This window comes from Vigna angularis, chromosome 6, assembly GCF_016808095.1.
Source record: "Vigna angularis cultivar LongXiaoDou No.4 chromosome 6, ASM1680809v1, whole genome shotgun sequence".
In the NCBI taxonomy this organism is placed as follows: Eukaryota; Viridiplantae; Streptophyta; class Magnoliopsida; order Fabales; family Fabaceae; genus Vigna; species Vigna angularis.
The window spans coordinates 32,175,583-32,300,276 of record NC_068975.1 but is presented as its reverse complement, the minus strand read 5'-3'; the positions used below and the strand labels follow the sequence as shown (position 1 = coordinate 32,300,276).

The following is a 124,694-nucleotide window of genomic DNA, read 5'->3' as shown; positions in this document are numbered from 1 at the left end:
AAATTCATAGTACTCTCTTTTGTTTACCCTTCGTGGCTACCATTTTGTACCGTGTCGAACTCATCACCTGCAAAAAGATATTCTCTATATATCCATGCATATATTGCTTTCTGTTATTATGAAAAAAGTGCAATGGAACTGATTACTATACCCTAACTATTAGAGCTGGCTCGTCTATAATTACTAAGATTCATTCCCCATTTTTTTTATTCTTTATGGTGTTGCTCTGAAACAGTGTTGTAGATATGTAGCATTTGTGATGGCAGATGGCAGGGATGAGCATGCATGAAAGCTGTAGGGCAGAAGTGTTTATATATCTTCTTTCTCCTTCATCTTCTTTACTTTGCTGATTCCCATCAAGCATCTTTCTAATCTGGAAACACTAATTATTCTTCCCAAACAGAACGTGTATGCATGCATGTCAAAACTTTACTTTATTCATGCTCTAAGTTACTCGCATTCTACAACACTTAAATATCAACAAATCTTGAAAAAACAGTACGTGTCTAATTTGTTTACTTTACAAATTTAAGCTCCAGCAATCATGTGTTTAGATCATATTTATATTTATCTAAAGAAGCAGCTTCGTATATGTGTCTCAGAAATAATACATCAAGTTGAGAAATGCATAATTAACGAAACTTACGAACTTATGTAATATTGTTAGGGTTTTTTGACGTTTATAGTTTGTCATATACACGTATCATTTCGTAGCAATTTTCATATTAGTTTTTTTTTTTGTTCTATTGGGTTGTAGCTTAAAGGATATTATTTCTCATTCAGTGGCTTGAAAATGATATTGGTTAATGCACCAAACCCTAGAAAGGAAAAAAAAATACATTATCGATATTATATGATGCAGCACTACAGTTGTTCAGAAGAGTGACATATTAATAAGTTTTTAAAATATGGTAATACAATAAGAACGCTGTTGATGTATGGATAATATATTTTACATTTGGTTAATGATAATTTTGAATCGATCAGAATATAGACAAATAATGATCGATCCACCGAGGCTTGTAAGAAACTCCGGTTGGCTGCAATGTTATATTGATTATATACTACAAGTTGTGTGTAGTCCAGCATTTACAAATGTCAGGCAGAAGAAGTGTTATGTAGTAACCTTAGAAATTGATAATGATATCTATTAATTAAAATATAGATAATTTGATAGTGATGAAAGGCCTATAAATCACTGTCATACAGTTAGTGAACTGATAAGAACTGATACTATACTTTTATATAATAAGCTTTGGAAAATATATATTCTATGCATGCTTGATGTGGACCAAGATGCTCGTGGAAAATCATTACTCATACTGTCTCTTTTTCCCTTTTCTTTTTATATGGGATGCAAAGCCATGACTTTACTAAAGGTGATTTTGACCATACAATTGAATTGTTAAACATATAAATATGTAACGTTTTCCTTTTGTCTAAATTTTCAAGGATTTCCCTGATATAGTACTGGCAATTTTTTTGTAAAATTCTCCATACTCCAAAGGGGAGGTAGGGGAATTAAAAGCAAAAGTGCGTAAGAACAAAGGATGTATATATATATAATTGTAAATATGCCCTTAATATGGGTCCACTTTAACTTTTAAAATATGGGGTGGTGAGTGGGAGTATAAAGGCAAGCTGTGTGTTATATATTGGTTGGAATCATGTGAGATGAAGAAGACATAGAGGTTATTCAAGAGCATTGCCCCCACCTTTTTATTTTCTAACCCTTTTGTCTGTTTTTCTAGATTCCCAATAAACACTTAGCATAAGAATATGGTGGGTAATTGTTTCCATACTTTTTTACAAAGAAAGCAGTGTTTGAGCAGTTAAGGTTTTATATTATAATTATATATATATATATATAAAAAAGATGATAAGATAACTATTGGAGAGGAATTGTATACCTATGAAAATGAAGAGAAGGCAGCTGAAGACATAATCGTGTTGGTGTTTGTTGAACTGGGGTTGGGGTTCATCACCCGCTGGATCTTGAATAGACGGTGATTGAGAATGCATTAATTTATTTATGTGAGTGTATGAATATTAATATAGTGGAGTACATGTTACGATGACTTTTTCATGGTGGGAAGGAGGCAGGGTTTAGCCAAGTTCAACACCAAATCCAATCCAAAGGAGCCTAATGAAAAGACCAAAAGGCCATTCTATTGTCTGGACCCCACCACCACTAGTGGGGCATGGAATTCTCATCACACATCAATCACTAACTGTGATCAAATTCAACCTTTTAAACTGGACCCACCAAATACCCCTACTTTCAAATCATCATGCTCGTCCAGGTGCACCACAAACTATCAGTACGGAACGCCACCAAAAAGTAAATAAGAATAAAACCATTCATCTTTCATCTTCTTCTTCTTTCTTCTTTTAACATCTCCTCCTTCTATATCCTAGTTTACAATACTTACCCCACAACCCATCAACTTCAAACCGTTTTTCACGCATCCCAATAATGCTTCTCCTCTGTTGTACGCGGGTACTTCGGACACTCCAATCTATATATTTCACCACAACACCATGCCTTTAGATTAAAACCCATATTTAAGGATGTAGGAAATCACTTTTCGCTGCCTTTCACTTCATTTCAGTTACTTAACTTCCTACAAAGTCAATGTAAACTATGAACTGTGAACTCTCACACAATATCGACCCGGGATTAAAACAAAAAACTCTTTCTTACCTTAAAATTTGTTTTTAAACTGTTTTTTTCTTCAGTGTCACAAACCGTCAACTGTTTCAAAAAAGCTACTACTACTATTACAGAATCGGAGCTACCCTCTGTCACCAGCTAGTAACAAGAAAAGATATCGCAACTTGCTAGTGTTTTCATTCAGGCTATATACTACGACAGAATCGATGGGTACACTCGTCAACTCTTTCTTCTCATGCTGCCTACACTTTTCAACAAAAATTTACTCTCGACTGGCTACACACAACAGAATTAGAAAAAAAGAAGATTTCTTATGCATTCATTTTTTTATCATTGATAGTGACAGCAGCTTATCGCCCTGACTGGCTTCAATATTTTTTTTTCTTCAGATTTTTTCCTAATGATTATTATTAATCACAGCGGCAGTGCCTGACACCATATGTATGTATGCAGTAAGAAGATCATAGTTTATGCGCCAAAATAAAAAATAAAATTCCGTCACATCAGTATCTAATTTAACAAGCATTTCCCGAGTGCAGCGGTTACACTGTAGGTCCACGACGTTGGCCAACAAAGCTAGGATCGTATATGCTATGCTCCATTAACAACATATTTAATTATTTATACAGAATACACTTAAGTATTCTTGATACTGATGTAACCCTAAAGATTAAAGAACCCTCCAAATAAAGAAATACATTCATATTTTAACATAACCTGTCATGAAGTTAAACAGAATATATTATATATATATATATATTTATATTCATATATATATATAGTAAAACATTTTCTACTACCAATGACATGACCTGAAATATATATAAATAAAAAAGATATGGAAAGCCACAGTGTGAAGCATGCGCTACGGTGAGGCCTTTTGTGTATAGATTCTCTGGCCCTACTTCCTCCCCCTAATGGGTTGCTGCCATTGCTACCGACGGCGCAGAAACAGCTGCAATTACGTCTTTCGGGGACACGATTCCGGCGGGGACGTGCGTTTTCTTTTCCTCGAAAAGGAACTTGTGAAGGATGACCAGGCTCTTGGCGAGCACGTGGTCGTGCCAGGCGTCGCGAGAGCCGAGGAAAACCTCTGTGGCGTCGAGGCGGTGCATGTTCCGTTTCCACAACCCGTGGAGGCGGTGAATCTTTTGAATCTGGCGGTTGGCGAGCGTGCAGTTGTTGATCTTGATCCTGGCAATGGCAGCCTCCAGAAGTCTCTTTCTGGTTGTCTCGTCCTCGGTTCCAGAAGCTTCAGCGCGTAGGAAGTCGTCGAATTCGGGCACCCCAATGGCCCTTCGGATCCCTCGGGTGTAATCGGCGCGAGGATCGAAGAATTCGCGAACCTCGTTCACTTGACCAGCGTCGATCATGCGGTCTACACGTGCCTGAAGAGAGGAATGGAGCACGGGGAGAGAGACGTCAACCCAGAGGAAACAACACTTGTACCTTAACCGAAACTCTGCGTGGTGATTCACGAGTGCGTCCAAGTAAGAATTGGAGCCTCCAGCAATGATGGGTAAGCCATTCCTTTCCACAATGGAATCAATTGCGGATGTGGCGTGGCGACAGAAGTCGCTGGCGGTGAAATTTATATTAGGGTCAACAGTGCCAAGCAGGTGATGTGGGACCCCGCCACACTCTTCTTCAGTGACCTTGTTCGTGGTGATGTCGAGGCCCTTGTACACTTGCATTTTGTCGGAGTTCACTATCTCCGCTGGTTGGAAGTGTTTTGCCACGTCTACGGCCAACTTCGTCTTGCCGGTACCCGTGGCTCCCATTATGATTATCACCTTGTCCTTACTCCGATGATGAAACAACGACTCCATCGTTAGCCCCTTTTGGAAACTTACTAGGGGCAGCTCTTGCTTGCAGGCGCAGGCTGATATTGAGATCTTCATTTTTTAACCACAACCTGCAACAGTTGACCAAACCTTTCCTTTTTTAATTCACTTCCAGTAATCCATTCCACCTCATACTACTATTAATTTATAAACAAATTGTTACCGCAATTCTTTTTCAATTTAATCCACCACCGAATGGATAAGTGACACAATTAAATTTATATATTTGAGAAGTAGGAGTTTAGTCTGAAAGGATACAAGGGAATAATATTGAGGAGGGAATGAAATATGGTAAGTACAGAAACAGAGTGGCTAAAGCAGGGGATAAGCAAAGTAACGACGAAGGGCATATAGTAAAAGGGAAAAAAATAAAAAATTACAGTAACCCAGATGAAATTTAGATGGACCACGGTAAGAGTACGTACCGTCAGTGTCAAAGACGCGGCGAGCGGTGGAAAAAAATGAGTATAAAGGAGTAGTGTTGTGCACAGAGCTTAGGTTGTTGAAGGAGGAGGAAGAATAGTTTGTGTGTGGTGAATATGAAATGGTGTGGGAGGAATAGGAGGGTGGTGTTGTGTGAGAGTGGTTGAATAGAATTAGAATAGAAGGTTTTGTTTCGATTAGTTGGGGGAAGCGATGGAGGGATGGATCAGTGAGTGGATTTTCTGGCATGAGAAACGAAGACGCGGTATTTATAATTTATAGAGAGGCCCACATAGGTGGCTTCGTTGAAAACTTGAAGAATACTTACTGACCTTGGTGTTTCAACAAATTAAAGTAATGAAAGAAGATAAGAAGTTAATAAGTTAATAAGTCCTAAAAGGAACTCGTAATGAGCACTATTAGTATTAGGATTAGTGTTATGCGTAAACTAACACTCACTCCTGGTCCACACCACACCAAAAAGTGCCTCCACCTCTCATCAGTTTTCTCCAAAAAGATAAACAAATCTTATATCTCTTACACCTTTATATTTCTTCATTTCTCACACAATAAATATTCATTTTTCCCCGATATTGCTCTTCATATTCGTACAAAAATTATCAATATTTTTCCTTCGTACCACTGCTAATATCACATGGTGTAAGTTAATATCACCTTTTCATATCTCACTTATCTTTCTTATTTTTACTTTACGAAAAATGTTTTCAACTCATTTATATTTTTAATAGTTTTTTTTTCTAAAATTCAGTTTCACCACCATAGACGTTATATTTTTAACAGTTTCTAAGTTGGATTTTATCCCAGAACGGTTATATTCAAGTTCTGATACCATTATTAATTTTTTTCCACAGAAATAAATTCAAAAGATTTATTGTTTTTATATATGAATTGTTCCAATAAAAATCTTTGACATTATACGCAAAAATATGAGAACTTAATTAATATAGATAAAAAAAAAGAAAAACAAAAGAATTTATCGAGCATATAATGTATATTTTTACATTAGTACTATACTTAAAGTATTTTTATTTAATTTAATATATATTTCAAGTTTTACATATGGTTGCTTATAAAAAAAAATAATAGTGTCTCGTAGTATTAAAAGATATAAGGTAAACAATATAGGACAAAATCAAGCTTCATAATATTAATCATTCTTTTATTTTGAAATTTGATTTACATTATATTTAGTGTAGTGTTAACTCCTTAACAAGTGTACCAAATTGTTAAAGTAATATAGATTGTAAGGTCAAGTAGGTCTCTCAAAATATTTGTGTTTTTTTTTATTTCAAATTCAAATTTATATTTTTTACATTTTAAATTCAATTAAATTAATTGGATTTAAACGAAATACTTTTTTAGATCTTTAAAAAATTTTAAATTAATTTTCATCCTAAAATTTGTTTGATGAAGATAATTCTTTTATTAATTTAGATTAGAATAGTTTTATCGATTAAGAGATGTTCTCGGATTAACCTTAAATGAATATTTTAAATTCGGTTTCATTTGAAATGCAATCATTTTGGTCTTAATAAGAAAATCTATTATATATATTCACAACATAAAAAATACAGAAAATGTTTATAAACAAAAAAATTTTAAGCAGTGAGGAAAATAATGAATATATAGAAAAGAAGAAGAAAAGATTAAAATCATCAAACACTCATATCCTGAATAAAACAACTAAAATTATATATTACATATAATAGTCTTGATTTTAATGTTAATTTTATCTAAATTAAATATATATAAATGTGATTTAATTTAATTTTAAAATAGATTCAAAATATCTACATCCTTTGTACCTATTTAAATGAATATGAATTTCAATGTATTTTATTGAATTTAAATTTTAGACTGGATAATAATTGCAAATTCAAATCAACCTAATAGAAGCAATTCAATTAATTATGCTCAATTAACTGGATCCCACAATCAAAAACAATATTCTCAAACACTTAAGTGCTGAATATACTTTAATTGTGGCTAATATCATGTGTACAACAATTTTTTCCCGCAATATTAGCTGGTGTTTCAACATTACTTTTCAGCTATGTTTTATTAAGTTGATTTTTGACATGACAATATATTCTCGTTGACTATTGGATGACAAGTTTTCCTAAAATTTTATTGGAATAATTGCTCAAAAGTATATTTCAGCCAAGCAATTAATTTCACATATACAAAGTCTATTAAACTCTATTAATGCATTAAAAACAAGGTCTATTAAACTCTATTATTAAAACTCTAGTGAGAAGTATATAATAGATTTTATTCCAGTGATTAAAATTTGGTTAATCGAGTGTCTAATATACTATTCGATTACTAGTGTTTTAATAAAAATTAAGCAGAACTATGGCTACGTTATTTCAATTATCATTTGAAATCAAAAGTCGATATAAAAAATAGAGTAATTATAATTGACAAATCATATATATATATATATATATATATATATATATATATATATATATATATATATATATAAAAGAGAGAGAAAGTATTAAAAAGTGAACTTTAAGTCTAACTCAATTCTACAGAACCAACTTGTATGGTGAAGTTTACACTCCACTTATATATTATAATTTGACATTATCACTAGTTCCAACAGGAAGAGAACTATCATGTGGATTTATGAAAAGATTATAATAAATTGTGCACAAGTGTTTCATAGGATGTTTAAGGATTTAATAGAATTCTTATTTTATTACAATTATATGATATTTTTATTATTTGATTATCTTTTTCGAAGATTATGATTTGATTTGATATGATCTAAGGTAGTTATAATAAATTAATACTTTTAATCTAAATTATAGTATTTTGATAATTATGAATCTACTATTAACACAAATTTGATGAATAACTCACCTACGTTGTCAATTAATGTCCTAAATATGTTTAAATAATCAAATTCTCTCAATATATATTCAGTAAAGAATTCGTCCATTTTTATCCAATAATATTTTTTTTTGTATTTTGAGATAAAATGGTGGATAGAGATAAAAATAAGTAAAAATGGAGAAGAAAGTAGATGAAAAAAATAATGGAGATATAAGTTTGTAAGAATGTAAATTGTACTAAAGTACATTATTAAAGATAAAACTAAAATTGATAAAGAAAATCTATGAAAATGGTGACCCAAATTGTTTCAACCATTATTGAATTTATCATTTTTCCCGTTTTCAAACATTATCAAAGTGTTTGAATTGTATTCATAACTTATATTTCCACTCTTTTTTTGATAGTTAAACTAAAAATAAATAAAAGAAAAATTACATTAATTAATTAAGTAAATATATTGAAACTACGTTTTGCAACAGTTATTACAAACAAATAACTTGTCTCTTGATTTAGGTTTAGTTCATGTCTCAATCGCATTTTTTTTAATATCTTTTCTGTTTCAATCATGTTCTTTTGTTTTGATACAGTTTTCTCGATCTTTAATAACATTTTATTTTGGTCCCCTCGTTGATCTTGTCTTTATACATTCCTTTCTTACTTAATCATCACACTTTCTTTAACATTCTTATGTCGATGTGCTTCTATATTTCTTTTTTTCATTCAGTTCTCAATGCTTTCAGCATTCCAAACTTTGTTATATTCTTTTATATACACAAAAATCACAACATTGAAAATTCACCTAAATAGTTAACTTCAAGCACAGCTGTATACGATGGTGCAAATAATTTTTGTTTTCAGCTCTCATGTTATTTTAAATAATGCGCTGATCAACTGTTCTTCTAGTATCAGTTTTTAAAAGTTTAACTGAAAATTAATTTCTCTTTTGATAAACTTAATTCAGTTTTTCATACTTTAATTTAGTAGAATTAAATATTACTTTTACATTAGTTTATACTTCTTCATGTTACAGTTTAGGAGATAATTTAACGTAAGCATTTACATGTGAATTATATTGTCTCCGGATCAAGGATCAAGGATCAAGGTGGAAAGGAAGAGGAACAAGGACCAAAAAAAGGTAATTAATTAGATACTTTATCTCCTTTTACTTTTATGTACAATTGTTTGATCTGTTCAAGAAAGACTACAATGGATGGAAGAAAACATAGTATAATTCTTCTCTTTAATGTATGTTACGTACCTAGTGTTTTTGGTAGAAAAATGTTGGGCCTTTTATGTGTGACGTTATTGATGTAACACAGGACAATCGTATTTTGATATCAAGAATGTTTTTATACCTATTTCATACATTTTTAATTATTTTTTTCTTTTTTTATAAATTCAAAAGTTCATTTTTTCTGAAGACTATTTTACTTCTACAAAGAGTTATCAAATAGTAGTAACTGGTGTCAAACAAACTTTTTCCTAAAAAATATATAGGTTTAAATTGAATATGACTGATAAATTAATAAAAAAAACAGTTTATTTTGAACTTACTTAAAGAAATTGCTAATAAAGGAAAAAAAATCATATATATTTATTTGTACGTGTCGGGAAAATCTAATTTATCTTATTTAATATATTTTTTTACTTATAAAAAAATGTTTCATCATAAGTAAATAATGAAAATATTTATTTCAATTATCATTATGTGCTCATTTATATTTTTATGATTCTTTTTTGTTTATAAAATTCATATATAATATAAATTTAAATATATTTAAAGAACATATATGATTTTTAAAAATTACACGCAATTCTTATTTTTAAAAATGTTCTCTCCCTTAGTTTCTCCGATTTGAGGGAAATAAGATTCAGTTTTAAGATGTCATCACTCCACTCATGAGTTTTATTTAACTTGGAATAGAAAAGTCTCTGTATGTTTAAGCTCATTAGGAAGAAAAGAAGCAATTTCTGATGTCAAATCATTGATAATTAAGTGAACATTGACATATCATGTGGGCAAATTTTCTTCAACATTTCAATCTCACGTCGTCTCATGTACTCTCTTCCTAGTTAATGGAGGAGGATATATCCGTCTATTTATCCATGATTGTGAACTAAGTTCTACAATTAGGTCAAATTAGGTCACATTGATAGGTTTAACTCAAAATTTTTATTAAACTACTCTTAACTCAAAAATAATGAACGAAAACTTACTCTCTAATTTATTAAAATAATAAAATGATCCATAATTAAACTGAACCCACCAAAAACTAAAGATGGTAAATAAACAGCAGAGAATATCAGTCAAGAACTTACCCATAATTAGCTGTAACAAGATCAGCGTTTTTAAAAAAAAAACATTTTTCAAATGCTATTTTGATTTTTTCTTAAAAATTGTTTTCTATAATAAAGTTTTAAGGAATACGGTCTTTGCACACAATAATCAAATGATTATTTTCAATAATAAAGTTAAATAAATTCTTATCCAAAAAATTTCTAGTCACATGTACTGCTCTAAGTGCATATATAAATTACTAGCCACTTAAATTGCCACCTCCACAAGCTTAAATAATTATACGCTCAACAAAAGAGTAAAGTATAGATAAAAAATTTCCCTTTTTCTGAAGTTTCTAATCTCAAACAAAAAAGTTGACCACGTTGTGAAAACAAGATTGCAACTCTGAGCATTAAATCATTAGGATAAGTGTGACGAAAAAAATAATGTGTCATATCACTAAGATAAGGTCATCAATTTAACCTAGACTCCGGTATCCCAGCATGCACATAATTGCTTTATTGATGACACAACTTGTTTCTATCTTTGATCTATTATACTTTTCTTTTTGAAAGAAAAGAACTATAGAATAATTTATATCATAATTATTGAGCAGAAAATGTTGAACCTACCTTTTTTTGCGGAGGTTCATGCTTGCTACTATTGAACTAAAACCATTAGCCATGGCAGCATATATAAAGACTCTGCGTCTCTAATCAGCAGCTACATCAGCATGAGTGGATCCAAGAATTCAATCGTCATGAGTGCTATATGTCACTTCTCAAGAAATCAAACAAAGGATAAACATGAATGCGCCGTCAAAATTATCAAATTCTTCGTTTGGAATGCCATACAATAAGACGTGAGACATCGTTCTTCCTCTATTGCTAAATTCATGTCCCTCTTAGCAGTTAACCAAAACTGTTGTAGTTTATTTTCTGTACGACAGTACGAGGTTACAACCTAACCTACAACACGTGCCTATTAATTTTTTTTCTTTATTTGTTTATATTATTGTTTATATTATTGTTCATCATTGCCATTCAAGAGTTGATGTCGACTAAGTTCATTTCTAACATGTTTTTCTTATGGCCAAGAAAAAAAGGAGATCAAAAAACAGTTACAAATGAAATATAAAATGTGTTTGATCTGACAAAAATATTGTTAAGAAGAAATGGGAGTTTTACACTTTTTTTTTGTGAAATATACAGGAAATTATATGATTTGGATTTTTAGCAATTGATTTTCTGATAATTTTTAATCATGAAAATCATTAAATAATGAAAGCATTTTCAGTTAATGATGAATTTTAATTTAACAAAAGTTTATAACTATTTTATAAAAAAAAAAGAAATTGTATCTATTTCATCTTTCTTATTTCACTCAACATTTTCACCAATCTATTTTAAGTGTACTAAAATAATTTATAATCATTTACAGATGAAACTAATTTTTAGTATTTTGTAAAGCACAAGTGCAATCACTGCCTTGTCTTGTCTTTGAGATTTTGTATGCTTTCCTTAACGATATAATCTTTTAGTAATTATTCTGCCTACCTTTATGATAAATTTCAATCCCCATCTTTTAAAAAATAGATTACTTTTACGTTGAAAACGGATATTTTGATTTTGATGAATAACAAACTTATGTACGATCTGGGTGGACATAATAATTTGAGAAAGATTCATCAAACTGGTCAAGTTTTCAGCTTGAAGATTAAGCACTCTTTGAATAATTTCTATCCTCAGTGATCACTTTATAATCAGGAGGAAGAAGAAACATCTAAAGTAAACATTTTCCGATGCATATTATAAACCCAGCCCTTATTATTTTACGAATTTTATCACTCACGTATTTTTCGTATATTTTACCATCAACTTTCATATATATTTTCAAAAACTAAAGTAAGCTTCCAATTTTATGAAACGGTGTTGTTTTTGTATTTCCTAAACTTTAAAAATTTGGTAAAATATGTGAAATTAAATATAGTAATTAATTATTTTTTCTCTAAATTCAATTTTATTTAATAATTTCCTAATAAAAAAATGTTTTTTTTTCTTTCGTATATTTGTTATATATAGCTGCCTTCTTTTTCTTTAAAAGACAACATTATGCGTTATTTTTTCATAAATCTGAACATTGGTCAATAAAATGGTTAGATTATCATCCTCTTTATGTTTATCACCAGTTTTTCTCAAATTACAGATTGGAGAATTTTTTTTAGAAATTAGTAACAATCATAATAATTGACAAAAAAAATTAATGATAGTCACAATATTGGTGAAAACCAAATGTAAGTATATTTTCCATCAAAAATAATAGATACTGTTTTGTTAAAAATAATATGCTGAACAAACATTGAACCATTAGTTAAAATAAAATAAAATATCAAAGTATCTATTTATAATTTCTTTTTGTTAAAGTTAGTTTTATGTTATTTTTTAACACAAACTACAAAACAAATAGTTATTCAACGTGGATCAATAGTCATTTCATTTTCTTTCTCGATCGCATCGTCATATTTATCTTCTTATTTTTCTATCTCCTCCTTTTTCACCTCCTTCGTCTTTTCTTCTCCATTCTCATCCATCTCCTTGTAGTATATAAAAAAAATTATCAAATTAGGCGATAAATGAGTTGTCTAAATTTCAATCAAATTTATTCACGAAATGAAACCATTAATAATTATAGTGACAAGACATCAAGATAACAATTGTCAATAATAAAAGTTGTAATTAATTCACGAACGTTACCGATAATTTTTTATATTGTTAACTGTGATGGTAATATATGTGGATAATACTAATTATAATTTATCTGAGTCTTTATAATAAATTTTATATATAGATTTTATATTAATGAGAGTTTCCACGTATAAATTAAAATTTGAAATTCTACAAAATTATTACTGTCATAATAATTAAAAAAAATACTTGTAATACTATGTTATTTTATTAGCCTAAGTTAAGCTGACTATATTAATGTCTAACTTTTTTTTTATCATCAATGGAGAATAAATGTCATAAAGGAAACATTTAGGGTGCTCTAACTTTTTTAAATATTTATACTATACGTAAGTCAGAAATAGTTTCTATTAGTGTCCATTAAATTTAATACTTAAAAAATATTTCTTTATTAAAACAATTTAAAAATAAATTTTTATTTTATTATTTAAAAAATTTAATTATTTGTATCACGTTAGAAGCAATTTTATCGATACTAATAATTAAAAAATAATTTTACATCCTCTCATTGTGAGGTATATTTTTACCAAAAATTAAAATTTTTGTCTTCAAATGCAAAATAAAATATATATTATATTAAAAGTAGTTTTTCAATCATATTCAGATAAAAACCAGTGATAGTTTTATACTCAGTTAACAGTTTTAATAAAATAAATATAGACATTGGTATTTTAAATTAGAAAATACAATTGAAATATCAATGCCTTTAAATCATGCGACCCTGTTCATAAATCTACATACACAAAAAAAAAAACACAGCCACCATTTACGCAGCGAAAAACATTCTTGTATATAATTATAAAACATTCTTGTTTGAGTATAAGTACAATTGATATATATATATATATATATATATATATATATATATATATATATATATATATATATATATATCACAAAAAATAGCAAAAAGTATATTTTTCATTTAATGTTTAAATTTGGCTAAACAACGGCTGCTTTTGAAACGCCTACAATTTCTTAAACTATGATCAAAAGAAAATGATTACAAGAGTAAGATTACTTTAACATAAAAGACATAAAAAACAATTAAGTCTATGTTTTCAAATCACAAAGTCTAAAATAGAAGAATATGAAAAAGGAGTTTAGTGAACAATATTTTAAATGACGAAACATTTTTAAAGAATCTGAACAATATTTTAGAGATATTCAACAATTTGTGAACTTGTTTCCTTTATGCATGTAAATGTTTTGTAAATAACTCTTCAAAATGTATTCCTTATAACATGTTGCTAAAGATATATGTAATGAGAATATAAAAAATATTGTTGTTCATTAAATAACATTTACGCATTTTACAAATTTGCTTTTGAAATCTTATTTTGCACAATAAATTGGCATTTAACAAAATATATATAATTAGTGTTGTCAAAATAAATTAAAATTATGAACTAAAACCCGACCTATCACGAGTTTGAATCAAGTTAGGTTGAAATTTTTTTTTAAATTTTGATACGGAATAATTAGATCTCGACTCACTAAAAACTCAATTCATAAGTTAAACTATGGTGGATTAAACCAAATTAAAAAAATTTCGACTTATTAATAAGAGAGTCAAATTGAGTTGATTTACTAAATAACCAATAACTTAAATAATACCAAAATTCTGATAATAAACTACATTTTATTATTTTTTATTGAATTAAAAAAAAAGTATATGTGAAAAATTGTTCTTAAATGAATTCCTTTTATTTATTTATATACATACATAGTGTGCTTATATATTCAAGTTGCACGAGTCCCCTTTTGTTATGCTCAAATTGAGCACTATAAGCTAGATCGAGGACAGAATTCTATGAAATTGTATTTTACTTAAAATAACAAAGCAACTACCACTAACCATTGTCCATATGTATTTTCTTTTTCTTCTTTTTATATTTCTTAATCTCTATTACTTATCATAAAAACCCAACATCAAGTAGTAAAATCATGATTCTAACTGGTATATAATGGAAAGTAAAGCACTCAAATGAATTGGTCATGATACCATTCTGATAATCATTAAAAGATTGAATAATTTATGTTATCTGTAGGTACCAACTTGTTGTAAACTTTGTTAAATTTTTAGTCAAGTAATTGAATTATCAAACCCATGTGAGAATTTAGTTGAAAGACAGAATATCTTGCACAACAGAGTATAACATAGAAAGACGATATTTAATGATTAAATAGATGTTGTGCGCATAATCTTTTCTAAAGAAAATTATACTACTTCATATATTCATAAATATAATTATATATTTAATGAGTGTACACAAGAAAAAAACTTTTGCCCACTTAATATTTTTCCAATTGGCCATTTGAGCGAGAGTGGACAAAAATGACTTTGTTCCATATCAAATTCAAAACACTTTAATATTAAAAAAAATAGCATATCAATCACTAATTAGGTGATTTTTTTTTATTTTTTTTTTTTTGTGTGTTGAGATTGTTTGATATATCTATAGTTCTCTCCCAAAGCCCTAGGTTAATTGTTTTCAAGGGTTTGCTTTTGAATATTCCGACTCATCAACCAAAGAAAGTAATCGTCAATCATAAACTCAGTTGGGGGCGTGAAAATTAAATATTACATTATCTCATTATAGAATCCCAGTTTGATGCTTTCTTTTCCTGCTGATTGATGTGCATTTCTTTTCATGGCTTGCATCATGTCTACTGCTATGGACAGAGACATGTATAATATGTGACAAGTTTTTCCTCCAAAACCCACAAAAACAATATAATTAACTCTTTCAATATCAAATTTCTCATTAAATCATCAACGTAAACTTTTGCTATATTAAATAAGTGTATTTTAAACTTAATTTAATTCTATAAAAAGTTAAAATAATATGTTTAATAAATACAAATTTTGTTAAAATAATTCATGGTAATTCAATTTTATAAACTTAGTTTGTAAAGTGAGATTTAACCTTACATTTATACTCTAAATTTATTTTATTTTATGTATACTCTAAATTTGTTTTATTTTTAATAAATATAAGAAACATGACAATGAATAGTGTTGTGAGAAGAATTGATTATTTTTAAAAAAATACACTTAAATGAATCTCGACAGAAAATTCAAGCTCGTCATAGTATTAAAGAAAAAGGCTGCATTTATCAATTAAAACTTTCAAAGTTAATTTTCAATTGATTTATAGTGAAAAACAGTTGGGAGCATTAATGTCATAATTGGTGAACACACACATTTCAGAAATAGTGGTGAGTCGTGAGAAGTTTGTAGTTGTATGAATGCAATTGCGTCTGGCATAATTAACCTTGCAATCTACATAAGGCAATGATTTCCATTTGTGGTCTTTTCAGCAGTTCACATCCACCAAATCAAAAAGCAATACAGTCATCTCGAGTCTACTTTTGAGATTTAGTTACAATAAATATAAATAAATATATATATATATATTTATTTATTTATATATTCCATGTAAAGATGAGCAATTCATGGTATCTTAGCTAAAAATCAATATGCGGCTGAAGTGAAAGGCAATCATGGGAATTATAGAGTGAATAATGGTATTTTGATCAATCATTTTAAAATTTGCAAGTCATGATAACCCCAAAGGCTCTACCCGTGCAAAACCCCATTATATATATTCATATAAATTCTGAATGACTTAAAGGAGATGGCATATTCATATCAATGCATACTTTAATCAAGGGTCGTTTCTTCACACTTGGGTCACTTTCTTCTGATTCTTCACGACCCCACTATTTTTCAGTGTATTCTTCCCAGCTAGATTTCCATTTTTGTATTACCCATATGCTTCTTTCTCTCTCTCTCTCTCTCTCTCTCTCTCTCTCTTAGTTGCAGAACCTGGTTTAACCTTAAAAAGTATGCATTTCAATGAGAACAAGATATTTGTGCCTAGGGACATTTCAATTTCACCAGATTCCCCAGACTTTTGCTACTTGTCTGCCTTAAATACTTCTACAAAGTTCTTTGGCTACTCATTAAAATAACTTCAAAAATCAACATACACATTTTAAATCTGTGCTCTAGGGCATGTCAATATGTGCAGATTCCTCACTCTTTTGCTTCTCTACTTGTCTAATTTTATGCTGCTATCTATATAACAATATTATCATAACACAGCTATAGAATTCAGTTAAAAACAAAACAAAACAAAAGTTAATTCGATTTTTATTTAATTCTAGTATTAACCCTTTCGGTTTTATTCTTATATATCAGTTAAGATTAGTGAGTATTTTATGCAGGTGCGGCCGAATTAAAGTGCTCCGCTTCCTTCTATCTGCCACAATTTCTTTAAAAGGCATGCGTTATCATGATCGGTGTCTGCATGTCAAATTGCGTGTTAACTTTATGCTTATAATTAATTAGCAAACTAATGATATTTAGTTGCATGATGCGCATGCAGCACCAAGCGATGGTATTATGATTTACCATTGTTGTTGCATGTTACAGAACGTACCAATCAGATGCATGTTACAGCACGTACTAATCTGTAAGTAAATTCACATTAACTTTTATTTTATAGAAATTCATTCTCAGATCGAAAGTTAACTAAATAGGATTTCATATAACTATGGAGATACGTTGAATAACAAGACTAACGTTAGCTATAATAGTTTTCTCCCGAATTCTAAAAGTATCATTTGCAAAATTGGTATGCATTACCTGATAAACTAAATTAAAGTCACTATATATACATAATTTAACTATTTCCTTAAACATCATAACACTGATACTTCACGAATTATTAAACATAAAAAGTAATTCACCACGTTAAAATCTCCAATCAAAGTAACATGGACCAAAATTCCGTCTCAAAATCAATCGTACACCAAAATTCCTTCCTACCTAATTTTGTGTCATCTACTAACTTGTTTTCCATAAGCATCCTATCCAAAATTTGTTTGACTCTAAAAAATTATTGAATGTGATATTTTTTGTATATATTATATTATTATTGGTATATAATTTGAGCAAAGAATATATCAATAATAATAATAGAGTAAAAAGGTTGAATTTTCCAATACCTATTTTAAAAATTTATTTTAATATATAAACATGATTAAATTAAGATAAATAGCATAAAATTGAAACCCTCATTAAGCTTTTAACAATCATTACAACTCATTTTTGAGTGACTAATTCAACTACAATTATTTACGTATAATATAAAGACAAGTACGAGTAATCCATTTTCTTCCTTGTACTTTCCTTTTCTTTCATATATGAAATTTAAAAAACTAAAAATATGTTGTACACCCTTCCAACTTGAAGCATATAAAGAAAATTTGAAGTATGTTAAACCACCATTGATACACAATTAATATACTGCTAAATCAACTCACAGAAAGTTAAATATCGAAAACAATGTTTCAGATATGATGGGTTTTAGAAAACTAAAGCTTTGACATCAGTTTAGATTTTGGCTTGAAGGGTTTTAATTAAAAAAGTGGTCACACGAAATATTACAAAAATTGTATTTTTAATATTATTGGATCATACATTGATTTTCATAGAGTATCCTATAAGTATTTTGTAAGTTTGATAAGAGGTTAAGATTGTACTTATATTTATTATGGTTCAATTGACCCGTGAGTTTGAAATGACTTTCTTTGGTTTTGTAGGGAAAGATGTCCATCGTGTGGTAATCTTGTGTTTTTTTTTTTTTTTGTATTATTTTTCTTCTTTTCATCTTTTCCTTTTCTATTTTATATAAGGGTTGACACAATTCTATTGCATGTTTTCAATATATTTTGCTATTGTACAAAAACAAAACTCCTTCATATTTATATATTTTTTTTATAAAAAAAAGTATTAAATAGGAAATTTTGGATACTGAATCCTAAAAATAAAAGATATACATATATATTAGCAAACACATAATACATATTCCAAAAATTATATTCGTCCAAAAAAGCCTATTCCATTTATCTTTCTCCAATTCCATAAAAACCTGTTTCCAACACCACATGTGCTATCTTCTTCTTCAGATGAAAAACACCACAATATCTTTCATCGTGTTGATCAAGAACCAAAGAACCATAGTTGGTTAATCATCTTATTTTTTTTAATATTTCTGTACGGATTCAAGCATCCAAAAATACTCGTCTTAATATAATTATTTGTCGATAGAAAAAAAGTATGAATACCTAATTACGACGAATTAAAAAAGATAGAGATTAAAAATAGTATTATAGAGTCGTACCTGCATTCCACTTTCATTTAAATTGTCAACATTGCTAAGCAAATAATTTCCTCCACAACCCGAATATAAAAGTTCAGTCATTAAGAGTTTATTAAGAATAAAAGTGGTGGGGTTTTCAACAAAACCCTTGGTCTCTGTGCATGGTGTTAGGTTTCAACTAATTAAGAAACAATATATCCTACTTATACTCCAATCTTTTTATGCCAGGACTTCAATACTCACACATTTGACTCTCTTATAATAATCAATCTTTCAACAATAATGATATCCGGAGAATGTCTTTTACTCTGGGGCCAAACACTTTACGAACAAATGCTTCTGCATTTTTCTAATGTTTTGTGTTCTTTCCTAAGTTAATGTTATAGGTTCTTGTCTCCTCATTTTCATTTCTTAAATTAGTAATAATGAGCACAACCCATTAGCAAGCAACTTGGTGTGTGCATTATTTATTTATATATGTAACGTATTTTTGACGAAAATAGAATATGCATATTGACATAACTTTTGGACGAGAACGGCGAAGGTACCTTTGCCCACCACTATACACTTTTTATTTTCCAATCTCTTGCTTTATTCTCTCTTATTCAGACACCGTACCATCATCAATTACAGTTCAACATTAGTCAACAGCCATGGCCATTCACGGGCTAGAGGAAACCCTAAAGTGCGCATCAAATCAATAAAAGACTCGACTTCCACGTATTGCCAGATTTTCAAACCTTATATTTTCCTATAAATTCTCTTTATTTTCATCACAAAACATTCTACATGGATAAATTTCTTTTATTTTCAGTAAATGTATTATTGATGTGAATGGTTAGAAAGTTCTCCAAATCTATCCGTGCATAAGATATTCTGATGTTCAAGTCAATAATGTTTGTTAAGAACATCTTAGAATTAAATTATGAAAAAAAATAATTTTAACAACGGTTATTCTATTAATTAGTCTTTAACCACTTTAAACGGTTGTTTACATCGATCATCCTAATAGCTGACAGCATGACCATGACGTCGATTGATATATTTCATATAGTACACTTATATTATAAATTAATATTATTTTTAATTCAACATGTATTGTAATCATTCATAAAATGGAGTTTAATCAATAAAATTATTATACGAAAGAAAATACTAATATAGAATGAAAATTTAAACTTTGAAGTGATTCGTTAAATTGAAAGATTCTGATCTACTTATAGATTATATTTGGAGGTTAATTAATATATGTCTGCATATATAAAGAAAAGTATATATCTAAAACTCCGTAATGCTTTCAGCTGGCACAGTAATGAATTTCCATAGACATGATGGAATTGAAGGAGAACAAGTTTGAAATGAATTTTTAAGCATTAGTGACAATTATAAAACGTGACTCTTTGACATGAAAGGATTCTTCGCACTGGTCACAGCTCAAAAATTTAACTGTTCACTATTTGACGTGAAAGACCTTTGATGGAATCACTTTAAACTCATATCAAGCTGTATGAACGTGTTACTTACTAAACAAGATATTAGAAAGTGAGTTTATGCATAACTCATCCCCACAAAACCGGCTTGTAAGGTGAGGTTTGCACCTCACTTATATATTATAATTTGGCCTTATCTCTAGTCGATGTGGGACTTCCAACACACCCCCTTCACGCCGAGGTATAGACATCTCGTGCGTGATAGTAGAAATTGGGTGGTCCGATAGCGGCCCGATTGCGGGTGGAAGAGAAGAATAGAATGCCCACTTAGAACTCGCTAGGATAGGCTCTAACCATGGCTCTGATACCATATTAGAAAGTGAGTTTATGCCTAACTCAACCCCAATTATAGGCATAAACTCACTTTCTAATATGGTATCAGAGCCATGGTTAGAGTCTATCCTAGCGAGTTCTAAGTGGGCATTCTATTCTTCTCTTCCACCCGCAATCGGGCCGCTATCGGACCACCCAATTTCTACTATCACGCACGAGATGTCTATACATCGGCGTGAAGGGGGTGTGTTGGAAGTCCCACATCGACTAGAGATAAGGCCAAATTATAATATATAAGTGAGGTGCAAACCTCACCCTACAAGCCGGTTTTGTGGGGTTGAGTTAGGCATAAACTCACTTTCTAATACAAGAAGTGAAAAATCAGAGTGACAGAAGGGTCAAGCAAATTATTCTTCTATTTTTAATAAACCGGAGTTTGTTGAAAAGAAATAAAAAAAAATTAAAGAAAATGTTTTTATTATAATCGTTTACTTTAATTTGTTATTATTTCATTCATTTATGTTTAAAAGAAAATATAGACCTATACTCAATTGTATGCTTTCATAATTCATAATGAAGCAATTTTAAACGTCAGTTATATGACAACTATTATGCTATATTATTGTGTAAAAAATAAATTATTTTTTATTAGCAATAAAAAATAAATATTATATAAAAAATACTTGAAATACGACAACTCTTCTACCAACCAAATCATGCCTTTTTTTTTTCAATTTTCATTTCTCACCTATCCATCCAAATTCAATCTCTTCTTTGTTTTTTTTCTTTCATCGTAACCATTGTCTTCCAAATATCTAACCAAAACTATTGAATGTTTAGTAATTTTTTTATTAACATTAATTTATGTACAAAAAGTGAAGTGTTAATTATAAATATTATAAATTTACCTTAATAATATATAATAATAAACTGGTTTTTTATGAATTGATATAAATAGACATTTATTGATATAGATTTATGAGTTAAATATATTTTTAATCTCTCAACTATTGAATTTAATCCATTTTTCAAATTTTGTTTTAATTTCATTAATCTCTGAAAATCTTATTAAAAAATAGAACTGGAATGAAAAAACTAAACAAAAATAAAAATAAGTATTTTAACCTAAGAAAAAATCTACATTAGCAAGTTGTATTACTGAGATTTCTTCCCTTAACGTTCTTTAAGCATGATTAAAGTGAGAAACATAAAGCATTTTATATTGAATTTAGATAAGCGAGGTGACTGCTTACAAATGAAAGTCCTCTAGTGTGTAGGGTGTTGAATTTAGATGATGCAGAAATAATGGATAGTTGAATTGAAGGATCCGAGAAGGTAGGTATAAAGGTGGTGAAAATGAAGGATGAGACTGTTAGGTTAAAAGATGTTTGTTGGGGAAAAGGGTAGGTTAAAAGATTAAAAGTGCTTATGCAGAACACGGCATAAGCTTTTTACTGAGCATGTGTGAGGATATGGTGGGCAAGCTTAGCATAGCATAATAGCATGCTAGAACTAAATAGATCTACGTTTAATTAAAAAACTTAAAATCAAAATTAAAAAACAAAAGTTGAATTAAAATAAGCACCAAAGGTTGATAAAACTATACCCAAATTTTTTATCTTCTTCGGCCTTAGTTTCAGAATCTTTGTTTCAATTTTTTACCCTTGTGGCGAGAGGGAGCCCACAAGGGTAAGTTGAATCCTAAAAATAGAAACCTTAGTTTCAGAGTCTTTGTTTTTAAGGCAAGATATTTTACTTACCATTTTTGTTAAAATGTTGTCTTGACATTTATTATTTTCGAAAAACAAAAAGTAAAAGAAAATAGGAAAACCATGAAAGAATGAAATAAAAACAAATAGCTTTTATAGATTTTTATTTCATTTTCATAAGAATTTATAAGTGAATTTATAGATTTAAGTGTATAACTGGGAATAAGCAATACCTAACATGCTTCTTGCACCATGTTTTTAAATTGAAACTTCATGTGTTAACAATTTTTTTTAATCATTTTTTGATAATAAATTATGTGTTATTATTTTATTGATCCGTATATTTGAAACATATCAATCATGAGTTATCACCTGTTATAATAAAGTTGTTAAAAAAATATTTTCCTTTCTAATTTTATTGGTCCATATAGTAACACCTTCAATTTGTGCTTTTTTAACTTCAATTTTTATGTTAAAAAGGAAAAGAAAAAAAAAACTTCTTCTGCATCTCTTTTAGAAAAACATAAAATTCAACATTTTGTAATTATTAATCAAATCTATTTGTTAATATATATATATAGGTACTTTTCAAAACATGTTTTTCGTTCTTTCCAAAAATAAAAATAAATAGCATAAAACAACTTCTCCGAAAGAATTGGTAATTGGCCTGGAGGGTTTTTTTAGAGATGATGATTCAACATATGCAGATGATGAAATTAGAGAGGTTAATGAAGATGGTGAAATTGAAGAGATCTTGAATGAACCTTTGCCTGAATATGTTAATGACTCAACTCTTTACAAAGACAAATTGTTTAAAGGCAAGTGTTTCTGATTTTTTCAATGGGATGACAGAGAAAAGGTTGGAGTGAGAGAGATGAAAGAGAAATGATTGAGAGGAATGAGAGATGAGTAAGGGTTTCGGGGTTTCTTTTTTTTTTTTAAGTTTTGAGAATGAAAATTATTAAAATACCCTTAACCTTAAAACTTAGAATCCATGATATATAAGAGTATTTTTGTCTACTAAAATCCGGTACACATTGCTAAAATGTACCAACTGAAAAACAGGCGCGTTAGCAAACCCCATTATATATATAATCAAAATATTATTTTTAGAAATATCTAAGTGGATCCTTCAAGGTACTGAGTTCTTTAAAGATGTCTCAATATTTGCAACACATTTTTTTTATTGTAAACCTTACATTTTTATCGAGAAAAAAAAGAGATTATTTTGATAACAACAGGACACGCGTCTCTGTTATGGAAAGGGACTTCGGTTTTAACCTATTTTGACGTTAACTCGTCATGCTAACAAGAAAGAAACAAATTGATTTTTCGAATATTGGAAAATATAATTTTCTGAATCTCTTTTTTAAAATGGTTCACCTGCGGAATTAATTTAATAGACCCGTGAATTTCACACACATGATAACAAAATAAATATAAATAAAAAATTTAAAATAAATAAATAAGGATAAAAGTAATTGTGGAATGGGGTGGTACACGAAGAAATCTGTGGTGATGGTACAGGGAACAACTCTCTGTACAAAGACCCATCTTCTGCCTAACTTTAATATTTACTATTATTTCTTTTCGTACCTCTTTCTCTCCTTTTGTACCTCTCTTTATTCTTTTTGCAAAACTTATAAACTCCTAATTACCTTTCATTAAAATTATAATAAAAAAGGACAAACTTATCCGTGCACTTTTTTCATTATTTTCAGATGGAAGTTTTGGATCCAGAAATATCTTTCAAAACATACAATTTGGATATATATTTTAACCTATTTCAGAATAGATATTTAGAAAAATATTTTTGGATTCAAAAATATTTTATGTAATATTTATTTTTAAAGATAAAAAACATTCTAGAAGGAATGTTTTTAAAGATATTTTTTAATTTAAAAACACTTTTCGAAATATTCAATCTAAAATGTATAAAAAATAAATAGTTTTTAGTTTTGGTGACTTTTTTCAAATAGATTATTATTTTTTTTACAACTCAATTGATCCTTATTTTTTAAAAAAATTGAAGCAATTACTTTGGTTTGGTTTGGATTGGATTGGCTCAACTTTGTTTGGTTTTGTGCTGTTTGATTCGGTTTGATTTGTTTCGATTTGGTTTCGTTCGGTTTGGTTCGATTGGATTCAATTCAATTTGGTTTGACTCGGTTCGGTTCGATTTAGTTCGACTCAGCTTGGTTCAGTTGGGTTTGGTTCAACTTGATTTAGTTCAACTTAGATCAGTTTAGTTCATTATGGTTTTAGCTGAGCCGAATTAAATCGAGCTACGTCGAGTCAAACCAAACCGAACCAAACAAAAACAAACCAAACTTACCTCAAATCGAATTGAACGAAATTGAGTCGAACTAATCCGAGCCAAACAAAATTGAACTGAACCCAACTGAACCTAGCCAAAGAGAACCGAACTAAGTCGAACCTAGTCAAATCGAACCAAACTAAATCCAACCAAACTGAACCTAATCAAACATAACTAAACTGAATTGAACCAAGCCTAACCAAATTGAACATAGTCTAATTGAAACAAACTAAATCAAGTTAAGTTGACAAAAATAAAATGAATCGAACCAAAACAAACCAAAAAAACCTGAATCAAATTGAACCAAAATCAACCGATTATTTCGGTTTTAAAAATGTACTGAAATGGTATTTGGGTTTAAAAAAAATTAGTGGCGTGGCCGACACAAATATTTGAAGAATCCCATGTGCCCAAATTTACATGTCTCCTCTTATTGCGATGATTTCAAGGGACACGTGTTAGACAAATATCCGTCCGTCTCCTCCAACTTCCAATCATATTCTTGGCAAAAGCGTAATTTGGTGTAATTGTTATTTTCAAAATAAATTTTATAAAAATTAGAAAAGGATAAATAGTGTCAGGGTGCCATGATTTAAAAAAAAGTTGTTTTCAATTTGTGTTAACTTAACACGATTTTAATTTAAAATATATCAAGCTAAAGTTTCTTTAATTAGAATTATATTACTTTGGCATCATTTCTTCACGATGCTTACTGTTTCGGTAGATTTTTTTGGATCGAGAGACCAACTTTTTGATGTGTCTTTCTTATTTCTGAATGTCTAGATCGTTTGTCTTCCTTCTTCTTAGACCGTTCGGTTTCTATAATCTGACCGCTCGGTTGACTTTCGTCTAGGCTGTTTAGTCACGTCGATCTTAGCTGATCGGTTGCCTTCGTGTTCCAAGGGAGAGGTATCTGCCAAAGATACTCTGACGCTCAAGTTAGGCGCAAATTTGAAGAGTCTCGACTCTTGGTTGAATGTTTAGTGAATGATTATCACTATTGAGTATTTGGGAGTATGAGTTGAACGTGAGTAGATTGTGAATGAAACGTGTTAGTATATTTATAAGTGTTTCATAGATCAAATAAAAACAAACTTACCTGAAGATTCGGTTGGTTATTAATAAACAGCTTATCAATATCTTTAATTAGATATTCTTTATTATTTTATCATCTGTTGGACTATTGGCCCATTAACTTAAACGATGGTCCAATTACGGTCCAATCTTTGACCTGATTGACTGTAACGGATGAACTGAACTGAGTTGATGGACCGAACGATGCCGAATGTTAATCGTTTGGCCTCCACTATGTACATACACTTACTTTTTCAAAAATTCTTAAAAACTTATCCCATTTTGATAATTTTAAAAAAAATTACACCATGGTTACTTTTGTCCTTATTTCTTCATCCATCTTATCTTTGTTTTCTATTCTCTCACCTTTCTTATATAAAGATAAAAAATAGTTTATCATTATACTAAATTCAAATATAATTGAAACATTTTATATCAGATATTTCATTTTCTCCTTTCGAATACATTTCGCATCACCACAATTAATCAAAAAATTATCCTCTCAATTATTTCGAAACAAAAAACTGAAGGTATTTAAAAACACTCAATTATATGATCTTCTTATACCTTTTGATGTCCGAATTCACATTTTTATATGAAACAGATCCTATCATTATCAACCGAATCAATTTCTGTATTTTGAAATAAATTTCAAAGAAAACCTGTTATGTGAAAATTAATTTTTATTATAATTATATTAAGATTGTTTAAATGCACCATGTAGCCTTACGATGATTCTTTACTCTTCATCACATATATTACTTTTTATAAAAATTCATTTTCTATTATAAAAATTTGGTACAGTAATTCCACATTTAAAAAATATTTATTTATTAATTTTACTGTAATTTTAGATGTGGAATGTAATAATGTAATAAATATCCTTAACCTAAAAAAGAGGTAACTATAACTCATTCAATAATTAGTATCTTGATGTTGGATTTGTGAAGAATCCAACTTGAACAGAGACCGTAAGAACAGTGGTTGGTCCATATTCAGCAAGCTCCATAGAAGAAGAAAAAAGAAAAACTAAAAAATAAAACGCGTTATGAACAAAAGTAGATGAAGAATTAAAGGCACCGCAGATAGGTCTGAGAACTGTATGTGAGCCACAGCTGCTCCGTAATAAATCTTGTTTCACTGTTCACACGACATTAAAACCTTCCTCGTGAGTAACTCCACAAATTTTTTGTTTCTTTCTGGAGAAAATTCACATCCTTCTGCTTAGGACACCCTTTGGAGTGTTGTCATCAAGGAAAACAGCTTTGGTCTTTGTTGTTGTGTTGAGTGTTGGGTAACTTGAATTTCGTTTTGGCATTTTTTGATAGCGTGGCTTGGTTTGGTTTGTTGCTGTTCTGTGGTGCTGATCTAGGAAGTTTGTGATGCCAGAAAAGGTGGCTCCTTGGTCTTCTATTAATTGGCGTTTTGGGTTGCTCACTGCTCTTGTTTTGGGTGGTATGGTTGTGGTTTGGACCGTTGATGGATTCACTGTTAGGAGCGTTGTTGAAGCTTGGAGCTGGAGGTATGGTCAAGATTCTTTTTCTCTGAGCTCCCATTTTCCTAATTCCACTCTTTCCCTTCATCCAAATCTCACTTTTAGTGATTGTAGCTCCCCGTGTAGTCCACTTAGTTTGGATCAAAATCAAACCAATGTTACTACCCTCTTTGATTCCCACAATCATGTGAACATCACATTTTCTGAATTTAGTGAAACAGTTTCTGCTAAGAATTCTAGTAGTAGTAGTAGCAGTGGGGTGTCTGATGAGCTTGACAAGAAAACCCCAGTGAAGCCCGAACTTAAGGGGCTTTCGACTTGGATTTCGAGTGAATTGGAGCCAAACTTGACTTCAAGTCTTCTATCAAGATGGTTAGCTCCAGGAGGAGAACCTTGTAAAGATTCTAAGACAGATAGAATATCAATGCCTGGGTTGGATGATGGGAAGCTGATAGACCTATCAGCTGGGGAAGTGCATGAGTTTTTTTTTCAGGCGTTCGATGAATCAGGAAAGCCTCGCTGTTTAGGTGGGGATTACTTTGAGACTGATCTTTCGGGTGACTCATGGAAATCTAGGCCTCTGGTGAAAGATTTCAGTAATGGTTCTTACTCAATTTCTCTTCAAGTTCATCCTGATTTTGTTGGGGTTTACAATCTCACCGTAATTCTACTTTATAGACACTTTGAAGGTCTGAAGTTCACTCCATGGAGATTTGTACACGACCGAGTGGTTTGGAGTGTTGCAATCAGGTTCTACAGTAGCATTGCTCAGTTAACAAAACTTGAGACTTGTAAAGCTTCTGATTTTGGTAAGGATGTGTGGTGTGGAAGGTGGACCAGGCATGGCAAGAATGATGACTGCAATATAGGTAATGATGGTAGGTATAGATGCTTGGCCCCAGATTTTCCCTGTAAAGAACCATGGTGTGATGGTTCCTTGGGAGTTCTAGAGAGTAACGGTTGGGTGTACTCAACTCACTGCTCGTTCAAGATGTATTCAGCTGAGTCTGCTTGGAAGTGCTTGAAGAATAGATGGATTTTCTTCTGGGGTGATTCAAATCACGTTGACACAATACGTAATATGCTCAATTTTGTTCTAGATTTGCCCGAAATACATTCTGTCCCAAGGAGATTTGACATGAACTTTTCAAACCCGAAAGACCCTTCTCAAACAGTTAGAATCACAAGCATTTTCAATGGGCATTGGAATGAAACACAAAACTATTTAGGATTGGATTCTCTGAGGGATGAAGGGTTTCAAAATCTGCTGAAGAAGTACTTCTCAGAAGGCACAATCCCAGACACTGTGATCATGAACTCAGGATTGCATGACGGTGTTCACTGGCGTAATATAAGAGCATTTTCTGTTGGAGCAGACTATGCAGCATCATTCTGGAGAGGTGTTATGTTGTCAGTGAAGCAAAGGGGGTTAGCTTGGCCTAGAGTCTTTTATCGTTCCACAGTCGCAACAGGTGGATATGCAAGATCACTAGCATTTAATCCTTACAAAATGGAGGTGTTCAATGGAGTGCTAATAGAGAAATTGAAGAAAGCTGGCATCATCAATGGAGTGATTGATGACTTTGATATGACATTTCCATGGCATTTTGATAACCGGTGTAACGATGGTGTTCACTATGGAAGAGCTCCTGCAAAGATGAAGTGGCGTGATGGCAAAATTGGTCATCAGTATTTTGTGGATCTCATGTTAGCTCATGTTCTGCTCAATGCATTATGTGCAAGCTAACATGAGAGGTTCAGTTGGAAGAGAAGGGACAATTAAAACAGTGTAAAATTTCCTATAAAGTGGATATGGTTGGAAATGTAGGCATTTCTTATAGAATAATATGATAGCAAGTCCATGGATAAAGAAAAGATTATTGAGGTAGCTCCACTATAAAATTAGATTAAGCATTCTTTCGTTCATTGATTTATAAGCACTGAGTTGTCTATTCATGAACTCCATTTGTAGATTGACAGAGGATTTATATCCTCTAAACACATTTCTATGAATAATAAAAAGCAAAATTTATACGATATGCTTGATTTGCAAATCTTCTATATTTGCAAACATAGTTACTTTGTTTCATGACTTTCATGCATCTAAGAATGCTTGTGGTTAGTTACCTGAATTGAATATAAGAAACTTTCCATCGCTTTCTATTTTCTTGAACTACCAATATAGAATGATGAGAGTGAAAATCGATAACAGAAGGTGAAACTTCAAATCAAACCTCCTCGGTTTATTCTACCTTCTGGTAATAATCTAAACTTAATTAGATTATTGGTGTACATGTCCTACAATTGGAGTGGACACCACTTCTCAATAAATTATGACAATTGGCATTTGCCACCAAACAAGTAAAACTTGAAAAAAAAGAGAGTCAAAAATCACAGGGTGTATTTGAATTATAGTTTTAAATCTCGACCTGTTTCAACTGAAAAAAAAAACTTTATTTTTGTGTTTACTTATAGTCATACCATAGTTTAGATCCAAGATTATGTTCAAACTTAAACCATTACTGTGTTTGACAGATGTATATATATATATATATATCACTTATCTAAAGTACGGTTAAACATGACCTTATTGCTTGAGCTACCGAGTTTTATGTTTTCTTTTTCCACATGGTATCAGTTAATAAGGTTTATTCATTAAATCTTAAAATTATCATTTCATATGTTTTTAATAAAATAAAAGTAACCGTTTGTAATACTAATTATTTACGTTTTAAAAATGTGGTTTAATTCTGGTTAGACATGAGGTCTTAGTTGAATTGAATTCCCGGGTTGCAAACTTAGGTCTGATTTAAGATATAGCTTAGGGTGCAAAAGGAAAACCGATGGGGTGCAGGAAATAATTCCCAAAAGATTAATTGCACACATTTGGTAATAACTTCACCTTTTTAAATCAAGGCTTATTTGTTATCAATTAAAAGTATTCTGATGTAAAATAATTTAGTAATTATGCTTCGTAAATTTAAAAGAATGAAAAAGTTAACTTCATTCTTTACAATCATGCAAACTATTTTCTTAAAAACAGTTTTTTGGAAATTGTTGTAAATAACTTTTGATTTTTTTTCCTCAAAAAACTTCTGATTTTTTTTTCAATTGTCATTATTTAAAAAAAAAAAGTGATATAACACAGTTCTTTTTTCTTCTCTAAATACGGGTAACAAATGGGACCTAAGTTATGACAAGTATAATCGGGTTGTAGAAAAAATAATAATAATTCTATGATTGAATAAAACTGATATTTTAGCTTGCAAGTTGTGCAACATGAATTATTATTAAATAATAAATAAATTTGTAATAAATGAATATTTTTAAATGTATAAATTATGTAATAAATAAATTATATAATTTCCAACAAATATTTTAACCAAGTGAACTTATATACAATTTTTATCACTGAATTTGTATTTTTGATATTTTTATCACCGAATTCTGAATTTCATGAATGGTACCACAGGCTTTTAATTTTACGCAATTTACCAACCGAATTTTAAAATTATGTAAATTTAATTCTTCCATCAATTGAGTGTCTAAGTTGTTAAATGCGTTATGATGAAATTAATAAAAAGGTTGAAAAATAAAGACATGATCAATAATTAAGTGCAAATATTTTATATGCATTAATTAGAAACAATGTAACAACCCTACTCTTACGAATTAAACTAAACTAGTTATTTAATTTTTATCTGTATTTTATTCTAGAAAATCAATTTAAAAATCTTTAAATCATGATTTTCTGACCTACATTCATCCTTAAAATCCTTTTTAATTTAAGTTTTTAATATGTTGTATAAGTTTATTATCAAACAATATCCTAAAGCTGTCAAAACGGATAATCCGGCTCGGTCTACTACGAGTTAGTCACTTAATGAGCCAAACCAACTTGACTCATTTATTATTAAACTGAAAAAATTTAAACCCAACTCGACCCACCATGGGTTGGTGGATTATACGGATTGACTCACTAACTTACTTAATTATAAGTTTTTTTTTTAAATAAAAAAAATTATAATTTTTTTAATTCAAATTTAAATATATTTCACTTTAACTTCAAAGACAATTAAAAATAAATAAAAAATATATCATATAATCCAAACGTGATCCAAAAAGAAGTAAAAAGGTGAATAAATAAGTTTTTAATATTGATAATTTTTGTATTACTTGTCCATGTATAATATTAGAATTTTGAATAAATAAATCTATAATATTTTTTTTCTTTTGAAACATCTTGTTTTTTATCTCATCTACAATATAGCAAAAAATAAATGCTAACTAATAATATTGAAACACAAAAAGTTAAATAATTAAATTAAATTAGGTGGGTTGGTTGGCTCACCACGAGTTCAATTCGTATGAACCGAGTTTTAAGTGAGCTGGGTTTAAAACTAACCCACATAAAAAATATATTTTTTTCAAATCCAACCCGATTTTAACTCATGATACGCCAAATTAGCTCACAGATTACAACCTATTGAGATCAGTACAATATCCAATGCTAAAACACAAACAACTTAAAAGACCATCACAAAAAGAAAAATACTATAGTTAATCATGATTATTCATACGACATAGTAAAATTTGTATAATGGCTATGCGTGTAAGTATACTTTGTTATTCTTAAAACATAATTAGTTAGGTATTGTGCAATCCAAGACCCTCATTTTCAATTGAAAAAAAAGCAAGGAGGAGCTTGGGGCGGTGGAGTAAGGAAGAAAAAAACACCTTGAAGTAGTCAAACCTTTGACTTACTAATTTTATCCTGAAAGGTATGTGGCAATTAGGTAAATATCAATTTATTCGCATTTTTCTTATTCTTCAACTGAATTTCTTCATTATGGGAACCACTGTTTATAATAAAATATTTTTTCACAAACACTTTGAATAAAATAAAATAGTTATTTATAAGCTAATTTGTAAATCTCTTCTTATACAAGTTAATTAAAAGATATTTTTAATTAACTTGAAAACTAATTTTTGTTTTAGGAAAGAAATATATTTTCTATAAGATTTATACAAAAATTACCCAAATACACCCATACTATTCAAAGTAGATTCACTAATATCTTTTAAAAATTAACCAGACTGTCTTTTATTCCTCTTTTCTATTTCTATTTCTATTTTATATATAAACTAATATTTGTTACTGTTGAAGTGCTCTCTAAATTATTTTAAAAGACATTGTATTAAATGATTCTTACAGCAAATTTGACAATATCATAATTCACGCTATATTCTATAGTTTATTCATGTGTTAATATTAATACAAAGGATATCACAAAATAATTTTTAATTTATTTCCTTTGCAAAGATAATTTAGATTATACATAAATTCACCAGAGCAGTAAAATAAATAAAAAGGGCTAATTCTGTGTTTAAAGGCGTAAAGGTGTCGGTTATGGCAATGGTGCTTATAAAGCGCAGACCATGGCGGTGGTAGAAGTAGAAGCAACGCATGGTGTGTGAGAATTTACGAAACTACCCAGCCAACAGGAATATCCGATATTCGCCTCACCACCACCCTTTGTTTCTCTCTCTGTTGCCAACAACCGTTTCTATTCCAGCGAAAAAAGATACAATAATAGAATTGGCGAAAGAAAGAAAGGTGAATGTGAGTCGGAGCGTTTGTGGTATAAAGTTGGGTGGTGGTGGCAGAGAGAGAGAGAAAGAGAGAGAGAGAGAGAGAGAGAGAAAATCAATCGAATAAATCTGGCAAATCTTGTGGGATTGAGGGCTCGGTCTTCCTCCAAGCAAGCTTCCCCTGATTTGCAAGACGAGGAGGAGGAGTGCAGACCTTGGCGTCGTCGCTTAACCATGTCTTTCTCTTGGGCCTCCGCCCTGAGGATCACCATCCTCCTCCTCCTCCTTGCTGCCGTCATCACCGCGTGCTTCACTCTACCAGTCGAGAAGGTTTCCCCTTCCCTACTCTCTTCTTTCTTCCATTCTATATTTGCCAACGCGGCTTCACTAATCCTTTTTCAATTTTGCCGCTGCAGATGATGAAGGACTTCTTATTATGGGTCGATCACGATCTTGGGCCCTGGGGCCCAATCGTTCTGTAATCCCTTCTTCTTCTTCCTTTTCTTTATCCCTGAATTATTGTTTTCTCACCCTCCGTGTTATGGATTATAATTTCTGAATTTGTTTGATGATTTTCAGGGCTGTTGCTTACATTCCTTTGACTGTCTTGGCAGTGCCAGCTTCGGTGCTTACGGTAAGAGCCCTTCCCACCCTCCCTCTTCTTGCAAAACCTTTTTTATTTCTTGTACGTGCTAATGATGAATCTTGCCATCCACTGTCATTACGAATTAGAAGGAGATTTTTTTTTTGGGTATGAAATCACAAGTTTCCATTTTAATATAAAGTTATATCAGGGCTTTGCCTGAATTCCAAGCAGTTTCTGGTGTGTGTCCGAACCAACATTTTTTTTTTAAAATTAGACACTGGGTGAACTGTGTTCATTACTTATGAAGGCTGCACTTCAAAGCTCTTACTTTCCAAACGCCCATAATGGTCTAAAAAAACCAGAATGAAATAGGAAATGTTCCCTGACAAAAGATATTATCTATCCTGAAATGCAACGAAGACAATACTAAATTATCGATTGATTCAACTAGTAGAGAATGGTAACCCACTGTGCAAAAACTCCCACTTGGTAAGGTTGTGATGGGTAGATGTCCACAGCACCCTCATAAGCGGATAGGTTGTTTCTAGGAACACATTCAAAGTAGTATCCATTAAAGTAACGAATATTGTAGCTCAATACATTGAGCTCCATTTCACCTTGGAATCAAATGTTGAGTATGCTTTGTCTGTTCCAATAGTTACTTGCTTCAATCTTGTGGTGTGCTAAATATAAGGATTTTTGAGGAATTGAATGGGAATTGAGGAACAAAGCTGCTATGCTGGACAGAAATGACAGACTGTGCTAGATGACACTATTGAAGTGATCTGGAAGGCAGAAGGAATATCAATATTTGATATAGGTTGAGCATTAATTGTAGCTCAGAATCTGGAAGTAGACAACAATATATAGGGAAAAGGGATTTAGGGTCAGAAGAAAAAAGCTCGGGGAGGCTATTTGGGAAAGATAGTGTTGTTGACAAAATGTGAGTTAAGGATAAGTTAGGATATGTTTGGTTTGCATTATAAATAATAATGCAATTTGTTTATGTACAGAATACGTTTCCAAGCTACAGATTGGATTATTTTAAGAAAATCAAAGTTATTGTTAAGGTAAACTTGCTGTTTTAAGGAGTAAGTTAGCTAACTAAATAAGTTGGATGTATTTTAAGAAGATCTTGGTTAGACTTCCTAAGGTATTCTTTTAAAAAAAAATGACTGTATGTTAGCAAATATAATGAATAATAATATTAAATAATAAGTAGAAGACTAATGTGGCATTTACAAATAAATGTGGAAACTATAGTTTTGTAATTTCTTTGTGGTGGGAAATTTGTGGGGCATCCTTGTCCCAAATCTGCCTTAAGGCGATTCTTACCTTTGTCCCATTCCCCGTGTGAAAACATCCCAGAATAGGCCTATTAGAAATGTATTGAGACTAACTCCCAAAAGCTTACTCAAGGGTAGGCGATTGCTTACTTTACAAATTTCTCTTGCACACCAAATTCCCAGGAATCTGACCTGCCTGATCCTCCTCTCTTACGTTGGGACTAGACATTTAGTTTGTGAAGTTTGCTCAGATGAACACCTGCAGGTGGGCCCTACATTAAGATTGGGTAAGCTTGAATTCCATATAAACAGTAGCCTGGCCCAGCTTACCCCATGGCTAGCTTAAAGGTGGAGGGTTATCCAAGTGTTATAAGGACTATCTGGCCATTCTTAGCCAATATAGGACATCTTAACAATACCAAAAGCCAATGTGGTAATCCATGCAAGGATTTCTGAATATAGTGGAAAATCTGCCATGCATAATGTCACCTTATGCAAATTTTTGAAAAAGGTTAATATCAGCTTTTAACTGTGTTGAATATCTGATATATCTATCTCTGTACTATTCGGTTCCAAAGGCTCTGTTCAGGGTAAAGGAAGCATGCATCAATAATTGGCAATTTGCACTTATCATTTTGTATATAAGCCTTTTTGTGTTTTTTTCTTCTTGCTTATGATGTTTTGGCTTGCAATCTTTGTTTTCTCCCCTCTTCCATTTCATGGTTTTATAGTATGTTTGGTAGGAACTAGGAAGGAGAAAAAAGGTGAAATATAGAGCAGATGGAAATAAAGAAGGGAGAAATAAAGTGAATGGAATTAAAGAAGAGAGAAGTAAACTGAATGGAAATAAGTGAGAAACACAGCTGTTTGTTTATGAGAAGTAAATAAGTTGAAAAGAGAAATAGAAAAATAGAGAGAAGTAATAAAGGTTCGGTCACGTACTTTTTATTTCTCTACTACCAAAAATACATCATTTCCTCTCTCTTCTATCTATTTTCTCTCACATGTCTTCTGTACTAAATAGTCTTATTTTAGATCTCCATTATAATACCTGCTATAGAAGAATAATTTGGTTGGAAAATCAAATCCGACATTAAATTTGTCGAGACACATTACCTAATATGTTATTTTTTTTTTCAGCTTGGGGGTGGTTATCTTTTTGGGCTTCCAGTGGGTTTTGTTGCTGATTCTATAGGTGCAACTATTGGTGCCGGAGCTGCATTTCTCCTTGGCAGAACAGTAAGTTTTTCAAGTTTTACATTTATAATTAGTTGTCAAAGAACAATTTTTTTGGTCCACTACTTGCTACTCAACAGTTGATTTATGCTAGGTTTTTCATTATTAATACAAGGCGCTCTGTCTTCATATTTACATGATTTCTGCAATGTCATTAGCATTTCATTTAAGTTCATTTCAATCTGTGTTTCCATATCATGGTATAATTATTTCTATCCTGAGGTTACTTACCCATTTCTTTGTCAATTTGGTCAGATTGGAAGATCATTTGTTGTTTCTAGGTTGAAGGATTATCCACAATTCAAATCAGTGGCAATTGCGATTCGAAGATCAGGCTTTAAGGTTTGCAGACTTCATATTTTTAATACTGGTGGGGAAATCTTGATTATTTTGTTAAACTTTCTAATATTGCTCTGGTTTTTTAACCATTTTTCTGGGTTTCTTATGTCCAAACACTCATGTTGAAGTGAGTGGGTCATGAAGTTATGAAATACTATTACTTTAAAATATCACTAATTTTGAGGTATTGAAGTAGAATTGTGTATGATTACTTGTTAATTCTAAAAATTACTAAGTGCTAAAGCTTGCATTAAGTGGGATCAGCTTTGTGGATCATTGATGCATCAAACACTCCTACACTTTGATGATTACTTGTTCAAATGAGCAAGTATGCTTTCTAATGTTAGGTCATCTTGGTATGTTGGTTAATGTACCAAGCTCATTAAACCAGAGATCATCTTTAAGGTGGTTGTCTCTTCTTAAGTGGCAACGTTAATGCGCAGTGTTCAGTGTGCTCTGTGCACTCACCTTTTAGTTTTCTACTAGGGCGATAAGCATAATAGCACTCTCCATTCCTTGTTTTAATTATATTACTCATGTTATTAATCCTGTTTCTGTATGTATCAGTGAAAAGATCCTTTTGGAGGAAAACCATAACATGTATTTGAAGCAACATGAACCAACCTTTGTCTTGTCTTGTTAACTTGTGCTTTAGATGGTTTTCTATTTGATAAGAGACTGTCTCTTTTTAAGGTTCTATCCCTATTAATTTACCAGTGGTGTTTCTGTCGTGGGTTTTAGTTATTGCTAGAAGTCTATTATGGTGATACTTCTATGCTCAGTTTTGTTTGCACATCTGACTTGGTATTTCTTTCTGTTTTGTTTATATCTGACTTCCTGAACTGTCCGTACAGATTGTATTACTGCTTCGGCTTGTTCCACTTCTACCGTTTAACATGTTAAATTATCTCTTATCGGTGACTCCTGTTTCGGTGGGGGAATACATGCTGGCTTCCTGGTTAGGAATGATGGTATTTTCTTTGCCCATAATTATATTTTCAGTTAGTATAGTAAGGAATTTTTATTGTGTTATGATTTTAAAAATTGTTTAATTTTAGAGTTTCTTACAGTAGCAGCTCTCCATTGCTGTAAATTACATTTTTTTATAAGGTTTCTAATAAAAAGATGCACAGACTTAATGAGAATCAAATTGAAATCTTTAAATGCAGTCCGAAATGTGTCTTTTTGTTTCATACCCAGATGAAGATGAAAAATTCTTTTTTATTGTCCATAGGGCCACATAAGAAACAAAATTCTTCACAGATGTGCATAATATATATGTTAAATAATGAATTGAAATAAGAGTTAAAGACTAATTTCCAAATATAGTATTGCAATAGTTGTAGCCCAATGTTAATAATAGCAAAATATAATCTTGTTCATAATTTCATAATAATATACAATTCCATCAATGAAAAGGTGTCAAGCATACACTTTTGTAGCTAAATCACGCAAACCCTAGTTAACTTAACTAAGCCTTTTGTTATTTAGTCAAATGACTTGAAATATGAAAACAAAATAGCATCTTTCTAATCTCTAATTCTTACTACACAGGTGCATATCAGTAAAATGATTTTGTAAATGTTTGTGATTGTGGTTCTACCCGTTGTCTTATGCTATGGGCTGATAATGAATATATTGTAAAGCATGTATATTTGCCTGAGCACTTGTTTCAGTTATTCGAAAACCTATTGGTGATTACTTTAACTTGGTTAATAATTTTGAGCTAAGTTTCCTGGAGTTCTTGCTGTCATTATTGTTACAAGTTTGCTTCTGTAGTAAATGTAGTATTATATCTGCTCCCATTTTTGGACTCGTATTAGAAATTTCTGTATGTGTTCTTATAGTTTACTAGATAGGGCGCCAATTTCAATGATATTGTTGTTGTTGCAGCCAATAACATTGGCACTGGTATATGTTGGAACAACTTTAAAAGATCTTTCTGATGTGACACATGGTTGGGGCGAGTTTTCAAAGACTCGTTGGGTAAGAGATGCTATCCTCTATTACTTATATTGACAAGCCTTTCAAGTACTTGTTAGATTTATTTCTCTTACCTTGTGGAATACTTAAAATGCCTTGGATGGTACAAGTGTAATCTTTCAATTTTCTTGAGTGCATTAAATGTGTGATTTATCTATTACCATTTTAATACAGGCATGGGCACGCCTGAGTGTCCATATTTTTTTATAATAATAAAAAAAAAGCAGAAATATCTTATTTTAGTTTTTATTTTCGTAGACACTTCTGTTTCAATTTTTATTAAGAAATTACATGCTTTTTCTAAATTTCTTTTTTTTCTCTCTGTAGAGTTAATTTCATATTTTCATTCTTTATTACTTTTAAAAAAGTAGTATAAAAAGAAAGTAATTGTTATTTACCGTTAAGTCACATTCACATGTGGTTGGTTACATTCTTTTCTAATCAAAATATTAATATTTTGGTACATTGAAGTGAAAAAGGAAAAGCAAAATTTTAAGGGAAAGATAGTAAGAAAATATGTACTTAAAAAAACAATTATAGGAATGCATCTTCTTTATTAATTGTTATATATAATATATATTTCTTTCTGTTGTGGACGCAGGCTTTTATCATTCTTGGTCTTGTGATATCTGGTAAGTTTCATTCCACGAGTATAGTGTTTATCTAGAAGATATTATTTGCATGCAGTAAGCAGGTATGTTTGATGATGCATAAATTACGAAGGTTTCTTATAGAGTCCATAGTTAGTCGTTGCTGGCGCCATGCTTCATTTGCATCTTGCAACTTGACATAACGTGTCCATATTCTTGGGGTGGAACAATTAACCTGATTTCATATTGTATTTTTGATCTGCAATGAACATTTAAACCAGGGAAAAACTTGAAATTCTGCCCAGTATTTACGGCAGTAGAATAATTTCAGCCTTCAAACATCACTAACAACATATTGGTAGCCTCTGGTTTTAGAAGAAATTTCTTATAGACTATTCCCCGTGGCTTCTTACAAAGTTTCTCTTTTTCTCTTTATTTGAATGGGAAGGCGCTAGCTTTGTCTGCCACCAGTGTAGTGGCTGCCAGGTAGCATATGGTTATTTCAGACACACATGGTCTGTTTTCTGGGTCTCTTCCTTGCATTTGGGCAGTGGCAGGAAGAAAAATGACCTTAATAGAGTAATCGAGGAAGTAATAAATTTGCTTATCTCATATTACAAAAATATAAAGCTAGGCGATCTTAAATTGGCATGATTTTCTTATAATGAATTGTTTTGGGTTTAACTATTCTTCACGAGTGATGTGAGTTCTGTTGAGTAAAGTTTTTCAGTTCAATTATTATTATTATTTATTATTTTGTAATTTGCATGCTTGGCATTTTTGAATTGAATCGTAATTTGTTGTACTAAATATAACTAACAATGTATAACAGATTTTTAAAACAAATGATTTATACTACAGTTAATTGTAGATAATGATGATTTTAAATTCTTGATCAGGGACGGAGACTAGAGGAGGTTGAATAATTGAATTGTTGTATGATTGGACACTGCAAATAATTTCATGCTACAATAATTGTATTAAATGAGAAAAAGATTTAAAATTTATTTTCTAATAACCTTGTGTTATTTTGGGTTATGTGCAGTGATTCTGATGATATGTGTGACTAGAGTTGCCAAGTCTGCTTTAGATAAAGCCTTGGCTGAAAATGAAGACATTGATGATATTATTTCTCCTGAGTTACCTATTGTTGCTGAAGCATCACCAAGTCTCAACCAACCTCTGATAATTAAGATAGATTCTGCTGAAGACAGTCATGAAAAGTAAAATCCTTTTTGTGTAAATTCTTTTTCCATCCTACCCTCTAAAGGCTATATGCTTTTTTAATTAAAGCTTAGAGGTAGCTGCCTGCTTCTATTTATTCGCGATTTGTACAGAGTCAAATTTAGAAATAGTGTTTAATCCTACAACCAATGTCACATTATTGACTGCGTATCTTGCTTAACACAACAAAAGTTAATGCTATGAACCATTCATCATTCTCTTTGTTTAGATTGTATTGCAGTCATTGACTATTCAGATCTTGATTGCATGAATTCTAAAAAACTGCTACCATTACTTTTAGAATAAGAAAATTCTTTGTTGATTTTTTAAAAGGTCAATTTAAAATGGGTCTGAGGTACTTTTGAAAATTAAATTATTGAAATAATTAATGTTGTTGAAAAACATTTTTAAGATAATTTGTTTAGATGTAATAAAAAAATTAATCTTTGTTTTTTTACAAAAGATAGACTATATGAACCTTAAAAGAAAAAAAAGAATTTATTAAAATGATTAAAAATTAAAAATTTTCAGATACACAGGCTCCAAATATTATTTTAAAATACCATTCAAATTGTAATTTTTTTAATCCCAAAGCAAATGCAATCTTATGAAATTTAACTTTTTAAATAGTACATTTATTTGTTTTTAAAACAAAAGAAGAACTAGTAAATAACGTTAAATAAACAAAAAAAGGTTGTTGTCAGTATAACAGTTCCTAAGGGATTTGAGAGTTTGTGAAGCAAAGTTTTGTTAGCATTAAGTAGGAAAATCCGTGAAGCAAAGTTGATTTAGTATCTCAGCTTCTTTTCTTTTTCATTTTTTTTTATCATTTTATAACTAAAGTTTTAAGGTATAATCTAAGTTTGTATTTACTCTAACAGTATAATGTAGTGTGGGAAATTGACATGTCAAAGAGTCATCAACTAATTATACAGTGCTGCTGCTATTCATTCACATGCTGTCCTTAATTGCAGTTTGGCTTCTATAGCTGTCTTTTTCTAACCTCCTTTCAATTTTTGTTTCATTAAAATCTCCTCATAATGATCCAATTAAATTCTATGTGCTGCAATTCCTATGATTTTCGTCCGTTGGATCAAATTAAAGAAATGGATACATGTATCATACATACCCACAATTTTTTCTCATAAATTACACCTACTAATATATCACTTGTGTCTATTATGTTGGGTTGAAGTGTGGTCAAAGGAAATAAAAAAGTTCAAAGTAATTATAAATTTAATTCTTGGTGGAAACAATATTTGACACTTATATTTAGAACAAATTAGATTATTGTCAAATGAAATTTTGAAACATTAGTTGACAACACCTATAGAAAAAAAAAATCTAATTATATATACTTGTTTTAAAATTTATTTAAGCAAGAAGAACAAATGTTTAAAGTTCAAGGAGAAATATATATAATTCATGTTACAAGTGGAAGGGAATCAAATCCCTCTGCGATTTTGTGTTTGATTTTAATATTCATGTGTATATATTAAAATAGCTTGTTAAAAGAAATTCATACTTTAGTATATAGTTATTTCCAAACTAATTTCTCACTTATTAAATGGGGAGATATTATAGATAATAAAATAAAATATAGAATTGTGTATATTAAAGTTAAAAGTTGTAAAAATTGAAAGAGAGAAACTAATTCATTAAAAGACATAATTCTACTTTCAAACATAAAAATATAAAATAAATAATATTGAATGAAAAATACCAAGTTATATGCGTTCCGAGGTATATAATAGAAGCTTTAGAGTAGAATAAAATAATCCATACTAATAAGTTAAACGCGTTTAAAGTAAAAATAATAACAAGAGAGTGTATAAATATGTTAAAATAGTTTCTGATATGTACAAAACTTTTTTACAAAACTTTTTGTTACTATTTTTTGTATTATATAATATTGTGGTTTACGATGCTAATAATCATATGATATATCAGGATCATTAATGTAAGCATCACTTAATGATACTTTATTTTTTTAATTAAAATTAGTTATAGAGAAAAAATAATTAAAATTAGTTATAGAAAAAAAAAAGGAAATCACGAGCCCGATCGAATATATGATTCAGAAAAATCCAAATGATGAATGCTAACACTAATAAAAACAGAAGTGTTATAAAGAGGGAAAAACAGGGTGAGTAAGACAAACAAACCCTTTGTCGTAGCCTTTGTCTTATGATATGAATTCTGCAATTGAACCACTGGCTAATATTAACTAAACTCTGTATTCATATGACAAAATTGTACAATGAATTTTCTTATAAGTTTATGTTAAATTCAAATTCAAATAGATCTCCATGTCTAATAAAATTTATTCTAAAATAATTATACTCGGTGAACACATTTGATAAAGAAAATAATAATTTCAAATTGATCAGTTGTTTAAACTTTTCTTATTTATTCTATATTTTAATATGATAATGTCTGTTTGAGACCCAATTTATAAACTTAAAAGTATGAAGATCAAACAAATCATATTGAAAACAAACAACCATCACTGAATAAAAAACAAGCAACTATAAGAAATTATTGTCCGAATGATGTTACTGCTTATAAAGATTTACGGGTGTCATTGGATGGATATACTTTTATTGCTGATATTTTGTCACCATATTGTATTTTAAAAACAATTTAAAAATATTATATCATCTTTGATGTTAATTAAATGGATTTTATATATTAGTTAATGGAACTATGGAAAAAAAATACCATTTTAGTTGAATAACTAATTAAGGAATAAAAAAAAATCATGTTTGTGTTAGATATGACAGTAAGAATTGTCCAACATTAAGTGATAGTTATATTGTTTCAAATTACCTTATAGATCATATTTATAAAATTAAGTAAAACTCAAATACCTTCATTTTTAATATAAGATTTGAGTTTTTTTCCCAACCTAAATAAGAAATTATCATACACATTGCAAATTTAATCATCATGTATATATTTTCAGAAAAAACCAGCATGTATAAGTTTTGTCCGAAATAAGTGATGTTTGGTGATTCCCATGTGACATGTTCCACTGACTATAAAACGTGTAGTGCCAACAATTTAGAAGGGTAGGTTATTTGTCTAGAAGCTCAACTAAAATAAAGGACAGCCCTTATGATAAAAGGTTACGCAGAATCATATGCTGCCTCATTATGAATCTCTGAATGAATGCCTTGTATGGGTGGAAATACCCCCTTTTTCCCACCCCAAGAATCAAAGGAAAATCCATCTTCTAGAAATTTTTAAAATTTATGTCTGTGCAAGTAAACTTTTCCACTGTCTTCTTCTGTTGAATTTGGGGCTCTTTTGGACCCTACCATTTTCTTCATGGAGGGGATAACCAATATTCTATCATCTTCACGATTCTCAAGTGTACGCCTCAACATAAGCATTTGTGTTCTTCTATGATCACAGCCGCAGAAAACGCTTATCAAATACATGCCTATATATTTATGATCACATGACACTAATTTTTCTTTACTTTTTCCTAAAATGTTACAAATGAACAATAAATTCAACTTATAAAATCAAACCGTAAAATGAAGTTCATTTAAAATATATTTTTTAATATAATATCACAATCTGATATCAATTATAAAAAAGTTAACTAAGAAGTAAATTTTAAATTTAATTCAAGTTCATAAAATCAGTAATAAATATCGATAAAATAGACTCTAATAAAACTTTATAATCATTAAAAAGAAAATTTTAAACCTAATTCAATTTCATCAACTTTCTTATATATTTAATCGACTTCCAACGAAAAAAAAAGTTATAAAATGATCTAATTTGAGGTGTTTTACATATAAATGAAACTCCTATGACACAAAACCGTGTGTTGTTTCTTGTTTGGAAGCTTAAGATGACTAAGAAGAAGTTGGAAACTCTGATGGGGAAAATGAGAGGCTTATGTTTTGTTTGTCTTGGAGGTTGCTTTGACAGCTGCTACGATCACAGTCAAGCCTATGGGTTAGGGACAAGGATTTGGAACTTGAGTGATCGACCGGTGGAGTTGCAGATAAGGGTGGGATCAATACTTAAGAAGGTTCACACTTTGAAGCCGGGGTGTTGTAAGAGACTGAAAAGTAAACGCATATACAAGGCATACATGCCTGGTAAGAATGGCAATGATTTGAAGAGCTTGCTTTATTACTATGATGAAACCAGTCACCCTTATGTTTGGATTCATGACAAAGGGGGTGATTCCTTGAGGATGGTCAAACAGCAGTATATTAGCCTTGAGGATTTGAGGGATTCTTCTGAGATCAAGATCTTAAGGGATCATCAGAGAGGTTGCATTTCAGTTCTCAAGAGAACTAGGCCAGATTTCTGCTGAATTTCAATGTCATTTCTTGCTTCATTAAGTCGCTACTTTAATTTGTCATTGGTAGGAAATAAAATTTTCACTGGTTGCTTTCTTTGCTGGGTGTTATTAATGGCAGAATGAAATAGTCCATGATCATGTTTAAGTGTGTTAGATTTTCTGTATGCACCGTAGTGAAGATATATTAGAAGTCACTCATGAGTCTTTAGTAGCTTAGGGTTTGCCTTATTTGTTTTAAAAACAAACTTTTTTCAAATTATTTTAATAAGAAAAACTTATTTGCTTCTTAAACAATTAATTTTTTAAATTGCTTATTTTAAAAGGGCTTGTTTTAAGTTGAAACACATTAGCCCATTATCTGTAGCATACTTTACCATTAGTTATAATTTATTAGAATTCATGAAATTGTAAGAATTTCATTCGTTATTGAATACATACTATTCAGCTAGAGAATGTTATTACTTCTATTAAACTAACAAAAAGTGCTAAAATAAGGAGGAGAGGAGTGTTGAAGTAAATAGTATACACTATCATATCTTATCTTGAATAGTGAATGATATATTTGTCAAATTGGGACGTCATCCTGCTCCAAACAAATTCATTGGTTTAAGTCAATGTGAAACTCATCCAGCAACCCAGAAAGAAAACAATACTATTTTTTTCAAGATTTCATTAGACGATTTTTTATTAAAGCACATAAAATAAATTTAACATTTTTATAAACTAAAAATAATTTATGTATAAATTAAAAATTATATCATACAAACTTTTATAAATTAACTCAAGTATAACCTAATTTTAACTTATAAAAAATTACTTTTTCTTTTTTCGTAGGAATTTATTGAAAAATTCGTCCAGATCAAATACCCAAACTGACTCAAGGTATGAGATTGGGACTGAGATTCAGATTCTAGAAAACAGACTCCTTTTTTTAGTTAGAGTATTGGTTAGGTTACACCAGTAAGGATTTAAATTTTGAGAGCTGAGTACATATCAGTTATATACCTTCATTTATCGTGGGAGAATACACGTAGGTAACAGAACTACCAAACAAACTGATATTTGGGTGTTGTTAATAGCAAGCAAGATGGGAGTTGAGTTGCTGGTTCTGCCAGATAACTTTGTTTCTCCAATAATTACATGCAAAGTCCAGGCAGTCCATGTTAAATTTCAGTTAGAATAACTCAACTACTTTTACTCCCAAGTAACAATTTTTTTTATGTTTAATTTGGTTCATAAAAATAAAATGTGTCTATAAGAATTGACAAAAATACTACACAGACAACGGGCCAGTTTAGGACCTCTCATGATGAAATATCCTTCCAACTCCTCTAGGCGCGGCTCTGTTAGCTGATGCAAATTCAATGCTTAAGAATTTTGTTATGTTTGTTTCCTGCATTTTTCTGTTTCCATATAATTATACCTTTTCCCAGAGTAACTACAAAATTAACATAATTTCCTATAGCTCGGGTCACATGGAAATGAATGCTTGATCCACCCCAATCACATTCCTCCCATAGAAGTACGACTACACCCTAAGTATACCTTTCATACTATACCATATATCTTCGAAACACCAAATTACTACCTGGATCTATATGGCAGAATAGTGTTTATACAATGCTAAGGATAGAAAAGTAAATTAAATTCATTCCAATACGAACCGTACAAATTACAAAATAGAGTCGACAAAAGTGTGCACGGAGGCAGAAGCAGAAAATCCTCCAGCGCAGCCCAGCACTTGATAGATTGCTTATACAAGGCATGTCAGTAGAAAAAAATTCTGTAAGAGATACTGGGGGCTGAGCCTAGCATGAAACAGCTGTATTACAAACTAAACATCAAACAAGGCTCGGATTAGTATAACATCGAATTATTCTTTTACATTTTCAGCTCAGTGACTTTTAATCATGTATAATCCAATTTGGATTAACAAAAACTATATAAAGGAATAGAGAGATCACTTCAGTTTATTGTGTAAGACCCTTCTAGGGACCTGGACCCATTGCACCTGCCCTTGCTCTTAACATTTCAGTCCTCTTGCTTCTCTCCATCACTTCCACCAACCATTCTGCACTTTCCCTAATCCCTATCCTGCAAATTTTAGAAGAAAATCTCTTCAGTTAAAATGAACACAGAAGCAAGTACTAATTGCTTATATGACAAACATCTACACAATATAGATGAGGATCCAAACACAAGTCTATGTGCTTCAGTATATGCTAACAGTTATTTTCACTTTGAAGACAACGCCCAAGAACAAGTACTTCAAATAACTCCATCTTTATTGAAATGATAATGTATAGTCTTAGATTGTGCATTAGAAAGTTGATGCTACTACTTGCCCATCATATGCTGACACAGCTTCAAACATGTAAACTCTTTCATCCAACTTCTTCAAATCCAGATATCGAGCAAGCTCTTCAGCTGATACTGCTTCAGGAAGGTCCTGCAGTCACAAGAATGTCAAACAAGCAGCCATAATTGATACACATGTCAAAGGACAAAAAAAGGGGATAACATGAATGAGGAAGTAATATGGTGAAACTCAAATGATGGATGAGATAGAATAAAATATAGAGTTATATTAAATGCTATATAAATATAGGATGACAGAATAGCCACTCTCACCTGCTTGTTCGCTAATATCAAAAGAGGGGCTCCTTGAAGATCCTCATGCCGAAGAACCTTTTCTGGAAAACCAGTTATTAAATCATCAGTGTACCACATGTTTTCATCATATCTAGTATCATCACAACTTCAGGCCACAACCTTAAAGAAGTTTATATGTAGTTATCAACTAGCACTAAAATCAAATATCACTAACCAAGAGCTGATTTCGCATCTTCAAAGCGTGAGGGAGAAGCAGCATCAATAACAAATATTACAGCATGTGCCTCTTCATAATATTTCTCCCAGATTGAGCGAAGACCAGGCTGACAAGAGAGGATCTTATTACATATATATACACTCATCCTCCCCATCAACACACAAACAATGATATAAAAGGGAATAAAATTAGCAGGAAAAAATAGTATAAAAGGGTCAAGTGTGCGCTTTGCATGAATTGATACATTCAATTCCTTCTAGCATGTGCAGAACTGTTAAAACCATTCAACTGAACTAAATTGATAGCAAACTGAATTGAATTAAAGAAACTGAATTGTTTTGAAAGAAAACTGACTTGAATTGACGTTTCAGTTTAGATAACCATACAAAAATTGTTTGTTATTTAGATGCTAATTGAGCAAGATCTCCTTCTAATAGAAGATCTACTTCCGGGTATTGTGTCACCATTGGTAGTAACTTGATTTCATGGAAGAGCAAGAAACAAAGTGTCGTGACAAGATCTAGTGCAAAAGCATAATATAGAGAGCTATGGCCTCAACCACTTGTGAACTTGTTTTGATTAAGTAATTGCTTAGAGAGTTAAAATTTGGAGATCTCACTCATATGACACTTATATGTGACAATTAGGCGGCTCTTCATATAAGTTCTAATCATGTCTTTCGTGTAAGAACCAAACACATTGAGATTGACTATCATTTCATTCGAAAGAATATTGTATCTGGAGACATCAAGACTAAGTTTGTTAACTTAAATGATCAGTTAGCAGATATTTTTACTAAGTTTTTAAGGAGACCAATAATTAATTATATTTGTAACAAGCTTCGTACATATGATGTATATGCACCAACTTGAGGGGGAATATTAGATATATTGTGTTTTATGTTAATTAAGGAAACATAGACTTTTGATATTGTTTTTTAACAATATCTTCTATTTACCATAGTTATGTTTGGTTGCCATATATACTTGTATCATTCTTCATTATTAATATATTATTTATGTGTGTTTTAGACAAAAGGGAGATTAATCCTATACCTAGTTTTACTATATTCAATCATTTTTAAAAGTTTATTTGCTCAATACTAAATTTAATTTTAATTTATGAAACAGGAACATGTGTTTTAAGATAAGATGTTAATTAATAATAGTTCAAGCAAATAAAAATTGTTCAATAATAGTTCAGCACAGTTTATGTATTTTGTTGCCTGTCCGTAGGCATACGAGCTTACAAATATAAATGAAGAGCTGAACCAATTGTCCATGCATATAAGATCAATTTTTACATTACAAAATATTCTTCAGCATCACCAAATTCAACAAATATTCTCAAGCTTTAGACAAAGAGAGGACAAAATTGATGGTCCAAATTGCATGGTTCAAGTCATGGTTCTAACATATTGCCTTTAATGACGTAGGAGTAGCTAAGAATGAAAATAATGAGCATTAACTTTAGAAAAAAATTATCAAACCAGCTAGACTAGAAGAGATAGCCTTCCCCAAGAGAAATTTGAAAAGAAAAATGGTATCTTTTTCTTTCATTATTTACATGTTAAAAAAATATAAAGTGCGGCGTCTAATACAAGACCATCGACTACAAGCCAAGGTATTGTTCAACAGCAAGATCATTGGCTAGAAACCGAGGTATCTTTCAACAGTTTGACATCATGACCCATGACCAATGCCAGGGTAGGTGACTCGGTTTTCATCGAGTTATATCTCGGTACTAGAATGAAAACACATAAACTGGGATCCCAAACCTGGTTGTGAACGAGTAATTGTCGGCCAAAGATGACTCCAAGAACAGTGCTGCTTATCAAGGAACTATCCCCGTGTGACAAGAATATAGGGCATGAAGCACACAACTTCTGGATAATGCATTACAACCGTGCAAGTGAAACAATACTACCCTACAAAGGTGGGGAGGTTAAAGGTAGGGGTTAGACTTTCCTCTATAAATAGAGGAAGAGCCTCCCCAACAAAGGGTAGAGAGAATATAAGAGAACACAGATCTTCCAGTGTTTCTGGCATCAAGCTCAGCTAGCTTTTGCAGGAACAAGAAGCAAAAGAAAATTACACTTCAGGAACTATGTAGATGGTTATAATTTTAGGTACTGAACTTCAAGGAACGGAAGAGTTTTAAACAATCAGCTTTTTGGCAGCACCAACATTTCATATTGAAAACAAGGATTTAAATAGAAAACTTTGCCTATTTATTTCCATACCTGACCTCCCAACATTTCATATTGAAAACACATTTATAGGATTTAAATAGAAAATTTTGCCTATTTATTTCCATACCTGACCTCCCAAGTCCCAAAATACAAGTTTACTATTTGTCACTTCAATGCGACCAATATTCAATCCCACAGTTGGAATAATTCGATCAGGAGGAATGCCTTCGATATTTGAGTAGACTGACTTCATCTTCTCCAGCAAAGTCTAAATTTATGCGTTATACAGCAATTTAGAGCAGCATAACAAAGTTCAGAAATTTACTAAAAATATGGCACTTGAAAGATGATTTACCGTTTTCCCAGCTTTGTCAATGCCCAATATGAGTACATGAAGCTCCATCTTGCTGAACAGGTACTTCCATAGTCCATAAAACAAAGAAAACATCCTTGTAACGTTTAAGCTAGATTAACCTTCGAGTGTAGAAGAATATACTGTTCATGCCATGTTACTGGATAGCTCTTCAACTCATCATCACTTCACAATGTCATCAACATTCAGGATTCCTGAGCAAGCAAAGGAAGTAAGATGCCTTGAACAAGCACAACTGTGATAAGATATTACACATTTCCATTTCAAGAGTTACATAAAAAAAATAGAGTAATTGTTGAATTTTACGGTAAGAGTCACGGAAACAGTTATTGATTGATTGATCTGATAATTTTATTTACTCTAGTAGTAAACAGAGAAATAGAACTCCTCAGAAAATTCCAATTTCGATTCGGCAGTGTACAAACCTGTTTTAACAACAACGCAGCCAAAAAACCGTATGTTTTTTGTTTTCAATCAAGTAATTACTCTATTGCAAGGGCATTGCCTTTTGTAATTAGACGCTTACGAATGACGCTTCACTAGATCTTAGGCACTTACCATCAATTCATTCATAACCTACCTACTCATACATGCATGATTAAGTTACTTATTTATATGATACTAAAATTTTCAGAAATCTCAGATAGTTACAAAACTGTGAAAATCACACTTCATCGGAGCCACCGCATGGACGTGATTCGTTAGAATGAATTCAGTAGTAACAGATCCGATATTTGAGGAAGGAAGAAAAAGAAAAGAGGTTGTATGGTTGAAAAGATTTACCGGCGACGGCGAAGAGCTGCGATAGACGGTGGCAGAAGAAATATCCGTGACGGTGGAATCGGATCAAGAGTGATCGATGCGGTTTCGCAAAGCTGTGTTTCGCGCAGACAGCAGAACTAAAGAACTAAGGATAAAAATAAAATGTAATAATAAAAGAATAAACAAAGAAAGAAAATAACTTTTTTATTATTAAATTTATAATAACTTTTTTACTCAATATTTATATTATTTATGGCGATCAAATATGTAAGCAATTTATTAAGTTTTACCCAAAAATAAAATTAATAACAACTAGTATTTTAATACATGATCAATGCGTTGAAAGGTATATTATTGAGCTAAATTATATTTTAGAATTAGTGGAAAATAGGGAAATTAAAAAACAGACCCTTATAAAATAGTTTATACTTGGGGTCTTTATAAAAGGTAAATATATTCTGTGTAACCTTAGTAAGGGTCTTAAACAGTATAGTGGTTGTAAATAATTTATGAGTACAGTTGACTTTAAAAAACAATTAATGCATTCATATGTTAGTAATCCCTACTAATGCGTATGGAAATAGCCTATTCATAAAAAGTTAGAATGTGAAATTGACCTGGGATAAATTCTTACTATGTTCTATTAGTGTTCATAAGTGTTAGTTTTCAATTTCTATTTGTTGTGATGCTAATTCTTATGCTATTTTAATTGAAGTTGTACCATTTTTGTTATACTTTTCTGTTAATGGTGGAGTAAATTAGGGTTAATTATTGGGATATGAATTTAATACTTAATTATGTGTTAAGTATATGATAAATTTAAAATTTTTCAATTGATAAATCTTATATTTTTCAATTAAGTCACTCTTAAATTATTCTGTTACCTAAGTGGAGTTAAGACTTAATTATGTGTTAAGTATATAATTAACATGCAACAAGAAGTTAATTAATATAACAAGATAACAACCACATCAAACATTCAACATCACATAATCCGATTAACAAAAATAATTTAAGAGTGAAAATTCAATTAAAAAATATAAATTTATTAGATACTCAATAAAATGTAAAAAGTTATGAAAAACTCGATTCAAAATTCTCAAATTTATTTACGAGAGACTTAAAACATAATTATGACTCTTTTTTAATGTGTAATATGTGTGATTATGTTTTTGTAATAATTCACATGTGAAATTCATCCTATCTATCATGTGCTGAGTGACTTGTCATTAAAGGACTAAATTTCATGTTATTCATAGAGTGAATATTAATAATTGAATTTATTAATATCATTTTAAACAAGTAACATCATATGCGAAATGTTCATTATCGCTAAAAAAAATTAGGATTACATGTAGTATTATTGTTGATTAATTGTCTAATAAATAAAGAATGTGGCCTAAAATTGATGACATTGAGATACTACTATCAATATACAAGGTTGGTTCAAGAAGACCAAAGAAGTTGTGTCCCAGAGAATTTAACGATGATTGTAACAAAAAAAAATTGGGAAGAACAAATAAAAAAAATGTGTAAAAGGTGTTTGAAATATGGTCAGAGTCTAAAAACTTGTATGAAACATTTTAAGGTTCAAACTTATGAAACTAAGGAGGTTCAGGTTGACCAAATGGACAACGTTGATGCACCACATAATGAGTCATATATTTTTGTTGTATCTACTTATATTATGTTTAATGATGTTGAATAAGGATTTGAAGTTGATATTAACATACTATCAGATTAATGTTGAATAATCAAATGGTCATTCCAATACCACAAAAATCATCACAACATTTTGCCACTCCTTGGTAATCTTTTTTACCACTAAAATTTTTTTTATTGCAATTTCTAAATCTGGTTGTGTCTTGTGTAATTATTGTAAAACACATTTCATCTTCACGCTCGTTGCTGCAACCGACGACCTGTATTGTTGAGGAGGTTTTCTTTTTCTTGTGAAACTTGTGGGTGTTGGAACCATTTGGTGATTTTGTGCTTGTGAATGGTTTTTGGTGGTGAGTTCTGTGAGCATAGTGTTGGGTACTGGAAAAATGATGAAGAGGGTAGAGGGTGAGAATGGAGGAAGAGCGAATTAGATAAAGGTGTGTTGTAAGTTGGGATTAATGGAGTAGAAGAAGATGGTAGTCGTGGCTGTGGGTGTTGGTCAGTGATGGAGAAAGTGTTCAATGGAGGTAATGGATGAAGGTGAACAGAAAAAAACATAAGTGGGGATTGGAGGAAATTGAAGACGGGGATAGGGATGTCGTAGGTACTGGGCACAGTGTGCAGATGGGTCTCAACAAGAAGACAACTGTCAATGAAGAGGACATTGGGAAAAAAAGACAGAGGAGAGAGGTGGAGGAATAAAAGGGAAATAGGCTTTAACGAGGATTTAGAGATTATAGGTTGTATGGTTTTATGGGATGCAAGGAGAAAAAAAGAAGAGATGCAGGAAGTTAAGCATGTCGACCAATCGTTAGTGAAAATAATTTTAGAAACTATTATTTAATTAATCTGGTTTTGAAAATTTTCATCAATTAAACTTTTTTAAAAATTGGTCTTAATTTTAATTTTTTTTAAATTTACTATTACTTTTATCTTGTAATGATTAAAATGATAAATATGAAATAAAAATAACCTTGTATTACAATACAATTTATTTATTATAAGCTTATAAGTAAATAATTATTTTATATTTCAATTATAGTTTAACTTAAATATTTTCAGACAGAGGTATTGTTAAATTGTGAGATTTTTTTTAAGATTCTTCTTAAATTTTAAAACATTTTTTCACTATCTACCCAATTCGTTTTAAAAAGTAGTGAATTACATGTGTAAGTCCCAAATAAGGCGAGACGTGAAAAAAATCTAGATGCAAATATAAGTATTATTTCTGTTATTTTTTTAATAAAAAATAACATTTTATTTTAATAATTTAAATTAAAACTTGTACTTTTTTAGTAAAAAGTAAATTTCATTTATAGTATTCATTAAAAAAAAGATTAAAAGTTAATTTATTATTACAAAATTTGGAAGTTAAACTATCCAGTCGCTATACATGGTTAAATAAGTTATAACTTTGAAACATAATTCATTCTGGACCAAACAAGAAGTTATTTTATTTATCCCCTGTTCAAGTATAACACAAGGCAAATGATGTCTTAAACACCATAAGCCAAACTATTTTAAAATGATCACCTGTACAATATAGGTGACACGGGAGAAAACATTTAATCAATGAAGATCTAATTTTTCCCATCACACAAACTATAGACATGTTAGTGATTAATATTTACAAAAAGAAAAAAAAATGCTATAATACCTGACTGCAAACATGTAAGAAGGGCATGAATTTTCTTAAAGCGAATTTATTGGCATCAGACTAAAAAAAATCTCATTGATGGGTATTGTTTACTTTGATCTCAATGAGTTCCTCAATAGACTGACGGCATATAGGGCATTTATTGGATTGAATTCGCAGAGCTTTTGCACATTCACTGCACATACACTGGAAAAATACAACAGAAGTAATATGAGAAAAAAAAAAAAAAAAAAAATATATATATATATATATATATATATATATATATATATATATATATATATATATATATATATATATATATATATATATATATATATATATATACATTCTGTAAAGTGATGCAGGTAGGAGTGAGTATAAAATGTGGATCTAGGTATTGATGGAATGTTGATGGTAGATCATGAAAAAAGAATGGCGCACACCTTATTAAATAAACCTTATTTTAGCTGCCCAAAAAAAGTCTAAAAAGAATGACTATAATGCCGTTTGTCGGTGTTTGTTACCTAAGACATTCTACATTCTTTTATAAATTATAACCACGAAATTGCTACAAACCGTGAAACAAGGATGAAATACAATCTTCATCAATATTTTGGGGAAAAAAACATAATCAATCCTAAAAATAATTTCTACACCCTAACTTTTTCGAAGGTCCTCTCATCTAACTACCACGAACATCTATGAAATTGGTAGAACTTGACATTCTCACCTTGTAAAAGTCTTAACAATAAGGTTTGACAATAGGTTGGTCTAAAACTTAACCAGGGAAGTGATTAGTTTGGAAGGGTAGAAAATGATGGGAGTATTTCATCTTCAGTTGATTGCCACACATCACAATTAGTGAGTTGTAACGGTATGTTTCTATACTCTAATAATACCATGCTACGCTGATTAAACAGTTAGTAAAAATAGTCCAAACTAAGTGATAGTGTAAAATAAAATACACAAAAAGATGTACTATTGCTACTACCTGCAAGGATTTTACTACCAAGCAATTAGCACATTTATTGCTACTAGTAAGGAAGAAAAGAAAACACTGTATAGTCATTTCACCCACAATATATATGTAAGTGATGATATTTTGATCTACCATTTTAAACTATATCCATAATCAATCAAATAAGATATCACAACCTTCAAAACAAATATTACATGATCAATCACATGACATATCACAACCTTGAAAACAAAAAGAAGGGAAGGAAGGAGCGGAAGAAAAGAAAAACTAAAACAATATAAGGACCACGGAACACCCATTAGTTCCTCCTATTAGAAACACTATCAATGAGCTCTGTTTTCCATAAGCAATCTTATGCAAAAACTAGTTATGTTTCCAGGGCTATGATCCGAATGAACCATAAGTAATATTATCCCCATGATATCTTAACTTCCACTAGTGACCTCATGCAAATAAAAGTTATGCTATTATCCAGAGCTATGTATCTGTGTGAACCATTACTTCTATTCTTCGCATGAACCAAAAACTAAAGCTAGAACCTTAATTTATTCCTCTAAACTGATTATCTACTCCATATATCAGCACATATGAAATAAAATCTTACCATATGTCGACAAGGTAAGACAGCTGTATCCTTTGGTTCAGTCAGGCATATGACACACTCCTTCCCTGGATCATTGTCCTCAAAATCGGCTGCGGACGAGCTTGCTATTCCATATAATTCTCTCAACTCATACCGAACACCATCAATCCACAAAATCTGCCTTACTACATTTATCAGGAAAGGACCCGCCCCATTACTTTTCTCTAAGACACCCTGAGTTATTTGCATGTGAGGTGATGCATCTAGCACGGAATCACCCGGAGTTTGATCTTCTGAGGGCGTTTTCAAACTTGTTTCAGCACATATTACTAGAGGAAAGACATCTTCTCCAGGTGAGGGCTTTGAAAGATCATCCAACTCAAAGAAGCCTAGGTCAATTCCTGTTCCCGAAGGCTGGGAAAATGTTTGACCAACTCCTTTCTGAAAGGGTATGCTGACTGGCTGAAATGCGTCAGGAAATAATGGAACAAACCTACATCTTTCTTCTTCTTTGGCAAAGTAGAAGATAGTAATGCTGCCAATCACAATAATAGGGAGCAGAGAATGAGAAAAGCTAAAATATTTCATAAAATATGCAGTATTCACTCAATCTTTAAATTTCGCATCTTACAAAATTCAGTTCATATAATTAGACAAAATATCAAAGAAATCATAAATTTAACCCAAGAACATATTTATAATGCAATGCGAGAAGTACAATGCGGGGTTTCTCATGGATAGTGAGACAGCAGGCACTAGAACTATGTAATGGGCCATCATTGGGCTTGGCCACAATTTGCTGTGAAAGACAAGTCTCCACTAACATACTGCTCCTCTGTCATCACATACCAGAACCGCAACACCGCAAGAGCACCACTATTTATGATAGGAATCTTAAAACTTTTTTTTTATAATTTCAGGATGATTACTTACAACTTTTATTCTGATCTAAATATAAATAAAGATAAGGCACCACCATAGTCTACATTCAATCATTATCCTCTCAAAGTTAGCCTGCAATCTCGATTCATACATGAAATCTAAATAAATTTATCAACATAAAATAACATAGCGTGGCAACACTTACTTAACCGTGATGTTTACACTCCAAAATCATAATCGTCTAATGAATAGTGCAAGATACCGTCTTATAGAGCAATCCAATTTTCAGAGGGTTCGAAAGAAGAGTGAAAAGCCTTACCTGCCATCGTAAACAGCGTCGAATACGAAGGAAATGAGATGATGGTCGGGGTTTTCCTGGTCAACCTCGAGGCGCAGGGTGTCTTTGTGGACGTTCACATAATTTCTTATCTTCTTCGCAGCCTGGTGATCGACATAGGGCGGAGGAGTAGAGGCAGAGGAGCGAGTTGCGCCTGGCCACGCGCAAATCTGAGGGTGGTAGAAAAGTTGGTAGTGAAGGTGACTGGGGACGGAATTGGCGTAGTTGGGATAGACACTCTGGTTGTGGTAATACGGCGGCGGCGGCTGTGGCAGTGGAGTGAAGGGAGGAGGAGCGGCATAGTTGTTGCAGTGCGGGGCATAAGTGGTTGTGGAAGGGAGGAAGTAGCCCTGCGGTGGCTGCGGAGGAGGGGGGTGGTTGGATTGGGGATGGTAATAGTAAGGGGGAGGTGGGAATGGAGGCGGTGGATTTTGGATGTAATTGTTTCTTCTTCTGCCACTCCATGAGATACCCATGAGAGTGGTTGAATTCAGAATCAGAAACAATGAATGATGATGAAACAGAGCTCCGAATCGAATGAATGCGTGTTGTCCTGGAAATTAAGTCGAACCCACTCTTTTGTGCTCCTTTCCCTTTACACGGTTTTCTTTAGTTTTCTTTTTTCCCTTTACTTTGCTTCGTGCATTCTATCCTTAACCTTAACCTAACACTCGCTTCATAAAGTCCACCCTCCTTCCTCACAATAATGTCATCTGAGGAAACTCATACGTCAGAGGAAAATTACTCGAAAAATACATACACGTAATATTTACTTTTATATGTCACATATTATATAAAATATATAATATTAAAAAAAAAACTATACAGAAATAAATTTGTAAGAATAGTTCCAAAAGATTACGTGGAAAATTAATTTGTTTATAATATGAGAAAACTTATAACCATCCGTGTTTGTATCAGTTGTTTTTAAGTTCAAACCGTGGGTATTTTAATTTTGTAAATAATAAAACGGTTTATTTAAAAATGGCGTCAAAAATAAAATTGTTTAATTTAAAAGATTAAATGACGTAATTTTTACTTTTATTAACCACATCAAATATATATCTTTTATCAGATAACAATATAACCAAGTGTAATATTATCAAAAACAATATAATTTATTTGTGAATATAAGATCAAACTCAATAATCTAATGTTAAATAAGTTGTTAAAGGTTCAAAAGTTGTCTAAATATCCTAAATCGGTTGTTTAAATCATTTAGATAATATTTGCATAATGAACTTTCATACCAAATTACTTCAAAGTTTGACATTTAAATTAATAATGTAGTAAATATATTTTTACTTTCACCTTTTAGTTGGTAAGTATTAAAGCTAATTATCTTTTGGTAAGTATTAAATATCAGTTAACCGTTTATGACTGACAAGATACATACCATATACAATTTAATATTTAATACTTAATTTTAAATTATTAAATAGATATATATAATTCTATAAGAGTTAATTGATAATATGTTTAATGTTTTCGTGTATTATTTGCAATTACAATTTTAGTCAACAGTAAATAAGTTGTTTAAATAGTTTTCATTATTTCCTTAGGGACAATTTTTTATAAACTCGTTTAAATTTGATGTCAGTAATAAATTATAACATTTTGTGTTAGTCAATGAACTTGTGTGGTCGTGTTTTCGTTTAGAATTGTTTTCCTAAACTTTTATTGTTAAATTAAATCTTAAAAATCTAGAGTAAGTATTAATAATTAAAAATACATTGCATCACGATACAGTTATCATTGAAAACAAATATAATTTGTGTCTAAAATGATACTAAAAGGCAGGATTATATAAAAAATTATTAACCTTTTAATATAAGAAGAGACCATGTGTAAAATATAACAAGTATAATTAAATGGGACACACAAAGTTGTCATTTACCATGAGAAAAATCACCAGTGAATGGGCTCGTATTATTAATTATGAAAAGGATACTCTAAAATTACATCTCAAAATTATAAGACATTGTTTATACATCTCAAAAGCACATAACGTTTACTGGGTGACTCAATTAATTAAGTCAATAGTTTTAAAAAAATAAAAACAAAAATTATTATTTGATTTAAAAATAATTAGTAAATCAGTTTAAATTGAAAGAGAAATGTATTTATTGGATACAAAATTTATATTTGAAAAAAAATATTATAAATTTTATTTAATAATGTAAGACAAATCATCACATGTTCAAAAACATTAGCTTGTCAACATGATTAAATTTTGTGATTGAGAAAAAAAGAATTTGTTCAAATTATCAAATTGGTATTCTCTACTTAATACTGAAATTATCAATTTTCAATGTAAGAGTGCATACTAACTTTCTCAAATTATCAAATTCTAAAGTCCTTAATTCAACACCAATTCAATCAATTACAAACAACACAATCATTTAATACAAACGAATTTTGAATGTGTTTAAAAATCAATATTAGCAATTCAACTAATTTCATGCAATATAAACATGCAAACTCATATTCTCAACTTTAAAACAAGGTAATTAACCTTTCTCACATGAAAGATGATAAAAAAGTTATAGAAACTTAAAACAATTTCAAATGCACAAGAAACCTTATCTATTCCTTTGAACAACAACAAAAATAAGTAAGGCACACTGATTAGTAGAGAGTCTTATAGAAGACTTAAACCTCATATGCAAACTAAATCTAGTTCATATACATAGAAAAATATATAGACCAATAAAAAATGACAAAAATCAACTTACTCTATTGCACAAACTAATTAAATACATACGAAGAACTCATCTAAGAAGAACTCATCTAAGAAGAACTCACCTAAGATTACTTTATGATCTTCGATCTTTAAAAAAATAAAGAGATAATTATAAAGTTTAGAGAGAATAAAAAACTTAAAAAAAAGTTTAGATAAATAATATAAGATAATAAAAATATTTATAAAAACTATATTTATATTTTAAACTTTAATTATTAAAATAATCGATTTTTATCATTTTATATTCACTGTGAATTCTAAAATATAACTTTATAGTTTCTTACACTTAGCCATCTTTAAATAAAAGTGAAAAACGAGAATAAATATGGTTTCTTAGTGAATAATATGTAATTACAATGTACATTGAAATAATTTTGTGTTACTTTTTCAAAAAAATCCTTTGAAATTATTATAAAAAATTTGGTAAAAAAATCACAAGCAATATTTCATATATCTGTTCCTACTAAAAAAGAAAGTCTCACTGAATTTTTCAATAGATTTGTTCTCCGAATAAATATATATTTCTGGATTGAAAGTGCTTCCTTTGGATTACTATCTTTAATTTAGTGATAGGTGTGACATCCCAATTATATACGTCATGCATATAATAAAGACGTCATCATGCATAATATAGAAAAGCAGTCAAGAGTTAATTAAGAATTACAGTCATCCTTAGAATAGTGCGAAATTTCCGACTAGAGTATTAGAATTTCTCCCTAGAAATTAGGGAAAATTTAAAACTTTAAAATACACAAAAGTTCTTCGGACATAATACGAAGTCATGGAATAAGAACGAGCAATTCTAAGCTGCAGCACTGCCGTCTCCATCAAGAGTTGTTTCCAAAGTATCCTCCCCGCCATTTGCTCCCATCCAAGTGGATGATCATCGCCAAAGAAACATACACAAGCAATACAAACAAGCAAGGGTGAGCTAGATATAAAAAGCATGTTATACAACTTCACACGACATGCAAAATTCATCCAAACATGGTAAACTGACATCACAAAACTTGTTACTTTATACCCCGACTTGTTGCTTTATAGACCGACTCGTCCGGACTAGAATGATTACCGAGCTATGGCGGGTCTTGCACTCGTGGTGGCTTTATGAAACTTGGGCACTACCGCCCTGGCACTACCGCCTTGTGAAACTTGGGCACTACCGCCCGGTGGAACTTTGGGCACTACCGCCCGGCCACAGTCACGAGGTTAATCTGTTATCACTCACCTTGGATCATGTGGAAGCACCCAAGACTAGGACCTCCTGCTACTCCTCACCACATGGTTCAATCCTCTCTACATGAGAAGAAAGACCATTGGAGTTTCAGGATGACCCCCAAAACTGAGCTACCATGTAATCATTCTATACAACCCCAAAACACCACCATGTATCATCTCCTTGAGGATCATGGAATTACGTCCACTACCATGTATCCTCTCCTTGAGAATCATGGAATTACGTCCACCACCATGTATCCTCTCCTTGAGAATCATGGAATTACGTCCACCACCATGTATCCTCTCCTTGAGAATCATGGAATTACGTCCATAAATAATATTGTTACTTTGAACCTTGACCCCGGTTATGAATAATCAAATATCACCATATTATCACAGCAAATCCAACATGTCTCATACATTCACATATTTTCACATAAATCACGTCACAACATATATTCCAAACATTGGTACACATAATTCAACCCAAGAGCAAAGGAACTTAGAACCCATCACTATTTGCAGACCATTAGATGGACGAACACTATTCGTCGAGCGTTATATGCCGAACGCCACTATGCCAATTGGACGGATGCTAAGAGATTCAATACAATCAGGCCGAACGCTAAAACCGAGCATCATATTAGATTGAACACCATTCGACCGAACGCTAAAACCGAACATCTCACTTGATTAAACACTATTCGGCCGAACGCTATAACCGATCACCTTGAGCACCATTCGACCGAACACTAAAACCGAACACCTCACTGGATTGAATACTATTTGTCTGAACGCTAATACACCGAACTCCATATTATACCGAATACTATTCGGTCGAACGTTAAGATTGATCACTTAGGCTCGACATTAAACACCAAACGCTATTTGACCGGATACCATTAGGTCGAACACCAAAAGAACGAACGCCAAGATCAAGCACTTAGACTTAACGCTAAGACAGCGAACACTACCAGATCAAATCTCATTAAGATTGAACGCTACCTTTTGACGAGCACTACCTGAGAACGAACGTTCTCTATAAACAAACACTAACAGAATAATCCTCCTCAAGACCGAACGCTTACAATCTAACCCTCAGAATACATGTTCCAAGTCGAACGCTATAAATTAATAATCACATAATAAGACCGAACGCTCAAGATCCCAAACTTAAGACTATCGAATTAAGATCGGACACTCAAGATTGTTATCCGAAAACACCAAATTAAGAAGGAACGCTTATACTCACTAATACACCAAAACCGAACGTATAAAAATTCAAACCTTAGAATCCAAATTCACACCGCACGCTCACAAGCTAAACCTGAGAATATCTCATCAAAACCGAACGCTTACAATTACTAATACAGAACCAAGACCGAACGCTAAAGATCACTCTCTTAGAATACCAATTTAAAGACGAACGCCTACGATTACTATTTCACGAAGACCGAAAGCTTAAGATTGAAACCTATCAATTTAAGACCGAACGCTCAGGATCACCAACTGAGACTACCAAATTAAAACCGAACGTCATCATCACTAATACATCAAAACTGACCGTTTAAGATCCAAACCTAAGAATATCAGATTAATACCGAACGCTCATGATTGAAATCCAAGAATAACACATGAACACCGAACACTCAGGACTGAAACCTCAGAATACCAATTTAAGACCGAACACTCAAGATTGAAACCTAAAATACCAAATTGATAATGAACGCTCACAATCATTAATCTACCAAGACCGAACGCTCGAGATTTCATCATGAGAATACTAAATTAAGGACGAACATCTAAAATCACTAATTCACTATGAGGTTGAATACCGCTGGGACGAACGTCTAATATATTACTAACTTTTACCCAAGGACGAACGCTAACGCTCGTTACATGAGAATACAAAACCGAACGCTCATATTATTTTGGTCGACCACTAATTGGTCGAGCCATTTGGACGAACGTGCGTTCTGCAGAATTCTGCAGAATCGCACCAGATTTTCCAGAAATCCAGAAACCCCATTTTTCATCCCCTTCTTCCCAGATTTGCATCAAACACAGTATATATCAACAATCAAACAAAAAGATCTAACTCCCCTTACCTCTTGAAGACTTCCTTAACAACTATTGAATCTATCTCCCCCAAGACTTGCACTACCAAGGCCTCCTTGCAGCTCCAGAAGATCTCCACTTCACCTCTCCCAGATCTTGCAGCAAAGCTTTCCACTCCTCCAGAAATTCAGAACCCAGCACCCCCTTGAATCCATGGGTCTTACCTTTAAGAGGAAAACTTTGCACTCTCAGCCACTCCTTTCCATTCTTAGTGTCAAGCACACTAATTGATGGAGATGATGGTGTTTCTTGGTGGCTGGACACTTCAAAGTGGGAAGACCCACCACCCACGAGCTGCTGCCGCCATTCATTTGCTGGACGTGGAGCCCTCTCCTCTTTCTGAACGTGCAGCCGCCCCCTTCCCATCTCCTTTTCTTTAAAAAGAATATAAGGAACGTGCGGTTCCTTACATTCTCCCCAACAACAAAAATTTTTGTCCTCGAAAATTAGGCTTATCAAAACAAGTGGGGGTAAGTTTCTCTCATCTCGTCCTCTAACTCCCAGGTAGAGTCACCCGTTCCACTGTTCCAGATAACTTTGACAAGTCTGACAGTTCTTCCTCTAAGTTGTTTGTTTTGACTCTCCTCAATCCTTATTGGTTGCACTTCAATTGACCAATCTTCTCTGACCTGCACATCGTCAACTTCAAGCACATGAGACGGATCAGACATGTATTTTCTCAATTGAGATACATGGAACATTGGATGCAAGTTTGCTAAATGAGGTGACATGGCTATCTCATAAGCTATTGGTCCTATACGTCGTAGGATCTGGTAAGGACCAAGATATCTAGGAGATAGTTTCCTAGAACGAATGACTCTTCCTACACCGGTAGTAGGAGTCACTCGGAGGAACACATGATCCCTAATTACAAATTCTAACGGCTTGCGCCTCCGATCAGCATAGGACTTCTGCCTATTCTGATATGCCCGCATCCTCTCTTGTATAAGCTTCACCTTCTCTGTAGTCTGCTGAACTATCTCTGGTCCCGTCAAAACTGCTTCTCCATCCTGAAACCAACAAAGAGGTGTTCTGCAGCGTATCCCATATAACGCTTCAAACGGTGCCATGCCGATACTAGCCATGTAACTGTTGTTGTAAGTGAACTCAACCAGTGGCAATATCTCATCCCACACCCCTAGGTTATCCAAAATGCAAGTCCTCAACAAATCTTCAAGCGATTGGATCGTCCGCTCAGACTGTCCATCCGTTTGAGGATGATAAGCCGAGCTCATCTGTAGTATGCTCTCCATCTCACTCAGAAGGGTTTGCCAAAACCTGGATGTGAACCTCGGGTCCCTATCTGATACAATACTCGAAGGCACCCCATGTAACCTCACTATCTCCTTAACATAAATTTGCGCCAACTTTGCCATAGACATTCTCAAATCAATTGCCAAGAAGTGGGCACTTTTGGTCAATCGGTCCACTATTACCCATATTGCATCATGTCTTCGGACAGTGTGTGGCAAATGGGTAACAAAGTCCATAGCGATGCTATCCCATTTCCACTCTGGAATCTCTAATGGTTGCAACAAACCTCCTGGTCTCTAATGCTCTATCTTAGTCTTCTGACACGTTAAACAAGAGGTAACAAACTGAGCTACATCTCTCTTCATACCGGACCACCAAATAGACTCCTTGAGGTCCTGATACATTTTAGTCATGCCAGGATGCATGCTAAAACGACTTTTATGACCCTCCTCAAGGATTGACCTCTTCATTTCTGAATTGCTAGGGATATAGACTCTGCCTTTGAACCTTAAGATATCATCAGCCCCCAAGGCAAAATCTTTTCCTTGTTCAGTCCCAATCAAACTGGAGGACGTTTGGAGCTCAACATCCTTCGACTGTTCTTCTTTAATACGCTTCAACAAGTCATTGGACACCACCAAATTATTGCATCTGATGCTGTCAGCTTCAAATTCTACCTGCAACCTCGAATCATTTAGAGAATATTTGCATAATGAACTTTCATACCAAATTACTTCAAAGTTTGACATTTAAATTAATAATGTAGTAAATATATTTTTACTTTCACCTTTTAGTTGGTAAGTATTAAAGCTAATTATCTTTTGGTAAGTATTAAATATCAGTTAACCGTTTATGACTGACAAGATACATACCATATACAATTTAATATTTAATACTTAATTTTAAATTATTAAATAGATATATATAATTCTATAAGAGTTAATTGATAATATGTTTAATGTTTTCGTGTATTATTTGCAATTACAATTTTAGTCAACAGTAAATAAGTTGTTTAAATAGTTTTCATTATTTCCTTAGGGACAATTTTTTATAAACTCGTTTAAATTTGATGTCAGTAATAAATTATAACATTTTGTGTTAGTCAATGAACTTGTGTGGTCGTGTTTTCGTTTAGAATTGTTTTCCTAAACTTTTATTGTTAAATTAAATCTTAAAAATCTAGAGTAAGTATTAATAATTAAAAATACATTGCATCACGATACAGTTATCATTGAAAACAAATATAATTTGTGTCTAAAATGATACTAAAAGGCAGGATTATATAAAAAATTATTAACCTTTTAATATAAGAAGAGACCATGTGTAAAATATAACAAGTATAATTAAATGGGACACACAAAGTTGTCATTTACCATGAGAAAAATCACCAGTGAATGGGCTCGTATTATTAATTATGAAAAGGATACTCTAAAATTACATCTCAAAATTATAAGACATTGTTTATACATCTCAAAAGCACATAACGTTTACTGGGTGACTCAATTAATTAAGTCAATAGTTTTAAAAAAATAAAAACAAAAATTATTATTTGATTTAAAAATAATTAGTAAATCAGTTTAAATTGAAAGAGAAATGTATTTATTGGATACAAAATTTATATTTGAAAAAAAATATTATAAATTTTATTTAATAATGTAAGACAAATCATCACATGTTCAAAAACATTAGCTTGTCAACATGATTAAATTTTGTGATTGAGAAAAAAAGAATTTGTTCAAATTATCAAATTGGTATTCTCTACTTAATACTGAAATTATCAATTTTCAATGTAAGAGTGCATACTAACTTTCTCAAATTATCAAATTCTAAAGTCCTTAATTCAACACCAATTCAATCAATTACAAACAACACAATCATTTAATACAAACGAATTTTGAATGTGTTTAAAAATCAATATTAGCAATTCAACTAATTTCATGCAATATAAACATGCAAACTCATATTCTCAACTTTAAAACAAGGTAATTAACCTTTCTCACATGAAAGATGATAAAAAAGTTATAGAAACTTAAAACAATTTCAAATGCACAAGAAACCTTATCTATTCCTTTGAACAACAACAAAAATAAGTAAGGCACACTGATTAGTAGAGAGTCTTATAGAAGACTTAAACCTCATATGCAAACTAAATCTAGTTCATATACATAGAAAAATATATAGACCAATAAAAAATGACAAAAATCAACTTACTCTATTGCACAAACTAATTAAATACATACGAAGAACTCATCTAAGAAGAACTCATCTAAGAAGAACTCACCTAAGATTACTTTATGATCTTCGATCTTTAAAAAAATAAAGAGATAATTATAAAGTTTAGAGAGAATAAAAAACTTAAAAAAAAGTTTAGATAAATAATATAAAATAATAAAAATATTTATAAAAACTATATTTATATTTTAAACTTTAATTATTAAAATAATCGATTTTTATCATTTTATATTCACTTGTGAATTCTAAAATATAACTTTATAGTTTCTTACACTTAGCCATCTTTAAATAAAAGTGAAAAACGAGAATAAATATGGTTTCTTAGTGAATAATATGTAATTACAATGTACATTGAAATAATTTTGTGTTACTTTTTCAAAAAAATCCTTTGAAATTATTATAAAAATTTTGGTAAAAAAATCACAAGCAATATTTCATATATCTTTTCCTACTAAAAAAGAAAGTCTCATTGGATTTTTTAATAGATTTGTTCTCCGAATAAATATATATTTCTGGATTGAAAGTGCTTCCTTTGGATTACTATCTTTAATTTAGTGATAGGTCTTCTGGATAACAACAAATTAAAAAGAATTGCATAATTAAGTTTTATTTGTTTAATTTTTTTAATATTTTTAATTGAATATCTATTAAAAAAATAATTAATAATTGTCCACTGTTATTCTTACAAAAATATTTAATAATTGTCCAATGTAATTGTTACATTTGGTTATCATTGCTTGTATGTTTATATATAGAATCATAAAATTAAGTTTTAAGTTTAAGTCAACATTTGTAACTGGCTTCGTATAAAAAGTTTAATTCTTTCGAGGCATAAAATTTTATATTTTTGGAGTTATTCCTGTTTAATTTTATTGTCAGTGAAATAATACGAGCATAATAATACAAATAAATATCTGAAATTTTAATTACTTTTGTAAAGATAATATTATTTTGTTTTTTAAAATTAAATATTAAAACAAAAATAATTAGAATACATAAAACATGTGGTTTGATAAACATAGAATTCATTTCCTTATTAAACAGTTTGTAATAGTATGTTTAATAATAAAAAAAATAAAATGATGACGTCTTGTCAATTAATTGTAATAATTTAATTTAGAAATATAAAAAATGTAGATACTTACAACAATTTTTTTAATAAAAAATTAATTAAAACTAAAATTTAGCTATATTATATTTTTTTATGTAAAAACATATCAAAATGGTGTTGAAAGATAATAATAATAAAGACAACAATGTCACTTCACTCTTCTACAAAGGCAAACCAATTTAAACAATATAAAAATTCTGGACACAATACAATCAAATTAAAAATATCTAAATATATGAAGAATTAAAATTTGATTAAGCCAAAATAATAACAATGATATACATCTATTTTCCAGTTAATTTTGCTTGTGCTTGTGATTTTCCTTAGAAGGAGAGTGGACCTGATCAAACGATTATTAGGTTTAAGAGAGAATGAATGAAAAGTAAAAAGGGAAAGTGGAAAACTATAGAAATCCGTGGAAAGAACAAAGAACACAAAAGGTTGGTTCAACATAATTTCCCGCACAACACGCGTTCGTTCCATTGGGAGCTCTGTTTCATCATCATCATCTCACTGCTTCTGATTCTGAATTCAACCACTCTCATGGGTATCTCATGGAGTAGCAGAAGAAGAAACAATTACATCCAAAACACACCGCCTCCACTCCCACCTCCCCTTTACTATTACCGTCCCCAATTCAACCACCCTCCTCCTCCGCTGCCACCGCAGGGCTACTTTCAACCTTCCACAACCACTTACTCCCCCCACAACAACAACAACTATGCTGCTCCCCCTCCCTTGGTTCCACCGCCACAGACGCCACAGCCGCCACCGCCGCCGCAGACTCATTCCATCTCCTTCTATCACCCCAACCAGAGTGCCTATACCAACTACGCCAATTCCGCGCCCAATCGCCATCACTACCCACCTTCATACCACTCTCAGCCTACCCTGTGGCCGGCCGCCACTCGCGCCTCTGCCTCCACTCCTCCACCCTATGTCGATCACCAGACTGCGAAGAAGATACGAAACTATGTTAACGTCCACAAAGACACCCTGCGCCTCGAGGTTGACCAGGAAAACCCCGATCATCATCTCATTTCCTTCGTTTTCGATGCTGTCTACGATGGCAGGTAAGGCTTTTCACTCTTCTTTCCGAACTCTCTGAAAATTGGATTTGTTTCATCGTTAATTAAGTTTTGCTGCGCTGTCTTTGTGGATCTTTTTGTTTACAATTCATGTATGAGTTGATATTGCACGATAACTTCAGGAGGATGCCGATTGAATACTTACTATAGTGGTACCGTGTCTTTATTTATTTTTAAAATCAGAATAGAAATTGTAATTAATTGTCCTGAAATTAGAAGAAAGAAACTTGTAATATTCCTATAATCAGGAGTGGCGATCTTGTGGTGTTGCAGTGTCCGGGTGTGATGATAGAAGAGCAGTAGATTAGTGGAGAGTTTGTCTTTCACAGCAAATTGTGTCCAAGCCCAATGGTTGCCCATTTCATGGTTCTAGTGCCTGATGTCTCACTATCCTTGAGAAACCCCGCAAAGTATCTTTTGTTTGACTAGGCCTCACAATTTGTGGCCCTTAATTAAGTCATTTATTCTATGTCTTTTAATGAGGCTGTGCTCAGATTTAACTCTAGTCTTAATGCCTTGAGTACAGGTAGGAGTTTCTTGTTATTGTCTTTAACGTGCCAAAAATATGTTGGACAAATTTTTAACCTGAATGAAGTTTGCAACAGTTTCAACGTGGTTTTCTAAGCAAGAACTCCAATTGGTGTTCCAGTTTGAGTAATTTCAAAATTTTGAATCACATTGGAAGACTTAGAGAGTAACCAATTGGTAGGAAATTTCACCTGGACAACAGCTTTTCCTTCCTGCATGTGTTCATGGGTTAAATTTATGATTTCTTTGATACTTTTAATGTCTAATTATTTGAAATGAATTTTGTAAGATGCGAAAATTTAAAGATTGACTGAGTACTGCATAATACTGCACATTTTATGAAATATTTTAACTTTTCTAATTCTCTGCTCCTTATTATTGTGATTGGTAGCATTACTGTCTCCTACTTTGCCAAAGAAGAAGAAAAATGTAGGTTTGTTCCATTATTTCCTGATGCATTTCAGCCAGTCACAATACCCTTTCAGAAAGGAGCCGGCCAGACATTTTCCCAGCCTTCGGGAACAGGAATTGACCTAGGCTTCTTTGAGTTGGATGATCTTTCAAAGTCCTCACCTGGAGAAGATGTGTTTCCTCTAGTAATATGTGCCGAAACAAGTTTGAAAACACCCTCGGAAGATGAAACTCCGGGTGATTCTGTTGTAGATACATCACCTCACATGCAAATAACTCAAGGTGTCTTGGAGAAAAGTAATGGTGCTGGTTCTTTCCATATAAAAGTGGTAAGGCAGATTTTGTGGATTGATGGTGTTAGATATGAGTTGAGAGAGTTATATGGAATAGCAAGCTCACCTGCAGCTGATTTTGACGACAATGATCCCGGGAAGGTGTGTGTCATATGCATCACTGAACCAAAGGATACAGCTGTCTTACCTTGTCGACATATGGTAAGATTTCATTTCAAATGTGCCTATATTTGGAGTAAATAATTTTAGAGGAAGAAATTAGGGTTCTAGCTTTAGTATTGGTTCATGCAAATACTAAAAGTTATGGTTCAAACAGATACATAGCCCTGGATAATAGCATTATTTGTATTTGCACGAGATCGCTTGTGGAAGTTAAGAGATCATGGGAATTATATTAGTCATGGTTCATTCGGATTTATAGGCCTAAAAGCGTAGGTAGTATTTGCATGAGATTGCTCGTGGAAAACCGAGCTCATTGTTAGTATTTCTAATAGGAACTAAATTGTTATATATATTAGTTTTATTGCAAAAGTTAAAATTTGATTTAGAAAGTTGGAAATTAATTAGCAACAAGAAGAAAGTTGAGCGACGTTCAATTCCAACTTTAAAAATCTTTATGATTTTTAATTTCTTTTATTTAATTGATTCTTCCCTAGCTATATAAATAGAGAGTCTTTCCCCCATTCCAAAACACACCTAAATCAGTCTTCTCTCTTTCTTTTTTTTCCTTTTCCTCTTCTAAAATTATTCTGGATTATTTTTATAATCCTTTGAGAGATCCTTGCTAGTTCTGAGGTCCTCAGAAATTCTGAGAAGTTCCTGTTGTATCCTTGGGAGCTTGCACAATACACTGTGGATAAGTCTTTAAGGACAGTGACTCTACACGTCTCAGGAAATACTGTTTTGTCAGCTATTTACAACAACTAATGGGTGTTTTGTGGTCCTCATTTTTTCAGTTTTTTTTTCTTCCTCTCCCGCCTTCCCATGTTTTTGTTATCAAGGCTGTGAGATGTTTTGTGATTGATCAAAATATCAGCACTTACACATATACTGTGGGTGAAATGACTACAGTGTTTTTGTTTCTTCCTTACTAGTAGCAGTAAATGTACTAATTTCTTGGGCAGTAAAATCCTTGCTGTTAGTAGCAATAGAACATCGTTCTAGTGTATTTTATTTTACATAATAACTTAGTTTGGACTACTTTTACTAACTGATGAACGTTTTCAATTGTCAAACCCTGTTTTTTCTTCATCAGCGTAGCATGATATCATTAGAGTTTAGAAACATATCGGTACAACTCACTAGTTATGAATTTAACTATATATTTATATTCTAATTAGTTGTGAATTTAACTATATATTTATATTCTAATTTAACACTTTGCAGCGCAGCCAAAATAACGTTTATTTAATAAGGGGTGCCCCAGCCTTTCTTCAGGATTAGCACCAACATATTTTTTTCACCCATGCCTGCATCATTTGTCAGAATGTATATTTTCGTATTGATTATTCTCATATGACTTCTGTTGTGTTTTTCCAGTGTATGTGCGGTGACTGTGCAAATAATTTGCGACTTCGATCCAATAATTGCCCTATATGCCGTCAGCCTATCGAGGAACTTATACAGATCCAAGTAAACAATGACAATCAATGAGATTTTTCTTCTGATGCCAAGTTGCAGGGTATTATCAATAAATTCCTTTTAAGAAATTCCCCCTTTTTTTCAAGTTTGCAGTAAGGTAGTATATATCAATTTCTTTCTTCTTTTTTTTTTAAATTTAGTCAATAATCTGTTTATAGTTATTGTGATGTGTTCATGGGAAAATTAGATCTTTCGTGATTGAAGGCGTCGTCCCGTGTCATCTATATTGTACAGGCGATCATTTTTCTGTAGTTTGTCTTGATGGTGTTTATTGTCTAGAGTTATCCATGAATAAGGGAGAAATGAGATAATACCTTGGTTGGTCCATTCTGAATCTTTGAAAGTTATTACATATTTAAACATGTATAGTGGATGTTTGAAACTTATTATTGCTGTGATTTATGTGATGTACCATATTTTGTTTTAATGGGGCCTAGAAGATACTAGGTGTTGGATGTTAAGTAGAATAAGATGGTTTTCAAATAATCACACAGAACAGAAAACCCAAATAGGATCTAGAAATCAATTATTCTCTCAAATGATAGATGAAGAATATCTTTACCTTCATAGTGAGCCTACTTGTAGGGTTTATTTTTTTCTTTAAGAAAAAAAAGAAGATAACAATTACCATTAGATATTGTTTATATTTGAAACTATAGTTATTTTGTAGATAGATATTTTAAAAATATGTTTATGTTATGATCTTGCTTCATTAAACCCTTTAAAACTTTTAATCCTATCAAATAACAATTATATTTAGAAACGGTTCTATTTTAATTCATTTATAATTTATTTTTCAATTATTTATTTGTCAATGTTTAAATAAGTCAGATGTCTCTTGAAACATTAAAACTTAAATGTTCTTCCTTATTAGCCTATGGCATATTGTGTCTGGATTTATGTTTAAAAGTTGCTAAATAGACTTTACAACATCCAAATGCATTAAAGAGAGAAGTGGTTTATTGAATTATTGATAATATCATTTTTATTTTATTTTTGTCAAACAAATTAATAAACATTGATCGAGTGGTTACATGTGTACAAGGATGAGATAAAGTTTGTATCCATTGGGTATAATGAGTATTATATATGTTTTCACTTTAAAAATAGAAATTAGTACAGTGAAACTTACATTGACGTTATATTTTAAAAAATAACAAACTAATAAGATAAATTTATATTATATAAGTGAATAAAAATTTTATTATATAAATTAATTTTGTAAAAATTAATTTAGATTTAAAGTTTATTTTTTAACATAATATTATAGTTATGAGTTTGAAATTATTTTAGCAATATTTGTTATTTATTGAAATTACCGTATATTATTAAATTATTTATTAATATGTAGTTCTAAATTTGAGATATATATACATATTGAAAATTTCATATATAAATTTCAACTGTTTTGTAGATTAAATTAAATTTACTACAATTTTTTAACAAATTTTAAAGTAATTATAATTATACATCTGCATCTTTAAATAATTTGATAAATTGGACACATTTAAAGATATGTAATTTTATGTCCATAATTAATTAACTTTCCACTATATTGTTTAACAAATGAAGATAATTTCTAGATAATTTTAACCAAGGCAATATTTCATAGATCTCTTGACTTGAGTATTCTACCAAACTAATGTTACAAAAATGACCAACAATTGATATTAAGTAAGCTTAAACATTGCATCAACTTACTTAAAGATGAAAAGTTAGGCTGGATCATTATCTTATCATCAATTTGAAGAGACAGGTTGATATTTCCAACCCTTTTAATATATTAACTCTTTTTATATATAAATAATAAATTGGTTTATTTTATTTTGAAATAAAATTGTTATAAATTTGAATTATATTGTTTGAAATAAGAAAATATAGTATTTGTAATTTAAATTATAAATACTAACTAAGTTTCAAACATTAGTTATAACTGAGCACGTAAAAATATCAATTATTTCTGGTATTTAATTAGAGACATGATTGATTTAAAAGAGTTAAAAGCCTACAAAAACATTAAAAATAATTAACGATTTTAATATATATATATATATATATATATATATATATATATATATATATATATATATATATATATATATATATATATATATATAATTAAAAGTTGAAAAATGTAACTTAAAAAAAGTTGGGTATTGAAAGGTTGATAAAAATGAAAAAAAAACAAGTATTTACAAGTTTGGAAAGAAAAAGCGAGAAATGAGACCAATTAAATAAGTCAATCTTGAGGCTTTCCAATATTTTAAATTAGTTGTCTCGTTCTTGATAAATCTTTTAAGTTTACAATTGAAATAAGCAACTTATTAATTTTTGTTTAATTTGAGAAAGTATTATTGATCTTAGTAGTATGAGCGAAACATTGATCAATATTACTGCTAGTGCAAGGTGCAGAACTATTATCACAGTGTTGAAGCATATAAAAGTGTATTTAATGGAAAAAATGAGCTAAAGATTGTTTTATTCATATGAAACATCTTGCTAAGTATTAAAAAAAAAACTAAACAAAAAATTAGGCATCACTAAATTTTGAATATCAAGATAATAAACATATACTTAATTATTAACATTAAATCATTCTTACTTAGTATGCTAGTTTATTTACTCTAATTGTTAGTAAGAGGAAATACTATTTGAAGCAAGGTATGTCTGTGTCGTTGGTGATAATTTTGTTTAATACTTATAAATGAGATAATGCAGTTACATAAAATGAATATAAAAAATATTGTATAACGTCGTAGGTTTGGGCTTTTCATGTTAAATTCGAAGTTGATGTTATATTGGGAGACGTTAAATTAACGTTGAATTTAAAAGATTCGACGTTAATCAAATTCACATCGAATTTTGTTTCAAATTTCAATTTTTTGAATTTTATAAAGCATTAACTATGAACGTGTAGTATAATATCAAATACAAACAACAATAACAAACAACAAACAAATTCAATCAAACAACAATAACAAACAAGTTCAATCAAACAACAACAAACAAATTCAACAAATAAGTTCTTCCAAACAAAAACGAAAACTAACCTTCAAAAGGTGGATTCGTCGGAATAAAGTGTTTCCACCAGTGAGAGAGAAATCATAATGCGCCTATGAAGGACAAGAACACGAAAATAATCGGTCAAAACAAACGAAAATTATATATAAAGTAGTTAATTAACATGCATTTGTATCAAATGAAAGAAAGATTACATGTGATGGTGGTCAAACTTCGTTCGAGAAAAGTTTGAGAAGAGAAGAGGGTCTCGCGCGCTAAGATAAAGTGAATAAATTTTCAATCTCCCGCTCAAATTAAAAAGGGAAACTTTTGATTGACAAATAATACCTCGAAACTCCTACAAAATTTGACTTATATATGTGGTTTAAAAGAAAAAAGAAAAAAAGAATTAAAAATGAGTTACTTTTTGGCTTCTGGCTGACAAATAATACGTCCAAGCCCTCACAGATTCGACATATTATTTGTTGTTTAAAAGAAAAAAGAAGTGATGACTGACAAATATTACGTCCAACCCCTACAGTATTCGAGTACTATTGGTGGTTTAAAAGAAAGAAGAAAGATAATAAGACGTTGGTTTAAATAATTACGATCATAGAAGGTCAAATTGTATGAGGCTTCAACGTTCTAAAATTGCATTAATTTACAAAAATGTCATCGGTCATTTTAACTTTGAATATTCAATGGTTAGACGTTGAACGTATGATGTTATATGTTGTTTTTGCACTAGTGAATTGGGCCAAAGTTCATTCGACGTTCTACAATTACATTAATTTATAAAAATGTCATCGGTCATTTTAACTTTAAATATTCAATGATTAGACGTTGAACGTATAATGTTATAAGTTGTTTTTGCACTAGTGAATTGGGCCAAAGTTCATGAACAGATTAAACTTATTTAATACTTTATTATTATAGAAAAGGGTCATAAAACATTAATCTTTTAAACCACACATGATAAATGAAAGAGACATAAAGGATCAAACCAGCGAAGAATGGTAAAGAAAAATAGACATTGGTATTTTTAATACTTTAATTAAATTTAATCTAACTCAATCAAACTCATAGTTTGTTTGAGTTCAACATTAAGTGACAGTTTTTTTTCTTCAAATTTAACATTTTTTTAATTTATAAACTTTTTCTAATGGTTTTTAAAATTAAAATAACTATTTTAATAAACAAAATAATCTAAGAAAAACATTACCTATATTAAAATTATAATAATAATTATTATTTAGTTTTAAAATTATAATAGTAATAAATTTATTATTTTTTTTATAAAAAGAAGTGAACTCCACATAAATTATGAGCATGTGTTTTCAGTAATGTTTTATGAAAGGGTGTTGCTCCATCCACCACCTCAAGTGCTCCTGCACTTCTTCAATATTTTCTTTTATTCTAAAAGTACTCTACACCTCCCTACTATTTTCTTTTATTTCAAAAATATCCTACACCTCTCTACTATATTCAACCATCTTTCTCTTTCTCTCCTTATTAATGGAGCATTCACATGGCTCAGATTTAAAGATATATTGCAAAATTTTATTTACACTTTCCCTTAAATAAGTTTGATTTAATCTTATTTTCACTGTTCAATATATTTTTTTTCTTCAAATTACTTAATAAATGGTAAAATTTTGTTCTAAATTTCTAGAAAAATGTTTATATATATGTGTGTTTTTTCTTTTACATTTAATATCTATAATTTTTAACATTATATTATGTTTTAACTTACCAACATATTTGACTCAAATAACTTGAATAAATTATTTAATTTATTAGATAAATAATATAAAAATATTATTAAATACTTAAAATATAACAAAAAAGTTATTTGTTAAAGATTTAGAATTTATTTAGTTCTTTTGTTATTATAAAGTTAGTATATAATAATAATAATATATTATTTACTATTAATATTATTATGTTTATTATTTTGTATTTGCATCTAACTTTTCCGTTTATAAAATGGAAGTGGTAGAAGCACTAATATTGAAATTTCCTCTGAATTTTATATTTTGCAATACATCACAAGTTTAAATCTAAGTTATATGAATGTTCCATTAATGAAGAGAGAGAAAGAGAAAGATTGTTGAGGATAGTAGGGATCTGTAGGATATTTTTTGAATAAAAAAAAAAATAGTAGAAAGATATAAAGTATTTTTGGAATAAAAGAAAATAATGAAGAACTGCAGAAGCACTTGGAGCAGTGGAGGGAGCAACACCCTTTATCAAAAAAAGAGTCAAAGTTGATAACAATCTACCTAGTATTCCTCTTTTTTTTTTTAAATTTTTAATGCATCATCTCACCCGTGCTTCAGTTTTTTTTTTTAATTGTACATTTAATCACAAATACATATAGAGTATAAATATTAAAATTTATATCAAAATGTATTGGTAAAGAAAAAAAATATAGATTATAAAATAATTTTTATTTTAAATAGCTAACAAATATAATTCATCTCATTATTAATCACGATGATTCCATTAAAATTTGACGGAGTACTACCATCAACTCATTCCAATTCAATCAAAATTGTTTTATTTAAATTTAATAACGAGTTTGATAAGACTCAAGAACGTCTCTATCTCAATACATTAAAAAGAAGTTTTTCTTTTATATATATCATTGACATTTTGTTACTATATTCAATAGAAAAGAAAAGAAAACCCTCTTTTATTAAACATATCTGAATAACATATTGTCATTATTTAATTTTTGTATTTTAACAAAGTCTTGTCATGACATAAATGTTGTATATTTGAACGTGGTTAAGCAGCTCAATGAAAAGTTGCTGTTTTTATATTGTGAAGAACTTCAAATATGAGTACTGCAAAAAATGAAAAAAGAAGGTAAATGGATGATTATGCGTTGGTGCTTTATAGGGTGGAAGAAAAACGTTGAAGGTGATGACAATGTCGTATTCAATTATAAAAACATTGATATCTTCACTATTGAGAGTGCAGAGAGACAAAAATGGGGTGCAGAAAGAAACACTCCTAAATTTTATTATTCTGGGTTTTAAGCCCGAGCTTTTGCAATACAAGTTACTGTATAAAAAAAATGAACAAGTAGATTTTAAAGGGTGAAACTGGATCCTATCCAAAAGAAACACCTATATTTAAAATACGACTTTCTAGTGTAATAATAACTTTCATACTATAACTAACTCGAAATTATTTTTGTATGATTTTTAAAAACTATTGTTATAAAAATTAACATATTATTATATAAATGATAATTTGTAATTGAATAGCAGCGTGAGAGTCTCATAATTGTTTAGCAAATGAGTTATAAAGCAATTTCCCACTCAATCTTAAGTTGGTTTATAAGACACTACATATCTGTCTCCAATTATTAAATTATTGAATAGTTCACATGATTTAGTTATGGTTAATGATATCGCCTCTATTATTCACAGTTTCATTCATGATCAAGCAAAGTTGACACTCTCGGTAGATGTGAACAACGTGAGAAGCAGACAAAGTCAAAGGAGAACATATATAAGATCATGTGTGCCAAAACAAACATAATGTGAGGGCGTATTCGGTGGGAAATACACACACATGGTTTGGGAATACGAAATACGAAGCACAACAGAAGCCATTAGTGTTAGCAAGTTGTTTATAAAAACTTGACATGATTGTGTTTTGGTATAGGAAAAGAGAAAAAGATGAAAACCAAGAAGGAGGGCAAGGTATACCAAACCATCGAAAGTTCGTTCCTATTCTGTACAATTTTGATGACAGTGACTTAAAACACAAAGAAGGTAAAAGGGTAAGAGAGAAACTGAGAAATTAAATGCGTGAATATACTAAAGGGGGGCCATGTAGATATCGATTAGTGAGTTTAGCAAATGGTTATTGTTTATACAAAATGATAATGGTACGTAATAATTAAAGCGTGTGGTTGATGAGTTAGAATGTATATATATATGTATAAATATATAGCAGAATAGAAGAAAAGAATTAGGAATAGTACAAGAATGAAAAGTTTTCCCTTGTGGTAAAAGGTTGTCTACACCTGCAGTCCATTATTAATTTCCCGTAGCATGCTAAAATCTAGTGCGATAAAGAACAGACCATGTGTGAGGTGCAACTGCAACTGTACTGTTGTAGGTGAGGCTCAATAAATACCACTCTCCTTCTCTCTCTCTCTCTCTCTCTCTCTCAAATCTCAATGTGCAAAATCTTATTCTCACTCATCAATCACTATCCAAATTAAGACCATGTGGTTGCTTATGCCAAGTCTTCGACGTAAATGGCAATGGCCTTGCATGGCTGCCCAAGTCATTCCCCAATCCAACCTTAGAGACAAAATCTGTAAAATCATACTCCTAAATATGGATCCACCTATTCATCTAAAAACAACATTTACTCACCTCTCATTCCACTTAAGTCCATGCTATCATACCTCTCATTGCCTGTCACCATCACAGAACCACCCTTCGTTTTTATCATTATAATTCTTGTTATTATTACTATTTCTATCTTTCCTCCTATTTCACCACTTCCCATCACACACAACAAGCCTTGCCATTTCTTTTATCTACAAATTAAGGTAAATTCAGTTTCATAACTTGCTTGGTTACTCTAAAATAATGATGCCTTTGACATTTAAATTTTGTCTGGAATCAGTTTTATAAGAAGACTCGTCTGTCAAAAAAGCAGACGGCTTTTAAGTTGTTTCTGAGAAATCGGTTTTCAAATCTAAGTTTAACCCAAACTAACGTGTGCAAGCTTTTATCGAAACATGTACTTAGTTATTGTTTCTTGTGATCCTTACGAATGCTCTTTGGCAGTAAAGTGACATGTCAAAAGAAATAACTGTTAAAATCAGAGGAACATGATCATAAGGGTGATCACATTTTTAGGCTTTGAAGAAGGGCAAACAGCAAGAATAATTTTGCCTGGAAAAATAAATGAAGTGCAGAAATGGAAGAAAAAAACAAGAAACCTGGTTGAACGTGGTGTATCGGTATCCAAAGGGTTCTCTGGTTTGTTTTGGTATGATTAGGAGTTTTTTATAGCCCTTTTCCGTCGGGTAGGCCCATTTTTAGAGTACTATAGTTACCACTCTAGTTATGTCCAAGTAAAAAGTAAAACCCTGATCATGGTTAAGGAGCTCAAGTATATATATATATATATATATATATATATATATATATATATATATATATATATATATATATATATATATATATATATATCAACCACTTGTACTAACAACTTTCGATAAATTATCTGTTAGAGGAGGAATTTGTGTTGAATTTCTCATGATTATAGGTGAAATTTGTGTTTCTGGTTTTGTTCATAGAAATAAATAGATGAGTCCATGTTAAAATCTGTGTACATTTTAGGAGAAATAGACACATTTTGGTATGACATGATCATGTGCAAATTATCCATTCCCAGTTCTCTGCTTGCTTTTTCTTCTTTTCACTTAATTGCTGTTAAAGTAAGGTATGCATTATTTAATCAGAAGAGTTCTACTATTGGTTTCAAACACGACATATATGAATACTTTCCTTTTTAAGGCACATTCAAATGCACCAAAAACCACTCAGTTTTCATTTCACACAAGTTTGGCACCAAACACTTAAAACAAGAAGACCCCAAACTTCTGCCACTCCAACTGAATTCCCCAGGAAACAGATTTTAAACTTTATTTTAACAAATAATGACCCATCTATCAGATGTAATTAACTTCTCTCCCAAATGTTAAACATTGAATACACAAATGTTTAGAATACTACTTACAAAAGGATGATATTCTTCTTTTGAACTAATTCTTGTGAATAAGTTAAACTTCATATCTAAAGCCTATTAATTGTACAGGGGTTTATCCAGATTTAAATCAAGACAGATTTTAATGGTAAATAACATTGAGAAGGAAGATCCCCTTTAGTAGAAAAAGGTATAAAACTTTAATATATTATTAAAGCACTGGAGTTTTACTTTCATCTAGTTTATAGGAACTAGTAAAAATAGCTTATAAGTTACTCCAATTAATTATTAACACATTACTCATTATAAGTAATTCACTCATTTTTAATTCAAATAAGTTTTTCTAAGATTAGATAAAACTATTTCCATTATGTCACATTTCAAAAAGAGTTACAATGCGTTGAACGTAGTTGTTTCTTTTTTAATTTAAAAGTAAGTTTATGTTTTCACATGCATTAATTTGGTAAAGAAGACATAAACCAACTTTGTCTTGCCGTGGAAAATGTGCAAATACAAGAAAAACACATATCTAAGACATAGTCTTATCCAGTTTTTAATACTATGATATGATAGATAATGTTGTTAATATGTAAAATGGTGTATTCTATCAAAATTTTCAACTTTAGTATGATGTATCATGTTATATTATAGTAAATTAACTGTTTATCTTATTTCGTTAGATAACAAGTGGATTTAATTGCATTTTGGTCCTTTATTCAATTTTATCATTTTATGTCCAAAATGACATTATGTATTCAAACTCTTAATACTTTAGGTAAAAAGTACTTGTTCGTTATTTACAAAATATTATTGGTAAGTTTTTCCACTCTGAAATTTGATTTATAATATATATATATATATATATATATATATATATATATATATATATATATATATATATATATATATATATATATATATATATATATATATATATAAATAGAGAGAGAGAGGAATGAATCAGATGTATAAATATACATCATTATCCATTTGTCCAATTTTAAAAAATTGGATGTTATACAATTATATTCATATTTGATAATGGAAGAAATTTTATCAAATTCATGAAGAATTTAGATATCATCATTTAAGAACACATGTATTTATCATCTCTAATATTAGTTTCTTAACCAAAGCTAATGGATATTTCACACCAATAATATAATTAAAACAAGATAATTAAATTTATAAAAAACAAAAATAGTAGCAAAAATTAATTTTGTAACATAAAAAATATGTTACAAATGTAACTAAATCTTGAAAACAACATATTTCTGTACACTTAACAGTAATTCTTAATAGTTTTTCCATTGGAAAAATATATATTATTTCTATTCATCAGAGCTCTTCAGGAAAGATTTACATTTTACTTAAATTGTTTCTTATGGTATAGCACCAAATTATAGTTTATATTATATTATTTTTATATTGAAAATTAAAATAAATAAAATTTATAATTAACATTTTTATTCTCTTAATTATTTTATTTTTATTTTCATTGTTATGATAAACCTATTTAATAACTGATATACTTATAATTGACTTTGACGAGTTAGATTATAATTTTTTATCATAAAAATTGGTCATAACCAAGAAAAAAAATGAGTTTAATGACTTAAAAGAATGAGTATAATAACAGTAGTATTAGTTATAATATTATAAATTAAAATGCTAATTGTAATGATAAAAAATAAATCAATCTTATCGAACACTTTGTGATATTTTTTTTATGGTAATGAGATTATCAGAGGATTATTATTTTATATATAGTTAAAAAGGTTTTAAAAAGACTTTCACTTGTAAAACATATTTATTGTAATATATAGAATAATAAAACAATTTGTTTCTATATTAATTCGTACTAATATGTTCATTTTTTTTTATAAATTTTAAAGGGTTCGACGAATCAATAAATTATTATAAATATTTCATCATTATTTTTAATTTACATAGAAGATAATGAGATTATTAGAGGATTATTATTTTATATATAGTTAAAAAGGTTATAAAAAGAATTTCACGAATAACTTGTAAAAAATAGTTATAATCTAAAACAATTGCAATACAATACATAAAATAATGCAACACTTTGTTTCTATGTTAATTCATATTAGTATGTTCACTTTTTTTTTATAAATTTTAAAGGGTTTCACAAATCAATAAATAATTATAAATATTTTATCATTATTTCTAATTTATATTGTATATAAAGCCATTTCTTTATGGTAATGAGATTATTAGAGGATTATTATTTTATACACACTTAAAAAAGGTTTTGAAAAGAGTTTCATGAATAACTTGTAAAAAATAGTTATAATCTATAACAATTGCAATACATAGAATAATGAAAAACTTTGTTTTTATATTAATTCATCCTAAAATGTTCATTGTTTTTTATAAATTTTAAAGGGTTCGGAATAATGATTATAGATATTGTATATTTTTTTTATATTACATTGTATACAAAGTCATTTTTTATTTTTATGATAATAAAATTATTAGAGAATTATTATTTTATACATAGTTAAAAATGTTTTAAAAAGAGTTTCACGAAGAACTTATAAAAAATAGTTATAATTTATAACAATTGCAAAATACATGGAATAATGAAATACTTTGTTTTTATATTAATTCATATTAGTATGTTAATTTTTTTTATAAATTTTAAAGGGTTTGACAAATCAATAAATGATTACAAGTATTTCACCATTATTTTTAATTTAAATTACAAAGTTATTCTTAAATATTTACTCATTTAATTTAAAGTTTCATTATTTTCATATTATTTATAAAGAAAAAAATGATATTTTAACAGTGATACTATTTAAAAATAATTAAACTCGATTATTTTAATATTAAAATATTTTAATATAAATAATTTTATAAATATCGTTATTTTAAAACACTATTTTTATAAAAAGAAATTCTAAAATTTAGAATTTTTTAACTTCTCTCTGATATTTGTTATCCACTCATTAATCAATGGAGAAAAAAGTATTCCGTGTTTGATTAAAGGTGTTCATATAAATTACATTAGTACAGCAGCTTACTTTCATCCTCTGAGAAAGAGGACGTTTCCTACATTTCCAAACATAAGTTACACCTAATAATGCACTTAATGCTTTTATTAATAGCTCACACTTATTTATAATTGTTTTTATAAACAAATTTGATATTTGACTGAGGAAGATTTATTATGCACATTAGAGATCATCAATGTCTGTATGTATATTGCTTTTGCATTGAAGAAGTTACAGTTTGGATTTTTTTTATATAAGGTTATAATTTATAATCTGATGGGTTTACTCAATGCTTGAATACTAAATGTATCTTAATCTTACAATGAGATTTGGCTTAATTATAGAGATGAATTTGGATATATCATTACTTGAGGCAAAGGAGAAATAGACATCATATAATAGAATACGTTGTTTTTAGTCCTAGTTTTTAGATCGGTGGAATCTGAAAAATTTATTGGTGAGTGTGATGATGAACGTGTGAATCAGGAGTGCCATTTTTTAGTGTAAGTCCACTTGAGAGGTACTGTACTGATGCAAATGTACCATAAGCCAGTTCTGAAAAGGAAATTGACAACTTAGCCCTTCTCTATAATAAATGACACTTAAATATTTCAAGATAAATTCTGACCTACTTCCTTCCATCTCTTCTAACTTATTATCGAAAGATTAAAATAAATAAATAAATAATTAATAGCATTTCATAACTATTTTATGTTTAACCCTTTCATTAAATACTTACCTCACTTCCAAAGAATTACATCTACACATCACATCAACACATTCTAACGGGTAAAAATAATCAATCACTTCCTGACCTGTTATTAACTTAGTTATTTAGAAAAACAGCAAAATCTTAATTAGTTTTTGGTCTAATATTTAATGCTATTAACTATTTAATCATTAAAATTTAAATTTAAGAGTCCATTTAATATTATCCAATTGTCTTTTATTTATTTAAAGATTAAGTTAGAAGGTTTATGAGTTGTTATTAATTTAGTCATCTTAAGAACTGGCAAAATCTTAATTAGTTTTTAAAGGTAATATTAAATGCTGTTAAATATTTATATATTAGAATTTAAATTTAAGAAGTATACCTCAAATCCATTTCATAGGTTATAATAATAATTGCATGTGAAGAATAATAATACTGCATTAATATTGAAGAATAAAAGAAAGATTAAAAAGAAAACACTAAGAAAGCTTCTTCTTTCTTCCACACGTCCTTGGGAGAAACAGACAGAGGCAATGCTATTTAATGATGTTAAAGCATAACGTTGCTGAGATTTTGTTTATCTCAGAGAAAAGGGAAGGGTGTGTGTTTGGTTCCAAAAGCTTTAGAGGATAAGTCTAAGATTGGATGAGCCTCTCTAGCTTATTGTCTGTTTTTATCCTGACTCGGTTTCTCAGATCTATTACCACCCTTTTCTGCATTTCTCCTATCTCTTACAAATCACAATCCTTTTTGTCCATTGCCTGGTAAGACATGAGTAAAGAGGAGATTTTGAAGATACAGGTGCGTTCCTTCATCTCTTTCAACAATCAAGTCCTCACCTTTCTCATTTTTGTCTGCTTATTTTCAAGCTTTTTAGTTGCTGTGCTGTGTTTGCTTTTCTTTTTCTGTTGAGAGAGTCATTTTTTTTTGTATGAAGTGTCTGGTTTTCTTTTGCTTTTACTTCCTCATTCTAATAATTCCTCTTATTTACAACCAAATTTCTCTTTATTCTGTGTTGGTTCTTGGATTGCTTGAACATGCAGAAATGTGTTCTTAGAGTGAACATACACTGTGACGGGTGCAAGAGCAAAGTCAAGAAAATCTTGCAGAAGATTGATGGTATGTATGCATCTATTTCACTCTCTTAGAAAAGAAAAGAGAAGAAAAGGACCAATTTATGTTTCATTCTTGAAGGTTTTATTTTTATTCTGTATCTTTTTAAGAAAAAATCAAAATCTTTTATCAGTATCCATATCTTGAATAGATAGTGTGCTTGGTTATTTATTGAGTCTATTTCACAGGGGTGTTTACCACCGAGATAGATGCAGAACAAGGGAAGGTGACGGTTTCAGGGTTTGTGGACCCCAATGTTCTCATCAAGAAGCTTGCAAAGTCAGGGAAACATGCAGAACTCTGGGGTGCCCCTGCCAAAGGAAACAACAATAATAGCAACAACCACCAGAACAACATTGTTAACCAGATGAAGAACATGCAAATTGACAATGGTAAAGGTGGGGGAAACAACAAGGGTCAAAAGGGTGGTGGGAATAACCAGCCAAAGGGTAATAATCAACAAGGGCAGAACCCCCAACAGCAGAACCCCCAACAGCAGAACCATCAACAGCAGCTTCAGCAGCATCTGCAACAACTTCAGCAGATGAAAGGGTTTCAAGATCTGAAGCTGCCTCAGTTCAAGGACATGAAGATGCCCAACCAGAACCCCAACCAGGTCAAAGGAGTGAAGTTCAGTTTGCCTGAGGAAGATGATTTGTCTGATGATGAATTTGATGACGAGTTTGATGATGAGTTGGACGATGAGTTGTATGAAGATGAGATGGATGACCCTCAGCATCCTCTGAATAAGATGATGATGATGAAGCCCCCTATGGGTAAGCCCCCTATGGGTAATGCCCCTATGTCTAATGGAGCTCAGATGATGTTGAATAACATGATGAATGCTCAGAAAGGTGGCAACGGTGGTGGAGGTAATGGGAAGAAAGGAGGAGGTGGCGGTGGAGGAGGACCTGTGCCTGTGCAAGTGCATAACATGGGTGGTGGAGATGGGAAAATTGGTAATGGAGGCAAGAAAGGAGGTGGAGGTGGAGGTGGTGGTGGCAATAATCATAATCAAGGTGGAGGTAACAAAAACAATGGTGGCAAAAATGGAGGGGGAATGCCAGACGGTAAAAACAACAAAAATAATGGCGGTGGCGTTCCTCCAAATAGCAATGGGAATGGAGGTAAGAAGGGTAATAATGGAATGGGTGAAGGGGTTCAAGCTATGAACATGTTTCCAAACATGGGTGGTCATACTCCTAGTATGGTTGGGGCTAATGTGGGTCCTATGGGTAACATGAGCATTCCCATGGGCAACATGCCAATGTCCCAGATGGGTAACATCCCAGCAGTTCAAGGCCTTCCAGCTGCAACACCCATGAACGGAACTGGTGGTGGTGGCGGTGGAGGATACTTCCAAGGTGGAGGTGGAGGTGGCGGGGGTGGTCCAGATATGATGGCTGGCAATCCTTACCAACAACAGCAATATATGGCTGCAATGATGAACCAACAAAGGGCAATGGGAAATGATAGATTTCAGCCAATGATGTATGCCAGGCCTCCTATGGCAGTGAATTACATGTACCCTCCTCCTTATAGCTACCCACCTCCTCCACCTCACGAGCCATACTCCAACTTTTTCAGTGATGAGAATACTTCCAGCTGCAGTGTTATGTGAAGAGTAATGGGTGGTGATGCTGATAAGAGAGGGTTGTTCGGTTATGGATGGAAAGTCCTTTCTAATATGATGATGCAATATTATACAATGGAAATGAGTTTCAATTTTAGTTTGGTGTTTCTTCAATTTTCTTCTTATCCCTTTTCTCCAAGTTAAACTTGAGCTTTTGGTCACATAAGGGAGTAATTTATAGATTTTATAATATTTTATGATAGTGAGAACTATGATATCATCATGTAACTGAGGATATGGTGATGATAGACTTCCGCCATGTGAGATGTTTATGTGTGTTTATATGTTGCAAACAGAAATAAATATCAGAAGAAAAAAAAAAGGAAGGAAGAGAATGGTTAAACTAAAATGCCTCTCTCAGTCCTTTCTCCATCAAAAGAGTTAATTTTTCTCCACAATCAATCTTCTTTTGGTGTTATTATTCTTTATAATTTGTTCTGGCACGCACAGTAACATCATGTCCATTAAAGAATGGTTTGTGTTGCTTTTGGACATTATAGTATTTGACACTGTCCCTGGTTTCAATGTGAGGGAAATCATGAATGTTTGTGTGGTGGGGTGCACACTGAAGTTGGCATATTGAGGGATGGACCCAGCTAGCCAGCATGAACGAAGAACAGTGATTTTATATAGACTCTTGTGATAAGGGTTGGGTGGGGCACCATTCATCATCAGCATCACTATATTGTGATAACCCCCAAATTCCTGTGTCAGGAGTGAATTTATTTATTGCTAAAATACTGTTTATTTATTTATTTATTATTATTTATTATTTAGTCACCGCACCCACAAACCAATGTTTTGTTTTGCAGCACTTAATTGGTACCGGTACTGTCAATAAAGATTCCTCATAGAATTACTACTTCACAGTGTTATTAAATCATAAAGAAAATCATATGTAATTTTTAGTTACTGAACTACATTGAGAGAGAGAGAGAGATTGATATTTTTCATAAGAGGTGCAGTGCAGTAGGGCAGAGTTCGGTTTGGATGCATTCAAGGGCAAGAGGTACAGAGTTACATAAACCCAACAACGAATTGCCTGTCTTCTTCGTTTCTGTTGATTTTCTCTTTCTCACTCATAACAATCACTCTGACACAACGGTACTCATCCTGCATAAATATTATCATTCAACATGAAAGACTTTCTTTAGTAAATAAATGTTAATCAATCTCATTATAATATCATTCATTCACAAATTTTACAATCTTATCCTTCTTCTTTTGCTCTTTCAATCTTACAGACTGCAGCAATGTGCTAAAACTGCGTATTTATACTGTTATGTTCATTTTTTAAGTGTCTTCTATAAATGTTTCTTTCTTAAAACATTTTAAAGATGAAATATTTGTATTTAATTTTTATTAGATAATCTGTACTTCTTTTCTTTGGATCTATTCTTTATTTATTTATAAGACTCAAATTATTAAACTTTTTTATAATAATTTTCTTTCATAATCAGATCAATATAATGTTAACATATCGAAAACGGTGAATTATACATGTAAATATCTTTTATATAATTAAAAATTACAATTGATATTTTAGTTGGGAACTTTATTTTCATTAAAATTATAATGAATGCATATTTTAGATATATCAATTATATTTATAATACATAATTTAAAATATGTCTGAAGCTATTTTTTATTTGTTTAATAATTTATCATAAAATGTATTCAAACAAAGGATGGACATTGATTAAGAAGATCATGTGTACAAGTAGAATAAAAAAGAAGAATAAGTATTTTGATTGACAATTTTATAATTAGTTGTGGGAGTAGTAGTCTACGGCCATGTTTAATATCTAAAATTAATATTAAGATGGGACAGGAGAAGCGATTATTTGAAAATTATAAATTCAAAGAAAAATGGAAATGAATATTCTAATTTTTTTTCTTATTTAGTAGTGTTAGTGACTAAAAAAATTGTATCATATATAAAATATGAAAAAAAAGTATTATTAATATTATTATTTATTTTTAGTGTTATCTATATTATTATAATTTTTATTACTATTTCTATTGTTCTATAAGGATATAAAAAATAGATAGAGTAGAAAAATAAATTTGAATAATTTAGTATTAAAATACGAATTTTGTAAATAATAAAATCTATTATTAAGATGGTTATTTAAAAGGTTATTATCTCTTTAAAATTATTTCTTTTTCTAAGACTATAACATATTTGTTCATCTTTTTTATAATCAAAATCAAGACCATAGAGTATAACAGTCATAATTAATCAGAATATTATCTCTGTTCCTCTTTTCGAGTCAATTTATATATAAATTTTGTATCTTGCTAATTTGTTTTATGATAATACTTTAAATTAAATGGCATGGTTTCAGGGGAAAAGTTTGTTTTCTAATACATGTATATGCTTCAAATAAGACGTTACTTTGTTTATTTATTATTATTATTATATAATGATTGTATTAAAATAATTAGTATAAATTGTACATTTTTGTACGTATTCAAAGTATGTATTTCAGTATAAAAGAATGTTTAATCTATTGAAAATATAATAAGTAAGAATTATATTATATATTGTTTATAATTTACAAATTCAATATATATATCTTGACATTTCCTATGTTAATAATATTTTCACTATTTTACTGTGTATATTTTAATATGTAACAAAAATCAAAGATATTTGATTGTAAAGTTATATTTCACTATTATAAATTAGTTGTTGTTCATAATAATTTCTTAGACACTATGAAACAAAGTTGCATGATGTTAATTAAATTTGAATTAAAAACTAATATAATGTTTATTTATATTTAAATAATTAAACTCAAAATGCACATTGTAATTAATAACATTAAAAGGGTACTTTTCCTCCTGAGTAATAAATAATGTGTAGAGAAAAGGAGAAATAAAGTTGTTCTGAAAGATTTATTTCTTATTCTTGTTGGTTGTTCTTGATTAAGTTGAGAAAATAGTTTGTTATGAACATGTAGCTTTTTGTATGGTGCTTCAAAGCCAAATTTAGGCATCAAATTGAGGAGAAAAGGCAAAAGAGCGTAGGTGTATGTCTACGTACGCGTGAGACAATCAAGTTAATCATAGAAGATGCAGCAGGTGTTCATGTTTTGTGCAGTGATGTTGAACACTTTTTCTTACTTTTAGTGGGTCCTTCCTTTTGACCATACAGAAAACCCTAGAGTTTCACATGGACCCTCTTATCTCAACTTACCTTTGCTATTTCAATTCAATGGACCAACTTGTTCTGCACTTACATGACTATCGTCTTTTAATCTATATGTTTAATAATGTATATTTTTATTTTTATTTCTATACATTTGAGTGATTCAAGTTTAGTTTATATGTAAATTTTAAGTATTTGAATTAAAATATTTCATCTCATAATTAATAAAAGAATAAGAAGCTGTGGAATATTATCATTGATTTGTGTAAAACTGAGGAGAACAATAATATATAAAATGCTTCAACACTAGTTAAAACAAAATGAATTTTCTATTTTTATACATTTTAATTTTTATCTTGATTATATTTGTTCGTGAATGTATATATGTATGTTATTGTGTATTTCTTTTAATTATAAGCAAAAATTTAAGATGAGAAGTTTAATAAATAAGGTATAGTGATTTAGATAGTAAAGTAATCAATAATCATACTTGTCAAAGATTTGTTATTAAAATATTTTGTGTATAATTAATTAATATAAGTGTCATATATAGACATAGCTTAGTTCTTTGAATTTTTAGATGAGAGCAAAAGCTACCAATGTCATTCAGTGGCGCCACCTGATATATTTCTCCTATTAAGTATTATTATTTTAGTCATTAGGTAGTGATTATTAGTTTATTCAATTCCAGTAATTATTTGATTAGATATTTAGGTTACTTCGTGACAAAGTTTCCTTCCAATAAAATCTAATAGAATTTGACTACTGATTATTGGTTTAGGTTTTGATTGAGTAATTTATAATTCCACTCACCTAATCTATTCACACTTTACCAAGTTTTTTTTTTCTTTTTTGTACACTGTATATTATTATATGCTTAATTTGATGAGATATCCTTCTATTTTTTACTTGTGTCTTAATTCTCTCTTACTCCTTCATGTAAAAAGGAGAAAATTTTAGCACACTGTACCTCTGTTCTTATTTTCAATACTTTACCTCTCATCTCTACTGTTACTAGTAATATACATGTTGCAAATGAATTTACACAACAAAGTGAATTATTTAATTTAATAAAAAATATTTATTAAAATTTACAATAAGTATCTTCATTATTTTATATTTCTATATGTTATTTTTTATATATAAACTTTAGAATACAAGAAAAAGTAGAATTAAACATATTTTCTTGAACCAAAGTGCAGATGATAATAAAAAATCTCCACATCACCTCCCTGAAGCTAACATATTCTTAAGCTTTAGTAATCCTACAATTTGCAATACTATTGATATATATAATGTAACAAGGTTAATTATCTCAAATTTTAATAAGAACTATTTAGGAAAATAAAGAGTATATCTTTTATTTTATTTTTTCTCTTTATTATTCTTTATCTGTATTCGTTGTGATTTTTAAATGGTTAAACTTTTTCTTAATATGGTATGCATATAATGGATGAGTTGATAGACTAAAATGAAACTAACATTTTGGTTGACCTGTCATACCAAAGTCATTAAAAAACAAATGTCGCTATAAAGTGAAAAATAAAACAAATCTCTTATTTGTGATCATGTTTTAAAGTTATTGCATTTTTTTTATACATTGTGTTATAAAATGGGATAATCATTGACATTCTTTTATGATCTTAGATAACCGAGTCTAAAATAATATAATTATAAAAAAATTAATTTTATAATAAAGATATAAAAAAAATTAATTATAGTTATCTATTATTTATTTTTATTTATGATACATATATTATTATTTTTTTGTTAGTTTATGATGTTATATTAAAAGAAATTCAATAGAATAATCTTTTTGAAGCAAAGTAATTCTTGATTATAACTTCAAATTAAATATTTAGATATTTGAAGTATTTTTAAGAAGTTACTTCTATATTACAGTATTTCTTTGTTAAAGAAAATACTGTTTAAAATAATAGTTACTTCTGTAAACAACTTGTCTGTGATAATTGATTTCATTCAAACTCTTATTTGTATCTTCTTTCTCTAGAATAACTTTTGTTCAACATTATTCTTGATTCAATCCCGACGTTTATGTAATTTTTCGAATTGATATTTTTAGAATTATTTTCTTTGTAACAAATGACCAATGAAATTGTGAGATGTGAAAAGACAAAGTATGAGATGAGAGTAACAACTGATTTTTTATTATGTCATAAATCTTGTTATATATATTTTTTCTATTTCTTTATAGATCTTCATTTCTCTATATTTTTTCCTTTTGATAATATATCCACTTTATTGTGATAATCTATTCTTATATCAATATAACTAATTTTCTATATTGAGAAATATTATTAAATACTCAATTTTTTACTTATTTTTATACTATAATCAATTTTATATTTTGGGAGTTCATTCCAATGAGAAACCATCTTGAATAATTTGACAATAGATTTAAATTATGTGGTATACCAGTTTCTTTATTTGTTTGGAAATTATTGTTTTACCCTTTATACTAAAACAAATAAGGAGAGTTAAATTCAAATATTTTCCTTTTCAATTTCACTTATTTTTTTAATAAATTTAACTTATTCCTTCCATATTTTGTCGTTGTTATTATTTACCATTCTTAATTTTGTTTTTGTTGTGTAAAACATATTGTTCGAGCACACTTTTATTTTATTATTTAATCCATTAAACTTAGTTACAACCCTTATCTATAGGATTGAGTATTTGTTTAATTAATATTAGTGCATTTTCTTGCTTTAATAAGGAATACTTACACATAAATAGATTATTTTTTAATTATTTGACATGATATTAACAATTAATTTGTTGGTTTAAGAGATATTGAAGTTAATCCTTTTAAGTACGATTTTTAATGCAAAACCTTGTTACTTAAAAGAAGAGGTTTGAGTTGATCTCAAAAAACTAGCAAACATTTAACAAAATAAATAAATATAAAGTTAAACTACTGGTCTTCTTAATCTGATTCTTAATAACACAATTTACTAATATCTGTTGAAGTGCCTAATTTAATATATTTAAAATATAATATTCAATAATTTCTATTTTTAAAATTTTGAATAAATTATTTTCTAAATTAATGTAAGGGTATCTTATACAAAAGATTTTCATGTTAAGACTGAACTTGAAAACTTCAATATACAATAATATAAATACTAAAAAAATCTATTTTCTTAATAGTTCTACCCACTTGAACATATAATTGTAACTCATAAAAGATACTTAAAAAGTCTTAAAAAAAATAAAATAAGGATAACAATAGTAGTAAAACCTATAAATTTACATTTAACAATAGACAACAATAATGTTCTTAAAGCGAACTTCTTTTAACGGAATCTAATATGATTTTAATCACAAAATTGATATTGTGTTCGTTTAGTTAGGAACATCTTTCTAAAGGGCAAGTATTTTTGACATTGTCTCTCTTTTAAATCTATTATACATTATTAGTATCGATTCAACACATTGTGTTTCATTGAGTGTCTCAAGCTATCATATTGATCCATCTCTTAAAGTTGTTCAAGTTTTTGGACATTGTAAACATTGATATTTTTTAAAAAGAGGTTTATATAATTAGTGTTTCATTGGCAACATAAATGTACTATATGAAATATATCGATCGGAGTTAATGGTCATTCATGGACAATTATCAGGTATTAATAGGTTAGATTACCTTACGCTTTATAAATATACCGTATTAATTATTGATTATTGGGTTTGATTCCCTAAAAATATGCTGATAATTAATCAATGGACTTGACTGTCACAAACTCTATAAATAATACAACTAGACCTCTTTATGAAACATATATGGGTGTCTTCTAGAGGTCAACAATCCATTGGAGTAGATCGTGTTCTCGGAGATTATTGAAGATCAAAAGAGAGTAGAGTAAGGAAGAACGACCGACCCTCGGACCAATTCAACCGAAACAATAAACAATCTTAAAAGGGGAAAGTAGTGGTTAATGTTTCTAAGAATTCTATCGGATTGGTCTTTTAAAAAAGTCACATTGATGTTTAGGAGCTAATCAACTCATAAAAGGCACAACATCTTGTTGGTATTCTTATTCTCATACTTTTGCAATCCAATATTCATTTCCTTGTGTGTTCTTTTCTTTTCTTATTTTCTTATTGTTAAATGTTTATTTTCATGATTTGAATTGCTAATGAGATTAACCTGAAATGTTTTTCTTTTTTCAAAGTCATATATCTAGTCTCTCTAGAACACCAATGTCCAAACCTAAAGGAGACATTTAGTGAGATACATATTAGAAGGTTGGTTTAAGCCTAACTCAACCTTCTAATATGGTATCAGAGCCATGATTAGAGCCTATCCTAGCGAGTTCTAAGTGGGCATTCTATTCTTCTATTCCACCCGCTATCGGGCCGCTATCGGACCACCCAATTTCTACTATCACGCACGAGATGTCTATACCTCGGCGTGAAGGGGGTGTGTTGGAAGTCCCACATCGACTAGAGATAAGGCCAAATGATAATATATAAATGAGGTGCAAACCTCACCTTACAAGCCGGTTTTGTGGGGTGAGGTTTGCATCCACTTATAAACTAAGAATTGACCTTATCTCTAGTCGATGTGGGACTTCCAACAATACAAATGACCTTTGTGTATTACCATTTAATGTGGCTAGATATATATAAAGACTATAATAATCAAGTTAGAAGAGTGTTCATCAAGCTACAAACTTTTCTTATTACATGGCGTGTGGGAGGTTTCTCTTAGAAATATCTCAATAAAAAAGTATTTTTAACATCTATATTATCATTTAATTAATAAACTTTTAGACTAAATTATCAGTTTAATTTCCACTTTAGTGGAAAAGTTTTAAATTGTTTTTTTGTTAAATTTTTTGTTTCAATTGCATCATAACTTTTTGAAAAAGAAAATATCAATTTGATCTTAAAAAATATAAGTACTAATAACATGATAGTGTTAATTTGTAGGTTTTTTAAACACTGGCACATGACATTGTCCTGCCACGTGACACTCGGATTGTCACATGTCATATAAGGGACTTGACATGTGGATAATTTTTTTTAAAAAAAGAAATTAAAAAAAACTACGTATTGACACGTGATATGTCGTTAATGTTGTTAGTAAATTTTTTAAAAGAAACTAATTGAGACACTTTTTCAAAAGTTGATATGCAATTGAAACAAAAAATTTAGTGGAAACTACTAACTTAAAACTTTCCAACTAAAATGAAGACTAAACGAGTAATTAAGATTCTTTTTAAGAATAATTTAATAATTAGAAAAAAAACTTTTGTTTTGGGTATGAGACCAAGGTCAACTTGTCTTTGCTGCGTCATCTGATGTAAAAGTGTTGTGTTGTGAATGGTCTCCTGTGCCAAAAGTTCAGGCTAGAACCTCCTACCATTCCCTTGAAATTCTCTCAACAAACATATTCCATATTGTATCGACACCACTCTTTACCCAAACATAGGTACACTCCCCCTCCGCGAAAGTGTTCCCAATCAACCATAACCACGAGTAGCCCTTTCCAACCGCTGTATCTTTCGATATAGGGATCATTATACTCGTCCGAGCCGGTCACCAAGATAAACCATCGGCTCTGATACCATTGTTGGGTCTATCGAGGAGGAAGTTCCATGTGGGTTGCACAAACACCAATAACATCCGAGCCAACTATATAAGAGATCGACACCACTCTTTACCCAAAACCTTAAGGCAATGAGTTAATGGATCTTTCATCTTTATATATTATTCTACTTTCTCATTTTTATCCAATGTGGGACTTAGACTCACACTTGGATACCCAACACATATATCCATAACAAAATATTCATTTCCACACATACATTTATCATACTCACAAGCATACTCAAAGATTACATAAATCATTATCAAATGGCCAAGAAAAAGAAACAGAGTAAATATACACACTAACGCCTAAGGGTGACGCTTAGTGTTGAACTTCTCACAAAAGGAGGCGTTCAACGTCATTCTTCATGCAAAAGTCACGCTCAACGACACTCGTTTGGCACGTAGCATATAATAATTAAATTGTTCCAAACTTGCAGTTAAAGATGACGTTCAACGGTACCTTACTACTGCTCAGCTCGAAAATATTCACAAAATTGGACAGTCAGCAGTCTTCAGCAAAAATGCTTCCAGAGTTACACAATCAAACTTGTGCTCAGCACCACACTAGTATCACTCAAATGTACCAAATTACAATGCACTCAAATTTGTGATTTAAGTGGAAGAAGACTTGATCAATTACTCAAAGTGGTATTCCTCTTCCAAAGAAATGGTTCAACATAGTTTTTGTACCTTAAACTTTATACCAATTTGTACAATTGTCCAATTCTTCAGTTCTTCCAGTCACAATAGTCCAAACAACAAGCAAAACTTAATTCAATGTTCAAATCATACAATTCAATTCAAGTATAAATATCAATCTGATATGCAAACAACATATCAAAAAATCAAATTTATCCAACTCATGCACACTAAAACAACTAGTTTCTCTTACGTGAAATGCAACCAACAACTTGATGATCCCTAAAAGACTCTTAAAAGCATAGGAAGCTCAATTTATCCCTATGAACAATGCAAATACGATCAAAATAGACCATTAGAACCACTGATTAACAGAGACTAGCAAAAATAATACAAAACCTTATGTGCGAGCCAAAAATGCCACATGTAAAAGAGTAACCAAATAATCAAGAAAGAAACAAAAAATTAACTTATCCAATTGAAGAAATTGATTGATTGATTTTGATAAGCTCACCACCATGAGAATTGATGTAATCTTCTATCTTCCAAAAAAAAAATGAATGAATTATAAGATACCTTAGAAAAAAGAGAAAGAATTAAAAAAAATAAAAAATATATATTTTTAAAATAATAAAATTCATTTAAAAAAATTATATTTTTATTTTAAACTTTTAATATTAAAGTAATCGAGTATCGTAGTTTTAAATAAATTTACTTTTTTTATTCTATTTATTTTTATTCTTTTTCAACTTATTTAGAAAACTTTATTTTTTATTCTAATATTTCTTCTTTGCTCTCACTTCCTTACCTAATATTCAAACAAACATTAATAGTTTAATTCAAATTCAGCCCCCTAATACCAGTTTTCTTTTATTTTAAATAAATAAACTAATTCATTCACGGACTTAACAGTTTCAAATCTTTATTAATGGACATGGTATATCCTCTACCTCACTCATTCAACGGAAGTTGACGTGACAGTAATGCGGTTAACTTTAGGCAGTTTGATTACCTCGAAGAAATTGACCAAATTTCTATTGGGTTTGTCAGCAAAAGTGTTTTCAAACTTTGTGCTGATTTAGATTTTCTATTTCTTTGACTTTTCTTTAAACTATTAACTGTTTATATAATTTGGATCAGTAAGACCACATTCAACTAATTTCTTTAAATATAAAGCAAAAAATTTCATCAGAATCAATTCCATCAAATTCTAATTTATTCATTTTCATTAAAATATTTATTCAATATTCTAATTTATTTTATTTTCACTAAATTGGCTTCACTTTTTACTATTTTAAAAAGTTTATTTCTTTTAAAATGTATCCTAGGTTAAGAGGACATTTTATAGACATATATTTTTTTAAAAAATTAAATATAAGTTTTATTATTTATATAATTTTACATTAGAAAAAATAAAATTTCAAATTAAATATTTTTAATTAGAATTTTTAAAATGATGAGAAGATTCAATTTTTAATTTTATTCTACTAAAATTTTTTATTATAAAAGCTACCAAAAATTATTTAAGATCTTAAAAATCAGATTTATTATTAAAACAATGATATGAGTTAAATGTTTAAAACTTGTATATCCTATATCATATAAAAATCTATAAAAAAGGAACTATCAAAAAGTAATATAAGCTTTTCAAAGAGATCCTATACTATATATGAATGCACTAAGAGAAAAGTGTACAGAATGCTGCAAGTTATATATATATATATATATATATATATATATATATATATATATATATATATATATATATATATATATATATATATATATATATATATATATATATATATATATATATATATATATATATATATATATATAATTTTGCTTATGCTTTTTTTTATAATTTTTTTATTTAAAATTCTATATTCTTGTTTTAGAATAATAAAAAATAAAAGTGTAGTAATCTAGGTAGTCCTTTTCTTCTCATATTTATTCCTTAGTGTACAATTTAATTATATATATTATATTTTTCTTCTATCTCTCTATTTTGTTATTTTTTTTTAATATTTTATTTCTTTTCTCACATCTCCTAAAATAATTTTAATTTGTGTATGCATATCATTTTTAGTTCATGAATATCATTTTAATGGAAGAATAATCCCTTGTAATGATGAATTTTTTAGGGTAATAATATCTTGACATATTTCATGGTTTATACAAAGTTATTTTACAATTTTTAATCTATAAGTTAAGATAACGAAGATGAATGTATTGTTTTTTATTATAATTTTTTTCACCAATTTTTTATTCTCATCCACACTCATAATTATAATAGTAAGAATTAAAAGTAATTTGATTAACCAACTTAACAAATTTTAGGTAAATTTACTTTCTTTTTATTATAGCACTTTTATAATAATAATTTAATATATATATATTTTTACTCAGTATAGTTTTTAAAAAAATATTAGGTGATCATGATGAATACCTACAAAAGTTTAAAAGGAAAGTATGTTTGAGTTGGTCGGGATTAGTGAATAAGTAGGGTAAGAACTAGCTTATGTTTAAGTTCTAACTAGGAAAAAAGTCTAATTAGGAAAAAAAAAACAATAAAAAAGAGAGTTGAAAAAAGAAGAAGAAGGTGTTCATTTAATGGTTTTGTTGTAGTGAGAGTGATATTGTGTCATATTTACTCTTCCATGTGCTTTAGGATCTCGAGATATTTATCATAAAACCAAATGATTGTGGATAGCTGCATAAAGTTGAAGCAAAATGATGCTAGTTGAACTGTTTTAAAATTTTTTGAAAAAACCATCAGAGGAAGCAAAGTTGGACTTGTTAACTAGTCTTTTGGGACTGCTAAATGTTATTCTGCTATCAATCAAAAGCAGCAACTTGTTCTTGCTGTTTGCTGTTCAGAAAATGTTGACTTTAGATACAAAAGTTAGATAAAGGCCACAATGCTTTTCTACTAATGTCAATTTCTTACCTTCTACTCCAATCTTATCAATAATTTACTAATTAAGGTAATAGTAATTACTATTTTTCTTTAAGTTTTCAATTTCAAATGAATCCAAACAATTAATTAAATTGATTTAATAAATTTTGTGAATAATAAGAATTAGAAAGCTTGCCATGAAGAATGGACATGGGTGGATGTAAAATATGAAAAATATTATACAGAATACTGCAAATCTTAAAAAATAAAATCTTGAATCATATCCCTCTGAATCTTTTTAAGTCTGTTTCTTTAATCTGTTTTAAATCAACAAAAAAATATAAATCTATCTGAATATTCTATCTAGATTAATTTGGATTCAGTGATCATCCAGATAGAAACAAAAATAGAGGATAGTGAAGACAAAGAAAAATTATGATATATTTGTGAATTACATATAATCATATCATATCCTTCGTCATTATATATGTCATAGAATTCTTTTAAAAGGGAAAAGTAGGTCCTATATTAATGATTGATACGAAAATAGTTATTACTGGTGTCACACCCCGTTAAAACGCACTCAAAATCCTAAGTAGTGGGATCCATGTGTCAATAAGAGAGTGAGCGTCTCAGTTAGTAGAAAACAGGTGGCTGCAGAAGAGTGACCGTTCGTCTTGGATGACGACAGTATCTAAGGCCAAATTTCAAATGACGTGCCACTTCTCAGCATGCCTTCCTTCTTCCTCACACTACTGAAACCATTTTCTCCTCATTCTCTCTAAAATCTCCTTCTTCTCTCTAAGAAAACCTCACCATTTCTTCTTCCAATCACCTCTCAGGCACCGTCTGAACACTCCCGACGACAAGAACTTTCGTTTAAACCGATCGGTTTGTGATTCTGAGCCGGTGAGTTTCTTTCTCTCTAGTACGTTCGTTTAAGTCTTGCATGCAACCCTCAATTTCTGGTCGCCTGAGTAGATAATATAATTTTGAGTGTTTCTGGTTTTTCTGTTTGGTCCAGTGCTCCTCAAACGGGAGTGTCAAATGTTAGTTCTTTGGTAGAGGGGAGCTCTATTATGCTTCGTTGAGCGTTCGGTTACGTATAAAGGTAAGGGAAGCTTATATAATTTGATTAATATTCTTGTTTGAACGTTGGTATATTTGCATGATGTGTTGTTTGGATTATTGGATGAGTATGAAATATGTACGTACTGCTTGTTTGGATGTTTGTATGGATGACTGATATATGTTGTGAATTGAGTTGAGATAGGACTTGATATTCAAACTGTGGTATTCTGAGTAAAGGTGGTAGTATGGTCGAGAGTGGTTAACGAGCGTTCGGTTCTTCTTGAGAGTACATGGTCTTACCTGAGTTCTCATGTTTTGGGGATAGAGTCTAAGAGTCTTCCTGTAATACTATATAGGATTAGTTAAACTGTGACCGAGAATTCGTATTAACCTTCTTCTACAAGGAATTTCGTTAGTGAAGATCGTGTTATAATAATAGATATGTATAATGAGTGTTCGGCCTAAGAGTAGTCCTTCTTTAGGTTTCATAAACATTTTAGTTCATGTATTATATACTACTTAAGGTCGTGGACGTTATCGTTCTTTTTCAGTAAGACTAAGTGTTGAGTAATTGTTTATGTATATATATTCATTCTTTCTATGTAAATTATCAGTGATCGGTCTTGGACCAAGCGTTCAGTCTCAGTAACGCTCGTTCCTGATAAACACTTGGTCTTGGGTCATTGCTCGTTTTATAGCGTTCGGTTCTATAGGGCTCGGTCTTAAACCAAGCGCTGGGTCTTGTTTTCTGTAATATATATTATTACCGTTCTTAGAATGAGAGTCTTCATTCAAACTCAATAGCGTCCGTTACTTCATGGTTTCTCATCAGTATTAGTATTGGGTGTCAAACAATGTTGGTCTTTAAAAGGTGGTTGGCCTAGAGTCTTAGTACTCGGCCTAGGCTTCGTGACGTCTGTTTTGAACTCTTAGTGGTCTATTTATTTAAGTTAATAAGTAACGCTTAGTCATGTTAGTTTCTAAGAAGTGTTATTGTAGTCGAACTTATGCTATGATGAGAGAGTGCGATTGTATTTCAGTTGAATGTATTAATGATGAAGTGTAAGGGAATTTGAAATGTGATGTGAATGAAATAGTGTGATTATGAACGAGTATTCCAGGGAGGAATATCTCAGGAAGTGGTTATTGATTGGTAAAGTATGAATGTGGGCAAAGCTTAGCGGGCGTTCATCCTGATATTCCATGATTACTTGTTCTCATGTAGAGAGGAGTAAGTCACGTGTGGGAATGGCAGGAGGTCCTAGTCCATAACGTTAACTTGGACGGAACGGATCAACCTCGGGTGGCAGCTGTTGAGGGTATCCCAGTTACTACATCACCCGGGTGCACGAACGTCGTAGTTACACAGGATTCATACAGTCCGGACAGTCAGAGTCAAGTGGTCGTTAATTGCATGCTTTGATGTATGAGTGATGATTGGGGTGTTATTGGTTTAATTATGAATGTTGTATGTTGTTATTGAATAAATTAAATTACATAAGCTTACCCTGGTTATCATTTTTATCTGTGTCGTGCGTCATATCGTTGTCCTGTTGCAATGATCATCCGTGTGGATGTGAGTAGAAAGAGAAGAGCTGCTGGAAGAAGTATTGGGAGATGCGACGGAAGTGAAGGACGAACCTTGAGAACGTTCGGTCTGATATTAGCTTTATATTTTTTAAGACCGCTCGGTATGAGTTTCTTTTGTAGAGCGTTCGGTCTAGTGGCAGTTAGAGTAGTGATTTTAAATTCTCTGATGTTATGTAAGGTCGTTCGGCCGTAATAGTATATAACTGAGCATTGAACTTATCTGTAGTATTGTTAACATGTGATTATTCTCTATATGATTTTACACTGTATTTTTGGGATGTTACAACTGGAGGAAGAATTACCCTAATCATTTCATTATAATTTGTGATATATCACAAATTCATTGTTTTATCAAAATTTATCTTAAAATTGATATTTTAATTGATTGAAAATTTATTATATATTTATACAAATAATTTCATAATGTTTAGAGAATTTAAATATGTTAAATTTGAATTATTTTTTATTTTACTTTACAATGTATTAATTAGATAAAAGTAAGTTAAATATATTGAATTTTTTTGTTAAAATTGAGTATTTTAAATTATCACCTAATATAAAAAATATTTCAATACAAATAAAATATTACAATTTAAAAATATAAGTTGATGATGTTGGTTATGTTTTATTTTAAAGTTCTTTAGATTTAATCATAACTATTTGTGTTACATCAATAAAGTTGTTTTCCCTATATTGTTTATCAAGCAAGTACTTTTGTCTGACTTTCAATCAATATGGGTTTAAATGAAAAAAAAAACTTAACAATTATTCATTGACCAGAACATAGTACTGAAGATATTAGCACAAATTTTTTGACTGAAGTATATTAAGATGTCTTTATTTTTTAAAGTGAATTTGAGAAAACAAGTTCTAAAAGTTTTATAAAAGTGAAGTTGTTTGAATCTAAAGAAAGATGGTGACAAATAAATCAAAGTTTATTAAAATTAGTAAGTGATAGAATAGGTTTGGTAGAATAAAAAAAATTTAATAAATAAAATTATATTATTATTTTATTTTCATAAAAGCAATTTAAAATAAAATAAAATTATTATAAATTATATTCAAATTAATATTATTATTACTTAGAGAGAAGTGGGTTTAGGTGAGAGTGTGGGCCAAGTAGGAGGAAAGTTTATAGACTTATAGGTTCCATGAATCTCGAGAGTGGAGGTTCAAGAAGACTATGTCTATGTGTTTTTCATGATGATGATATAAATTTTATGTTTATAGACTTAGAAACAATTATTATTTATCACATTATTTAGAAGTAGTGGGGTATAGTGGTTCTTGTGGAGCAAGAATAGAACTACGTTATAAGTTGATAGACTCTCATACGTTAACACAAACACAAACGTTGTTAAGCACATAAGTTGTTATTGATAATAATAGAAGGACTAATATGTTATCATAAAAATTATTGAACACATAAGCTTTTAAACATATAGACTATTTTCCTGCTAAAGCTAAAGATAGATATAATTCAGAAATATTCAATATATTATCTATAGTGATGATGTAGAGTCTATATTTATAAATTTAAAGTAGTAATTTTTTTTATACAGCAAACCCACAATATTATGTTAAAAAAAATCATGAAGTTATTTTTTTTAGTCCTGCTAAAAGTTACTTGGATATATTTGGAACAGAAATTAAATAATTTTATTTTCATAAATTAAAATGAATTAAAAATAAGCTAAAAAAACAGGTCATCCTAATTAAAAATTAAGTTATCCAGTGAAAAATAGTGTTAGATATCATACACATGCAAGAGTAATCAAATATGTAGACCAAACTTTTAAAATGTTAATAAATTTTATCTAAGGAAATTAATGATTCTATGTATAAATAGTATTAATTTAACAAAGTGCTCAATACATCTGTGAACAAGTTTTAATACTAAATGAAGTGGAGGTAAAAAACGGTCGAAAATCGACGCAAGGTTACTTCAATAACTACGTATGAAGGAAAGTCAAACTGAGGAACTCTCGAAGTTCAAAACACAATGCCAATGAAGTTCAGGTTGAGCAGTAGAATCACGTGTCCCTAACACAACACTCCATGTTTTCGAGGTAATATCAATGCCAACAACAACTTACAATGGCAGGAGGACTTTAATATATCTTAAAAGAATGTAATATTTTCTTTATAAAAATAATAAAATATTTTTCTTTTATGAATGTTTTTGGTCTAAACCATATTATCATTAAAAACTATTTATTTTAACTAATTGAACGGTGAATTATTGCATTTAGATGTTGATGATGTTATTGAACATAGTTCACTATGGAAGTAACACTATGTATAACTATGTTGTTTAATAGTACATGTTTTAAACTTTGTGACTTTGGAGTCTGAAAAGAATATTTCTTAAATATTAAGAATTTACCTACCACATAAATAGATAATATTATTTTCCGTAGGTTTAGTATTGAAGGGGACAATAGTATAATAAATGCAAAATATCTTAAATTCAATATTGATAACAATTAAAAAATCAGAAAAAACTACAATAAAGCTTATACCAAGATTCAATAATATTGAATGTTCTTCTTAGAAATATTATAAATTATACCAAAATTATTTTTACTGTAACAAATAACAACTTAAACTAAAAACAATAAATTGTTTAGTTAGACAATAATAGAATACCTTGATTCTTTTGTAATCTTTTAACATTTTATCAAGGAAACGAGATAATACAAATGAATTGGCATGTAGTATTAATATTTTTTTATACTTTATAATAATATAAAATTAGAATTCTCTTAATACAAATTGTTATTCTATTTTACTTTTAACAATATTTTAAAATTATAGTACAAAATTAATATAAAAACAAAGAACATAAACTTCAAACAGTGAAATTAACAATAATAAATAGAGAATAAAGTAACATATAATATCATGAGATTATTAAAAGAAGTAAAGACAATTACGAGATAAATGTTTAAAATAAAAGGTTTGATTTTATTTAATTAATTTTTTATTACAGTATAACTTTAATATAGTATACAATAAATAAAATGAATAAAATTACATAAAATAAAACCAGTATATATTATATATAAAAAATGATAAGAGGGATGTAATTAAAAAAATGTGTACAAAGAAGTGCAAAAGTTCTTAATTTTAGACTCCTGTAAGTAAATTATATTGGATAAATTCAATTTGAAAGTTTTTGAGGAAATATTAACTTTGCAAAGATAAACTAACTTTACAGGACTCAGTTCACTATTAAAAAACTATTTGACCATATGATAACTTTTTATCATGGATCTATTGTAAATAAATTGACCTTATAATATATCTGAACTTTTATTTAAATTATTAACCATATGATTTAAAATTTTAAAATTATTTTGTACCATACTGATATAGATGATTTTAAAGTTTCGTCTTTTACATAGTTGATTTTCATAATTTTTTTACTTAAAAAATTCTTATTAAATAAATGGCCTAGTGTTGACTAAATATTTGACGGTTTTATTTTTGTTTTTGGTGATGGTTCTTTCAGTGCTCATATCTTTTAGCTGCAGTCATAAATTACTGAAAGTTTTTCTTTTGTTGTGTTGTCTTCTTGTTATTAGAAATTCACAGAAGAGAATAGTATCAATTACTCATTATGTCTCTTTACAAACCATGGAAGTTAGTTTGGTAAATCTACGCAATAATACACTCTAAATTCCTACCCTATGCTTCAAGTTCCAAGTAACTCAACCCTACTATTATAAATTAAATCACCTTATATATTGTCTACTTCTTCTACACCATCACTAATAAACTAATTACACAAACTAATAATGCTAACATTAATATATCTTTTCTTTTCCTTCTCCAAAAACAAGATATTCTACAATCCATCTTAATCTCATAAAAATATTAATTATTAATATCTTCCTTCTAAATTAATATGTAACTATTAGATCATTTTAATTATCTCACTTTCCATTTATATATCTAAGGAGAATGTGAGACTGTTTTCATAGAATTGTATGAAAAAATTCCTGTAGTTACTGTTATTTCTTAATGTTTATATAAATCTTGAATTCTATATGAGAATGATAAAAAATAGTACTAAGAGATTTTCTTATATATTAATATTATTCCTTCTGTAATATGGTAATGATAATAGAAGAAGAAGAAATTGATCCTAAAATAGCTGTTATTTTACTTTTCTTTCCCAATAATATAGTGTCATTTATTTATTTATTATATTAAAATAACTAACATTGTAATTAATATAAAACAATAAACATAAAATAATATTTTTCAAACTCAAACTAACTAGTCTTTATCGTATATATGGTACGAATTTATAAATTCATTTTCAAACTCAAACTAACTAGTCTTTCATATGGTACGATTTATAACTTGTTGAGAGAACAAAAGAGAGGAAGACAATTAGTTTTATTAAGTTGCGTGAAAAATTAATTTAAAACATAAATAGAGTGATTTGTTATACTATTTTTTATATATATTAACTTATTTTATTTATTTTTAATTTTATATTGAATCAATTAAATTATATAATTTTTAAGATATATATTTACTTTTTTTTATCCATTCCTATTCTCCAAAGCAACTAAACATGATTTTTTTTTTCTCGTTCATCGTTCTCCATTTATTATGTACCTCCCCTTTTCATTTCTTTCCGCAATATCAAAATTGTTAAGTAGCAGTTTTCTTTGGTTTCTACATTTGGTGGAATTTTCCTCTCACCTCCTTAATGTTAACATAAAACAATCCAAGCACTCATAGGTGTTTATTGCAAACTTCTTTTTGGTCAAATTCACATGGCCTGAGTTTTGTTGGATTGGGTGAATGAATATGGTAATACAATACAATACAACCTTGGTTTTGGTGTATTTGAGACTTGAGAGAGACTTCTGACTTCTTGTCTCCTACAATAACCAAAATGAGTCTTCCAAGTTCAAGTACTACCAACTTATCTTTCTATTTTTTATTTATTTTATCAATACACTCTTTTTCCTATATATATTAAATCCAAGACATATCTTATTAGTACATAATTCACATGCATAAATTCTTTAAAATAAATTTTTCAATGTTGCGCACTGTCTTGAAGTTCATAGTTTAATTTATTATTATAATATGTTAAAATATTGGTCCTATATACACAGTCTTTGTTTATTATAAAATAAATTGTCATTCCATCACCAAAATGAATGATGATTAAACCAGTTACGCCGCAAATTATTATAACTATACTTAATGTATAAATAAATACCAAATGAAACTGTTTATTTGAGTAAACTGAGTGGAAGAAAACAATAACTAACACAATAACTAACACTGCCTTCGTGAATAGTTGCATGATGACATGTTTCTGTGGATACAACTTGTTTATTAAAGTTTATTTATGGTGATGCATGATAGACTTATTATTTGCAGAAAAACTGAAAAAAAAAACAAGTATGTTTGTTTGTGATTTCTTGATGGAAATGTATCCTAAGAATTATGTTTGAGATTATACACATGATTAATTATAAAATTTATAATTAATTTTTAAATTAGATAATTTGATATAAATTATGAAATAAGGATGGGAGTTCTAAAAAAAAGGGAAACATTATAATGTAAATTTCCTACATGCTCACAGTACCTGTTCAATCAGATGGGCCTGGGCCTGGACCTGGTGATCTTGTCAAATGTTTTTCTTCAAAATGACCTTTTGGTACTCCTACAAATGATTTTATTTTTTTTGTTAACATAAAGGTATTTTAATAATAAGAAAGATGAAATTATTATCTTAAAAAATAACAACTCCTATATTCATAGATGTTACTATATTAATGTAATCTTGTTGAAACTTCTTTGGTATGCTTAAAAGCTCAAATAATTAATTATTTGTATCACATGGGTAAGAGACCCTATAAATGAAATAAAGGAGTTGTATGTATTCTCCACATGACTAAAGTGCAATTACCACAATAATCTTCTTTTCTATACACAAGTAGATAGATTTCTACGTCTCAAATAAAACATAATCAGAATTACATATCAGTCACTTAAGGAAATGAGATCAATTGACTTAATGATGTTTTTCTTCTTCCTCAGTGTACATGAAATGAATAAAGTTTTTACTCAAATACTCATTACATATACACAGCGATTCTTGATATTGAGAGAAAATAGATTTTATTTTTTTATTTTCTGATATGGATGGTAGTTTTATCAAAGTTACTTTATGATTGCAATAAATAATACTTACCATATCTCTCTAACTACATAAAGTAAGAATATTTGACATGTTAAGATTCTGAAAGATGTACGTTTATAATCTAATTGTAAGGAAATATTTAAAAAAGATTAACATATATTCATAAGAGCTATAAGAGGAAAAAAAATAAGTTATTTTCTAATAAGATATTTTGTAGAAATCTTTCTATAGGCAAGAATCTAGGTTTTGGAGATTTTATAAAATACACTACATATTGTGCTGTGCATTATAAGGGAATAATCAGCCGGACAATGAACATGTGTATGATTTGGACTTTTCAAAATAACATAAATGAAACCACTTTGAGAAAAGAGTGGCACTGGATTGAAATGATTTTATAGAACAGTTTATTTACTGTTATGTTTTGACTTTGAGAGACTTTGACTAACACATTTGTAGTGGTAAAATTTATTGAAGATGGTAAATTTGGGTAAGTCTTACATTGAATTTAATGATTATCTTTCTTAGGTCTGTTATTCTAATAAATATGAATCAATGATAAATTGTGTATTATTATACTAGCAATACAATTTAGTTGTCATAAATTTATTTTGACATGTGTGTGAATGTTGTAAATTTAATGCATTGGTAAAAGAGTTAGAGGGTTGAAATGACAATGACAAGAAGGAGGTAGAATGGAGTGAGTGGTCCCATAGTTGGATTTACTATCACTTTTGATGAAATGCAATGTAATCAATGAAGAATGGAAGTGGTCCTAAGCCTACTATGTCTATCATCATCACGTTGCCATCCAATCACGTCATCATCAAATGCCTAATCAAACTTAATTAATACAAATTCAATCATCCACACATCAAACTACTAAATAAAATTCTTACTCCACCCTCTTATATTTATCCTTGCACCATCATTCTAGATTTTATTTTCCGGATCAAATAAATCAATTTCAGAAACATTTTTTCCGACGAATCTCACCCACTCTTTTTCGGGATAAAATTTTCCGAAATTGATTTAGTGTATTTCGAAAAATATAATTCGAATAATGGGGTGCAGACAGAAATTTAATGGGTGCAGAAAGAAACTGCCATAAAAATATCGTGTTTGGACTTTAAAGCAGCAGTCATATGGGCTTGTTTTGAGGCCCAGAATGCAACCCAAACCACGTCTGGGTGGATCCAGTATCAATAGAAAAGATAATCATTTACACTATATAGAGTTGTGCCTTTTGGGTGTTGCTCCCTCCACCACCACCCTATACTTCCTCCACCTCCCCACATTATTTTAAATACAATTATATCCTTAAGTTAAAAAGATTTTTACTTTTACCATATTTTAAATAATTTGAAACCCTAATTTTATTTTCCCAGCACCCATCCACGGAACTCTCTTCCCCTTTTCTCATATTCGTTTCACCTTCCCACCTCCCGCACTTCCATTCCTTTTTCTTCCTAGTTTTTTTTTTGGTTTGAAAGCTTCCATTGCCGTCGTGGTGTGAAGGAGCGTCGCCGCCGTGGTGTGGAGGAACATCGAGGAACGTCCAGAGCATCAACCAGCGTGAGGAAGTATACATCAACGGAGATGTGACCTAATAAAACAAACTCTAAAATAAAAAACGTAACCTTTAAATGAGAGGTGACATCCGTTGAAGGATGTTTACATCCGTTGAAGGATGTTGACATCCGTTTAAAGGTTATGTTTTTTTATTTTAGGGTTTTATTTCAAGGTTTATTCGAATACGAGGAAGCACTCCACCCACTGCACCACGAGAGGGAGACTACTTGATAATTTTTTCCACCACCACCAACCTTTGCAACTTGTAGTATCTCACACGAAAGAAAGAGAGGAAAAAATATAATGTTTTGCAACTTGTAGTATCTCACACGAAAGAAAGAGAGGAAAAAATATAATGTTTTACTCATGTACGAGACTAGAATAGGTTATTAATGAAATAGGTTGTGAATGGGTAAAATTAAAAAATAATAACCTTAAAAATAAAATTTTCCTGAGGAACAAAATAGTAAAAGAAAGGTGGAGGGAGAAAGGTGTGGTGGTGGAGGGAGCAATGCCTTTTTATGATTCATTGCTTTAGGGTTCGGTTCTAAATGTTTGTAAATTATATAGTGCGAGAACATTATTATATCAATCATGCATATTTGCGATCCATGTTCTTTTAATTATCACCTTACTTTCTAAACTTTCCTTATTTAATATTTTCCTTTAAATTAAAGTTAAAACTATTTAAATTTATTTGTCATATATGAAATAAGAAAATAATAAAATCATGTTTCATTTTAATTATATGAAATAAAACATCCATAATTATGAAAACGTGATTTTTATTGCTATGAAAAAAATTAATACTATGTCATGATGAATTAATATTATATTTAGTTAATTACTAGACTACAAAACCTTTACTATAAGAATTTTTTGATGAAATTATTGAATATAACATTTAAAAATTAAATAAATAAAAAATGAAATAACAAAAGAGAGGGTATGTCGGCTATTTTACTTTCCTTTTCTTTTTTGTTTACATAAAACATGATGAATTATGAATTCTCTGTGTATGTTAAATATACAATTTCAAACGTATGAATAGTATCGGTTCCACTTAAGAAGAGCCTTGGTCCCAAAATATAAATTATTCAAAATTTTAATATAAAGTAATTAAAATTTAAGAATAAATTTTATTAAGTTGTTATTTATTATATTTTGTAAATTAAATGATGATTACTTATAATGCTCTAAACAACACAATTTTCACATCAATCCAAAATACTAAGACTAGAGTGATTTTAGTAAAAAAAATACTATAAAAGATATACTAATCACTAATAAAGTCATGATGAAACAAATTAAATATCTGATAGGAAAAATATATTTGAAGTTAATCCAGGTTTTTGTTTGGTTAATTTTTTAGATTTTAAAATCAATTCGATAATCTACATATTAAGTTATATAGGATGTAATAGATTGAACCTTCTTTTTGGATTGGGTGCTGCACGTCCTTACCATAGACCCTTGTCCATAATCATTAAATATTTTTATTTTACTTTAAAACAAAACAACTCATAAAAAGCAAGGGTTAATATAAGGATAAATTTAATAAAGAAATTTTAATTAATTATACATACTTATAATTAAGTGGAAATTTGTGAATAGTCAAATTAACAGAAGTGACAAAGTATTATTCTAAAATTTTGTAGGGTTATATCTAATAGCTTCAAGAAGCAATAAAATGTTATGTTATCACTATTCACTACTAAAAAACAATTGAAGGTTACCAGATGGCAGCTGATATGTGTGACGGCCTAAGAAAAATAAAGCGAAAAATGTCTTTGTCTATTTTTTTTTTTTGGTTTTTTAAATTAATATTTTAAAATTTTAATCTGTTTACTTTAAAATATTATTTTTTTAATATGTTTTTGCTTTGTTATTTCATATTTTGTGTTACGTTTAGTATTCTGATAAATAAAATTATTTTTCAATTTAATTTTTATATTATTACCATTAAATAATTTTACTACCATTAAGTTTTCCTTAAAATCATTTTTAAAGCATTTAAAAAATTAAAATAGAGAAATTCGGAAAACGAGATAAAACATTGAAGAGCGATAAACGTATATTTTGACTTAAGATGATTGAAATAAAGGTAAAAGTAAATAGTTAAAAATAAAAATGAGAATTAGAATGTGAATACTACCACTGAATTATTATATATGGAATTATCAATATAATACATATACTTTCTCTTACAATCTTATTTTGTCTTTTAGGGTTCTTATTATATGTCTTATACACTCTCTATTTTCATTTTTTTTATAATTTTTTATTAATAGTTTTTTTTTTCTCTCTATCTATTTCCACTTTCTGGCCATATACCCCATACGTAGTAATAATTATTTAATTACATAATCCCTAATAAAATATTGGTGGAGATCTCTTACTATCCTAAACAAGAATAGGTGTGTGGAAACATCTAAAAAAAAGGGTGAAGAAAACAAAAATAAAAGAGTAGATGATAGTTCTAATAAACTTGTACGTAGTTCTAAAATAAATCTTACACTTAACATAAGAAACTTCCTATCGTTCATGGGCAAAGATAATGCATGTATATTATTACCAAATATATAAAGCTGCAGAATATTTTCCATGTCATGAAGTTTATGACAACGGTTATGATATAATAACCCTAGCTATAGCTAGTTTGTAATTTAACTGAAGAAGTGGTTTTTGTGCATGTATATGACATGCCTATCTTTTATTATAACAAACGATTGAAAATTGGATTTCTTTTGATTTGCTATATCTTCACAGCATAGTTATAGCCTCTGAGCAGAAGCTTTGTTGCACTTCCATTGCCAGTTCCTCCAGACTCAGTTGACATCCCAGTTCTATCTGTAGTAGTAAAAAAACGTATCACGTAAACAATGTTATAACAGCATAAAGAAAAAAGCCCTAAATAAAATCCATATAAGTATTTTATTTGTGATTGCAACTCTATCTTTTTAGGTTTACTTGAATATATGTACGATCACCCTCATCCAAATTTACGGATATTGGTGTAACTGATTGTGGTGTTTCCATTGTTTGTTTTCATCTCAATGGCGACACGTATTCTCTTGTGCTAACATAAACATTGGACAAAGTACCACAGTTAAATTTTCTATAGAGGAATCTACAAGGTAGATTGCATGAAAATTGTACTAAAAACACATCAGGAAGGTGTAAAGAAAAGTGAAATAAAAACGATAACTAATTTTTTCAGCGTGAAGAAGCGAATAGAATATTTATCAGACTGTATGTTTTTTGTTCTTTGATAAGTTTTAGAAGGGGGATCGCATTAGTAAAATGCGTCATGGCTATTTGATCAAAATCAAGAAGTGTTACCTTCGGTCTAATAACATTTTTTTACGTCCTTTTGAGTTGTAATTCGCGTATTGTGGTTTAGATATCGAAAAGTTGTAAAATCTACATTGATTTCTCAGAAAGCTATGTGTTTGGTTCATAGAAATGGCTTGAAACCCTAATTGAAGTAGGCTATGAATTCCGATTGTTACGATCAATGATAAAATCTCCCAACATTTGGGAATCTCACTGTTACTTTTCTTGATTATTCTTATAAGTGTATTTATGAATATATAGTTAGTGTTAACTAATATATATTATTGTATCTAACTATTTATAGTTATTGTTAACTGATATATATTATTGTTAAATACGAAGTTATAAAAGAATTATGACAGGAATTAGTAGTTATTGTTTCACCTTGACCACAAACTGGTAAAGGACAGTCTCCTCCATGCTGCTGATGTTCAGATGAAGAACTTCAAAGGAAAGACTTTCCAAAACAGTTATGATCCTTGCAACTTGACCCGGAATTCTTTGGGAGATCACTTTCAAGATCACATTTGAACCAGAGATTTTCACTTCAACATCCGCAACAGAAGAGTTGCAGCTTGCTCCCAGTTCCTTGAAAGAATTGGGCCCAATTATGGAGGAGCTATCAAGTTGATGAAAATTTGGCTGAAGTGTTCGTGGACTCGGACCAGGGCTAGGGCTTAAACTCTTTCTTCTTTTCTGGGATTCCAAAGCCTGAAGAACTTGGTGTAACTCCTTGATGAATTCTATGACACCGCCTATTATAGATGCTTGATCTCCCTAAAATAAAAGCAAAAACACGAAAAGAAACTCACTTCCAAAAATCAATCAATTAGCAACATGGGAAATTGTCTTTCCCTCATTGACATCACAAAATTTTGATGATGAGTTTGTTAAAAATTATTCATAATTTCTCTGGTATGGTAACTCAAAAGCCGATCACATACACAGAAAGATTACGAAGAGGAAAAAGAAAAGAAAAATACCCTTTTGATATAGAAACAAGGGGTCAACGATCTTAAAACTTTGAGATGTTCATTCATCTGTCTTCTTCGGTTCCTCTCGACAGCTATGTGAGACATGATAACTATGGTTGAGGTGTGTCTTGGTGTTGGTAGTTAGATGTTTCAACTACAGAAGTCAAAGTGTGGTGTATTTATAGGAGGGAATTTAAGAGTAAGAGTGAAGGTAATAAATGGTATAGGTTGCTTTCTCGTGAAGTATTCTTTAACGTAGTTTACAAATAGATACACTCTTTCTCTGTCTTTCCTTGCTTATAAACATTACGCGTCTCACGCTTATGATCTTGCGTCAATTACGTGCCCTCGTGAGTTAAAACAGGGACATGGTTATTTTCTCAGCTCTCCCTTGCATTTTTATCTGTTTCCTTTCCCCCATTCATGCATGCCTTGCCGAGGCTTTCATCGCTCAACTTAGTATCGTCTTGCAAACATGCAATTTATTCCCAAACATTGTTTTCTTCGCTGTACCAAATTTATCTGCTTCACACCTTTTTAGCCCTTTTTTCCTTTCAATATCCCTTTCATTTTCTTCTCGGAATTCGAACTCCACCTCTCCAAAACTCCAACAAAAAGGAAAATAATGTTTATATACACTTAAAATACTTATAAATAACAACATTTTTTTCACTTAAATACTAAAGTTTCAGAATCTTATAATTAATTAGTTGGTTATATATTTCATGCAAGTTATTAATAACGGGTCGTAGAACGCATATAATATGGTTTAGGAATACGAATAGCCTAAATTCCCTAGATTCAAATAGCTCAATGTTTGAATTATTTAACAAAAACTTTGAATTTATAACCGGCTTACAAATAAGTCGTGATTGAAAGTATATATTTCATAGAGTTGAGAAATACTTTTTGATAAAAACAGGGTTAAAATAATTACGAAAGTCCTTGGCTAATTCCTGTTATTTTTCATCTTTATATTTATTTTTTTTAATTTAACATTTAAATATAAATCATTAAATTAAAAAAAGTAAATAATGAGAATGAAAGTAAAATTATTATTAACCCTATGTTTTTTAAATTAAAACATAATCGACAATATTATAAATATATATAATTTTAAGGATATTATTATAATTTAATATTCCTAAGGAATAAATTACTCATCAGTAAATACTACAACGGACTTTCATTTTATTTTCTTATAATATGGACATATGTGGCAACAATTAATTGTCTGTACTACTTCGTTTGGTAGAGGGAAAACAAACAAAAAATGAAAAATAATAGTTAAAATAAAAACTGTTTGATGAGAAAGAAATGAATGAATTTTGTTATTATAATATTATTCATTATTATTAATATTATCTCTTGTATTCAACATTATAATATGTACAGGTGATTGTGATAGTTACATGATTAATTATGAGATCACATAAGTCATAATATTTTATTCGTCATAGTTAGGTTTAAGTATAACATAATTGATTATGTTAAGAATAATTTTCCCGATTTTCTGCATAATGTTGCAAGAAAGGTTCGTTTTGTGTCTAAAACTTATATTAAACAAAGACTTGGGGTACTCCACTAGGTATTCATGTAGCAGCAGATAATTAATTCCTTACATCTGCGCTTACAGGATGCAGTCCATTAAACTTTCAAACATTAACAAAACAAAAGCCATGACATATAATGACAAAATTAAAAATATCAACTTGCCTAATTATTTATCTCCAGAAAAAGAAAATAAAAGATGAAGCAGACTTCTCTCCTACTTTATCATCACAACGAACAGAGAAACAAATTAATTTTTCAGCTTATAATACCTACAAATTACATGTTACAATATACAAGTTACTTACCACATGTTAAAATTCTTAGTTTAAGTTTGTTTCTATAACAATCAACTTAATAAATATGCGGTGACATTTTTTAAATAAAAGTATATATTTTAACTCTTTTGTTAATCTTACAAGAGACTTCAATTTTAGTTTTACATCTATTAAAATTCAAATAGATTTAAATTTTGTATCCGTTGAGTTTTCTACTAGATTTAAATTAATATTTTAAGTTTTTTCTTAATGAAAAAATATCTTAGTTTTATATAAGATCCATGTTTAATTTAAAAGGGAATTTTTTTCACAGGAGGTTACAAGTTGCAGGATGAAGATTAAATATTAAAAATGAAAGATGAAGATCAAGTATCAAGAATCAAGGATCAAGGATTTAAAAATTACAAATTACAAGTTAGAGATTGAAGAATAAATATTAAAGATTATTGGTTACATGAGGTTACAAGTTATAGGTTATAGGTTACCGATTGCAGGTTATAGGTTACAGGTTACTAGTGAAAGATTAAAGATTACAAATTACGTGTTAAGGATTACATGTTACGGTTTACATTACATGTTGCAAGTTACATGCTAGAAGTTACAGGTTACAAGTTAGAAGTTACACGTTAAAGATTAAATATTACAGATTACAGCTTAAACTTATAGGTTGCAAGTTAAATATTAAAGATTACAAATTACAAATTACGAGTTGCGATTTACGGATTACAGGTTACATGTTACAGGTTACGAATTACAGGTTATGAGTTACATATTAGAGGTTACAGATTATAGATGACAGATTAAAGGTTAAATAAGTTATAATTTACATGTTACAGATTCTATATTATATGTTACATTTTGCAAATTATATATTACAGGGTAAAGGTTAAAAATTACAAGTTACATATTATGAGTTATGAGTTATGATTTATAGTTTATAGGTTACAAGTTACACTTTATAATTTACTGATTATAAATTACAAATTACATGTTACACGTTAAAAAAACATAATACACGTTAAAGATATATATGTTACACGATAAAGATATATGTTACAAGTAATCTCTAGCTTGTAAGTTATAATACTGAGAAACAGAAACTGAATTATGAGATAATACAAGCAAAATCACTAATTTAAATGTCAAAGAAGCAATTGCAGAAAGCAGTCTGAAACAATTGATTTAAATGGAAGGCACGACGAGAAGATATTATAGCTATGAGCATTGCTGATGGTAAAGGGAGATACAAGAAAAGGAAAGTATTATAATTGAAAATAATTTAAGAAATGAAAAATTAGCAAATAGAAAAAATGAGTAAATGTATAATCTTTTTTATTATTGGCGGCACAGCTTATTTGATGAGGATGTCTTGTTCCTGTCTCACACCTTACTCCCTGGTCTTATTTATAGTTATATTTCAGAAAAGAGAAATAGTGCTTTAGCATGCCCCACCAATCACTTCATAACACACACTACTATAATAAATGATAAAATAAGAAATAAAAGGTGAGTGTACAAATTTATTAAATGTCAACTATTACCATTTTTATTAAAATTATCTATCGTCGGAGATTTAAAAATTAAAAATAAATTAATTTCATAAATTCAAATACAGAAACAAATTTTATCTATTTTTATCATGTTTAATACATTACCTAAAAGCTATTTTTTAATTAAAAGGAGTTTTATTTTCATTTCTTAATGTCAATTTCCACGTGAAGAAGAACTAGACAAGATTGAAAATATAACTGTAAATGTAATGGAAGATGGAATATATATAAGAAGAAAGAGACAATATTGAAAATCTAATTCTTACTAATGAAAGATGGAATATATGTATAAGAAGAAACAGACAAGATCGAAAATCTAATTCTAACGATGAAAGATGGAAAATACTATATGGACATCCTTTACTCTTTCTATACACCCTTAAAATACTTACTTTTACTTTTCAAAATTATTTATCTTAAATTAATTATATATTTTAAAATAAACATACTATGTTATTAACATTAGGTGAATGTTTAGTCGAAAATAAAGTATTTATGTATCATCATATCATAAAAAGACAAAGGTAGAAAAATAGAAAATGAGGGCGAAACATTGTTCTTGTTAGAAAAATGGAGATAAAGAAAAATTCTTAATATGCATCTACTCCCATATATATCAAAAGGCATACAAGTAGGAGCAATTCATATCCAAAAATGGATTAAATTATGTTTAAATTGAAAAATATTATATGTACCTTGGAGGGAATGTTTTGCAGCCTCCTCAATAATAGTGCGAACCATAGTTATAGCACTTTGCCGTCAAGGAAACTTTTAAAACCACTGTTACACTTGAAAAAAATAAAGATTGTTTTAGAATAACCTATTTTAGAAACATATATGTATATAATTAAAGCTTTACAACTGTTTAAAATTTTAAGATCAATTAAGAATACTACAACAAGAAGAAAAAGAAATGAGTGGTATTTTTTATCCTGAAATTAATCAGATTCATAGAATATAAAGATTGTCAGTTAAAATTTTTTAATCAGATTCATAGAATATAAAGCAAAAAAAAAAAGAACACCTTACTAGAAGAAATGAGATTAAATAGTGGGTATTTTTATTCAGATTAAACTGCATAAAATTGAAAGGTTCAAGTTTTCCAATGAATCACAAGATGGTGTTTCTCTCAGTGTTTAATCTATATATTATTTACATATATGTACAAATAAGATTTAATATTTAATAATTAGTTTCTCTAAATGAGATAAAGTACAGATAAGTTTTTAATAAAGAAAAGACTATTTAAGCAATTTTCTAAATAAAATATCAGCTTTCCAAATAGTTAAAATGTATTAATAAATCATTAAATCAGATATATTTCACAAGATACGCAATAACTACAACTATCGCGCCATTTGTTTCTCAGAAAAAATGTTCGCAACAGGTTACGAAAAGATGAAAATTAAATTTAAGATGAAGCTGTTTGAAGAATGCTCAGTTAATAAGCATAATATTTTAACTTTTGTAGTCATTTACCTTTTTAAAAAATTCATGAAGTTAATGTGTAAGACGTACAGTTAATAAGCATAATATTTTAATTATAAGTATTGTAAGACGATTAAACCTAAACTCGACATAGAAAGTTAAAAAATAACAAAATAATAATAAACTAAAACAATTTCTACATTGATCAATGTAATTTTTTTGTACTTTTTATTTTCATTTATAATGTGAGTCGCAATCTAAACACAAAGTAGGTCATTATTAAAACTTCCACAACTAACAATTTTAGTTTTCTCGTTCTCTTTATTATCTTCGTTCTTCTTCAACCATGTCATACCATTTTCTTTTTTTTTTTCTCTCAAACTTGTTCCCTTCTACCTCGAAAGATGTTTTAGATTGCATAATTTGTAAATATTTTGGATCATACAATTTGTAACGTAATTATATTTTAAATTATATAATCCATAACAAATTTATATTTCAAAATATACAATTTTTGAAATAAAGTAGGGAATGTAAATTACGTTCAAAATTATATAATTTGTAATACAAATTTACATTGTAGTATACAATCCTTAATGTAAATTTGGAAGACAATTCAGAATACAAATTACATTTCGAATTATACTATCTATAATACAAATTTATACTTCTAATTATACAGTCTATAATATAAATTTGAAAAAATTAAAGAATATAAATTACTTAGGATTGTATAATTTTTAATGCAAATTTTTTCGTAATAAAAATTTATATTATAAATTTTACAATCCATAATATATATTTGGAAGTCAACATGGAAGTGTAAATTTTTCAATAAAGAGTAATTAAGTCATTTCATTGAAACTATGAGGGTGTATGGAGATGCATAAAGAAATGCTACGTTGTTTTACATTTTGGCCCATTTTTCCACATCTCCTTTTTATCTTCCCACCGCCCATATTTCTTTTTTGGAACGTTTTGATTCTACCCCTCCCTCACTCGTGTTTTTAGGTTTGATTTGGTTTTTTATTAAAAAATTACCTAACCAGTCATAAATCATAAAATTCACTTTATTTTAATTTGATTTTAATTGAATACAAAGTTCTAATAAAAATCAAATAATAATTTATAGCTTGTTTTTATTGATTAAATATTTTTAAAATTTATTAAACATTTTATCATAAAGAAACACTTTTCTAAAAAGTTATTTGTGATTTTACGTGTGGGACATGCCATATATATCTCTTCATTAAATATGTTTTCTTGGTTCATTCACTTGTTATATTTAAAAGGTTTTATCATAGTCTTTTAGTATGTATGTTTAGATTAAATTCATTCTTTTCAATCTATATTTGTTAGCTAACATAGAAATTCTAAAGAATAAAACACTAAATCTAAGACTGATTATCTTAAATTCAAAATTTCACGTAACAAACCAAAAGTTAATTCTAAAGGAAAAATAATCATTGAAAACTTAATTGAAGGTGTGATAAATTTTGTTACGTACAAACAAAGTTTCACATCGGATAAAATAAAAAATATACATGAATTTATATATATATAAAATACTTTTCTTGATAAGAAACTTTTTGAATAGTATCAAAAACAAATCTATGAAAACTTAATCTAAAACTGGACAATATTTTATTAGTAGAAAGATATATGGACATGTGTGTAAATTGAATCAATGGTTTATGCATTCAAAACTATACATAACAGTTTAAACATCGAAAGAGATCACAATTAAGAATAAAAATTATTCTTAATTTTCAACCTGATTTTCTATTCAAAATTATTCTCCTGAATGAGAAAAACCGAGTTTGGACAAAGTGATAATGCAGACGATGGTTTGTTGGCGAGGCTGATAATTTTCCTGAAAAAGAAAGAGTGTGAAGAGAGCATGCGAGGAGCTTTCACTTCTGACATAAAGGTTAATATACACGTCACTGATCAAATCAATATCACATGGTTTTGTGAGAGTACAAATGATCTTAGTTATGAATAATGTAGCACTTGGACACACTCTTGGACCAAATAAATAACTCCTCTTTGCACCTGGACAAGTTCTTGAACCAAATAAGCTCAACATTCACTTGGACACGTTTTTGGACCAAATAAATTTCATATCTTTTATATTTGAACATTTTATGATGAAGTATAAATTATTGTTGGCCTGATAGATAAAAATGAAGATGTGTTTATTTTAATTATTATTGAGATTATTCGATTAATGAAAATAATTCATCTTTTAAAGTCTCACATAGTTAAAGATAAATAATGAAGTGAGAGATAATAATTATATAATATATTTAAAGTTTATTATGTCTACATGCCAATAAAAACACTTTAAGATTAAATTTCACTTTTTTTATACTTTTGCAGTAGATTATTTCAAGATTTGATTTAAATTTGGTGTCAAACAGTATGAAAAAATAATCTATGTTTTGTAAAAAAATCATAGTGTTATTCTTTTGCTGTAATTAGGCATCGATTGTGATTTTATTTTTCTGACTAGTATAATACTTTTAGTATGTTATGTGATTGCAGTTTTGTCTTATCTTTCACACTTAAAAAATTAATTTTGCATTGTTGGAGAATCATTCTTGGTTGTTAAAATTGTAATGTCATTTACAAATGCTAGCAAATGTGAAAGAGAAATTTGATGAAATGATCGATCAAGTCAAAATTGTGTCAATACAATAGGGATTACATAAGACATTAAAAGGAAGAACTTATGACATAAAAATGATGAGTTAAATATCTTATGGCAAAATCGTGTTGTCATGGAAATTAGTATGGATATTAGTTAATATTGATGTAAATATACAATGAAAGGATATTATTGAAATTGTTTAATTTCAAATAAATATACTCTATGATGAAGTATCAATGATTGTTATGGTAAACTATCAATGATAGTTGGTGTAGACAATAAAAATAAAAAAGATATGTACTTATTTTAACTATGGTAGAGATTATTGGATTGATGAAAATAATATATTTTGAAATGAGATAAGTAGTGAATGATACTAGGATATATATAATTGACTGAAGTTCATGTTTTAAAATTATATTTGACTTTTTTTTATAGTATTTAAATTAATGATTGAGAGAGTGGATATATTTGAGGCCATAAACATTAAATAATAGTTTAGGTATTATAAAAATTTTCACATTATATAATTATCTTATTGTTATTAAACAATGATTTTTTTTCATTTATAAATAACTCCTCTTTGCATCTGGACAAGTTCTAGCGGAGCATTCACTTGGACACGTTTTTGGACCAAATAAATTTAAAGTCTTTGTACTTGGACTCATTCTTGGACTAGATAAATAGTCTGCACTTCATACAATATCAATGTATAACCATGAAACTTAGTTACAATCTCAATGTATGACCATGAAACTTAGTTACAATCTCAATGTATGACCATGAAACTTAGTTACAATCTCAATGTATAACCATTGTACCCATCAAATTTATTGAAAATAAAAAGGTTGAATATAGCAATATTGTTCAACCAAATAACAAGAGAAAGATACGATGGAAAGTATGTATAACACTTTCAATAACACTCTGTTCCGCGTACAGTGATTTGTTGAGCGTTTTTCACACATGTTTCATGTGGGATTATTTTGGCTCCAAAGTGTGATGTTTGGTTTGAGTTGAATATATAATTACAAGAGCTTTTAACAAATATTGTCTGAATGCATTTTTTTTTTATTACAGTGCATGTCACGCAAATTTTGAATGAAATCTTGGTTGTCTTTTTCCTAAAAACTGATCCATCACACAAAATTTTCTTCCAAAAAGACAGAAGATGTGGCGCACCGAATATCTTTTGATTCGTTCAAGATGCTTCTTGTTCACACGGCGTGAGACTCTGTACACCAATAGGTTTCTTTTCCCACAAATGTGAAGCTTCTTGGTGACATTGATATTTGTACATTTTAAGCTTCTAGGACTCGTTGAATGATAATTCAAAAATAAATTTAAAGTTAATCAATTGACTCCTAAATAAGACAGTGTCAATTTTTATTTTATTATTTTCTGCCAATAATTTCTCAAATCAGTTTAACATTCCCAACTCCTATTTTGGTAATCTCCCTTACATGAATGACTATAGTGAGAGACTTTTGAATGCCTATGATGTAAAAAAGAAGCACTTGTGGTTATTTGGATTTATTAATTTTAATGGTGGAATCCAGAGGTGAAAGACAACCATTGTATTTTAGTCGCAGCAAAAAAGTTGATGGAATATTCTCCTTCTCCGTTAAACCCTGTATCTATGAAATCCCAAAAAGAAACAAAACTTTCACTGTCACTATTGCACAATGATTATGCCAAAATTTACTTCCTTTTTCTCTCAACTCGGCTTAAATTCTTTCATTCTTTTTTATATGATTCAGTATAATCTTTTAGAAGCAATTTTCTTTGAAACACCAAATGTGAAAGCTTCTTTTAAATATAGATTTAAACTTTTATTTGTCAATGTGAGATAAATCCTAAAACTCCTTATTGCAATGTTTTTTTTAATGTTATAAGTTAAACATTTTTTTAGCTTGTAGTTTACTTATATACATTCGTAAAATCTATATTTAAACTAGATTGAGTTAAGCTTAAAGTTCACTTCTTAACATGATATCAGAGTTATGGTTAAAGTCTATCATATTGATATTCGTTGTTTGTTGGACATGTTGTTCTACCCGCTATTGGACCGTTATCAGACCACTCACTAATGTATAGTCTTACATTCGAGATGATATTTATATCTCGGCGTGAGGAGTGTATTGAAAGTCTCAAATCTACTAAAGATAAAACCAATTTATAATTTATAAGTGAATGCAAACCTCACTTTATAAGTCGATTTTATGGAATTGAGTTAGATTTAAAGTTCACTTCTTAACAATGATGTTTAACAAAAAAAAATGTATAAATCAATATTTTTCTAGATTTTTTTAATCTTTCTACATTCTTTTTAAAATTTACATAATTTTATTACATCTAGTCGAATACAAGGTGGTCGAAAACATAATAAATGCAATACCTTATATTAGTATATTAAAAACTATTAATATAAACATCAATATTCATAATATGAAGTAGAATCAAATAAAATATATAAATAAGTTGTCTTTAAAATATCTTAAGTAATTAAAAAATCAAATATTTATAAGTATTTTTCAAAACATAACATTAAAAAGAAAATGTTGTATCTTACACACACATGTAATAATGTACTTCCACTTCTCTCTAATAGTTTTATTATATTCCATCATTTATTTTTGCAACATCATTTACTCAGGTATAGCATACGATTATAGCATATAGATAAACCATTAATCAATAATAACAAATGGATAAACTAATCTAATTATAAAAATTCATATTACTCAAAACTAAAACAAAGTATAATATAAAATTATTTTCCTTCAAATCAATCATTAAATACCATAAAAATCATCAACCAATCCACAAAACATAAGCAAAATGACTCATGTAACACTTATATTTGACTCTACTTTTGAAATATATGTGTATTAAGTAGATCCAAAGATATACACAAAGATTTTACACCTATCATCTCTCAGAGGGAGGGTTATAATTGTATATCAAGGTCGGACAACCTCACTTCTATAATTGTATATCATGACATGGTAAATTCTATATTTGCAAGTTTGACGTTCTACTAAAACTTTAAATATGAACATCTTTCAACTCTCACAACTAAACATCTTTCTCTTCATAAGTAGAATTTTAGTAGAGCGAGGATAATCCCTTTACATAATCAACATTCAATATACCCTAACACAATATCAATGTAGCATTTTCTCCTTGAAAATGTCTATATTATCCTCTTACAATCAAACATATTACATTTTATTTTAAAATCACCCACCATTCATATTCTAACTATATATATATATATATATATATATATATATATATATATATATATATATATATATATATATATATTTATTTATAAGATAAAATATGAAAACATAGATTCAACACCATCAAAGGCTAGGCACTTGACGAAAATACACAAGCATTAAGTGTCATGCTTCCTAAGGGCGACTGGAATTAAATTTCAAATGACATCCAACGCAAAAAAAGAGAGCCTAATGCAAGGTTTTCAACGCCTCATGCCAAACTCCGTAAGATTCATTGTCAAGTGAGCGTTCAACGATCTTAAAGTGGCATCTGACATCTTTGACCACTAGAACT

General features: G+C 29.7%; 9 protein-coding genes across 11 annotated transcripts; 5 read left to right on the top strand and 4 right to left on the bottom strand.

The window, feature by feature from the left end:
- Positions 1-3,361: 3,361 nt before the first annotated feature.
- On the bottom strand, positions 3,362-5,179 carry LOC108342262 (adenylate isopentenyltransferase 5, chloroplastic). The gene is made up of 2 exons (XM_017580010.2): positions 4,944-5,179; positions 3,362-4,589 (listed from the first exon to the last, which is right to left on the bottom strand). The coding sequence occupies exon 2, from the start codon at positions 4,573-4,575 to the stop codon at positions 3,589-3,591; it is 987 nt and encodes a 328-aa protein (XP_017435499.1). The 5' UTR covers positions 4,576-4,589; positions 4,944-5,179; the 3' UTR covers positions 3,362-3,588.
- A 21,667-nt stretch (positions 5,180-26,846) lies between these two features.
- On the top strand, positions 26,847-29,406 carry LOC108341967 (uncharacterized). Of its 2 annotated transcripts, XM_052879463.1 has the most exons (2): positions 26,847-27,158; positions 27,254-29,406. In XM_052879463.1, the coding sequence occupies exon 2, from the start codon at positions 27,322-27,324 to the stop codon at positions 29,104-29,106; it is 1,785 nt and encodes a 594-aa protein (XP_052735423.1). In that variant the 5' UTR covers positions 26,847-27,158; positions 27,254-27,321; the 3' UTR covers positions 29,107-29,406. The 2 variants fall into 2 exon arrangements, with proteins under 2 accessions (XP_052735423.1, XP_017435156.2); XM_017579667.2 differs by having other exon boundaries at positions 26,847-29,406.
- Positions 29,407-32,779: 3,373 nt separating this feature from the next.
- LOC108343554 (uncharacterized) lies at positions 32,780-40,423 on the top strand. The gene is made up of 9 exons (XM_017581907.2): positions 32,780-33,281; positions 33,368-33,429; positions 33,531-33,585; positions 35,964-36,062; positions 36,315-36,401; positions 37,253-37,369; positions 38,292-38,384; positions 38,983-39,013; positions 40,017-40,423. Exons 1-9 carry the CDS (start codon positions 33,186-33,188, stop codon positions 40,196-40,198), a joined length of 822 nt encoding a protein of 273 aa, XP_017437396.1. The 5' UTR covers positions 32,780-33,185; the 3' UTR covers positions 40,199-40,423.
- Positions 40,424-43,993: 3,570 nt separating this feature from the next.
- LOC108342821 (uncharacterized) lies at positions 43,994-44,675 on the top strand. Its single transcript, XM_017580646.2, has one exon. The coding sequence runs from the start codon at positions 44,019-44,021 to the stop codon at positions 44,532-44,534; it is 516 nt and encodes a 171-aa protein (XP_017436135.1). The 5' UTR covers positions 43,994-44,018; the 3' UTR covers positions 44,535-44,675.
- Positions 44,676-46,152: 1,477 nt separating this feature from the next.
- LOC108342820 (uncharacterized) lies at positions 46,153-50,856 on the bottom strand. Of its 2 annotated transcripts, XM_017580645.2 has the most exons (8): positions 50,700-50,856; positions 49,899-50,110; positions 49,671-49,811; positions 47,350-47,458; positions 47,154-47,215; positions 46,868-46,971; positions 46,487-46,616; positions 46,153-46,356 (listed from the first exon to the last, which is right to left on the bottom strand). In XM_017580645.2, the coding sequence occupies exons 2-7, from the start codon at positions 49,989-49,991 to the stop codon at positions 46,511-46,513; spliced, it is 615 nt and encodes a 204-aa protein (XP_017436134.1). In that variant the 5' UTR covers positions 49,992-50,110; positions 50,700-50,856; the 3' UTR covers positions 46,153-46,356; positions 46,487-46,510. The 2 variants fall into 2 exon arrangements, with proteins under 2 accessions (XP_017436134.1, XP_017436133.1); XM_017580644.2 differs by having other exon boundaries at positions 46,153-46,616.
- Positions 50,857-53,769: 2,913 nt separating this feature from the next.
- Positions 53,770-57,430, bottom strand: LOC108342819 (probable E3 ubiquitin-protein ligase LUL4). The gene is made up of 3 exons (XM_052879462.1): positions 56,743-57,430; positions 55,563-56,076; positions 53,770-54,183 (listed from the first exon to the last, which is right to left on the bottom strand). Exons 1-3 carry the CDS (start codon positions 57,234-57,236, stop codon positions 54,070-54,072), a joined length of 1,122 nt encoding a protein of 373 aa, XP_052735422.1. The 5' UTR covers positions 57,237-57,430; the 3' UTR covers positions 53,770-54,069.
- Positions 57,431-67,731: 10,301 nt separating this feature from the next.
- On the top strand, positions 67,732-71,724 carry LOC108342818 (probable E3 ubiquitin-protein ligase LUL4). The gene is made up of 3 exons (XM_017580641.2): positions 67,732-68,509; positions 69,444-69,957; positions 71,296-71,724. The coding sequence occupies exons 1-3, from the start codon at positions 67,812-67,814 to the stop codon at positions 71,407-71,409; spliced, it is 1,326 nt and encodes a 441-aa protein (XP_017436130.1). The 5' UTR covers positions 67,732-67,811; the 3' UTR covers positions 71,410-71,724.
- Positions 71,725-84,368: 12,644 nt separating this feature from the next.
- Positions 84,369-86,717, top strand: LOC108343390 (heavy metal-associated isoprenylated plant protein 33). Its single transcript, XM_017581645.2, has 3 exons — positions 84,369-84,675; positions 84,918-84,993; positions 85,176-86,717. The coding sequence occupies exons 1-3, from the start codon at positions 84,646-84,648 to the stop codon at positions 86,606-86,608; spliced, it is 1,539 nt and encodes a 512-aa protein (XP_017437134.1). The 5' UTR covers positions 84,369-84,645; the 3' UTR covers positions 86,609-86,717.
- A 25,120-nt stretch (positions 86,718-111,837) lies between these two features.
- Positions 111,838-113,787, bottom strand: LOC108342695 (transcription factor MUTE). The gene is made up of 3 exons (XM_017580489.2): positions 113,662-113,787; positions 113,063-113,455; positions 111,838-112,192 (listed from the first exon to the last, which is right to left on the bottom strand). Exons 1-3 carry the CDS (start codon positions 113,755-113,757, stop codon positions 112,106-112,108), a joined length of 576 nt encoding a protein of 191 aa, XP_017435978.1. The 5' UTR covers positions 113,758-113,787; the 3' UTR covers positions 111,838-112,105.
- Between the last annotated feature and the right edge of the window lie 10,907 nt (positions 113,788-124,694).

Coding starts and splice junctions, on each gene's coding strand:
- LOC108342818 (XM_017580641.2), top strand. CDS start 67,812: ATGAAAAGTAAAAAGGGAAAGTGGAAAACTATAGAAATCCGTGGAAAG. Junction 68,510..69,443: donor GATGCTGTCTACGATGGCAG/GTAAGGCTTTTC, acceptor TGTGATTGGTAG/CATTACTGTCTCCTACTTTG. Junction 69,958..71,295: donor TCTTACCTTGTCGACATATG/GTAAGATTTCAT, acceptor GTGTTTTTCCAG/TGTATGTGCGGTGACTGTGC.
- LOC108342820 (XM_017580644.2), bottom strand. CDS start 49,991: ATGTTTTCTTTGTTTTATGGACTATGGAAGTACCTGTTCAGCAAGATG. Junction 47,459..49,670: donor TTTGGGACTTGGGAGGTCAG/GTATGGAAATAA, acceptor CTCTCTTGTCAG/CCTGGTCTTCGCTCAATCTG. Junction 47,216..47,349: donor AGATGCGAAATCAGCTCTTG/GTTAGTGATATT, acceptor CTGGTTTTCCAG/AAAAGGTTCTTCGGCATGAG.
- LOC108342819 (XM_052879462.1), bottom strand. CDS start 57,236: ATGGGTATCTCATGGAGTGGCAGAAGAAGAAACAATTACATCCAAAAT. Junction 56,077..56,742: donor GACGCTGTTTACGATGGCAG/GTAAGGCTTTTC, acceptor TGTGATTGGCAG/CATTACTATCTTCTACTTTG. Junction 54,184..55,562: donor TCTTACCTTGTCGACATATG/GTAAGATTTTAT, acceptor GTATTTTTCCAG/TGTATGTGCAGTGAATGTGC.
- LOC108342262 (XM_017580010.2), bottom strand. CDS start 4,575: ATGAAGATCTCAATATCAGCCTGCGCCTGCAAGCAAGAGCTGCCCCTA.
- LOC108342695 (XM_017580489.2), bottom strand. CDS start 113,757: ATGTCTCACATAGCTGTCGAGAGGAACCGAAGAAGACAGATGAATGAA. Junction 113,456..113,661: donor CTTGTTTCTATATCAAAAGG/GTATTTTTCTTT, acceptor CTTTTATTTTAG/GGAGATCAAGCATCTATAAT. Junction 112,193..113,062: donor TTTACCAGTTTGTGGTCAAG/GTGAAACAATAA, acceptor TTACTACTACAG/ATAGAACTGGGATGTCAACT.
- LOC108343390 (XM_017581645.2), top strand. CDS start 84,646: ATGAGTAAAGAGGAGATTTTGAAGATACAG. Junction 84,676..84,917: donor AGGAGATTTTGAAGATACAG/GTGCGTTCCTTC, acceptor TTGAACATGCAG/AAATGTGTTCTTAGAGTGAA. Junction 84,994..85,175: donor AATCTTGCAGAAGATTGATG/GTATGTATGCAT, acceptor TCTATTTCACAG/GGGTGTTTACCACCGAGATA.
- LOC108341967 (XM_017579667.2), top strand. CDS start 27,247: ATGCCAGAAAAGGTGGCTCCTTGGTCTTCTATTAATTGGCGTTTTGGG.
- LOC108343554 (XM_017581907.2), top strand. CDS start 33,186: ATGTCTTTCTCTTGGGCCTCCGCCCTGAGGATCACCATCCTCCTCCTC. Junction 38,385..38,982: donor AGTTTTCAAAGACTCGTTGG/GTAAGAGATGCT, acceptor TTGTGGACGCAG/GCTTTTATCATTCTTGGTCT. Junction 39,014..40,016: donor TCTTGGTCTTGTGATATCTG/GTAAGTTTCATT, acceptor GGTTATGTGCAG/TGATTCTGATGATATGTGTG.
- LOC108342821 (XM_017580646.2), top strand. CDS start 44,019: ATGACACAAAACCGTGTGTTGTTTCTTGTTTGGAAGCTTAAGATGACT.